General features: G+C 45.1%; 5 protein-coding genes across 6 annotated transcripts; 2 read left to right on the top strand and 3 right to left on the bottom strand.

Annotated features, from left to right (window-relative positions):
• The first annotated feature begins 7,727 nt into the window (after positions 1 to 7,727).
• LOC119440411 (mitogen-activated protein kinase kinase kinase 20-like) lies at positions 7,728 to 61,112 on the top strand. The gene is given in 22 exon segments (XM_037705322.2): positions 7,728 to 8,050; positions 9,598 to 10,044; positions 16,733 to 16,820; positions 17,302 to 17,406; positions 17,576 to 17,641; positions 20,459 to 20,487; positions 21,675 to 21,758; positions 24,194 to 24,334; positions 24,497 to 24,571; positions 25,036 to 25,090; positions 26,530 to 26,581; positions 30,286 to 30,421; positions 31,361 to 31,405; positions 33,042 to 33,072; positions 33,774 to 33,910; positions 35,844 to 35,903; positions 37,217 to 37,307; positions 37,309 to 37,547; positions 41,896 to 41,970; positions 43,324 to 43,594; positions 49,310 to 49,627; positions 50,397 to 61,112. Coding segments are annotated over 21 exon segments (2,952 nt in total). The 5' UTR covers positions 7,728 to 8,050; positions 9,598 to 9,609; the 3' UTR covers positions 50,816 to 61,112.
• A 709-nt stretch (positions 61,113 to 61,821) lies between these two features.
• LOC119441804 (carcinine transporter) lies at positions 61,822 to 91,106 on the top strand. Of its 2 annotated transcripts, none has more exons than XM_037706426.2 (11): positions 61,822 to 62,093; positions 64,966 to 65,367; positions 67,017 to 67,120; positions 67,636 to 67,790; positions 70,040 to 70,208; positions 72,382 to 72,511; positions 72,917 to 73,008; positions 75,838 to 76,052; positions 78,317 to 78,498; positions 80,744 to 80,922; positions 85,767 to 91,106. In XM_037706426.2, the coding sequence occupies exons 2-11, from the start codon at positions 64,966 to 64,968 to the stop codon at positions 85,816 to 85,818; spliced, it is 1,680 nt and encodes a 559-aa protein (XP_037562354.1). In that variant the 5' UTR covers positions 61,822 to 62,093; the 3' UTR covers positions 85,819 to 91,106. The 2 variants fall into 2 exon arrangements, with proteins under 2 accessions (XP_037562354.1, XP_049517593.1); XM_049661636.1 differs by lacking the exon at positions 61,822 to 62,093 and adding an exon at positions 63,361 to 63,555.
• Positions 91,107 to 91,213: 107 nt separating this feature from the next.
• On the bottom strand, positions 91,214 to 118,976 carry LOC119441805 (intraflagellar transport protein 81 homolog). Its single transcript, XM_037706427.2, is given in 15 exon segments — positions 91,214 to 93,741; positions 95,978 to 96,141; positions 99,199 to 99,285; positions 99,696 to 99,914; positions 102,591 to 102,740; positions 102,799 to 102,939; positions 104,199 to 104,294; positions 104,675 to 104,727; positions 104,730 to 104,837; positions 105,993 to 106,077; positions 112,303 to 112,413; positions 113,381 to 113,536; positions 115,138 to 115,318; positions 117,576 to 117,679; positions 118,770 to 118,976. Coding segments are annotated over 15 exon segments (2,049 nt in total). The 5' UTR covers positions 118,914 to 118,976; the 3' UTR covers positions 91,214 to 93,491.
• Positions 118,977 to 122,517: 3,541 nt separating this feature from the next.
• Positions 122,518 to 135,503, bottom strand: LOC125943537 (solute carrier family 35 member G1-like). Its single transcript, XM_049662905.1, has 3 exons — positions 135,474 to 135,503; positions 132,670 to 133,022; positions 122,518 to 123,016 (listed from the first exon to the last, which is right to left on the bottom strand). The coding sequence occupies exons 1-3, from the start codon at positions 135,501 to 135,503 to the stop codon at positions 122,518 to 122,520; spliced, it is 882 nt and encodes a 293-aa protein (XP_049518862.1).
• A 4,080-nt stretch (positions 135,504 to 139,583) lies between these two features.
• LOC125943538 (proteoglycan 4-like) lies at positions 139,584 to 141,423 on the bottom strand. The gene has a single exon (XM_049662906.1). The coding sequence runs from the start codon at positions 141,421 to 141,423 to the stop codon at positions 139,600 to 139,602; it is 1,824 nt and encodes a 607-aa protein (XP_049518863.1). The 3' UTR covers positions 139,584 to 139,599.
• Between the last annotated feature and the right edge of the window lie 2,756 nt (positions 141,424 to 144,179).

The following is a 144,179-nucleotide window of genomic DNA, read 5'->3' on the forward strand; positions in this document are numbered from 1 at the left end:
CTGGTGGCGGCGAGAAAAGTTATCTGGGTAGTACCAGCTTGGGTAGTACTGAGCCCTGGCTGTGGCGAAGCACGTTTCTAGCCCGAGTTTTGCGTCGATTCGCACTTTTTTCTGCACTGTCGCGAGTGCGAAAAGGCTCGTCACTTCTCCTAGACCACGCCGACCACGCTGCGAGCTGGCCGTAGCCTAAAGTTTAACGAAAACGGACTCTCCGTGTGCCGTGGGACGTAATGCTGGAAGCAGAAGACATCGGCGACGCCGATCCGGAGAGACCTAGCTCAGCCTCGAAAAAGCATCACCGTAGTTACTGCTGCGTCGTGGCCTGCCATGAACAAGAAGGCATGAATCCCAACATCAGATTCTACCGTTTTCCTTCAAGGCCTCACGAAGCGGAGCGTTGGGCGCGCTGGATAACTGCATGCAGTTCATCGCGCTGGGTGAAGTGGTGAAGTAACCAGGTGTGTGCAAATGACCACAAATGGTCGGGCTGATTCGGTGACAATTCACTAACCCACTACGAGCAGCACAGCTTAGAGAGTTAAATGTGCTCATTCTTGACCTCAAGCCAGCACGTTGAGGCAGCGCCAGCAAGGTAGTATTGATTACAGCACATCGATGTTCGAGCGCTGTCATTAAAAGCTACATCAAGTGAGCAGCGTACGAGCTCGCGCTGCAGCGCGATTCGCACGTACGTTACTGCGAGCTCATATGCATTGCATCAGTTATTTATCAGTTGCTAAAGAGACCGATGGTCACTACTACAGCGCAGGCATAATTACTTGTCTAGCGGCATGCAGTCAACAAAGATTGCAGGAGGCCCGCCGTTTCGCGGCATGCTGAAAGACCGCTGCCGTCGCGGCGCGTACCGTCGTGCGCTCGAATAGTTCCGTACACATGATGTCTGCTTACCGCTGCTGTGAATTCATTTATAGCCAGCATTTCCTCGCGTTTGTGCGCCTGAATCTAGCAGCGTGCAAACCTTACCTGAAGTTCAACTTCGTACGTGACTCGCTTCACTTGCGATTGACACCGCGCTATAGAACTTCGCCGCTTATTTTTCTTGAACGGCTTACACGTATTCGGCGTTGCATAATTTCTTGCCTTTACGCCGCGGGCCACCCCTGAAAACATCTTCGCCGCCCGATATTCGCTGCAAGCCGTGGTACAACACAACCGAAAGTGACGGGTCCATATTGTAAACGTGCTTTCCCAAGCAGACGAGCGAACTTGGTACTACCCAGTTTAGGACAGAAGGTACTTTTTTAGCACCATTTTCGCAGCGCCCCCTGGGCAACGCAGGAGCCTCTTAGGTGGAGCATCTTGATGGTAAGTGTCATAGGGCCAAGGCACTCTATATGGCTACCCACTTTGATGCAGGCATGCACTTGGGATAGGCTAGCTGCCCTCAAATTAATGTTTAGTTTTTTGATCACGTAGCAAAAATGGTGAGAATCTAGTATGGGGACGCCTACATTATGTGTAGCTGTACGAATATATATATATAGGGTGTCTCAGCTATCACGCAGCGCGATTAAAAAAAAAAAGCGCGCGCCCCTCGCGCCCTTTCACTCGCACATACAGCGTTCGGCGCGTGGCGAGAATTTCATCTCCATTGACGTCATACGGAACCTCACGGCGACGGCGACGCCGACGGCAGAAATCTGCTTTTGAGTGTCCATATAATTGCTATCGCAATAAAAGAGGAACGGCGTTACGCGAAGCCAATCTAGTGCGTATTGTTTCCAGTACACTAGAGTAGCCGCCAGTAATTTTTTCGTTACTGAGATTTAATTAATTGTAATTGATCATCTAACTCGAGAAGTACTGTCCTAATTATCAAAGTGCCAATGAGAAAGTTAATTGTAGGGCAACATAAACACCCGATACAGCTTTCTGTTGCTCAATACGTGCTACATAAATGTGGTTTTCCGAGTGTGAAAGAAGCCCGCGAATACACGCAGAATTGCCGCACGACTGCCGCTCGAGGCACTTTGCGAAGTTTGCGTGTATTCGCGGCCTTCTTTCATGCTCGGAAAAACACTTTTATGTAGCACGTATTGAGCAACAGAAAGCTGTATCGGGAGTTTTTCATGTTGCTCTAGAACTTTAGAACTTTTCATGTTGCTCTATATATAAAAGCATATCATAAGAAGCCAACAAACAATGACACTAAGGACAACATAGGGGAAATTACTTGTACTCATTAATTTATTTAAAGAACTGATAAATTAATGGAAATAAAAATGGATGAAAAAAACTGTCCGCAGGTGGGGAACGAACCCATATATATATATATATATATATATATATATATATATATATATATATATATAGCGTGGCCGAGTGTGAAGACAAAAGATGCGCACTAGGGCTTGAGCGCTCGGACCGCGAGCGAGGAAGAAGAAGCAGAAGTAAAACAGGGCGTTCTGGCGGAAGGCCGATTGTCTGTGCTTCTCTTCATTACAATATAAAGGATCGACAACCTAAAAATAAAGGATCGACAGTTCATTTTAAAATATACAGTTCAGTTCAAGCGCGGGTACCTTTTCTTAAGGCGTGACACGTGCACGGCGAAGTTATTTCTTTTACGCCTGTCGAGGCTGGCATCTGCAATTGCGGTGCTCACGCGCCAGATGTTCTCTCCTATGCGTTGAGTAATCTTGAAGGGTCCTTCAAATCTCGGTAGTAACTTCTGGCCTGGTGTGCTGACTCCTCTTTGTACCCACACCTCGTCACCGACGTTATAAACCGGAGCAGGTCGATGTCGGCGGTCATAGTGTCGTTTCTGCGTTTCTTGCGCTTGTGAAGCTCTTCTGATCGCTGCTGTTCTAATCTTTTTAAAGGCGGACGCTCGGTCGGCGGAGCTGGCGATGGTAACTGGAGTGTCTAGGCTAAGGACCGCTTTCAGCTGGGGCACCTTCCCGTAGACGGTTTCATATGGCGTTGTCGCGGTAGACGTCTGCAGCGCCGTGTTAACGGCGTACGCCGCTGACTGAAGGTGAATGTCCCATGCAGTCGGCGTCTCATTTTTTCCCTATTTTCGTATACGGAGCGAGTCGTGCCTGGATGCTTTGGTTAGTTCGCTCCGTAAGGCCATTTGCCTGGGGATGAAATGCGGACGTGTAATGGTGCTGCACTCCTGCCGTACTAAGGTAATTTCTTAGTTCGCGACTGCGGAATGTCGTGGCACGGTCTGATATTAATTTTTTTAGGGGCGAAGCTCCTTAGGGTGTGGGTCTGTCCCTCCTCTGTATTAGTAGTCGTCGTCGTAGTAGGTAGCCACGTCTACTTTTTGTGAGCAAAAAAAAAAATCCGAAAGTTGTGTCCGTAGCGGAATCGAACCAGGGACCCCTCGCTTCCGAACGCGCGGCGCTAACCACTACGCCACGAAGCGCACATGGACACCCGCACCACGATGACAATAAATACCCAACATTAACGAAAGACTGCGCGTTTCTAACGCGTTTGTGCTAGCGCGTTACGGCCCGTGTAAGAAGCTGGTGTAAGACGCTGTGGCCTCTCCGCCTTACCTCCGTATTCATAAACGCTGATGGCGTCGGCAAACGCGGTGCACGTTCCGGCATGTGTAAACGGCTGCCTAAGACGCTGTGGCCTCTCCCCCTTACTAGAGAGTACTGCACGTTTCTAACGCGTTTGTGCTAGCGTCCCCTTAAGCGGGAGATGGTGCAATTATAATGAAGGGCGCTGTTATAAAATAGGAATGACATCACATATGGCGCGTGTCATTGGTGGAAGTCAATCGTTCGATTTAGTGCGGCGAGACTGGGCGAATTACACGGAAGATTCACGGTTTACCGATGATTCCCTCCGCAGCTTCGCCCACTCATCATAATTCACCCCGTGGATATGCGGTGTTTTTTTGTTTTTTTTTTTGGCAGGCCATGTCTCCATTCAAATCGTAGCTTCAGGAAATCGATTAGGTGGCCGGACGCGACAGATGGCACAGCGGCCACTTCGACGTACTTCGACAAATAGTCCACGGCCACAATGATGTAGCGGTTTCCTGCTGTAGTGATCGGTAAAGGTCCAATGTAGTCAATGCCAACAGTGTGAAAAATGATTTCTGGCAGCGGAATAGGTGTCAGTAATCCAGGCTGGCATCCTGGCAGTCGCTTATATTGCTGACACACTTCACAACTGGCGACGTAGGAGCGGACATTGCTTTCCATCTTTGGCCACGAGAAGCGTTCTTGTATTTTCCGGAGCGTGGCTCGCTGGCCGATGTGCCCTCCTTCCGGAGTGTCATGAATGGCTCGCAATATTTCCGATCTAAAACAACTGGGGATCACTAGGAGCTCGTGACGTTCTTCTGCGTGGTCCTTGTGCCACTGCCGCCGATACAGTGTGTCATCGCGTAATACATATGTGGAATTCTTTCCCGTAGCAGCGATTGAGGCAATGATTGAAGCTAAGTCCTCCTGTTGGGCTTTGGAGAAGCCTTGTTGCGAGAAGAAAATGCGACTCTCTTCGTTTTGGGACACGCGGTCAAGGGGGTTCCTTGAGAAGGCATCGGCGATGTTGTTGAGCCCCCCAGCACGGTGGCGCACGCCAAAATCGTACTCTTGCAGCGTGATAATCCATCGGGCAAACTTATGCTTCAGCTGCTGCTTTGAAAACATCCATGTTAATGCAGCATTATCGGTCACGACGGTGAATTTGCGGCCAAAAAGATAGTGCCGGAATTTATCATCCACGCTCCATACCACCGCTAGACATTCCAGCTCATTGGAGTGGTAGTGGCGCTCTGTATCTGAAAGTTTGCGGCTCGCATATGCGACAACACGTTCGATACGAGCAGGGTCACGTTGCACTAGTACTGCTCCAAGACCCATCTGGCATCTGTGTGCACCTCCGCAGTCCAGTCGTCATTGAAGTGATTAAGTACGGGGCAATGAGTTAACTGCTGCTTCAAAGTTAAAAAAGCGATTTCTTGTGGGGCGCCCCATTCAAAAGAAGCTCCCTTTTAAAGTAAATTGGTCGGGGGAGCGGCAGTCGACGCGAAGTGGGGAATAAATCTGCGCAAATACGAAGCCATACCCACAAACGACTGAACTTGCTTCAGGCAAGTTGGTGTAGGATATTCCGTCACAGCAGCAATGCGCTCCGGGAGTGGCTGGATGCCGTTTGGAGAGATAGTATGGCCTAGGTATGAGATCTTGGAGAGACCAAACTGGCACTTGTCGCGGTTCAACCGAAACCCCGCCTCATAGAGCCTGTGTAGAACTTCGTCCAAATTGCGCAGATGTTCTTCCGTTGCGCCAACGACCAAGATGTCGTCCAGATATACGACACAAGCTTGGTTTTTAAGAGGTCCTAGCACACTATTTATGGCGCGCTGAAAGGTACTAGGAGCCGTGCGCAACCCAAACGGCATGCGGTTAAACTCGTATAAGCCTGAAGGAGTCCGAAAGGCAGTCTTGCACTTATCTTCTTCCGCGACGTTGATTTGCCAGTATCCCGCGCGTAAATCAAGCGATGAAAAGAACTTGGAATGACGGATTGTATCAATAGCGTCATCAATCCGAGGTAGCGGGTACGCGTCGGGCGTCGTACACTTGTTGAGCTGCCTGTAATCTGCACAAAATCTTAAAGAACCATTCTTTTCCCGAACAAGCACGACAGCTAGGCGCTGACCACGGGCTTGAAGAGGGCCGAATGATGCCCGCGTCGAGCATTTCACGCACGTGTTCCGCGATCACGGTGCGCTCCCTTTCCGCATACCTCCTCAGTGGCACGCATATCGGCGAGTGGTCACCCGTAGGTATACGATGCACCAACAAATTAGTGCCTGGGAGGTCGGCCGTGCTTTGGGCGAACAATGAAGCGTGGCGAGCGAGTACCGAGGGCAAGGTAGGCGAATTTGCAGGCTGACCTGTCGGTGTCGGGACTGGCGTAGAAGTGGCCGTGGTGTCCTGGGCCAGGGTTGTAGAAGGGCAGAGCTCAACACGACCGTGGTCGATGGTGATGCGAATGTCGTTGGACAGCAAGAAGTCCATCCCCAGAATCATGTCGGCAGGGAGGTCCTCGAAAACAGGAACTGCTGAGAGAAATTTTGTCCCGGCCGACGTCCGAACATGAATGTCGAGCATGCCCACTGGCCAGTGGCGCACCGACGGGGGGGGGATTCGGGGGTTGTAACCCCCCCCCCCTCCCCCCCCTGAGGCCGACTTAACCCCCCCCCCTTTTGTTTAACCCCTTTTCTTTCCTTACGCATTTGAGTGCTGCAACTAAGATGTAAGATGCGCAAGCGTCTGCACACTCGCAAAAAGCGCATTTTTTTACAATTTCCCGTTAATAAATCGAAATTAGTGCTGTTTAGATGGTATTGGCAAACTGTCCCCCCCCCCCCCCCCCCCCCCCCCCTGGCAGAGATCCTGGGTGCGCTACTGCCACTGGCATAGCGCTGCCTCCGAGTCCGTAGAGCGGGGGTTGCGTCCATGGGCGGATGGTGTCAGGAGCATGACGTTGGTGTAGCGCCGTCCTCGCAGCACCGGTATCCACAAGCGCCAGCAGGTCGCCTATCCCTTCCACAAAGACCGGTAACAGGGGAGACTGGCAGGCCTGATAATGGATCCGGGTTTTAGTCGACTGAGGGCAATCCTTGGCATTGTGACCAATACGACCGCAAGAGGAGCAGCCGCGTCGTGTAGACGCGGGCGGTATAAGTCCAGCCTCCGGCATACACACAGCAATACGACGGCGAGTGGTCTGCTGCAGTTCAGCTGCCTTTCGAGCGAAAACATAGGGTGACGTCTCTGGAGGCTGAGCAGAGAGAATGGCAGCATGCGTTGAGTCGAGCAACCCGTCGACCACATACTGGCGAGCAGCAGGAGAGATCCAGGTGATGCCTGTCGACTGCGCCATTGTAATGAAGAGAAGCACAGACAATCGGCCTTCCGCCAGAACGCCCTGTTTTACTTCTACTTCTTCTTCCTCGCTCGCGGTCCGAGCGCTCAAGCCCTAGTGCGCATCTTTTGTCTTCACAATATATATATATATATATATATATATATATATATATATATATATATATATATATATATATATATATATATATATATATATATATATATATAACCTATTATATTTTACTGTGGATGGAGGGCTGGTAGACTCACCTGCGTACGGGTTTTCACCTTTCTACACAGCCTCGCGCACCGTCCTCGGTTATTCTGTTCTGATATGTGAAAATAAATAAAACGAGCTGTTGTTGCCTTAGATGTAGCGGGTAATCTAATTCAAGTGGTGAACTGAATTCACTGGAGTGTTCGTTGAATAAAACGGTAATTCGAATAAACGAGAATTTAAGTTTTGACAGCTAGGATATTGTTTATTGCACTGATATATGTATATTCATAGCACTTTGTCAATTTTCATGCACCTATATCTATCGAAGCTTTCTGACAGCTGCCTTGGCCTGCGCAACTGTCAGATGCCTCATCGCAAATCGCGACCAACACGTCCACATGCAACGGTTCCAGCGGCCGGGAGTGGCCACACTGGACGCGAGATTTTTACGAGGGCCTTGTAGAACGGCGTCTGGCTTGAAGGAAGAGTGGCTTTGTTTTTGTTTTTTTTCACTATTAGTTCATTTTAATCATTGGATAATTGAAACAGTTTCGCAGGTGAGGAAATGTAACTTCTTATGAAGTATGGCAAATTCGGCATGCATGCGTCTCGTCACCGACGAGAGAAAAACAGCAGCTGTCGCGAGCGTAGAAATTACTGACAGCTCCTCTCAGAGGCCACCCAGCTTTGTTTTTATGCTGCGTTCGACGAAGTTCGCGGCCCAGGAAAGCCGCGCGTTGTTCTAAATTTGGACGCCTCCTCTCATGGTTAGCTTGCCTGCTGTCCGCCTGAACTGGAACAGCGAGGCACCCCGTGCGGCCAAACGAACAGATACAAGTCATGTGACCTTAAAAATCGTCTGCATTGAACTAGGCCTAAAATTCCTGCACAGTACGCGAGGCTCATGATAACAGTGTGTCAACTCACGATAATCTTCATGTAATTCCGACCGAGAAGTTCGGTAAGGGAAACCAATTTATTTTACGCTGGTATTTATTTATAAGCTCCTTACAACGCTGTCGTGCCGCGATGTAGTGCGCAAGTTCCAGAGGAGTACGTAGAATAGCGTAGCAACCGATCACGAAGCCGAGAACTGCGGATCTGAACGGCCTAAAACGCACATATTATTATTGCCTATGAAGTCTTATACGTTAATATTGGGTCTACATCGTGATAACTTATGGTGGTATTGAGAGCTTGAAGAAAGTGCTGACCAGCTGTTTTCTGGGACGGAGTCTGATTGCGACCGTCTGTGAAACAGGGTGTAATATCTTCTTATTCCGGACTCCTCCAGCGTCGCAGGAACTTAAGCTTGCGTCCTTGGTAGAATACGCGTCATAACCTGATATGATAGAGGCTCCAATTTACCTAGTCACTAAGGGGTACGTAAGCAGGCGTCGCGTAGCAAGTGCGAGCTCGAGCAGCCTTTCATTTACATAGAGATGTATCCGCGCGGAAGCGGTAACGCGCGCCCTGCGAAACGGCTTTATGTACTGTTACCCTTTGATTGCTGTCTCAGGCTTCTCTATGCCAATACATTTATTTGACGTTGGCCAGTATTGTCTTATACTGCGTCAGCTATCTATATGTCAGATACTTTTGAGTGATTTGGACCACGGTTGTCCAGGTAGCGATGGCAAGGGATGGTAATTGAATTGATGATCATGATCAGGGCATGTCCATTTGTGGCCACTTCCGCCGCTCGCATGAGTGGCTGCTTCCCTCTCCGTTGCTTCGAGACGTTTCATGCCGTTATATCACGACGCTCTTGCGTAATTAACGAGAAGTTGCGTGCAGCGAGACATTCAATGGTAAAGCAAATAGCGTCCTGCTTGCCTTAGCGTAGTTTTCAGAGTCATGCAGTCTCACATATAATTACTTGTAGGTTTAGTTAACGCCTCGCATAAAGATAACGTGCAAAGACAACGATCAACTTAATTTTAGTTCATTGCTCTCACTGCTATGCTCGAAGGTGCATAGCTTTACAAGGTGACGTTATTCTTGAAGCGCATTCAGAGCTAAATATGATAAGTGAAATTACTGTGCCTATTTTCTACCGCATCAGATGTCTTCAAGAAATGTCTAAAAATACCAATAAAGCTGCCGTAGATGACATGAGTGTTATAGTGCTTGATATAGTCGCAGGTGATTTCAAGAAACATCGCATTCATTTGGCGCAGCTAGAACTTCCAAGAGCCTGTGCCTGGTATTGTAGTGGCAATAGTATCAATTCCATTTGGGTGCTGGGTCAATGTTTCTCATACACAACATTCAACATGCTTTCAAAATGAGGCAAATGGCTGGAGACAGGCAAAACATGCCTTATGCCAAGAATTATATCTCAGGCCCTGTGTCACATGTGAAAGCCAGTAGACAGCAATGATGCTCAACAAATGTACACTTCCCAGTTCACAGAAATACATAAAGACTGCATGCACTATGAAAATGATCAAGACAGAGCAAGGCACAATATTTGGCTGTTCGTACATAGCTCTACATTTCTTACAGGCCTAATCCAGTATGGCTGCCGAGTCTGGAGGCAGCGTCGCCTACCAGGATTCCAGCGATTTCCAGGAGTGCTCTAGCAGAGAGGAGCAGCTAACCGAATCCACTAAGGTTGAATTGGCAAACCTGGTCACGTTGGTGCCTTCGCAGGCTGAGAGCAGCAGCTTTGATTTGTCCACGAACCAGCAGACATTGCCAACTAGTGAGGAGTTTGCCGAAGACGAGCGCTCAAACAATGACAGTGCATCGTGGCAGGATGGTGACACTGATCTGATGACCGAGTGTGCAAGCTCCGAGTTCTCATGCCCTCCGTTTCTGGAAGTGGACTTCTCAGACCTACATTTTTATGAGCGGTGTGGAGGTGGTGCTTTTGGGAGTGTATATCGTGCTAAGTGGAAGTCTCAAAACCTCCAAGTGGCTGTGAAGAAGCTTCTAGTCCTGGAAAAGGAGGTGAGTTTTACACAATTAACAATGGTAAAAAAAAAAAAAAAGTTTCCAAAGGGAGAACACTGGTATTTGTGTTGTTTTTGCACAGGGCATATTGAATTCATTCTAGATTTTTGCCTTCAGTAAGCTTGTCGTTTTCTGCACATAATGGCTGGGAATCCAGTATTTGGCACTTACCAAGGTCAGTGGCACATAAATCAACACTTATGCTACACCTGTGTTTGCTTGCTGTTTGTTCTTAGCTGGCCAGCGACATATTATGCTAAAACGTAATGTGATGTATGCGCTACATCTCCCAAAGTCACTTCTGTAAAGCTTCCAAGCATTGCTTTAGTCGTGAACGAGCATCAAAGGTGACCCAGGAATCTATTCACCTTGCATAATCTGACAAAGCAAAACACACTCACTAAAGACAGACTGTCATGGGAGAAGCAAAGGATGTTGAAAGCTGTTTGTCTTCTGCTTCATTGCATTATGCTCTCAGACCAACCTTTCTAGTGTTCTGGGTTGTTTAAAGTGACGCTAAATATAAATATTCAGTTAATACAGATTGTTAGGTCAGCTTTACTGTAAGGAGAGGCTTGGTAAGTCCAGAAGGACACAAAAACAATAGATTGGAGATGACGCCACGCCATAGATCAGCAGTATAAGTGGATGCTCATTCATACTCGCTCACCAGTATTTTTTGGGCTATATACTCACTCACACTCGCGTATAGTCAGATTTATCAGCACTCACCCATGTTCACATATGCTCGGCAACGCTCACTCACTGTCATACTCACTTTCATTCACACTTACGGGCACCCACTTATGCTCAAACTCATGTCCACTCACACTAATTCGCACTTACTCGCATTCACTTACACTCACCGACAGTCACTCTCATTCATACTCAAATCCACTCTAAGTCACTGTGTCATGGTCTCGGTGTGGGAACAAGGTCTCCATCAAGAAATGACAAAGCAAGTGGGTGTTTGATGCTTGGCGTAGGTGCAGGCAAGTGGGTCGGAGTCATGTGAACCAAGACAAAGTATGTTTATCAGTTAGTTAGACACTGGTTTCAAATCAGTAAGACAGTAGCAACATTATAATAAAAAAAGGGAATTAATGTATTACACAGTTGAAAGATTAGCCATGAGCAGAAATAATTAACACAGCGAAAGAGAGTTCACGAATAAATGTGCGTACAGTGACCGATTCAGCGGTGACAGTCCATTTGCCACATGACGCACAAATAGCGACCCTCGGAGATGGTGTTTCTTTCAGGGCAGAGAGGCCTCATCGAGAGAATGTGGTGTCGACGGGTGTAGCTTGGGGGCGTTTTCACCAAAGCAGATGGTCTATGGGGGCCTGTTGGCCTCCCCTTTAAGCTGTCGTGAGCTGCTCAGGTAATGACTTCGGAGGGGACACGAAGACCCTGGTGACCACCCCGCACACGCACAAATGCACAACCAACACAGCAGGCTCGTTTGCCGCCTCCAATTTCTGCGTTACAGTCATGTTGAAGTTCCTAAAAAGGAAATTATGAACAAACGAAAGATTCTTGAGGTTTTGGCTGTAGTTAGAGTGAACTTAAAGCGAGGAAAAAAAAAATACCACCGCCATAACCACCGGCACGTATGCTCACATCTTTGGCACTGCTTCGTGTCACCTTGCAGGTGATAAAAAAAAAAAAGTAAAACAGCCTTAACACCTTGGCTGTGCTTTAGTGACTTTTCCCCTCCAAAAATAAAAATAAAGAAGAATAAAAACGAGAGACACATGCACTCTGGCTTGTGTACTGCAGTGTTGGACATAAACAAACGAGGCATGTAAAATGAAGAGTACCTGTCACAGTGCAGTATTTCATACATACAGTGCAGGGATACCACCATTTCCATGACACACTGTCACCGACTTTCGTTGATATGTCAAATGGGACTCGTTCCTCTTCATACTCGCATTCAATCACACCTATTGTCACTCACTTGCACTCAATCCCACGTCTGTGAAATCAGTGGGGTGTGTGTATGAGTGAGTATGCCGATCTATGTGCGATGCTGACACTCCTGCTACCAGCTCCTTGCAACATCATAGATTTTAGCAGTGCCTTCTCAAGAGCTGCTATCAATAACGAATTATGATTGATCATTCTTTCATAGAAATTGGTAGAACATGAAAGTGAAACTTGTCTTCACAGAAATCGTTGCATGTTCATTGTACATGAAGAATTTTGTTGCAAGTCACCATCAGTGGCACCCTACAGTGCACTGCACAGGGATCCTCGACACTTGCCACTCAAGCGGAAGTTGTCAAACGACTCGCGACCGGGAAACATCCCCCGGACACAATATATTGTACGTGCCGGAGCATTGCACAAATCCGCCATAAACCACAGGCATTCGCGAACCGTACAAGCGAGACCGAACGGGTTGTTAGTAAATCGCTTCGTGAACTCATGGTCCACTGCAGCGAAAGGCGCACGATTTGCGGTTCTGCGACAAGGGTTGCAGGTTTGCTTGGCACGCGGCGTCCTGTTGGCGAGTGGCGTCCAGCTGCCGAGTCGCTTTGGCGACAGTATGAGCATTTTGGTCCGACTTCGTAGTGTCTTCGGCAGGCAGTTGAGTTGCAATGCACTCAGCTTGAGGAATGTGAGTGGCAGAGTTCGCAGCGTGCACCACGAACGCATGGAGGTGTTCTGCTTCAAGCTGGCATGTCTCGCACCGGACCAAAGCGAGATTCACCCGTCGACGTTGTTGCCTTTCCTTGGCCTTTCTGAGCCGCTTAGCGCAGCAGTTTTCTTAGTTGGTGTCATCGCAAGCGGAGCAGTAGAGGGTGTGTAAGCACTGCTGATGCATGTTGAAGCTGCACTTCGTAGGGGACGAGACGTCACAGGTTAAACCAACGCGAAAGACAAAATTTGTGCGGAAACTCTGTCGTCACCTCAGTAGAAGGCCTACACCGCCAACATCAGTGACTCTTAACACCAGGCTACACCGCGTTGGACCCTACGCTGCGCCGAGACTACCGAAGCGCTCACTGTCAGTGCTCGTTAGTGTCATGATGCAGTACTTTGCTTCACCACTCCTAGATGGCGGCGCCATCCTTGTCAAGAAAGCATATTTTACACGTTCGTGCGGGACGTCGCATCCGTTACAGGAAGTTGATCGTGGACTCCGGCATAAAACACTTTTGTGTTAAAAAAAAACGTTATGGTTGATCCCTCTTTCATAGGAATTGGTAGAACACGAAAGTGAAATGTGTCTTCACAGAAGATGTTGCATGTTTGCTTCGTGAACTTACGGTCCGCTGCAGTGAAAGGCGCACAATTTGCGGGCCGGCGACTGTGTTGCAGGTTTGCTTGGCGCGCGGCCTCCTGTTGGCGAGTGGCGTCCAGCTGCCGAGTCGCTTCGGCGACGTTATGAGCATTTTGCTTCGACTTCGTAGTGTCTTGGGCAGCCAGTTGAGTTTCAACGCACTCAGCTTTAGGAATTTCACAAGTGGCAGAGTTCGCAGTGTGCGTCACGAATGCGCGAAGGTGTTCCGCTTCACGCTGGCGTGTCCCTCGCCGGACCAAGGTGAGGTTCGCCCGTCGACGCCGTTGCCTTTCTGTGCCGCTTAGCGCAGCAGCTTTCGTAGTTGTTGCCACGTGGTTGTTGCCATTGCAAGCGAAGCTGTAGGTGGTGTGTAAGCACTGCTGATGCATGTTGAAGCTGCACTCCGTAGGCGACGAGCTGCCACAGGCTAATGTGATGCGAAAGACAAACACTGTGCAGAAAGAGCCAACACCAGGCCGTATTGGAGCCTCCGCTGCGCTGTGACTACTGTAGCGATCCGTGTTGGCACTCGTTAGTGTCACGATGTAATACTTTGCTTCACCGCTCCTAGATGGCGGCGCCATCCCTGTCAACAAAACATATTTTACTCGTTGGCACCAAATGTCACATCCGGTACATCCTGTAACAGAAGTTCATCGTGGACCCCGTGGACCCCGGCATAAAACACTTTTGTGTTAAAAAAAAGTTTGGTTGCATTCCAAGGCAAACAAAGATTCAACCTTGCAACTTTCATAGACTTTTCCCTCAACAAATAGTGTCTAAACATGTGCATTTAACTTGAGATCTGGTCTATAACATTAACATCATTGACACCATGAATTTGGGTGGGAAATTCAAAGCTGGAAGTTTGACCTTCATTTTCTTCGCAATAGTCAAACCTTTTTCTGCCAGAAAAAATGTGAGCAATGTTTTGAAAACTTACTCGGGAAAAGTGTGTTTCTCTTTTGTGTCTCTTTGGTATCTCATCGTACATAAATCGTGCTTCAAGTTATTTTGAATTTATTTTAGAAAGCTTATAGCATCCGTCATTTTGCATAATTTTGCATGCAGGGCAATCTAGAACACAATTTATTAACTGTCAGATGAACTATCTTGCTTTGTGTGGCTGCTACTGCATGAAAAATGAACTTGGGAATTATGTGAGTTGGGTGCGACTGTGCAGTGGCACGGCCAGGAAATTATTTCGCATGGGGGAGAAGGGGGTTATCACATTTGACCATAGGAGGAGGATGGGGGCAAGGGGGTGTGGTTGCCCATGGTTTTATGCGAGGTGTCCTGGCACACAATTTTTTGGGGGATGAGTGAAAGGGGGGGGGGGTAGCATGAGCTCGCTGTGCCCCCCTTCCTCCCCCTGAATACACTTCTGTGACTTTTTGCCAAACATTAAAAAAAGAACTTAACTGTTATGCCGTTGAGTGGCCAAGACATCTAGCCTCCATAGCTATTTGGAAAAAACACATTCACAGCATACACATACCCCCCATAAAGCACTATCTGTTGGAAAATTCACCTTTGATATTCAATTGCACTTGAACAGAAAATATGGTGAGTGCAAAAGAAAGTAAATAGAAAAATTTTAAACTGACTTTTTTAAAGTATAAGTGATAGGCACACTTTGAAGGATGACAGTAGAGGAAGAGGTAAATGTTGCTGCGAGTTCAAGACACACGAGAATCCTTGTCATTAAATACCTGTGCATTGGTGAATGTGACACTTCATCCGGTGGCACACCAACAATGGGGGGGAGATGATTGAAAAGGGGATGGAGGACTCGCAATGAAGCTCATGATGAGAATGAAACAGATGTCACTAACGTTGCAGTCAACCTGCAGTATATAGACAACCACTAACAATGAGACATTTGCTTTGGGAATGCTTAATGCTTGGAAGCATATGGCAATTCCTAGGATTGTAACTACCCCCCTCCTTTCCCTGGAAGGTAGTCTTTTCAGGTTGAGCACGCAAGAAAGCATGAATATGTATACTTATACTTTTAAAAACCATCATCATGGTCTTGTCAAAATTCCCCGCCCCCCCCCGTCCTCCGTTCCCCACCCGTCCTCAAACAGAAATCCTGGGTGCACTAATGGTGTTAGGAGCGTTTACATCTGAAGTTGCCAATGCCTTCTTGAGATGGTGGGTACATATTACCTAATGTTCTCCACTGCGCATCGCTGTGTGCATTGCTTTCACGATAGTGCAGATGATCTTATACTGGTGTGAAATGCAACTGTGAGAAAGCAAATGTAAAAGTGTGTTTTCTTTTAGGCATTCACCATTACGTGCGATGGTTGTGTGATTCATGCATCGTAACATTTAGTGCTTATGCTGTCATCATATATAGCAGTTTCAAGTAAGTTAATTATATAAAGGTGTATTTGTTTTGTTCAATAGACATTTTACCCTGGAGGGTAGTGAACCAATCAGCATGATGGCAAATGGTTGCAGGGCGTGGCGGCTTTTGGCCTGCTCGAATTGTCGGCACTCTTTGATGATAGCATCAACTGAAGAACAGCCTTTGCACATGAGCAGATTAAAGGCGTCGTCAGCGATTCCCTTCAGCACGTGCCCAACCTTCTCAGCTTCAGTCATGTCGTGGTCGGCCTTACGACAAAGCACCAGCACGTCCTGGATATACGAAACATAGGACTCCGTGGGGGATTGGGCACGGAAGGCGAGTTCCTGCTTTGCGGCAATTTTACGGCCGGCTGGTTGGCCAAACAACTCTTTTAGCTTCTCTTTGCATTGGTGCCAGCTGGTCAGCTTCTCTTTGTGGTTTTCGTACCACACCTTTGCCGTGCCTCTTAGGTACAACACGTTAGCTAGCATAAGCGTAGGGTCCCATCTGTTGACTCCACTCACGCGTTCGTACATGGCCAGCCACTGGTCAACGTTGGCGCCATCGGTCCCACAGAAAGTTCCGGGATCCTTGGCTTGTACAACCACAACCGATGAGGACGACGACGTAGCTGGCGATGGTGACGTTGACGTTGGAAGCGGCAACGACGTTGATCCTGTGTGCTCACCGTCAGTCATGATGGGGACGGTGATGCGACGTCCACTGCGGAGCTCCGTTTCCAGCCGTGGTATCCAGCACCTCCACCAATATGTTACGGTGATGTTGGGAGTATAGACTGGATGTATTTACAATATATACACAAGTAGGGTTAGTGTGGTCAAGATAGCTGACCAGCACCAACACGTAGCAACCAGTGTCTCTCGATCTTCTTCTTTTCTTTCCTCCTATCATTCTATAACAATATGCATACCCTTTGAGAAGTGTTATGCTAATACCAAATGCAGCCCTGTCGCTTGGTGAAAACATTTGAGCTATGCCAATGTCTTGACTTGGGCTTTTTGGCTTGTTTGCAGGCACAAGTTCTGAGTGTGCTGAGCCACAAGAACATCATAACGTTTTATGGGGCTGCCACCAAGGCGCCAAATTTCTGTATTGTCACAGGTGAGTGCTGTTCTGTCAAAATAGCTGACAATGTTCCATTGTGTGCTTATTCTCTGTTCATTTGTTACATTATTATACGGGATAATATATTTCATGTTACAACAAACATTAGTGGTGCTGTATTTGAAAGAGGTGATTGATTGATTGATTGATTGGCCAATCAATTAATCAATGTTTGCACCTCAAACCTAAACCTTGACTATTCGGGACACTGTAGTGGGCACTCCGGATTACTTTTGACACCTAGCAGGGCTGGTGGGGCTGCTTGCATTGGAAGTCGGGGTTCTTTGCCTTAAATCAAGTTGGTCAGCAAGCAAACATTTTGCATTCTGGCATCATCAGAATGTGGCCACTGCAGCTGGGTATTGAAGCTCTGTTGTGGCGCTTCGCAAAAGAGTGCCAAGGTGCCTGTAGTGGATTGTCAATGATACATGCTGTGCGCGCAAGTTTCTGACATCATTTGTCTATTTTGTGTTTGCAGAGTATGCAGAACATGGCTCCCTGTATGCTTTTCTGGCAATGCAAGAGAATGACTCCATGCTGAGCTTTGGTCAGATTCTTCTCTGGGGCATTCAGATTGCTGCTGGTAAGTGGCAAGGTTATTTGGTAGACTCATAGAAAAAAAAATTACAATGGTGGCGTTGTGATGTATGACCTAAGGGTTTTCTTTTTTGTTTGCTCCCTGTAGGCTACCTAAGCTTTGTTGAATAGTCCTGTATCATAAGTTTTCATTTGCCGTCGGTTGGCTGTTACAGGTATGCACTACCTGCACGAAGAAGCACCCATTAAAGTCATTCATAGAGACCTGAAATCTAAGAATGGTAAGCCTTTTCATTTTGCCCTTTCGGAGTGATGGCTCTCTCAAATTCATGTGTGGCGTATATATATCCAAGTGGGTGCATGGGTGACAGTGATCACGCCTAGTCGGGTCTACTGATGCATGCATTGAATAAGCAAATTTTTTTAAGAGCTAACTTTTGTGCAGTCCAGATTTGCATATTGTAATGCAGATTTGACTTGTAAGACAGAAGTCGAACTATTGCTTTTATTCGGTGGCTCGCAGACAGAGCCCACGAAAGGAGATGAGGTTAATGATGGTGATAATGTACTACATCTTTAGTGTGGCTTCGGACAGTTGTACTTCACTTTGAGCCTAACATAATTATGGTTTTGCATACATACCAAGCGCTTTGCTTTTATTTCTCTGGTGTCTGAACTAAAGGTTCCATGTATTTACTCATTTGTGCTTTCCTGATGTCAAGGAACACTGGGGCCCTTGTGCAGAGACCTCTCATAACATTACAGCAGTCATCATTGGTGTTTTGAGCCCTGTTAACTGATTACATCAGTCGAAGTTGCCATGTGTGGGGAAGTGGTAGCGAATGTATGCCCAAAAGCAGTTTATGAGAAGCTATGCGAGTTCTTGTGCATTGCAAATGGTTTTGCAAATTTTTTAGTGGGATATTTTTTCCTGTGCATATTGAAACCATGAATTCTAAACGTTCAACTTCCATGTTCATGCTGTCACCTATTCATCATTACAATAAATTCAGAAGTCATCTAATTACCAAATACAGTAATGCGCAGATAGACACCTACACTATGTTTTGTTGGCTTCACAATTGCTCTCAGCACTCTTTTAATGTAACATGCTTTTAGTGTGTTAAAATTTGATCTTGCTGAAGCTAGGTGTGTGCAAATATTCGAAATTTCGAATACAAATGTTATAAACTTTGTTATTTCGATTTGTATTTGATTCAAAAATACATGATTTGATATTGAATATTTGTTTCTGTTCGATTATAAACGATAACAACACTTATTAAAATCTACAGGGAAAGATACAGATGCAAGTACTGACTGTTTCAGATAATTCTGCCATAGTTGAGCTGTGGTAGCTGCGCAGAGGCACCAGTTGCTGAGCAAATGCGTGGAGTAGCCAACTTTCGCTCAATAATTTCCAGTCATTTAATAAGGATGCCTCGTCCTTAGGCAGCTTCCAAATTTGTTTTCTTGATTTAGACAAAGCGATTTATTGTTTGGACAATCTCACCATGTTTGCTTCTCTTTAAAATGATATGTGGTGCTGTATAGTATAACACTTTGCATATTGTGTCTATCTTTTTTAGAGGTATAGTCTCCACATAACCTTTATATTTCACTTTGGTTAGAATTGAGAAAATATTTCGTATTTGAGTCGACATTCAAAGACCCTTTTTCTTGAATATTTGATTTAATTTCATGATTAAAACTTCTTTAGCTGAAGTTTATTGTGCTGTACATGTTAGACTTATTAGAGTCACTTGAGTAAACCTGTCAAGCATTGTTTTAGTCATACGCAGTGATCAGTGTTTGGAATAACAACAATTGAATTGATGAACTATGCTCCTTCCTGCCATCTTAGGCTGTTCATGGAAAAGTTTCTTTATTTAACTCTCTGACCATAATAAGTGTCACCAGGAATCAGCAAGCAACAGAAAAGGTCATATAGGCCATTGCGGGGACATCGTTCGACTGCCGATAACTCTACTCATACGAGGCACATAAAACACATTTCATTGGATAATACTTGCGAGGTGAAATTTACAGTCATCATGAAAACTGTTTTAGAGTTCCTTAAGATAAACAGGGCTGTTGTGACTAGTTATGTAATTAACTGCTCATGGCTGATAGGCAGCTGAACATAATTAGATGTAGAGGTTGCTGTGAATAAGATGTGATCTCCAATTTCTTTTTAAAATTTATTTATTTACTTATTTATATATGTTGTGATCTTGTACAAGGTCTTTGCAGGTGGTGAATATGCAAAGCTAACAAACTATAAATATGTATTACAAAGCACATTGCTATACAAAACAAATTGCTGTTCCTCAAATACTAAGCAAGAAAAAAGAACAACAAAAATACAAATGCACATGTAAACAACGTCATGAATGGAGATGCATTTCAAAATGTGACAATGAATCCCGTGTTACTGTTTGTTCAGAAAGATTGTTTCACTCAATTATTGTTCTTGGGAAATAGGAATACATAAAGCAGTTATGTGATGTTAGTGGGGTAAATGCTAATAAGTGCCACTGTATCGTTGTGTAACCTGTTGCAAAAGGGAAGAGAACCGATGTGGTAACATTATGGTGACCGTTCACTAGTTGAAAGAAGAATTTAAAATGGGAAACGATTTCGCTATTGAATGGATGGTAATCTCATTTGCCACAGTAGTTCTGTTATAGGTGTTTGACTGGAAAAATTTGAAATAAATTGGACAACTTTGTTTTGAACCCTTTCCAGTTTCTCTTTTTATTTTCTTGTAGGGATTCTGTACTCTTACTGCATATTCTAAGCCAGGACATGTTATTGTGTTATGTGTCAGAAGGATAACTACAGGCATCCAAAAATTTAACAAATGTCTTAAAGAGAACAACTTGTGAAAACAGTTAGCAGTCACACTGTAGACATGCTTTGACCAAGAAAGGCGTTATGCATATGCCGAGGTATTTGCAATGAGTTACTTCGGCAAGAAAATTGTTCTGAACAGAATAGTTAAAGGGGCTTTTGTTTGCACAATATGTTACAGTAAAATTGTAATCGATTTGTATAATATCGCATCTTACTTGGTCACATTTGTTTTTTCTCCACAGTCGTTATATGCTCAGACTACACGTGCAAGGTAAGGATTCTTCTCTTCTGCATATGAAATGTCATGCAGTCAGAGTGGGCTGCACAGGAATGAAATACAGGGCAGTAGATATAAAAGGGCAATATTTTGAGCAGCACAATAGTATTTATGCTGCTGGACATCAGGAAATGTGTGGTAATCACTGATTAATTATTTAAGTAACTAAAGTGCCCAATTTGTTTATTAATTACTATAGGAGACGTATTGAAGTAGTGGAATTAAAGCTAGTCAGTGTTCAAGACATATCCCCTTATCAGGCGTTCTGACATGAGAACCAGTTTCAAGCTATTGGTCTGCAAACCAGTGGCAGAAGGCAGCGATGTTACATTTGCTGTTTTTCCAGAAAGCATTCGGTGCGTATTACAGAACAAAACTCTGTCCCACAGTGCACAAGGAATGCGTCCTAATGTCTTCGTAAGACATTATAACGGTGTTGCCTACTGGATTGTGCCACATATTCTGTTCATCAAAGATCATTTTGTGTGCATAGTCCCCACTTTTCTGACCTGCAAGTCTTCCGTTTGCTAGAAGTGCATGCCCTCTGCCAAAGTGTCTGTAAACAGAGCTTGCTGAAAGAAATTTAAATTATGATCATATCACCTACTAAATAAAATAAGTTCAGGCCTGCTGCTGGAATTATCTAGCTCAGCTGTTTTGCAGCTGAGTATAAAAGGCAGTGGGTTAACCTCCCGGCCACAGCAAGTGCATTGCAAAGGGAGTGAAATGAAAAAGCACCTGTGTATTTAGATTTAGGTGCACACACACAAACACACACACAAGAAAAGACGCCAGCTTGTCAACGTTAATTCGAATTCCTCCGCTAAGGTGTCCCTCATGGCCCAGGTGCCAGCTTTGAGATGTTGAACACAATCAATTAAAGTAAGTTGAGTCCAAGAATGTTGTGTAATAAAGCAACAAAGTAAAAAAAATAATTATGCATTGATAATACAATAAAATGATAAAGTTGTAGATTGTGTATTAAAATGGATAAATAAATAACACAAGCAAAAATAAGAAATTAACCAAATTGTGTCTGAATAACTTTGCATGAAAACATTAATTTTTCTGCATGTTACCATCTCTAATGAGAGGCATTCGTCACCTTTCCTTGTGTTCGGAGCTTGAGCAAATTTTGAAGTTCAAAGACTGAAAGAGCTGTCTTGTTTTATTTTTATCAGATATGTGATTTTGGTGCTTCTCGTTTCCTGGGTGCTACAACGAGAATGTCACTAGCAGGAACGCTGCCTTGGATGGCCCCTGAGGTGAGTTCTCTGGGGTTGATTGTACCTCTTTTGTTGTGCTTTTTATTTCTGGTGCTGAAGTTATGGCATGCATATTTACATCTTAATTCAATTTTTGATCACTAATAAGCTTGTTAGATGTTGGGAAAGCCCAGCAAAATGCAGATATTAATTGATTCTATAATGGCCTACGGGGCCAAAACTTGGAGGATAATAATGTATCTCTATAGGAAGCTAAAGACCTTGCAAAGCCCTCATTGGCATATATCATCATGTGCATTGGGGAGCATTTCTGTGTCCATCCTAGACTCGTTGGGCCTTTCATCCTTGTCTGTTGTCCTTTTTTACTGGTTCCCAACACACACTCTTGTCACAAAATTAATAGAATACCGAATTGTCCACAATTCTTTGAATGCAACATAGTTCGGTAAACATCCCCTCAACGTCACAGCTACTGTTCGCAATGCACAGTAACGTAAGCGCTGCGTTAATTCGCTTGATAGCACACTATCGCCATTTACATGCATGCGACATAAAGGAAATGCGACACATTATGTCATTGTCGCATTTATGTAAACACGGCTACTAAAAAAAGCAATAAGCTTTCATTCACTCAATGTCAGCAGGCGCTGAACATATTTTGTTTTGATATATGCCGGTTTTCGCTTGAGTGCTAAGCAAGATCAAGGAATAATAATAATAATAATAATAATAATAATAATAATAATAATAATAATAATAATAATAATGATCAAACAATCATGTTTATTTAATGTGCCCAGGAACAGCCCTAAGATCCGAGTGCTAGCGCACAGTAAAAAAGAAAATACAAAATACAAATACACGGAAAAAAACATGAATAGAAAATGACAGTTATGAAAACAGACAGTTTACAATCAACAAAAGCCATGGTGAATTCACAGCAAGAAGATCGAGCAAAAACGCGAACAATGCTTGAGAGTCAATAAAAATAAATTAATCAATCCAGCCTTTAGATTATGTGCCCAGAAAAAGGACCACGAGGTTTTAATACTGGCGCACAGGTAATCTAACAAAAATATAATGTACAGCTTTAAAAAAGTAAAGTATACAAATGCAAAAGAAAAATATGCATATACAGAAAAGCCATTTGGCCATAATATTGGCACACAACAAAGGACATGGTAAGTTGCTAAACAAGCTCATATCTATCGACAAAGGTAAAGTAAACCGAAAATGAACAGAAGATTAGTGCGCAAGTACAATGAAAGAAAAAAATATATATATGTACAGTTAAAGGTACAAGCGTAAGGGAAGGCGAATAAAGAAAGGGAAACAAAAGAAGAAATGCAGTGCACCAAGAACATTAAACGTACAAAAAAAACAAACCTGCTGTAACATTAGACATATTGCCAGGCAAGCTGACAATGTACAAAATCACATGGTGAAAGAGAGCACATACGTACTATACCGAGAAAAACTAGCCACACGACAATATGAAGCTATGAAAAATATAAAGATCACCGAAATTAGTATTATACAGATTTTGAATTCTATACACAGCAAACTGCTTGCTGTGACATGCAGGAACGAAGAATGGTCAGTGCTACCTTTTGACTTTCTGCGAAATCCGAAGCGTGACATAGTTAAGTAGCTCAGGGCAGTTCAGATTTCCGTGAAAGAGCTTATACAAAAACAGAAGGTCTGCTCAAATACGTCACCAGGTAAGTGACGGTAGTGAGAGTAAAGTGCAAGCACTACAAGATTGACCAATGCCAGCATAAAAACAATGATGGTAAATTGCTATGAACATTTTCTGAACTCTTTCTAATCTATCACTGAGGGATTTGGAAACTCCATTTCACACCACGGATGCGTATTCGAGTTGGGGAAGACATATAGCCTGATACAGCATTAGGAAAGGAGTGGGAGATTTGAATTCGTGTGAGAGGAGGCAGACAAGCCACAGAGTGCAATAATAATAATAATAATAATAATAATAATAATAATAATAATAATAATAATAATAATAATAATAATAGGAAATATAACTTGACCACTTTATCACAAAAGGTGGGCAACAATCGTTAGTTATGTCACACCTGCAATCATTATTATCCTTTACAAAAAGGCAAATTTCAAGGAGAATTGAATTTGACTCGATTATCATAAATTTTGTTTGTGGTACAAAAATTGAGAATGGGTTTTACCCAAAAACGAACAACTCTAATTGTATGCTTTGTATTCAGTGCACTAGGGAGGGCTGAAAGCTTAATTGATTTTTTCTGCATTGGCCTGCAGCCTAGCAGATGCTTAAGTTGTGGAAAAACTTTTGCCTTTCTCTATATATGTCTGCGGATCAAGTGCTGCAAGAATTCTTTCCCGAGTAATGCACTCCTTGTCAAAAGTACACAGGCGATTTCGGTAGTCACCATCTGTATGTGCACATTGTGTCAGCAGCCTGCATATCTTTCCAGGTGATCCAGTGTTTGCCATCTTCAGAGACATGTGATGTCTGGTCTTTCGGTGTGGTTCTTTGGGAGCTGCTCACCCACGAAGTTCCTTTCAAGGGCATAGAAGGATTTCAAGTGGCTTGGGCTGTTGTCGAAAAGGAAGAGGTACAGTTGATCTTTTTTTTACTCGTAATGTCAGTATATCTTGCGATAATTTTAATTCTTACAAAAAAGAAATTTTGAAATTAAGTGCTGAAACTGGTACATACACAGCTTGTCTCTCCTTCTCTTCTTTTTTGTCTTAACGCTCACACTGCCACTTTTCAGAGACTCACCATTCCAAGCACCTGCCCTGCTGCATTTGGAAATTTAATGACTGCCTGTTGGAAGACAGATCCCAAGGTAGGCACATGCCATGCTGCTGTTCCTTTTGAAAAGTCTGAAGACTGTTGTTGTCATCTGTGTACTTAGGACGATTGTGGATTTTTCTGTCACATTTATGCAGTTGATGATCACGTCTTTGCCTACACTGTAGCATACAATCAACTACACTCTTCATAGGATCACTTTAGCATAGAATAGGTGAACCCAAGTGATCATGTAAAATTCAGTACAAGTATTTTAGCACAGACAAACCTACGTGGTCAGTTTAAGCACCCTATTTATTGTAATTGTATGAATGTTCAAGCCTTTTTTCTTTCTCTTGTGGCACTGCTGTGAATATTGTAGGGATTGTATGGTAGCTAGCAGCAAGAGTAGTGCAATGTTTGCTTCATTAAACCATTTATGTTCTGGTGAATTGATAGCGAGAGGCAGGCCTTTGAAATGGGGACACTAAGTTTGTTTCTTGCATGCATTGCTTGTAGGAAAGGCCCCCATTTTCTACCATACTGCAACACTTGAATGCTATGAGTGAAGATGGTGAGTCTCTCATCTTTTTTTTTCCCTGCTTTTTTTTTCTTGAGTGTGGGAAGCTGTGGGCATTTTCGGCATAGAGAATGCTTGTCATAAGTTGTAATTTGATGTGAATAAGGCCAGTCTTGAAGATTGCGCTAACGAAAATTACGCACACACACACACACACACACACACTCACACACTCTCTCTCTCTCTGCGGCAATGTGCAGTTGAGAATCAGACATGCTAACCCCTGAGCTACTATCACGCAGCTTTTGTGCCCAGGAAATGTTAAATAAATAGTTTGCCAAATAAAAGAAAGAGAGAGAGAAGTTGCGAGAAAAGTCGCATTTTCGCCCGAAAAGCAAATATCGATTGCGATAGCAAATTATCAGACAGCTATACAGAGTAAGGATAGTAGTTTTATCAGCAGTATAGTAAACATTTGCTTGCTAACTAAATTAACAAGCATGGTATCAAATGCGTACTGACAAACATGAACACATCTCATTTGATGAGTGGGGACACTCGCTGTCAGAACACTGGCGTGAGGAAGAGCGGCAGGAGCAGCGAGCGAATTGACCTTCGGGCAGCCTCTCGCTTTAACACGAACTAAATGGCGAGAACGAAGTTATCAGCCCTTGGTGCATTTAGACTCTGTCCCCATCGCAGATCGCCTTCAAGATAGGGCTGCGCGGCTGCGCCACACGCAGCTGCTGCCAAAGTATTGGTTGTTTGTTTGGCGCTGTTAGGCCTGAGACGCCACCGAGAGCCGAGAAAGTGTTTTAAGTTTTACTCAACAGATGGCGCCCCGGCATTTTATGCTGACGGCATGGGATGGATTTCCACTGGGGATGATAGCATATTTAGATAGATCTAGATAAAACGTTGACCTTTTGATAAAATTGAGATTTCTTTACGCACGCACGATAACATTTATTCGCACAACAGTGTAAATCCGTCGCTACTCTTTTTCGCGATGTCGCGTTCATGTGGTTGCTCCACGCCGTGACACGACAGCGCGACAGGGTGTGCCTGTCGCGTCGCTTGAATATCGCGTGTATACGGTTGGGCCTTTATGCACAATGATGTGGCTAGTTAGTTTGCATTTGGTGTCACTTTCATATCTAAACGTATTTGGTGCTAGTGGTATGTGCTGCTCTCTGGAGACATGCCAAATGCACTGGTAGTTCACAAAAATCTTGGTGTAAATGCCAAGTTATTTATTGTTTTACTTGTCTGTGGACGTTCGGTCGTATGCTTGTAGAACACCTGCAGTATTTTATGGGAACAACTTACAGTAGCTCAAGTTAGCTTTCTGTGCTCACGTAAAATGTTTTTCCTTCTATGCCAATGAAACACTGTAAGTATATGCTGTGGTGTTCTTTTGGAAAGCATTTTATGTATTTGTATTAGCATGTTTAACACCAGTTTATCTCTTTTCCTGCCCTTGCTTTTTTCAGACTCCTTGTGTAGCCTTGCATCTGCATATTTAAGTCAGCGTAGTGTTTGGAAGTAAGTGACTCATTTTTTACCATGAATCACTAGTTTGAGGCACTGCTCTTGATGACTCTTATCAGTATTTAATTATTGTTTTTATCACTCATAACGTTAGTGCTTTTGAACAAATATTTTCAACGTGATGGGCATGAAAATTGTCATACCTTTGTGTTTCCTTTGGTGGTATGTCTGAGCAGATGTAAAAGATGTAGCGCAGAGGTGATGGCGATCCAGTAACCAGGGTGCGTACAGGTCCTTGAAATCCTTGCAAACCCTTGAAATTGAAAAGTGCGTTTTCAAGGCCCTTAAAAGTCCTGGAATTTTTTTCCGTCCTTGAAAATCCTTGAATTTCGTGAGCAATGCACTCTTGATATTGACATTGCGACCTCCTTTCTGTTGTAGATCGGCGTCGATCTGACAATTAAACTTCCTATGTCCGAAACAATACGCCGGCGCGAGTACACATGGTTCGGTTTTGCAGAACTGCACGGAAAAAATAAAAGGCTTCACCGTGTCAAACCGCGAACGGAGCGAGAGACCCGTGCTGCGCTTCGGTGCTGCCTCGGCTGGCAGTGTTTACGCTGCTTTCCTCACTCTATCGTTCCTTTCACTCCTCGCCCGTTGGTCTGCCTTTTCCCACTTTCACACTTGCGCGCGAGGTTAAGCTAGTGAAGCTAAAGAGAGCTATCTATAGTGGAGCAACTTTACCACTGATGTTCAGTGCCTTTGGGTGGAGGTTTGTTATAATATTAATTATGATAATATAAATGCAATAACATTGTCGTATTTTCCGTTCTATAAGTCGCACCTTTGTATAAGACGCACTCCCCTCAAAACGGCAGTTTTTTCCGGAGAAAAAGCAAACGCATAGAAGTCGCACCGGTATACAAGACGCACCTGTTCTTTCGGTAAGCGATTTAAAAAAGTGAGTCGCAGTATCGCCCGAAAGGCGAAGCATCAATTGCGATAGCAAATTTACTAGTAGAGCTATATGGAGTTAGGATAGTAGTTTTATCGGCTGCATAAATTTGGACACGTTAGTTTACAAACTGAATTAACAAGTGCGGTGTCAGCGCGCACAAGCAAACATGAATAGATCACACTGAATGACCGCAGACAACGATTATCAAAACGCTGGCAGCAATCGCAGCCGCCGCAGCGGGCAAGGTTTGTGCGGTCTATCGCTTCAAAGGAAACAGCGGCGGATGCATAGCGCATACAAAGGTCAGAGCCGTGTGGAGATAAGAGACGGTGCGGGCGACGGCCACAGCCGGGCAAAGTACGAACAGAGTTGTGCCACTCCCCCCCGTCTTTCCCGCGCTGGATTCCTGCTTTCTTGCTTGCGCGTGGGAGATTGAGTAGCAAGTTCTCCTTACGCCCGATTGCAAGATATGCCTTTGGTGCCGGAGCACAGCGTCGCCCCGCCTCCCTCCCTCCCATAACCCCACGGCCTTTCGCGCGACGGTCGCGTTTGCTTTCGGCCGTGCGTTCGCTCTCCGTGATAGCACGCGCGTCCCCCGCGTGCTTTCGGTCGCGCATACGGCGCGCGGCGACGATTTGATCGCCCTTGGAATCTATACGGAACCTCACGGCGACGACGACGCCGAAGGCAGAAATCCGGTTGAAGTGTCCATATAATTGCTATCGCAGTAAAAAAGTTAAAGTGACGTTTCGCAGCGTGAACGCGGGTCACGCGCAAGCGCATGGGTGCCATATATTTTCACTCCAGGTGCATTTCTGCCGTCGTGGTTCCGTGTAAAGTCCAATGGCGATAGCATCGTCCCCGCGCACCGTATGCTGTATGTACAAGTGAAAGCGTGCGACGGTGAGCCGAATAGCGCACAAGGGAGGAAAAGCGGGAAGGCTGCCCGGTAGGGAGGAGGGGCTGCCTGTACTCTCGTAGCAACTGCGTAGTTTGCGCAGCGGCGTGCGCCGTATCTTGACAGCGAGATCTGCAGATGCGACGAGATCGGGGTCGATCAACTGCGGTCCTACCGCCGCATGCGTTGCTGCTCCATCCTTCTCGCACGGCGCTCGGGAACTTCGATCACAAGAACCTGGCACCTCGATAGCGCGTACAGAACCTGTAGCAATTAAGTCAACCAGTGCACTTCGTTTGGCCATAACATCGGATCCGATTTTGACGGCAGTTTTTCCGAAAAAAAAAAGAACGTACATAGGTCGCACCGTTCTACAAGACGCACCGACGAAAAATTAAGAAAAAAAAACGCGTCTTATACACCGGAAAATACGGTATGCTGAATGTTTTGTAAATGTTATAGATGAACCAACCCAGCTAATACTGCAGAAGCCTGAGCAGCTGTTGTGAGTGTTCGTTGTGTTAACTTTTGATATTGCGGACTTCAGAAATGATGAAGACAAGGCATGTTTTACAAAGTGCAATACACATCTGTTTGCTATAATTTAATGGACGTGTACCAAGACTACACCGAATGGTTTGGAAATGTTCGGGAAGCTTTCCAAGTTAATACTGGAGAAGTCAAAATAGCTGTTTGAAGCATTCATTGGGTTTTGCGAACTATTTTTTGGTAGTGGTTGTGAACTTGCAAAGTGATCAAGGCTAGACATTATTAACATCATTGGGATATGCATTTATTTCTTTTTATTTTAGTGCAATAACCCTATGCTGAATGTTATGAATGTTTTTGGTGATTTATCCAGCCTATACTGGAGAAATCTCAGGCACTGTTGTAAGCGTTCATTTTGTGTTAACTTATCAAGGCTAGACACTTTTATTGTAATTGTGATATACATTTATTTATTGTAAGTGCAATAAAACTTGTCATTTTTGGGAATGTTAGAATAAAGAAATCCTACTTTGGATGCCGCTTTGAGTCCTTGAAAAACCTGGGGCAGGTCCTGGAAAGTGCTGGAATATCCTTGAATTTTTGCCTTGGAAACCTGTACGAACCCTGAGTAACAAACAAGACACCCACAGGACTATTGCTCAATTTAAAACTAAATGTTTTATTGTAAAGGCGAGGATGCAATCAAAATTCCGTGTGCGGGTGCAGTGTGTTGTAAATATAATGCCCAGCCGCACCTTCAAGCAAATCTATTTTGCGTTCAAACAGCACAGAAGACAAAACAGATATGCAGTCATTAACGTATTGCTCTATGTAGAATGCTTTGGAATGCTTTTACTAGTTTATCATCATTATCACTTTAATTTTATATGTTTGTAATCATTTATCATGCATGTTATTAGAAAAAAAAGATAAAAAGGCTCACACCCATAAGCCTTTCAGTGTGCAGAAAGGCACGATAATAGAGTGTCCTCGAAATTGTCTCGCGGTCTAAACTCACTGGTACAGCAGCCAGTTTGCCTAGTTTGTCAGTCTGCCAGTCTCTGTTAAGTTGTGCAATTTCTAGTTTTGCATTTATTTGTGTTGCTGTCCATATTACGCTGTCTTCTGAACATGTATCTGTACTGTTGACACCAACTGTGCACCTTGTTCAAGCAAAACAATTGTACATACCCAGAAGCTTTTCTGAGAAGCCCAGAACCCTTAAAAGTTTTTTCCAAGTGTCATGTATCCTTATGGTTGTTTGACTTCTTGCGTCTTTCTTAAGTTTACAAAGCTTTCATTGTTGGCAAGTTACTTTTTTATTTCTTATCTATGCTTTAGTGCTCAATGTTATTGGACTTAAAGCACATGAGAATTAGTGCGCTCATTAAGTTGTCTTTGTGTTTGCAGGCAGGAAATCGAATCCACTTTGGAGTTGATGAAGCGTGCCGAGCGTGACCTCAGTCAAAAGCAAAAGCAGTTGGAAGAATGGGAAAGCCGTTTGCAGCAGAAGGAGCAGCTTCTCGAGCGACGCAGAGGTTGCATGGTGATGTATACCTATTTGTCCATTGCATTTCGTGGAATTACTTTGTAAGCTAGCAGTGTTGTGATGAAGACCGTTTGGTGAAGTGTTAAGGCTTCGCAAGGTACTTTGGGGCGTAAAGGAGGATGTTTATTTGTCCATTGTTCTTTTATGCTTATTCAATTTTCCGTACGTATGCAATATGCTCCGATGGAAAATAAGCAGTTGTCAGTTTGTGCATCATATTGCTTGTGTCACCTTGTCACCATTGTGTTATTTTTTATGCTACAATGGTACACAAAGCAGTTATGTTAGTACTGCATATCTTTGGTATCTTGGGAACAAGGTTAGGTGATGGCTTGCCTACCTGCCTCTCTAGCAATGTAATCTTTACAAAAAGTGAGAGTGGAAGTGTTCACTTTTATCCCAAGATTTGATCGTGTGATGCTGATTGAAAGAAGTATACTTGTGGACATTATTCTTGGAAGGGTTGCAAGTACTATGATAGGTCGATTGATTGATTTATTGTCATATTAAAAATGTTGGCTACAAATATGTTACTGGCTTCTCCACAATGTTGGATTTTTGTACGAACAAAAGCATAATGTGAAGTGCTAACAAGCAGTTTGTTTTTTTTTGTTGCTTCTAGTGGTATCAAAAAAGGGAAGCTAGCCATACACATACCGTAAACTGTCAAGAGTCTGAAGCGCTATGTTTATAGATTTGGTTGGGTTCTGCTTCACTTTTTTATCATATACATTGAAAATCAGCGCATTTGTGCTCTGTATCATGGAAATTTAAATATCTGAGCTTTGATAACAGTTAGTACAGCCTTCACTGATTACTGCTGCAGTGTGACCTGTTTATACATCCAGAGATAGCTGAGATTTTAGCAGGACTCGATGCATATGACTGGCAAAATAACAGTATGTCATTGTGGTTCAAACAAAATTTATATTTCAGGAGCTATATGTTCATGATGTGAATACTTGGACTGTGGATCATGTGGTGAGTTTTACATTTGATGTGTTCATGACTATGATGAATAAACATTGCATAAGGTAGAAAAAAAGATTGTGACTCCTGATGTGTCTAAATGCAGGTATGAGTTTTTGTGATAAATATGTTTTATAATAATATAGCGCTGAAAGGAAAAATTGTCATCTACCTGACTGTAGGATGAGGCTACAAGAGAAAACTATACAGTTTTTTTTTAGAAAGCTTTGCACTTGAAGAGAAATTAATCCTGGTCCGGGACATTGTCGGGATAAAAAATTCATCCTTGTCCAGGAAAAAATAAAATTTGAAATATATTTCACAGATGTATGCCAACGTGACAACTGATACATCAAAGACAGCTAAGCTATATTAGCGATTTCTCGCACCCTTTGAAAATACCAAGGCTGTGTGCAGCATCACAGTGGTAACTTTCACCATTGCAGCCGTACAAAATCCGAATCCGTATAATGTAACGTGAGAAACAAGAATTGCAGACTACTGGTTAAAAAGACCATGCATATAAGTTGCTGTCTATTTGAATGAGATATATGCATGGTAACTTTTATTTTGTTATCATTTATAATTGCACTTCAAAGCGAATTCGGGGCTGTAGCACATTGTGCGTTGCATTTATGTTTGATCTCAACCACGTCTTCTCGCATGAAAACTGTTGCAGAACTCCCTGTAACAGCTTCTCTGTAAAAGAAAAGCGTGTTGGTTAGATGTAAAATTAGTGCTGTTTTCTTGCTGCGTTAACTCTTTGAGATAGCAGCAACTTGATTTGTACCGGTTGATTCATCTTGAAGGTATATTGAAGAAGCGTGATTGGATGAGGACGAGAAAACACACGTAACAGGATTAGCACTTACTGCCAACTAAACTTGATTTGAAGAAAACACCAGCCATTTATAGTCTAATGAAAAACCATCAAAGAACAAATCGAATTGACGCTTGTCAGTCCTGTTTTGTGTATTAAAATCAAAGCTTTTCTTTGCGAACCTCGCCGGGTTTCGTGATCGTGGGTGCTGTGGCCTGGCTGTATACCAGCCGAATCAATCGCAGCGGTGTAGGTGCGTGCGCCACTGGGTTCCTTGCATCACCACCAAATGGCACTTGCCTCCATGCATCCGCGTCAGCGACGGTGCTGGCCATGCGAGGGAAAGAAAAAAAAAAGAAAAAAAGAAGTTCGCCTTTGCGCATCTGAGGCTGCATTGGTAATGAAGAATTAAAGGTTTCTTGTGGATAGAATGGATTCGAATTGCGCTACATACGTATACACATGCTGCCTCTGACACAATGATGCATTCAAGGCATCTGTCGCACTCGCGATTAGTCAGCAACTCCACTTAATGAAAGGCTTGGTATAATTTGTGTGCGCCCGTGCTTGTGTGTGTTTGTGTGTGTCTGTACGTGCGCGTGTGTGCAGCATGTGCGTGTACTCGTGTTTCGACTCTTTGTGCACTCGGACAAAGCTTTGCTGTATATAGATTCCAACTTGTTGGATGTGCTGCATTGTTTGTTTTTTTTGTCCTCGTCCCATCGCACTATTTCAATATAGCTTCACCCTTTGAGAGTTCCGTATCACTTCATGTACAGAATTGATAATATGTACTGTAACACTTCTTGTAAATTATTTTCATTTCAGTTTCTCTGGGTTCAACAATTGGGATGTGATGGTATGTAATAGAAAAATTGCAGCTTTTTTTAGCTTTTTTTGCCAAATGAAACGAAGTCACTGGATTCTCCCTTTTTGAAATTGCCCTGTCTATGGGTGTTTTAGTTGTTAGCGTGTATTTCCACAGTACACTTTGTTCAGGGCAGCTGATCATTGTGCAGGTTTGGGGCATTTGTTCTAATACTTACTCATACAAGAAACCAATATCTGTCCATCATGCACTACAGTGTACAAGTGTACAAGTGTACAAGGAGGATGTCTTTATACTAGCTGACGTGTTTTTGATAGGTATACCATTCAAGAAACACATCTTCATTAAGACAGCATTTTTCATTTATCATCTTTAGCTAAGAAGTTGAATTTTAAGTAATAGCCTGATGCAAGGCAGTGGCAATAAAAAGGTAGTCGTGTTGACTCTCTGAGAGTTCTATGTCATTTCACATACAGAATTGCAAATTAGCTGTATTGACAGAAGTCGTACAAATTAGCAAGTCTATACAACATCCCTAACTCCCTCTCGGTCCTCCGCTCACACTGTATGCCATGCCTTGCATAAAGCATAGCAGTACTACAAGAACAGTTCTTTTTGTGTCTGTTGGTTGTCACCTTTTGCTTTTACACCGTTGACCTCATGCTCTTTTTTTTTTTTTTATTGATGCTTCCACCATACTTATAGCAATTTTCTGACGCGTTGTTGTGCAGATGCCACCAAGGACTTAGAGCAGTATGCAGAGCTGTTCCGCAGCCAGCAGATTCCAGGCAAACGACTGCTCCTTCTCACTGTGGAACACTTGAAGGACATGGGCATTGCCCCCTTGGGACACAGACTGGCACTGATGGTAGGAGCTGAGCAAGTTTCATTTGCTGCGACCGCTTTTTCTACCAAACGCTCAGGACAAAAAAAAAAAAAAAAAAAAATCATTCAACCCTCACTCCTCATTTGATCAAAACTTTAAACAACAATAGGTGGTGTGCACAACATACTGCTGTATTTTTCTCTTTATTCGTTGATTCATTATCAGGCAATATATTTAGCAGGGGTGAGTGAGTACTAGTATTATAAATAGAGAAAAATAAAATATATACTACTGTTTTAAATTAAAGTACTTCATTTGAGAATTTGGAATGCATGGAGAAATGCCAATGAATACAGTATGCCAACCATATGCGCGCACTCCATATGCAGTCTTCTAGCTCGGTTAAAGAATGTTGCAATTTTTTTTTCCAGAAGATTCCACTGAAACAACTTTTGATATCCACTATAATCTACTAAATATCATTGCCATGGGTCCTGTAGTGACCAAGGAGGGACCAAAAATGCCATGGGTCCAATAATAATCGCGTTTTAGAAATTTGAACGAACAATAACACAATAAATTATGGCTTAAAGGTGTTTTTAAGTATCTCGAGTTCGAGTTAAGTTATGATTGCAATAATGCAAGTACTACAAAGGGACATCTAAGACGTGTAAAACTTTATGATATCACATTTGTTTACATTTTCAGTAGAGTGCTTATTGGATTAACTTGTGAAAAAATTGGGGCAGTTTCGCACTAGTGTTGCGAAGACTGGGCAAACAGCGAAGCTGGCGGCCCCACCTAGCTTATTCTTGGTTTACCTAAGTTTTTGCGTGGTTATGCTTCGAGACTCGGCCAAGTTATGTGTAGTTATGGTAGGTCATGTTTATGTTCACTTGCCACTGGAAATTATATATATCAGGACTCGCAGGCCCGGATCGTTTTGGCGACGTTTCTGGTTGCTCAAATGGGTTTGCTCCCTATCGCGGGTTCGAATCTCAGAATCTTCTGCCATTCGCTGTCGTTTAGTCGCCGCTTCGGCGGCACGATACTCTGGATCGGCTCGAAGTTGTCTCACTCGCTCTCGAGTAGTGGCGCGTCGTCTTTCGCGCCGCACTTCCTCTTCCTGGGGAGTGACAATCTTCTTGGGTTGCCCCATTGCCTTCCGTAGCGATGTCAACACGGCAGCGAAGCGGAGCTATACATACCCCGTGGGACCCTGACGTCACAGTTTAGCTCCGCCTCTGCACAACTGTGGTGACCAATCCACATGACGTGGTGATGTCATGGCTAGGCAGGCAAAGCTATGCGGCGCGCGCGCACTGCATGGTGACGTCATGGCTAGGCAGGTGAAGTGATGCAGCTGCGCATGATGACGCCATGGCTCGGCTCCGCAGCTGTTGCGAGGCCCGGCGCAGCTGGTGCAAGGCGTTGCTAGGCGACGCATGTGACACAATCACTTGGCGAGGTTTTTTGGCGTACACCTAACGGCGCAAACGTCGCAACCACCGGCCTAAACAGCTTCGCTGTTAAAACACTTTTGTGAATAACAATGAGCCATATTATTTTATGAACATAAGCTTTATTGTAATGCCTACTTTAACAAAGACAAGCACTGAAAGTCTTTCTTGCCATTCTTTCCCTAAAACAACATTAATAATTTGTTAGAATTCGCTGAACAGTTTGAGATTCTGCAAAAAATAAGAATACCTCCATTTGAAATCCTCTTATGGATCTACCAATCACTAAAAGCGCCATTTTGCCACTGAAATAGCCAAAGGTCCGTTTACTCTAGCAGAAATATTCTTCAGTGGCAGCAATGATCTGATGTGACATTTCTGAACTGTATAACCTTTGTGCCATTGGTACTCTTCTCCTTCCATTTTTGTTGATGTTTTTATTGTAGTGAAAGTCATGCAATTTAATTTTGCCTTGAAAATGTGTGACACTTCTATTGTTTGTGTGAAACTTGCAGGATGAGATTGAGAAGCTTGCCATGGAAAACAGACGCAAGTTTGAAATGTCACAGCGTGAGGTGAGCTTGAACAACTTTGCCAACTCCTAGGCTTATCTTACATCCTTATCCTATCACAGATAGAGATTATACGGTAAGATAAGGAGTTGTATCAAAGAAGTGGTGCAACCTGATATTATTTCTCTTTCCACTGTAAAGATTGGTGTACACGTGTGTGATTGCTTGAAATCTGGTCGCGTGTATATTCTTACATAACTGTTTGCCTTTGGAAGTATATCAGAATCAGTTTAGTATTCACGTCAGTACTGAAGTATTATACAAAAGATGTTTATTTATACAGAAGGTGCTCTCTTGATTATAAACTGAATTGGGACCTCCTGTACAGGACAAAGGTAACCTACATAAAACAACAGTGAGAAGACATGAAACTTTTAAACATAAAGTTATATTAACTTTTGGAAATAAAGAAATTATCAAAATATAATGTAAGGATGATAATTAAAGAAACTCAAAAGGCACAAGCATTTCAACAACAGAAAAATGTCAAACATTAGTTGAAAAAATGGGCTGTCATGTTATTCCTGTTTCTTATCCATCAATCTCCTGTAGTACAGCTAGCTAGCTGTGGCTAACAATTTGCAACTCAGCCAAACCACTATACAGTAGACTTCCATTAATTTGACTCCGGTTAATTAGATTTTTCGATTGATTCAATCCCGAGTGAAGGTCTCGGCCGGTGCCCATGCGTTCTATGGGTCCAAACTTTCGTTATTTCGATCCCAAAATTGGCCTTCGCCAGATGATTCAAACTTGACCAGCCAGCATGCATGCATCCTTACCCGTGTGGTAACCCCAACAGTGACGCCTTTAGTGGTAGGTTCTGTCTCGGCGGAGCTTAGGGGACAGTGGTTGCTTAGTGGCTAAGGTGTTGGGCTGCTAAGCACGAGGTCGGGGGAACGGTCCCTGTGAAAAATGTATCAGCGGTGTTCTACTGTATTAGTCTCTTGGCCATTTTTCTTGCGAAAAGAAATCTGGTGCACATTAGATTTAGAGTTTATTTAGGAGCTTTAATGTTATCTCTACATTAGTTTACTTTGGACTCACATAAAGTGGGTGTGTGTTTGATTTGGGGGCATGCTAGAATCAGACAAATACTGCCAAATGAATCAGCAGTGTTTTCTGACGATTTTTCTGCATCTTGTTTAATTTGACCCACTGAATAAATCGATTGCTTTCGTCGGTCCCATCAGGGTCGAATTAATGGAAGTCGACTGTACAATACTGCACTCATCATGCCTGTCTAATCTGCACTTCACTAGCTCTATGGACTCATTTGCATGCAGACTTAATTGTTGTGCTCTTGTCTTTCCTAGTCCATGAGCCATGGCCAGTACCTCCTCCACCTTTGGGTCGTCTGCGCTGGGATCAGCAAGCTTTGCATCAGTGACAACGTCCTTTGGTTCCCTGGGATCCAGAATGCCATCGGTGCCAATGTCTATCTCAGAGCCAATGCTCCTGCGACTCACACTGCTGTTTGGCAGCCACGTTCGGCTGGGTGCGAGTCCCCGTGAACACAAGTGGAAGGCATTCGTGGAGTTGGACACGGGCGAAACGCATTTGGCCAGTGACGCAGCTGCCCGCTGCATCAGCAACGTCACCTTTGAGTGTGCCCAGTCTGGCCTTTTCCTCACACGTATAGCCCAGGTAAGGTAGGCAGTTGGAATGACACTGGTGGTCGAACTTAAAGAAAGTTTTCTCATCACATCTGTAGGAACGTGGTTGAAAGTTCTTCTAGCAAGTGCAGTTGTTGATGCTCAATACGTATTCTAATGGCATTGCCATTGATGCTTTATCAACTGTTCTGAAATACAGTCAGTTGCAACTCAATATAACAAACATGGATGTAACAAATTATTAGTTATACCGATGCTAGTTGAAAATGTTTCTTACTACAGTTAAACCTGCTTATAACGAACCTCCATAGAACGAATTCCTGGATATAACGAAGTTTTTCAATTCCCCGCCGTTACTCCATAGAAGCACATGTATTTGAGACCTCTACATAACGAAGTGGCAGCGGGAGACCCCCTCGATATAACGAATTTTCCCCTCCGACCACCTAGAGATTTTGCCCCAAATTTTGTCATTTTTGCGCGAGCAGCAACCGGAAGCACCTTCTCCGCCACGATGGAATGCGAAGCGAACGCACGTGTGCGAGGCGGCCCTGCATCCCTCGACCCGGCGATTTTGCCACCGCGGGCGTGACCTTTCCCCCTCCCTTCATTCAAATCTGATCCTGCCGCTTGCTGCAGCTGGCCTAGCCCGCCAAGCCGGCACTCTCTCCTTTTCCAGCTGATGTTGCCGACGCGCTGGTACACGCTGTGGCACATCAGACTCGATGAGCGCGGACACGCGCTGTCAAACGCTGGCGGTGTGTGGAAGCGCCGCTGGAGAAGCGAGCGAAGTGACCTTCGTGCTGTTATCTATCGCTTCAACACAAACTGAGCGCCGAGAACACACAGCACACAGAAAGCTATGAGCCGCCGACGCACCTACACTGCTAGACTCTGCCCCAACGCAGATCGCTTTCAAGATACGGCCTGCGCGACCGCGCGCCGCCCCGCTATCCCCCCCCCCCCTCTCGCCGGTGGCTCGAGCGCAACGGAAGAAGGCGCGCTTCCTTGCTTTTCTTGCGCGCGTGAGAGATTTAGACGCTAGTCGTTGGCTCCCCTCGCACGTTTTCACTCGCACATACAGCACACGGCGCGCGGCGACTGCGTTATCGCCCTTGGACTTTAGGGTACGGCCACGCTAGCGGGAAAAACACGCAGCAAAAACGCGCTTCAGAAACGCGCAGCAACACGTCATGCCGTGCGCGGCAAAAGCGGCAGGAATCGGGGGTCTTGCGGCGTGTCGTGCGAAATGTGTTCGAGACACATTTCTGCGGCAAATGCCGCGTGCCGCGAGATGAAGAACCAATCAAGAGCGACGAGGGTGACGTCACGGAGCCATCACAACCGGAACGCCGGAGGTCCGCGCCGGGTTGCAACACTCCAATTGCTAGTAGGTACATCGTTTGACCGCTGGCGCCACGCTGCGCCGCTCGCGCGTACCGCGTTTCTAGGTGATTTCTTTCGCCGAGGGCGCTCGAACGCAATCATATGGTTCGCATGAATGCAACGCTTGGAAGCGTGGCTCTATGGCTGAGTGGCTACGGCGCTCGCTTTGGGATCGTGCGTTCGCTGGTTCGAATCCCGCCCGGGTTAAAATTTTTTTTTCTTAATATCATGCTTTCCTTTTTTTTTCCTCTCTGTTTGCCAGCGCAGTCGCTTGAACCCCGGTGCCACGGCGGCAGCCGTGGTGCCGGGTGCCGACGCAAAGCGGCGGTCATTGGGGTGTTGCGGAGCGCAGCGTAGCAACACCCCAAATAAAAAAATACTGCTCCAGTCAGGTAGACTGCTCCCTCCCTGATAGTGAGATTATATTTGGATCATCAAAACAGTGATGCGTTTATAATACCACCGATCCCAACAGCAGGCTAGTCACCACCAGCCCAGCGTTTTCTCCGTCAACGCCTCCTCCGTTCCAACGGCGGCGGCTACAAACATGGTACGCGCGAGCGGCGCAGCGTGGCGCCAGCGTTCAAACGCTGTACCTACTAGCAATTGGAAGTACGCTGCCAGGTTTTCAACCAACGATCGTCGTCTCTCGCATGAAACAACGAGCGCTCGCGGTGTTGCTCGCCCGTTCGGAGAGCGCGGGAGATCTTATCGCGCTGCCGCGCGGCGAGACGCACGTGCCACGGTGGCCTCGCGGCAAGGCGCTGACGCGCGGCAACTTGCCGCTCGCTGCATGACGCGCGCATTTTTTGCCGCTAGCATGGCCGTACCCTTATATACGGAATATCTATGAGCCAAAACCAATTTTAGGGCCACAATGCGTCATGGACACCATCTTTATATAGCAAATACGGATCTCAAGGGCCATACTTTTGCTGGCGGAAACCGAAAATATGTCATTGTTGTCGCCCCCGGCACTTTGGGCGGCCAATGCTATCGTCAAGCCACCAAGCCAAGCGACATGAAAAGTCAAAATGGCCGCTTGGGCCGGCGCGGGGTGGCAGTTCGCAATGTATGATGCGGGAACGGTCCCACAGTTGCGTCACAACAGCGGGGTTACCAATGCATTGAGTTCTATGGGAGCTGTGCCGGGACCGGTCGAAAACGACGTAACAGCCAGGAGAACGCAGAACCCGGGAACGTAACAGCGAGGTTCTACTGTAACACTATACGACGTTACGACGCCATCGTGACGCTCGCTCTTCGTTTCCGATGCCTCGCTCTTGTGCGAAACGACACGCGTCCACGCATCCGGTACCTGGTGTGACATTCCGAGGATGAGTGCTTCGACGAAAACGGAAAACGGGTGCGCGTTCCAATTGAGGGCGCGTTAGAATCGAGTAAATACGGTAAACGTTTATTTTTCGAATTTTCGTGCCGAACCTGCATATAACGAAAACCTCTTTATAACGAAGTTTTTCGGGAATTTGTCAATTTTGTTATATCCAGGTTTAACTGTAGTACAGTATAGACCACTTATAACCTAACCGCTTATAGTGCAGGACCTGATATAGTGCGGTCTTTTCAGACTCCCGTTAATTTTCCCATAGCACTTCATGTATACACGTATCACTTAAAGTGCAGTTGCGGGAAACGAAATACCGGTTACAGTGCGGTTGCCTGGGAGTACGGAAGTCAGCGGAGACGGTGAATGCTCCCCTCAAATGGGCGCCCCAAGGAGTGCTCGAGGAAGAAAGAGAAACGAAGTGGAGGAGAAGGGCACGTGGTGCGAACGAACAGCCAGTGAGGCTGAAACCAGAATCTTGAGTGCGAGTCGTGAAATATCACGGCGCGCATAGCGAGCGAGGGCCACGAAACTTCCAACGCACAACGCCTGCCAACGCTCGCTTCACGATAACGGCAGTAAACGAAACTTCAGGGAGCGGGCGGCGCCGGCACAGCACGGCAAAGGGCGCACACGGAGACCGTGGAATGTGAGGGAGAAGGGCGGCAGGAAAGCGGACTTCGCCTCGGCAATTCCGCCGCTTCGGTGGCTCCCCTCGCCCTCCCTCGTAGCTCCCTCACTTTCGACTGTCACCGTGCGCACCTGCCGCCGTGCAGGCGCCGCCGCTCCAGCCGGCCCGACGCCAGCTCCCCGAAGTTTCGTTTTCTGCCGTTATCGGGAAGCGGGCATTTGCCAGCGTGGGCAGTTTCGTTGGCCGGCCTGGGACAGCGCCGCTGCTTCCCTCTGCGCCGTAGCCGCAGCGTGCAAGGTCAACACATGACTAGAAAGTAGAGGAAGCATAAAGGAGAAAGAAGGGTTCACTGCCATTTTCTACGCGTGGCTATGGTAGCGTAGCTGAGACGTCGGCACGTACACTCATGTTCTGGAGCAACGCAGAATCGTTGACCTTGCCATTTGAGAGAGGGTGAAATTTCCGCCGCATTTTTTTTTTCTTTATTTTTTTTGTTTTGTTCGCGTGCGACATTGAGGGGTATCTCCTAAGCTTTTACTCTATGGCGGCGCCGGAGCAATGCCGGTCGGATGCGCCGCCGCGTGATTTGATTCGAATTAACGAGATTCGACTGTAAATTGAATGCAAACGTTCGAGCCGCATTCCTCGACTGTCGCATACGCGTAGCGGCTCGATGCACACTGTTTTGCATATGTGCAGGCCTTGAAAATTGTTGCTTTGGATATAGTGTGGTACCGCTTACAGTGCTGATATTCGCCACTCCGGCGACTTACGTTATAAGCGGTCTACACTGTATCAATATCTAATAAACATACGGTTATAACAAATATTAGATATAACGAAATTATTTTCTTGTCGGATGACAACTTTGTTATACTCTACTGTATATTTAGTTGGTGCTGTTTGATATAAAGTTGTGTTACTTGTTCCAACTTGCTCTGACTTAGAACTTTTCTTTAATTTTCAGGGCCTTCAATGCTTTCGTTTTCAAGCTTGTGATGGTGTTCTTTTTTTCAGCCACCATTTGTGATGGACCGATGGTGCATTGGCATTACTCCGGAAACAGTCGTGACATGCGTCGTAAATTATGAGGTGGCTATTCTTTATTTTATGCATGTGTGTGTGTGTGTGTGTGTGTGAAGGCTTTTCTAGTATTGTTTTTTAAGGCACTCATGATGCTCATTTCATTTTCCTGGTGCAATGAGTGGCACTTGCACAGCACCATTTGTAAGAAGGCATTGTGAAAAGCAAGTTTTATGACAGTCCCTATGCTTACAGAGAAGATAGTGCAGGTACATCGCGAGACGTGCTAAACTTGTACATATGCATGTGACTGGTTCTGAATTCATATAAGTTAGTTAAGGAGGCAGCAAAGTGCAACATTTAATCTCTTTTAACTGTTTGACATTTCAAAACTGCATGCATTACCATGATTGAGAGAAGCCGATCATTAGAAAAAGAAATTAAAGCCAGTTTAAAGAAAAACAATTTCGTGATTAAAGTGTGGCACTAATAGCGTATGTGTAGCATCGGGGACTTCACGAGATATTTTCATATTCTGGCCTTTCTCGCACGCAAAAAACTTCCCGAACCTTCTTGACTGTGTTTTCGCTTACTTTGGACGGATGTTTAATCATTCCTTGTTGATAAACAACTGATTAGTTCCAGGATGGTGCTGCCAAAATTCATGATGCCATAAAAAGCTGGTGTAGAAATTTCATGATGGTGCTGCAACCTGTCTTTCATTTTTATGTACTTTTGGCTTTACAATAAACTATTCATTAGTGATTACACCTACACTATCTAGTAGACAGACATGATCACTCCATCTCCACGCCAGAAATCACACCTACTTCGCTCCCCTGACACTCTGTCCTTCTATCCCCAAAATCACTTTTCTTCTATTGGGAGACAGTTGCCTGAATCCCTCCGCGTATCAGTTCCCTTCCTCGTAATCTTTCTTGGTACTCGTGGTACTTGGGCCTGGGGTCCAAGACACGAAGGCCCTGTGAGTTGTCCAAAGTGTGCTGCTGCAGCATAGACAGCAGACATTCACCACTTGTGGCTCTGACAAGGAACGAGAGCTATACTTGCGAGAGCATTCTCGGAGCTGCCAACCTGTGAACTGATCAAACTGAGTTACGTTGGTTCATGGATAATGAGTTCTGTAAGCCACCACTTCAATTCTTACTTAAGGAGAGCCTATACGCTTTCATTTACATACCCATATATGCTGAAAGACATATATGGGTCTCTGCTTGAATTAAAAAAAAGAAAAGTGCCTACACTCACATTTGGTATTACAGGCATGTAATGTACTACTACTTTAGCTGAACCTAATATAGTATTCCTCTCCGGCATTCCTTAATGCACTGTGGAGAAAATAAAGTAATATAAAATCTATTCCATACCAATGGCTCATGCATGTCTCCCTCTTTCTCACAGCTCTGCGTACTGGAGCCACGGTCAACGCTGCTGAGCCACCGGGTGCGCCCAGAAGGAAGTGCACCCGAACAGATTGAGGTGGTCCTGAGGCTATCTGCACTGTCTCCCCGCCGTGAGGATGCCTCACGGTCCTCCTCCCGGCGAGAGGCCCACTCGGCTCCGTCCAGAGCACGCCGCCTCTCAGAGGACCTGCTGCCCGAGGCCTGGCGTCAGCGCAGCAGCCTCTTTGACAGCTTCTCTCCAACTCGAAGGCCCACGCATCGCCGATCACGTGAGCTCTTTTCCTTGCCACCACACCGAGTGCCGAGATCTTTTGTTTCACCTGGAAGAATAGAAGTGTCTTTGGCATGACGTGTCTCCTTGCCTTCTTTGGTTTGACTGTGGTTTGACAAGTGGCAGAGTGACACTGTTTATTCGGAACAAAAGGCGCGCCTGCACACACACACACGCACGCACGCAGTGGAATCTCATTGATGCAATTCTGCATAATACGTTTTTCGGGATAGAGTCGAGTCCCGCTTCAACTAAATTCACGGGACACGCGAAAAATTTCGTTGTGGCGGAACTTAATTGACGCGAAATTGGTATGTATATAGGTATGCCAAACGGCAAAGCCGCGAACGAAACTAAAATCATCGTCCGGGAAATCTTCGCGATGGCGTGGGGGCAAAGGTTGAGACGTACCGAAGGCAGTCGATAAAGTGTCAACTTCACGAGAGAATGCATTTTGCGCCGCTGTTACAGCATTTTTCGTACATTTCGGCCGATCGCGAAACACTCATTTCGCGGCACATGCACCGTCGCAATGAAGCGGCTTGAATTATCACAATTTCACTGCATATTTACGACAAAGTCTAAGCTTGGCAAGCTTGCGCTTACCGGACGTGTTATTTGCAGAAGTCGGTCAACCTGGATTTCTTACGCTTAACGGTAACCAAAGGCATTACGCGAGTCTCAGTCCATTAAAAGAGCCATCGCAATCGTGGGTTCTGATAACTTTTCTGATGAGGTGAAAAGGATCCATTACTTTCAAAGCAGTCGCCGGAGTCAGTGTGTCTAGCGGATTGTCATTTTCTTCAGACGAGGAGACGTTAGCATCTTGTTGACAACAGCGGCTGCGGCGCGGCGTGGGTGCTATCTTGAAAGCAATCGGCGACGTGCACAAAGTGAGCGCCTGCGCGGGCCTCATCTTCAAAGCGATCTGCGATGTGGGCAAAGTGCAACTAGTGCCGGTGGAGTCGTGTGTGCTGTACTTTTGACGTTTAGTTCTCGGTGAAGCGAGAGAGGGCACGGAGGTCAATTCGCTCGCTGCTATTGCCGCGCCTTCTCACTCCAGCGTGTTGACACCGAGTTACCTGTGTGCGTGTGACACTGTGCTCGGTAATTAAGCTAGCAAATGTTTACAAGTTTATACGGCCAATAAAACTACTATCCTTAGTTCGTATAGCTGTCTACTAATCTGCTATTGCAATCGATGCTTCACCTTTCAGGCGAAACTGCGAGATTTTTTCCTTCCGCTTTCTGCCTCGGTGATCATATGTGCCTTCTCCTCGAGAGAGCGAAATTTACGCTTCTTCGTTGGCATAGCCATTTTGACCGGACACAGACCACGGAAACTGGCAGCGATTGCGGTGATACTCTGCAGTCTTGCGCAGGCGTGGCTATGGATTGCAGAGGCTTAAATCGGTACTTTGAATTTGATTTCGTTCGCGAAAACCTCGTTCAAGTGGACATATGATCATCACAGCTTTCGAAGGGCCTTCTAATTTGACTACTTGGCAGTTCCAATTTAATTCAGTCCCAGTTTCGTTCACGAAAAGTTCGTTGAAGCTGAAATACCAAATAAAACGCCTTCATTATGAAGGGACTTTTTTTGTATTACTTTCTATGGGCAGCTGAAGGGGGGGAATCAGAAAATCTTTGTTGTGGCAGAAATTTCGTTGTAGCGGCATTCGTTGTAGGGGGATTCGACTGTAATACATTTTTTTCTTTTCTCGATAATACAATTTGCTTGGATAATACGTCGGATGATTTGATTTATTTTCCGGTTTCTGTGAAAATCGTATCAACGAGATTCCACTGTACATGTATCAACGAGATTCCACTGTACATACATGTGTGTGTACGCACGTACACACATACGCATGCACAGTTACTCAATATACAAATGCTAAGAGATTTTGATCAAAGCAGAATTCTCCTCTACAACAGTGCAAGCAAATTACATGTAGTATGACACTTAGTTGCTTTTAAAGGATTCAAACTGTAGGTGTAGATATCCTGTGAAATTAAAACTAAGTTGTTATATTCATTTTTTTTTGTCAGTTATCTCTTCAGCATTTAATATTCATTTTATAAACCTACATTGAGGTTACAGGGGCTCTGGAAATATATCTGACGTGTGGGGGTGAGGTCTGGGGGCTCATGTCGCATCGTGTAGTTCACTTCTCTCTCTCTCTCTCTCTCTCTCTCTATATATATATATATATATATATATATATATATATATATATATATTATTTCTCAAAGTGTGGGACAAAATACATGGGCATTCCAGTTACTTTTGTGCTTCATTGTATGAAACAGCATTTTGGTAAAAACATAAGTGGAACAACAGTGCATTTTTACTGCGAGTTTGAAGGTGCATTTCTTCAAACTGGTGCCATTCTGGAAATTCATTCCAAGTGGATACGCCTGGCAAGCTCACCGGCTACAATTCGTAAATTGCAATATGCATCGTAAAGTAATTAAGAAGTTAATTAGTTAATTTTTGTTCATTAGTTGAGTATGTGTTTGTTTTCGTGTGCTACTAATGTCCGCCTCATCGAATAACCCAGCTCAACGATAAGAATTATGCTACCTGCCACAGGCGACTTGTAAAAATTCCGTAAAACTTTAAAATGAACACCCTGTGTATCAACGACCACTGACGAAGCACAGTGCAGAGAATGGAAGGCTGCAGTCTGATTTAAATCGTGCTTTTCTAGGAATCGGCTTCCACCGGTGTTAATTATCTTCTCTCTCTCTCCCTTTTATCTCTTCCCTTTCTACGTTCCCCTAGCATAGGGTAGCCAACCGGACTCTTGACTGGTTAACATCCCTGCCTTCCTTATATTCCTCCCTCTTGCTTTTTGGAGCTTCCAAAACCAAAATGTCTTGCAGCGAAGAGTCAAACAAAACTTTGCACAAGCCCGCATAACTTTCTGGTATCAAAATTAGTATTTTAGTGGGAAATTTTTTTTGCTGGGAGGTGCTTTTACTATTGAAATGTGTAGCATGACCTCATCAAGTAACAAGGATGGACTTTAGTGTTGCTTTCAGAGGTGCGCGTGATGAAAATGTACTATTGATGCAGATCTAGACGTGATATTTTAGGAAGAATGCAGGCGTTCAAGACTAACACATTCAACAAACTGGTGGCATTTCCCCCAATGACATTCGGTTCTTACATCACCATCCTATTGTATGATTTACTCGGCGATATTTTCGTTAGAAATTTCTGACCTTTCAAGAGATGGGGTCTACGTCTGGTTACCCAATGTGGGTTGTCGTACTTTCATTGCATAGCTCATCTCGATTGGCAGAGGAATATAGATCGTCTTTGTTGTTTTCTATTTCCTCCCACGTATTTTGCAATTTGTAATAAAATCCTGCATAAGGTATCTGTCTGTTTAAATAATGTTCATATATCTAAATGGCTTTTTATCAGTCGAAGTTTACTGTAACTGCTCGCTATTTTATTATTGCGATATCAATTATATAGACACTCCAGGTGCATTTCTACCACCGCCGTCGCCGTGAGGTTCTGTATTAAGTCCCTGGGCAGGCGCTGTCCCGGGCAATAAGATTGTAGCCGTGCGCCGTATGCTCTATGTGCGAGTGAAAGCGCGAGGGTGAGCCGGGGATCGCGGCTCGCGCACGCAAGGGTGGGAAGCGGGAAAGAAGGGCGCGTTTTACTCCACGCCGCCCGAGCGATCACACACGCCCGCCGTGCTGCAAGGCTCCGGGGGGAGGCCGTGTACAACGCCGTGCGCTTCCGCCCGGGCAGCTGTATCTTGAAAGCCATCTGCGGCAGGGGCAGAGTCCTTCCTCCCTGCGCTGTGTTTTCAGGCTTAGTTCGCATTGATGCGAGCGGTGGGACGAAGGTCAATTCGTTCGCTGCTGCTGCCGTGCTTACTCACTACAGCGTTTTGACAGCCCGTTTCCGCGGTCATCGAGTGAGATGCGTTCATGTTTGCTTGTGCGCGCGCGACACCATGCTTGTTAGCTTAGTTAGTATGCCTATGTTTACAAGTTTACACGGCTGATAAAACTACCATCCATACAGCGTATGCATATAGCTGTCCACTGGTTCACAATCGCAATCGATGCGTCGCCTTTCGGCTGAAACTGCGACTTTTTGACTGAGAAGATAAGAGCGTCGTTATCTTTGTCGGCAGCAAGATAGGAACCAGGAGAAATAATAGCAATGTTGATGTAATACTTAATATATGTTTACCTGCAGCCAGTCTCTGATGTTCTTGTAGTCAGAAAAAAAAAATTCTATTGGAATTGAGCTAAAAAAAACAACATTGCGTGTGCTTCGAAAACAAGCACACCCTTCTAGCATACACATAGGCCCCATGTACTTTCCAAAGTACACCTACATTCATTTTCTTGCGATGCTATGAATATGTATAATATATAGAATGTAATACATGCATTCATCGTTTACGCCATTCTTTTCTAAAACTTCCACACAAACTTCAGCTTCGAGAAGCACATGCTATGCTAACAAAAAATAAAGAAGGTGCATGTACAGTAGCACCTGCTATGTTCAGCACTTCTTTGGCGATGAATAGATCAAATACATCATGCAGCTGACAAAAAACTACAATGGCGGGACCCTTCTTAGCAAAATGGTGTACTAAGGAACACAGTATGTTCGTCAATTATTTACAAATGAAAATGGTACTGTACTTTATGTACACTGGGCATTAATGGTTTAACTAGCCAAAGTAGTCGCTAGCCTCACGAGTGGTGGGAGGGAAGAGGAGGGCGGGGGGGTTGGTCGGAACAGCTTTGAGTGTGGGAGCATGCCTCCACTGGTTCAGAACCTGTTGGGGCGACTGCCCCACTGCCCCCCCGGTTCCCGAGCCCCTGGTTACAGTTTTGATTGTCGATCATTTTACGTGTCTTAATGTTTCCAATGTTCAATTTATAATGTTACTACTTGGTTTTTCATTGTCAATTCCTGCCCATTTATGTACAATTGAATGTATATTCTGTGTACAGATGCAATCCAGCCTTTTGTATGATCTTGTCGAGCGGTTAGTTTTGTGATGCTGTTTTCATTATTCTCTCAGTGCTCAGTACTTGTCAGTTCATATTCATCTGCTCACAAGACCTCATTCCTTTACATGCTTAACATGAGAGGTACCACTACGATGTCTTCACTTTGGGACCTGTTCTTGTATATACTACTTATTCTATAGTTCACTTTTACCACATATGGACATCATTAAACTTCAAACTTCAAGGTACAGCAGTTTGTGACTTGGAAGAAACTTGTGCCTTTGAAACCATATTGCCACTTGGCAGCAGTGAATGCAGCACGCGCCGTAGGCTGTTGAGGAATCTAATGACGTGGCTGTCATGCTGTCTGCCATTTATTGGGATACCATTGTACATTCTGGATTATACACTGAGATAACTACTCATGTTTGAGAATGTACTACAGTAATTGTTTCTCGCATGTACACTTTGATAAGTTGGGCCCACCATTCTACATATGGCTACATTTGAGATGCATGAATATTCTGATGTCGTGAGCATATCAGGTGACAACATAAGTGTGATAATACATAGCATGTTTAATCTGACAAAATGTACTACATAGCACATGCTCTTGCTTTTTACACGCTGTTTCTCGAATTGAGTTTCTCGAATTGAAGTGGGCAGTCGACTGAAGCTCATGTCATACTATCCACATACGTTGCTCTTGCAGGTTCCGGTGGTGACGGCTGCTGGGGTGCATCGATGCTGTCAGCAGCACGTAGTGGCTCTCCGCTGTCTTTTGCGCCCCGACGGCTGCTGTCATCGCCTGCCGGTGGAGACCTGTCGAGCGAAGAAGAGGAGGAATGCCTGGCCCACCTCGCCTCAGAGCTCGGAGGCAGCGGCACTGCTTCGACCGGGAGAAGCCGCCTCAAGGAGCACCGGCGCCACCGGCTGGCATTCTCTCTTCACTCCAGCTCGGAGGACTCCCTGAGTGACCAGGGCACCTCTAGTCTCCGGTCACACTCTCTCGCAGGAAATGCCACTGCGGGTGAGTCAGGGCGCAGGGCCTTTCATCTCGTTGACATGCATCTTTATCCTTTTACGCTTGAACATCGACATAATGAAGCTGCTACTCCCAGCCAAAATCAAGGATCTCGTAAAAGTGACACTTCTGTGCTTTTTAATTCCAAAATTTATGCTGTTGACTTTGCACTACAGCAAGTTTTGCTTGCAAACTTGTCACTGATTTTATTTGTGCTTATGCTTAATGAAGTCTGTCTTGGCCATTATTCTTTTTCCTCCTTTTTATTTTGAATTTGGATGTTTTCCTAAGTTACACAATGCTATATACAAACAACAGCTATTATCGAACGACACATTGATGTATTATGAATTTTAACAAAATATAATGAGTACATAATTCTAATTAGGGAATTTTCCTCCCAGAATGGTCTTGGCTGACAAGAGACAGGGGTGATTGGAGATAGCAAGGAGAGGCCTTTGTCCAATACACCTAAGTTAGACTGACAAAGATGATGAATAAGTAATATAATGCCAGAAATTTTGAAAAATTAATGCCTGAAGGTTCTAGGGCCAACAGTATAGTATGTATGGGGTTTCCAAGGTTGACAGTACAATTTACTGTAATGACTCTACCCTGGAACGAAGTTGCTTTAGCACACGTTTTGAACACAACCAAAGTCAACCACACAGAGTTCACACAGTGGACTCTGTGGACTAGACCACAACATGGTCATCACAACTGTATAACAAACTGCCATAGCTGTTCCTGTGACGGTATTGTGAACTTAAACCAGACCATTGGGGAAATTTCTTTCGCTTTTTCAGACTCGCTGAGAGCTGTTCACGACATGAAGAGGAGCGGCATCGGCGAAACAGCACGCCCACTCGGCGTCGTGATCCCAAGAAGTACCGGCACTCGATGAGTGACAGCGGCTTTGCGTCTTCCGATGCGTCCAGGCAAGTGCTACGCGTCGAAAAGTGCCACGTCAAGCTGAAGAGTGGTGGTGACCTGCCGGCTGACCGCACCGAACTCGACATTGGCTTGGGCCCCAGCCTAAGCTCTGGCCTGAGCTCGGGCCTGAACAGACTCAGTTTTAGCCTGGAGACCGACGGCTTCCGGCTTGGTGGCCGAGAGCGAAGGCTGGGGGGACTGCTCGACCGTGTGGCTGGCAATATCGGCTGGCGTCGCATGGGGTATGATGGTTCTATGTGAACTGACGTTGCAGTTGTGCTGCGGTATAGAATGCACTTTGTCTTTTGGCAGATGGAAAAAAAAAGAAAAAAAGTACCTTCACTAAGTATTTACGCAGATGAACGCTAGTCTTTCACATGCTGAGCTATTTGTAATGTGACTATATATTGTAATGCCGCACTCAGTTTTTAAAATCTTTTTTGAGGCCTATTGCCAGCAAGAGTTTGTGCAAGAGAGAAACGCAGTCTCTTGTTTGCTTGCTTGAAGTTTGAACTGTGTTTTTGCAAACACAGATCCAACACTTCACTCCATTGAAGACATTAAGCAAGTTTAGAAATAAAGCTCCCATATTTGGGAACTCGTTGCAGCTTGCTATTGCAGCTTGCTATTGTAGCTTTGTTGTTGTTTTTGCTAAGTTTACGACTCTGGCTCACTGTGTACAAATGTTTCTCTGCGTCCTAGCCCTGGCTTCCGACCTCAGGTTCTTGTTCTCGCGTCACAGGGCCAGTCTCGATGGCCGTTGAATGTTGAGCTTAACAATGCCTATATGGACTTATTCAAAGTTATGGGGGCCTATTGACATATTGCAACTGCCATTGAGTAGGCTAATATGGCAGAGAATTGGTGCTGCACTAGTTTAGTGCTTATTAACAGAAAGAAATGAGCTTCAATTATATTTCAGCTGTGACTGCCGTCGGCAACCATTGTGCCCTTGAGTGGTAATACGAGAAGTGTGGCCTGCCCTTTGCAAGTGGGACTGTGCCTTCTAATTTAAGTCCGCAGGCACGAGAATCAACCTCACGGAAAAGGGAGAATGATTGTTGACGTTAGGTTCATATGTATATTTGAACACTCTATGCTATATATACTTGGCACTTAGGTTCTCAGTTCTTCTCAGTTCTATTGTTTTTTGTTCATTTTGGGGATTTGCCCCAGGCATATGTAACTAAAAAAAAATACGAACAAAAGTGGCATCAAAAGTATCAAATGCTGTTGGCATAACGTAAGCAAGCTGCTCAGAAGCAAGTAGTAAAGGTAGAGGTGCCTCATGTTTGCAGCCTTGCCCAGAGTGGTAACTGGGGCATTGTCTTTGTTATAATAGTGCTCTGTTTGTAACTATGATGCACAAGTAGAGCATTATTGGCTTAAAGTACAGAGTGACCTGTGATTGACCTCTTGTCATATGTTGCAGGAACTTGAAGTTGCAGTCTTTTAGCAGTTTTTCAGTTTCTGAAGCATTATATAAGTATTTTAGTTCATAGTTGTTGTGTCCTGTGGTGTCAGAAGAAAAGAAAAAAAGAAAAGGAAGTGCAAATCTTACAAATGTACACAGTAATGGTATTGTTTTTTCTTCAAAGAAAACCTGTTCAAGTTGATAACACAGATGTTAGAAAGATCCCTAGTCAAGGTGAGAGCCTATGTTCAACAGTTGGTACACCTTTTATATCATCGACATTTGCTAGGTTTCACATAATGCATAACTATGGACACGCTATGTGGAGTACCGTGGCTGGTGTTCAGCATAAACAACGAAATACCTGATGATCACTGCTGCTTTTGCTGTGCTTCTTGGTATAGAAAAAAAAAAAGAAAAAAAGAAAAATAGAGAAGAAAATGGGGGGTGGGGGGGGGGGGGGTTGTGAGATGTAGCTCACCTCCTAATGTTTCAGGATACCCCTTTCGTATCAGTGTTTGCACTTTGCAGAGGGGCCATATTATTATTTTATGGGCCATAGACTCATTTTAGGGTAAGCTCTGTTCTCTGGTAAGTTGGAAAGTTGGAACAGTTCAGGGACCTTTATTTAGATCTCTAATGCAAAGAGATAGGTAGGTGGCCGTGTGAACCAGAGAGCTATCAGGTGTAGGTGGTGTTGTTAAGATTAAGAAAAAGAAATGGAGTGGTGCATAGGCTAGATAACTGGTGGTCTATAAGAGTAACAAAATGTTTGCCAAGGGCAGGGAAATACACTCAGTGGTGGCAGAAAAGTTGGCGGAGTTAGTGATGTTACTAGGAAACTTGCAGGCATAGGATGGAGACAGTTGCCACAGGACAGGGGTAAGTTGAGATTGCTAAGAGAGGCCTTCATCCTGCAGAGGACCTAAATAATTATTTTTTTAAATATAGAGGAGGATTAAGCAATGCTGCTGATTATCTTTTTCTCGTTTACTCAGTGCAGTCATGTGAAGTTGAGCTCCTAGTAATATGAATAGAATTCTCATGTTTCTGTTACAGGAATACTACTGTAGCAGTCGTGAGAGATTCAACTAGTGAATTGTTTTACTGAATACTACTACTGCTACGCGAGGCAATATCGCAAATTGTGACTTTTCTCACTGTGCCATTAAGAAAGATTGACACTTTCTTTTTTTTTTTTGTGGATCATGTGTTCCTGTCAGTTTCCCGAAACTTGCTAGCAACAATGGGCAACACAACCTTTATGCTTTTAAATAAAGTTCTAAGAGTGTGAACAGATATGTGCTTGGTATGGAGATCATTGACAGAACAAATTTTTCTTTTTAGTTCAGTTGAATTGTTTATATTACAGGTGAACAAAAGGAAGGGGTCTAAAAATATAGGCAGCGTACATTTTATTCTCAATTGTGTTCAGGAAATGTGTGAAAGCCGAGCACTTTTTCTAACAGTGATATCTTGAACTGGCTAGCTGCAGTTGGATTTTTGTGCAAAACATGCTTTTATCATTGCACTATTCACTGACCTGGTTCTCTTAGTTCTTCTTTGGCAGTGTTGCATGTGAGGCCTTCTCAATGTTACATACTCAGTGTTCAGAAGCATAACCCTCTTAAGGCATGGAGTGTCAGTTCCTGCAAAAAAAGAAAAAAAAAAGAAGAAAACTTCTACAAGCATTGCTCAACTACTTGAACAGGTACTCACTTAGTCATTCTCTTTAGCACAATTAAAAACTTTCAGGTGGCCTGTTAACTTCTCATGTGTGGTCTGCATGGCCTTCCCAACTATACTAGCTCCCCTTTCCTGTACAATCTTTAGGCAGCTCTCTTGTCTGTCCTCTCACATATTCATCACAGCAGCACAGTGCAGCCTGTACGGAGGTGTGCTCTATGTATGGGGCCAGAGAACCCAACTTGACTTTGAGACCACTGCTGTAAAGCAAGGTGGCGTTGCTTAACCAGAATATGTAACCATGCAATCTATATCCACTCGTAGGTTTGACCTGCATTTAGGTGCACATTCTTTTGGACTGCACTTTAGCACGCTCGTTGGCTGTTGTAGTTTAAAGAAAATGGTTTTAACTCTCCACAACATTCAACTTCACAATTTTCCTCAAACACAAACAGACATGAAACGTAATATAATGAACTTAGGTCTAGTAGAACTTGCATTGTAACAGAACTTACCACTTCTTTGTGTCCTTAATTGTTTAATCAGCAGTCGTGTACTTCACTTTTTAACGAAGCTTTCTCATATCAGATAGTAGTTTTGTCACGGAATGAAACACATCAACTCAGGCCCAGCTAATTACGCATACTTTAGTTTCCGCTGTTTCCAGTTCGTGTTACATTGGTGTAGTTCTAGCTTTCATGCCCAGATGAAAGTTCATGATGCCACCTTTAGTGACTAGATGCGTAGCTGTGTGATGTAGCACTCTCGAGTTACTGCGCTTATTGGGTGTTCTACCTTAAAATTTCCATGTCACGTTTTATTCTGTTAGTGTAGCACATGCTTTGGCAGCAACAGCAAATGAAAAAAAAAAAAAGAGAGAGAAAGAGAGCCGGTAATAGGAAATCAATTAGAAGGTGTCCTGTAAAAGGCTTTAAATTACTTATGCACATACAAAGACAAAGGTTCGCAGGCAGGTGGAGACGTGACATGTGTGATCATCGGTGGGGGAACTAGGAATGTCGCTGGAGGCAATGTTTCGTCAAGGGGACTTGCCTTTGTCGGGGCAATTGTTTTGCCACTCTGTGTAAACGTTGGCCCCATTGGCATCCCCTTTCGACCACTGGTGATCAGTTTATGTGCTATGGTTGCTGCAGAGGGTTTTGTAGGATACTTGGAACCGTGATTAATGTACACAGGATCCCACTTTTAGTGGTAACAAGCAAGCAAGTGTATGGCTGTCAAATCTTACCCCTGATGTGCGGCAGGGGCCACAGCGGTAACCAAACATTTGTGCACTACCTCCAGTAGTGGGCTACTGTGTACAGTAAAGTGCTATCGTAAGCACCTCTGTGCAGTATTGCTTTATAAAACTGCGATAGTATGCTATTGACTGGACTGATCAACTAGTTCGAGCAAGTTTACGAGATTTCTATTTGTGCTCTCATTGTCGGCAAGACCAGCACAATCTTAGCTGCAAATGTTCGCCGTGAAATAGTGAAACATGCATGTTAGTAATTTCATCTTGGTAATGTGAAAACACTGCCCTAAAGCACATGCTGTATTTTCACGAATATGTATAATGCAGGGGGTGACTATTGATTACCAAGGAAATAAGTAGTAATATCATTATTGCAATGCAAAACATCGCCACGAGCTTAAATTAGAATGTTTTAGTGTACTGTGATGTGCGACAGTGTTTGCACGTACCAAGGCCGCGCAGACGTGTTTTGAAGTTGATCATCTGGACCTCCGAACCGCTACGCATTGTCACTCTCCTTTCCCTTTTGCTTCTCTCTCACTTCCTTGCAGTTGTGTGCTCCCTCCTGTGCATGTGCATATCTATTCTGCCCTACGACATTGCGAGGTTGGCTTTTCTGCAAAACTTAGTTATCAGGTGGTTGAGCTTGCCACATTTTAAAGCGTGAAATGTACTGGGTTTCAGTTGACAGTTGGGTATGGTAGGGCATTGTTTCAAGTACTATGCAAGGTACCTTCTCAAGCTGGTTATCTCGTGAAAGAAAAAAAGAAACAATCTGCTATTTCATTCACGTAAATAGTGTAGTTTTCGCTCCTGTTGTCATTTTTTTCCCCTCCTGTTGTCAAGCTGCATAATGGTACCAAGTGCGCTTACCTCGTAAATTAAGTCTTGCCTTTATCATACAGGTTATAGCCAAGGCGTGACTCCTTCAATGCATTGCCTTAAAGATTTGTATAGACGTCAAGTATAGATAGGTGAAAAAGAAAGATGAGAAACTAATGATATACCACAAGACAACACTCGTGCTATATGCAAGAAAATGCAGTTTTACACAGCTTGTAGCCTTAACCTCGTTGACTGTGGCCTTTCTGTTGGTGCAACCAATGTGTTCCACATTGAATGCTCATGAATGCCTTTGCTACTGAAAATTTTGCCTTATATGTATGCCTTTCAAGGTAGTTGCTGCTGATAAGGATGGAAATTTGGGAAGGTTGGTGAGTCGTGTTGGAATTATTTATAGTGCTAACAGGCCAGGACTTAAAGAGAAGACATAGGACGACGCATGGAAGCGCTTTATGTGTCTTACTTCTTTTCCTTCTGTCCCCGTCCATTAGTGCTAGAAACTGTTCCAATTGCTGCCGCTTGTTCTTGCCAGTGCTTCATACTTTCTGCTGTAAAAGGGGCCCTGAAATGCCTTCATTCATTGTTCGCTCTGTTTTAGTTCTTTGTAACGCCGCACCTTCACATATATAACCCACTTTTGCAATAAGTTGCCTCAGCATATTACAGCGCTCAAATAAGAAAAAAAAATGACTTTGTATCTGTGGTGCTAACAGTGTGTTTGCTTAATACGTCTCCAGGCTGCTATGTTTGATTTGTGCAGTTCTGTGAACGACATGTTATAGGGGTTGTGCTGCATAGGTTGGGAAAACAATCACGTGAATTAAAGTTGCAATCTGCATAAAGCAGATTCTCTTGCGTCTTGCTTTTTGTGTGTCGGTGGTTCATCAGCTCTGTAGTGTTGAATGCGGCCTTCAGCTATTGCCTCTTGGCAGCTATGTGTGTATGTGTGTGTGCAGAGCTGCGCTGCACTGAATTCTTGCGAATTTCCGGCGCCTACTAAAATTTTAGCTCTGTGATTTCAGAATCGTTGAGGGTAATGCACTTGCTTTATGTAATAACTAAGGCAGACAAAAGCCGGTCAACACTTCTACATAATATGTGAGGCACTGAGTGCGAATAGATAGTAAGCATGTTTTCGTCTGTCCTGTTGATACCGCAGGAGTTGTTTGGATAACTAATAACTACAGTGGAAGCCAAGTTGATGTATTATTTTCCTTGGTTTCCATTGTGGCATTTCCCATTAATTGCGGCAACTGCGGTTATCAGTGCATTTGGCTAAAGCATCTGAGGCCTTCTTGTTTTTAGTGATGTCTGGCAGATTTTCCTGTTTTTGATGATGTAATAGCAGGTCCATTAATTGTGTGACGTCTTGTAGACACAGAGCTACGATTGTTGATTCTGTCGTATTGAATGCATTCTGTGTCATTGGCCAGCTTGGCTAATGCACCAGCAATGACAAGAACTGAGTGAGTGTCCTAGAAACAAAAAAATTGCAGATTTGATTAGAGGTGTTTCAGGGCCCCTTTAATGCTTACTGCCTGCCTTGTTTTACTAAGTGTTGATGCTCCGTCCGACTTGACATGAAAATCATGTCAAAATTGCAGCTATTTTTGTAAAAGCTGTGTGTTTTCCATCTTGTTTGCGCAGTGATGGGATGCCACTTTCTTTGGTTAGTGATTATGGAACATCACGTTCTGCAGATATACTCCTTTTTTTTTTTAAACATGTGTCATACTTGCCTTGTGCCCTTGAAATACTATGTCTCTTCTCATTGAACTTGAGAAACTTTGCTTCTTTCAAAATATCAGTTCTGCAGAGAGCTAGTTTGTGGCCAACAAAAATGTACAGGAGCATTTGATGAAGGGAATCTGGCTTATTTGCATAAATGAATGACAGTTGTGATATAACAGGCAGCCAGCACGCTGCAACAGCGGGGGAGCCTGAAACCGCAGCGCACTGGCTGCCCATTGCTGGGTGACATAAGCAGAACGTTGCCTCGAGGGGTGCGGCTTTGCGCTCGCTACAGCCTCGCAGTTTCAGTTTTGTGCACTCTGATAGCTAAAATTCGTTGTGCCATGGTTCTGCGGGCAATCGCATTTTTCCATATCCAAAAGTTGATATGGCTTGTAGGGAGAGCTCGCTTCAATTTCCCAATTACGATGAGCCCACTGAAACTAAATATATAAAAGTTAATTGATGCATTTTTGTTAATTAGCGACTAATTACCCTGTATCACCCGTCACTCCGTGGTTGCCACCACTGATGACACATCTCCGAAGGAACTGTCCCTTTAATTCAAAATGGCTATTTTTAAATATTACTTCGTCTTTGTAGAAACACCCTGTATATTTAAATGGTATGACACAGGATGGGGAAATTGCACTGGTCATTTCTTCTACACCTAGATGTATAGACCAGTTCAACAGCACCTTAGGAAATTAACTTACTGTTATTATTTGAGGTAACATTTTACTGGGCATTTAAGCTTGTGTACTTATATTTAAAGTGCACGTTAAAAAGCCCCAGGTGGTGAAAATTAATCCGGAGTCCCCCACTACAGCATGCCCAGGGGTGGGACTCCTGCGCCGATTGCACATTTTCGATACAGACGCAAATTCCTGCACCAAACTGCGCCAAACACAGAAAATTGACCAAAATTGCACCATGCTGCGCCAGAACGGCTTCGGCAGTGGCCGTGAACAGCGCGCGGATTCGTTCTCCGAAAAAGAGTGCAGCCATTCACATTACCACCGTGTGACGGCACCTCCCGCAGAGTTTCTTGTAATTTTCGTGCTTATGACAATGGACTTTTCGGTGCTTCCGGCTGGCGCACGCGCGGCCACTGCTGGCTGTTGTTGCTGCTGTCGGAACGGCTAGGGCGGCTGTGTTTAGAGTGTGCTAGGATACGGTTGAGTGGGCTGAGCAGTGCAGCGCTCCCTAGCTGAGGTGCAAAGCAACAAAAAGCAGGCTGAGAGCGCTGCGAGCGAACTAGATATTTCGGAGGCACGCGCTGCAGCGGGGGGTGAAGCGGGCCGGCGTCTGTGTCCCCAAGGCCGGTATAACGTAAAACTATTTCAATCTGTTATTATGCCTATATGGGTGAGGCGTGAGCCATTTTGACCTATCACAAAGGGCCAATAGTAGATTTGGAATAAAAAGTCACAGTATCGCCTGAACGGCGAAGCATCGATTGCGACAGTAAATTAGTGGGCAGCTATACAAAGCAAGGCTAGTAGTTTTATCGGCCGTATAAAAAGCATTGGCAAACTAACCAAATTAACAAGCATGGTGTCACGCACGCACAGGCAAGCAGGAACACATCTCACTCGACTACTGCAGAAATTCGCTGTGAAAACGCTGGAGTGAGCGAGCGCGGCAGCAGCAACGAGTGAATTCACCTATGTGCTTGCGGCCTCGCTTCAACGCGAACTAAGTGGTGAAAACCAGCGCACACGAAGCTATTAGCACTCACACTATGTCCCTATCGCAGATCGCTTTCAAGATAGGGCCCGCGCAGCCGCGCCATATGCAGCAGCAGCTGGAGTAAAACGACCCCTCCCCCTGGTGCTTTGCGCGCGATGGAAGATGGCGCGCTTCGTCCCTGCTTTCCTCACTCGCGCGTGCGAAATTGAGCCGCCATCGTCGGCTCACCCTTGTCGGCTCACCCTTGTCGGCTCATCCTCACGCTTTCACTCGCACATACAGTATATGGCCCCTGGACTTTGTATGGAACATCATGGCGACAGCTACGCCAGAAATGCGCCTGGAGTGTCCATATAATCGCAACAAAAACGGATCGGAATAGTTTTACATTATACCAGCCTAGGGTGGATTGTGGCTCTCTCAGTCTGCAGTGACATTTGGTGACCCAGAAGTTACGTTACAGAGTCGATTGGACTGCATAATTTGAGAACATTTTCCGCTATTGTCATGAGCGTATAGGCACGGGAATATATAGTTTGATCGTTGTACAACCGATCTTCCCTGCTTTACAAGAAAGCATGGGCCGAGCCACCGCTCAACCCACTCTTCCATATTCTAGTACGCTATAGCTACAAAGTGCGCTTCTACTACGAGCTTTCTGTTGGGTTATTCTGTGTCTTGTCGTGGTTTCGAAGTGCACTGCCATATTCCATTATTCCACCAAAATTCAGATTGGCCTGCTCCAAACTGCTTCAATATGAAATTTTATCTGCTCCAAAATGAAATTTAGTCTGCTCCAAGCTGCTCCAAAATACTATTTTGTCTGCTCCAAACTGCTCCAAAACGCATTTTGACCTGCTCCAGAAATTGCGCCAAAATTACTTTGGCCAGTCCCACCCCTGCATGCCTCATAATCAGATCGTGGTTTTTCCACGTAAGATCCTGAAATTTAATTTTTACTGGTCACAAAGGACAGGTCGGCACTACTCTTGCTTCAATCAAATGGTATATTTCTGAAACCTCGTGTAAAAATTCTAGTAAATCATAATTTTCTTAATAAATTGCTTGTGAATGTTTGGAAATTGATGAGAACTATAATTTTACTCTCGATAACATGTTCTTATCCTAGCGGTCTTAGTCTTCTCTCTCCTCCTTTTTTTTTAAACAAATACTACTCATGTATATTCTGTAATCAGTTTAATTATGAAGAAGGCTGCTTAATTATGAACCAGACTGCCATAGCAATCACAGTGTTAAATTAAACCTTGAGGCCACCAACTAGCACTGTTTTATTCTGCACCACACTTCTACGGCTCTTTCTTTCTTCCTTCCTTCCTTTCTTTTTTTTTCTTTTATATTTGTGAAGATTTGAAGAATTCGTGGCTGTTGTGGCATTGTAGAGCCAGTGTTTATGAGATGTCCTTGTTTTGTTCTGCAGAACAGTGTTTTAGTCTGTATCACCATGATCTGTATAGAAATTGTTGCACAACCATGTTAGTTGCTTGGCATTTTTGCTTACATGCATATATAAAATCTTCGTTACAGTGCCATAGATATTTGAATAAGTACATGCTTTGACGTTTATGGTCTTATTTGGATGAACTGTTGGTCATATCGCGGTTTTCGAAATATGTGTAACTATATTATTTTGTCGTTCTGTACAGTGGCATATTGTGTGCATCAGGCACTCGCTTCGTTTACATTTATTTATTTATACCTGCTGCTCGTTTTGTTTATTGTTCTTTGTTTTAGGTGATATTGGGGTAAGTCGGGACGTTACAGTGGGTACCACCTGTAAATATTAGTGCGTATTATTACAACGTTCAGTATTGGTTTGTTGCTGTAGTGATCTATAGTAGTTATTGCTTTCGTTTTTAGAGAAGTTTATTACTTTTATGTGCTTACTGGGGCAATAAAGAATACTTGTTTCTCACTTTTTTCGTCTGCGTTGTTATTTGACATAATCGAAGGGTTAAGCCCGTTTCACATGGTGCGATTTTGCAGTGCGTTTTCCGCAGATGCGAAATTCATGGATCTACGGCAGCTGCGTTTTTCGCATACTCGTTAAGCATTCTGACTGGCGATGACGTTTGAGCGAACCGCCTCCTATTGGTCGTCTGTTTCCACCGCTACAGTGGCTACCACCGCATCTGCGTTTTTCGCAGAGAATACTTCTAGTTCACTGTAGCAGATAAGTTAGCACGCCGAACATCGAAAAAACGCACGCACGAAGGGTCCGGCGGCCTATTTTCTGCAGCTGAGAATTCGCACGTGCGAATGTTCGGCGTGCTGAACTTCTCTGTATATAGCCACTGTAGCGGTGGTAACAGATGACCAATAGTAAGCGGCTCGCTCATACATCATCGCCAGTCAGAATGCTTAACGAGTATGCGAAAAACGCAGCTGCCGTAGATTCATGAATTTCGCATCTGCGGAAATCGCAGCTGCGAAAAACGCACTGCAATATCGCACCATGTGAAACGGGCTTTAAACAACGGTAACGTCACGACAAGCACATGAATGCGTAATAAGGGTGCCATTTTTGAAACCGAAACCGAAATTGGACGAGCGGTGCTTAAGCTTTTAGTTTTAACAGCACTGTAAGCCAGCTTTATGTAATTTGCGTAACATCGGGACTTCCAGTCTGATTTAGTTAGCACCTCTTTAACATGGGTGCCACAAACGGTAAGTTTAAATCGACGCGCATACTAAAATTGGACGGCAGCGGAAGCCCGTCGCAAATGGCGTCGGTCGAGAAAAGAGCCATGTGATTTCGTTCCGTCGTCTGCACAGTAACATTGAAAATATTCTTAAAGCTGGGTATTCTGAAACCGCTGGAATAGGCTGCAGTGTCATTTCTCTGTTTTGGACTTTTCAAGCAAGCGGCTCAAAGTGGTGTCGCTTTAAATACTAAGGTTAGTGCCTACTTTTCTTATTTGTCTCGCGTGCCGTAACGGTTACTTCATCGCTCATTCCGACCGACTTCGAGATCCGACCGAGATGTATCTGCGCGTGCTTGAACTCTCGAACTTTGAACTCGCGGAAACGGCAACGCCTATATTCGTTAATAAATGCCGAGGCTCTTCGCGTTTGCTCTACGCCTACAAAAACGAAGGGCCCTTTTATGTATAGGTCGATTGATAATTGCTCCAATAGTGCGCGTGGTTCAAAACATTTTAGCTATTTAAAGCCGGTTGCTGCGCGCATGTGGAGGATCCGCGCTATCTGCGATTTCGAGAGCAGATCATGCTTCATTGTTCGCTTGCAAATAGAACGCGGCAAGACACATAATCGCGACGCCTAAATTCTCGGTTAGCGTGAATGAAATTACACACTTTTTCCACTTTTCTAGAGGCACATGGGATTCACATGTATCAAAAACTCATTTAGCTCGAAAGTTGTGAAACGTTATTCAGGTTTCTTGTGAAATTTTTCTGTGGCTCATTGACCGAAAGCACTGCAAAATTTTTCTTGCCGGGCGCCCACGCACGTTTTCTTGCCAATGTGTGATTATACTTCCTTTTATCTTGAGTAAAAAATACCGTTTTGTTACTGTCATTTCGAAGGACGCCCACTTATTAAGGTATATATATATAGAGAGAGAGGTTGGCGCAAGTTGACGATTCCGCAGCTGCCTGCCCTAGCTAGCTTGTAGCGTTTCTTTTTGCAGTGCATTTACTAAAACGTATAGAAGAATATCTAGGGGCCTGTTATAGTTTCCGTGCTATGATTGCAAGTTTGATTGCCAACTTGTCTATAGTTCTGTTCATTAAAATGTTTCACTACCTTTATCTTGAAAAAAAGTATATGCAACAGCCACTGAAGTTGCTGTTCTGATGCATGCTTATGGACTATGAATACGGCAGTTGTTTGCTTACCTTGGTGTATTATTTGACTGTTTGACTCATGACAATAAAAGATAATGGCAAAAGGCCTGGCAAAGATTATAGCAGAATACTGTTTTTACTACTATGCAACTGACATTGGGATTATGCATGTTTACAGCCACAAGTGAAGCATGCCCTTCTCAGATAGCAGAGACAGCGTGGTATACATTGTTTGCATATTGATTACGTACTTATACGCTTACAAGTGGGTTGCTGTTCATTGTTGTGCATCACTGTCACCGAATGGCGAAAGTTATCATTGTTGGACTTGCCGAGCTTGTTTATTAAGGCGAACTTCCTGGTAAGCCACTCTGTGGTTTACCTAGCAACTCTGGTATGATCATTTCATGTCCGGTCGTAACCGCAGCTGTTAATGATAACACCCGCTGACCATTGCGAGTGTACTTGTCACACCCAGAGAGGTTCACAGGCCGACATAGATGTACAGTGGCTGCCCGATTGTCTTGCTACTAAACAAGCTTGGCAAAAGGTTTGTGACAAAAGGTTTGTCAAAAGGCGTTTCATAAGGCATTGCTTTTCTCTCTCAATTCTTTATGCCTCAAGTGTATAGGTAACCTACACTTGACATTACTTAACTATTGACTGTGCTGAAATAATGGAGCTACGTATGCAGTCTTAAGAAATGAACACTGCTTGCACAAACGTACATACTTTGCTTTCACATCAAGTGCAATGCAATGTAATATAATAGCATTTTATTCCCGCCAGAAAATATAGAGGTGACTATGAATAAAAGCTGTGTCTAGGAGAGTCTTGGCAGACGCCCACAAACTCCGTTGTAGAAGGCTGTCAATCAAGAGCTGCTTAAATGCAAGAGTGCAAAGATAAAACCACACCTTGACATGTATAAAAATGTAAATACATAAAGCTATAAGATCTGATAGACAGATGCAGTGAGAGAACATAAAAGCGACTACAGGACTTCGATCATACTCAAAGAAACAACTATATGTACAAAAAAATTCATTGAAGATTTAGTGGCTTACATGACATAATACCTACCCCACGTATGTTGCACTTGTTCAGAAAAGGTGCTAGAACTCGCAATCTAGAATAATCTGTTCTGGCAGCAGCCACTTTCTTTGTGGTGTATAGCTAGTTTGCTTATGAATCTGCAGTTTTCTTAAACATTTTTCCTTGAATGCCAAACCTTATGCTTGTACAAGCCAGATATAGGTAGGTACTACATCCAGTTGCAGAAATAAGAAATATGTCATGAATGTGACAGGTCATATGGTATAATAAACAGCACATATCTTTTAAAAACTCTTAGTTAAGTGAAATTATAATGGATCATTCTCACTGAGTATATCGATTGAAGTCTATTTTGTTTTTGTATTTTATATATTATTTATTCTACTATGTATATGTTTATCTATTATGTCTATTATTTTATATTTTAATGTCTAGCGGAGAGTTGTTGCTGACCTTACCTTTGTTGTCTGTAAGGGGCCTCAGAAGATTTAAAGCTGCTGAGTAGTTGCTCTTCGTTTGGATTTCTTTCCCTCGCTTAATGGGATAAATAAAGGTACTCTTAAGCAATCTTTAGGACATCTCACATTCACAGCATCCACTGAGAAGTGAGTCATGTTTAGTTGACCTTGATGTTGTCATGGTGTGACAAGGCAAATAATCTGGTAATGACAAGGAAGATATATAGGTTGTGTACATAACTACAGAATGGTGCTCTCCGACTTTAGCGGTCCATTCGCTATCTTGGCCATCACTCATCTGCCCTTCATCTACAAATATTCTCTGTAAATGTGTTTTTACCTCCTCATCGTTTTATAACAGCACTTAGCACTGATAATTTATCGACATCATCATGCAACACATCTGTGACATGCTGTCTCCTCCCTTTGCCATGCATCTCTTGCAGATGGATTTCAACTCTGCGCTATCTGGGGCAGGCGACTTTGGCACCTATCAGAAGCTGCTGGTGATGTTGCTGGTGGTTCCCTCTGGCGCTCTTTGTGCGCTCGTCTACTTCACCCAGTACTTCATCATCCTCATCCCCGAGCATTATTCGTGCCGTCTCGCTGAGGTTCCCCAAGCTTTGCTAAATGCGTCCAATCTCACGTCCGATCTCCTGAGGACTCTGGCCTTGCCGCCTGACGAAGAAGGCAAGGGAACACTCAGCCAGTGTCAAATGTACGATGTCAACTTGACATCTCTTGTTGAGGCTGGCACTGTAGAGGTGAATGCTTCGTGGGACACGGTGGGCTGCCAAAATGGCTGGGACTATAATTTTGGCAACCTCTATCCAACGATCGCTACGGAGGTAAGAATTCAAACCTGTAAGACTTTCATCCTGGTTCTCTTTTAAAAATGCAAAAGCTAAACTATTATTGCATTTGTTATTGATCAGTGAGTTGGGGCAGGTATCAATTTCATTGGCTGCTGTGTAGTATCTTCTATAATATTTTTAGCCTGGTGCTACTTATTAACATTTGAAAGTGTGTGTAGGTGTGTTTTGTTGTTGTAATTAAGTTCTGTATAACAGTTTGGGTAGTGATAGCAAGAAAAAAAATTCGGGTTAATATTTTAAGAGGTAACAGCTTAAATATTTGAACAAATAATGAGAATGCACAGGACTTGGCCCTTCTTACCTAGTAAAGTGCTTATATGTTCTGACTGTGGTAACTTAGCAGAAAATGGTGGATAAGGACGCAGACCACAAACAGACAAGGACGCACACCACTATCAACATGTTTATCAACGGTAGACCACGCAATGATATATGCACTATTTGATGTGAATGCGCTTCATCACCTCATCGTGTCAGTGTGTGCCACTTTGTGCTAAATTATCACAGTCAGAATGTATGACCAATAAGCCCAACAGTCAGGCCTTCTAATGTTTGTACATGCTGAGAAAAAGAAGGAAAGTGGAAACACATTGAAACAAGAAAGAACGCAGCCTGGAGACTGCACACAACTGGACTGCTGCTCTATTTATGTGATTTATTTGCAACCTTCCTTTTCAAGCAGGGATACTGACAATAGGGTTATGCAAGACAGTCTGTTGCAGTGAATGGCAAGAGTGTCAAGAAGATTTCACATGCTGCTAGTCAGAATAGTGTGCTCTTGCTCTGAAAAAATGGCACACCTACATGTAACACTAAGCCTTCATAGTGGTCACTGGCATAGCACCCAGTCTGCCAAATGTTGGTCTGACTGTGAGAAACCATGACTTTAGGAACACAACCACTCTTGCAAAGAAGGTATTGTATTTAACCCTTATTGCAGGCCTTACTTGGAAGGCCCATGTTATCTGTCTCACAATGAGCAGAGCTTGTTTTTAAAGGCAAAGACCACAGCAATGTTGGCTCATTGAGCAGCTTTTCTGAGCCTGAGAAAAACATTAGTGCAAGAAATCATATCAAGTTTTCGATGTGTCAACTACTTTCCGAAATACTATTTGCCTGTGTTGGAACTGTTGCAAAACTGGCTTTGCCAGGCTGTTTATTAAGTTATGATCACTTGGAGTGAGCAGTTGCTGCACCTAAGTCTTGAGGCTTGGAAATGCTTGATTAGGTCAAGACCAAATTAGGGCTTTCTTCAATGTTTCAAAGTCTAGGAAATACTAGTCTAGAATGCCCAGAAAGAACCTGGCAGAGGGTGTTTTTAGAATTCATTTTGGGTTATCAGTACATTTTTTAAATCCAGGTGGTTTTCCTCTTTCGCTTCCTATATTTATACATGTACTGCATCTCATGTGATAAAACCTTTCAATTAGTAGTGAGCACAGCATTTTGTGTTATCTCGTCTGCTGCCTTTTTCTTTGTGCTTTGCTCATAGGTATGTCTCAACTAGCTCACCTGGTTGTGTTGCTACAAGAAATCGTTATTAGGTCACAAAGCCTCTCATGAACGTTAGCCTGTGTCCACAAAAAGAACTTAGGAAATCTACTTCTTGTTTTCTTCCTTAGCTGAATATGGTGTGTGACCAAGGCCATCTCTCATATTACATACAAACCTTTTTCTATGCTGGAACCAGCATAGGTTCAGTATTTTTTGGCTTCATTGCAGACAGGTTAGTGTCATTTATTTACATTCTGCTCTTCTCTTCTGCAGCTTACCTTTATGCATGGTCACACTTTCTTGATGCATTTATCATTATTTGTGAAATTTCCACATAATGTGCATGCAATATCTTGTCCTATTTACTGGTTTTAATCGTGCAAACTGTGTGATATGCCATGTTATGTTTTGTTGGAACACATTTATTATGTCTGAAGTCTTTAAAAGTATCCAGAACAGGTTCTGCAAGTAGAAAGAGCTTGCAGTATTGATGCTGGTGTGTACATGTACATAATTTTTGACACACAAGGAAAGGAAACAAATTCGTGAATTTTTGGGCGACAGAATATAAGCAGTTGAGTCAAAAACAGTTGTCTTAGTTACTATGATGTGGCCTTCAGAACAGCTATTTACTAGAGGATTATGTACCTTGATGCTAAAGTTGTCTTGAAAATGATCGATGAGAATGTTTAGTGGCAGAGCTGTTGTGATTGCCCTAGCCGCTGTCTAATCTGGCTGCCTTTGCAGGTATGGCCGAAAGCCATCAATAGTTCTAAGCTATGCCCTGGCATGGCTGGCCGGCTTGGTGTCGTCTTTTGTGACAAACCTGGTTGGCTTCACCATTCTGCGCTTTCTTGTGGGAATGTGCATCATTCCACTTTCAGAAGATCCTTATGTGCTTAGTGAGTACCTGCTCCTAACATATTTTTATTTGTTTTTGTAGCGTTAGCTACACTGGCCTAGCCAAGCCCGTTTCGCGCGGCACATCAAGAGCCGTGCTGCGCATGCGCAAGGATCAGTGATGTCACACGGCTTGCGCACCGGAGCCACCGGAGCCGGCACCTCTCGCGCACTCCGCCGCCGCCGCGCGCGACTCACCGCTGCCGGTCTGCGCATTCCAGAGGAGTGACGTCGTAGCCGTGGTAGACGCACTGGCGCCGGCGCGCGCTCGCTGTGCAGTCGCCGTCTGACACTGCGCTGGAGCCGCTGCGCTTCTGACTGGCGTTTGCCAGTGTGGTATAGCCATGGAGAAGGAGAGCGCAAATGCTGCTCAACAGCGCAGAAGAACGGAGAAGCTTGACTCATCGGATCCCGAAGTAGTTGCCTGGCAATTAGCGGTTGAGCGTAGGAGACAACCAGGAAAGCTAAGAATAATCAGCTGAACCTTTGCTAACGCTACGTATATCCTGGCATAGCCGAGCTAAGCCACTGCAACTTTTTTCTCCTTGCTGCACTGCTTAAAGTATCTTTTTTCTGTCAGAAAAGAAAATTTGGAGCATGGGCCTTATTGGACTCAGCAACTCATTTATTCGCTCACTCAGTTTTAATTTATTGTGAGTGAATTTACAAGTTACGTAGGAGGATGTTTCCTTTTACCTTGACAAAACTAAGAAAGTTTACCATATGGTACAAGTGTGTACTATTCTGTGCAAATGAAGAACAAATGGGACACTTCTAGCATGAACAAAAATTGTGCAATAATTTTTATTCACATATTTTTTATTGTGTGGAGGCAGTTGATTTTCTCCTGCCGAGCACTTGCTGTGGCGTGTTTAAATTTTAATGAGTTGCACATAATCATTTGAATTTGCTGTTCTTTGTCCATTATAGTAACTATTGACACGTGTGCATGTTTATCTTTCACTGGCTAACAAATGTTAAACGTTATCGCTTGGCGCAGGATGTGCCTGCATGTGTCAGAAGTTTCTCGAATGTTATCGATGCTTCTATCCGTTGTCTGTTGTTACCAACGCTTATGTAATCTGATTGTACGAGCGTCGCGAATTGTCTAGTACTTTCTGGAAGACACACGGGCACCAGGGATTAATCTGGAACCTTCGATGATTCATGTAAAAAGCAGACACGTTTCGCCGCTGATCAGATTTCGACGATCACCGACTGTGTTTGCCGCTATCGTTCTGCTTCGAGTGCAACTTGCTTTTGTGGGCACAGGTTTGCCCAATAAAAAGTCTATTCCTTCATTCACAGTTTTGCGACTGTTTTCTTTACCGTCTCTACTACATGACACTGTATTCTTTTGCTTGGAGAACACTGATATGTTTGAAATAGTGGTGCCTAGAAAGTCTAAATACTCATAGGAAGGAGGTGTGTGACACACACAGCCATTATCCATTCATATTTTCTTGTCAGGATGAGCATATTTGGCTTTGAATTATTTGAAGATTGAATTAAGGAGTTTCACTGAAATTTCTATCAATGTACGGACAGAGGTTGCTTACACAAGCTGATGTGCAACTTTTTTTTTTAGGATGTATTGGTTTACATGCTTTTGCTGTATTTGCCTTTTAGCTATGTTGCTACTTTTTGACATAGGCAAACATGTATTACAAGCACGCATTTTGTTTGAGGTCTGAGGCATAAATCTTGCATGAGTAGTTGACACTTGCCGTGGTTGCTCAGTGACTGTGACATTGCACTGCTGAGTGTAAGGTTGTGGGTTTGATTATTGGTAATGGTGGCTGCATATGATGTGAGCTGGATCCAAAAGAGCTCGTGGACTTAGAATTTGGTGGTTGAGTGGTCATAAACTTGAGTGGTCAAAATTAATCCAGAGCCCTCCACTATGGTCTTTATCATTGCCCCAATTTTGTTTTGGGACGCTATAAACTCTTGTCAGTCAACATATTGAAGAACCTTGTAAACATAATTGGCTTCCTTTATAAATATAAAAGAATAATCTCTGTTTATGTATCTCCAAATTCTTTACACGATCAGAATGAGGGAACTTAGCGTTATCTAAGCTGATATGAAAGTGCTGAACACTTTTTTCCATCCATGTACTTTAAATGGACAGCCAGGAAGTTGTCAGCAGGCATGCTATGTACAGAAATGTGATCGACATAATGAAATGTGAGAGTAGTTATAGATAACGCACATGTTATAAGTTTTTTTTTTTCTGGTTATCTTGCAGGTCTTGAATACATAGGACCTCGCTGGAGAACATTACCCATAGTGCTGTGGGCACTGTCATACATCATCTTCTCAATGCTGTGTCCATGGTTGGCCTATGGCATTCATAACTGGACCTATCTGTCTGTGTGTACAAGCATGCCCTTGCTGCTGGTTGTCGTCTTCATGAGGTACATACCAGCATCATCTTTTCTATGTTGTGCTGTCCAAGTAGGGCTTCAAAGTTTCATAAAAATGCCTCAGACCTACTTCAGAACCATCAGGACCAACTGTAAACTGTCCTGTCAGTTTAAACTGGCTTATTTACTCCTGCGTGATAAAATTAAACACGCTCATGCTATCTTTATCTGCACTGTGCAGTAAATTTTATTGGAAGTGTGTTCCTAGGTAGGTTGTAACTCCATTAATGTTCCACATTAGCTGTGTGAGTGTCTGTCATTTTCTCTTAAAGCCTGAAGGGATTTGAAGGTGATTGTCGCTTTGAAGATGAAACTTTTGTCACTGAAAAATTTCACTACACCAGCATTTCGTAATGTGTCTCTCACGTTCCTAATACACCTCATTAGTCATTTGCATAATTTTATTACATAGATATTGTGCATTCTACTGCCACCATATTTAGGTCCCTTTACAGCCATGTCTCACCTACTTCATGTAATTCGCTGTTCCATTGCGAACTCATTAACACTGGCCTGGTGCTCTTTGGCCCTGCTTGGCCCTTGCACCAAACAATGCCAAATGTGTCATCATCAACGTGATTATTTACATTCGACTAAAATAAACATAGTGCCCCAATCTAGTTTGTCTGCAAATTCATGCAATAACTGCACTTGCTCATCTTGCTTTTTATTTGCACTGGACTTGCTTTTTCTTCTTTATTTTTCTCTCTTTTTCTTTTTATGAGGAGGGTTGCCGGTAGGTTAGCACAAAAGCATTGCATAAATTAGTGCAATCTTGCGACTGCAGTATTGGCATATTGAAGTGGTTGTTTCAGAGCAGTGGTGCAGCCAAAAATGTCTTTCAGGGGGAGTGGGGGGAAGAGAACCCGCTTGACTGGGGACTGGAAGGGGGGAGGGGGCTGGGAAAGCCACATACTAACACAAGAATTTCGAGGAGGGAGGTGGGGCACGTTTCTAGTGTTCCAACCCCGGCTAGGCCACTGTTTCAGAGTACTCTGGCAGCGTTGCAAAGGTCATGTAAAAGAGCAACTAACCATTACTGTTAGCATTAGCAGGCTCCATTGATGATAAGGAAGCAGGATCATCACTTTCATTCTCGGTTATTCTTGTAATACAGCTATAAAGGGCAACTGCAACAAACTTTTGCTTTGGCTAAATTTGTTTTAAATGAGTAGTATAAATGTGTAGAGTTTTTTTGTCAGTAGCCTTTAAACAGCACCTAAGTAGACGATGTGGTGCACCTGGCGGTGTTGCTATGACCCAAGTTCCAGCACTCTGTGTCTGAGACATTTCAGCATGCTGCAAGCACCGGGCACTCGGGCTGGCTCGCATCGCCACACCTGGGGAACTGCAGATACCACTTAGAGCACGCGGTAGTTCCGAATGTTTCTACGGCGAGGGGGCTCATTGCGGCATTGCATGAAGGCTGCGGTATCTGTGCTCTACAACAGCGTGGCCTCAGAAATTGCATGGGTGGTGCTGATGTAGTTTCGGAGGTCATGCCGAGAAGCCACGCGCTAGGTCATGCGTGTGTGGTTCCGGTGAGCGGTAATGGCGGTGTTTCATTCAGTTTCAGTATCAAAAATGGCTTTTCGGGACGCTTCTGCTCGTATTTCAAACGTCATATTTTTCAAGGAGGCTCCTCTGCGTCTACATAATCTTAAACTTGGCTTTTTATGCAGTCGAAAATTATGTTGCAACTGGCCTTTCAGGTTTTTTTCACCACCTTTATGGCCCTGCCCAAGCACTCTCAAACAAACACCCAAGTAGGCCATCAGGTTCTGTAGTGACAGTGCTTGAACCTCCTTGTGCTTTTAAGGTGCCTGCATCTTTCCTTGTCCATCGCCTTTCATGCATCCCTTCAGGAAAGCATAATTTACAATCTTCCTAGTTGTTTACACTTCATTTTAATGTCGCACAGAGTGGAAAAACGGGTCGTTCTTGTGGCAGGAAAGACTTTTCAGCATGGCTTGGTCAGTGCATAGTCAGTCGCTTTGTTCTGCATGATGTTTGTTAGCTTTCACAATAACCTTCTGGAACTGTCATGAATCGACAGCATTGGTGATTGTGTCGTGGTTTCATGTACAGTTTGGCTTTGCTCTTATTTTTGACATTTTTACATCCTGTAACACTTTTTTAAAACTTAAGTCCTTTGCTTGTGCAGGTTTGTGCCAGAATCTGCCAGCTGGCTGCTGACACGAGGCCGGAATGAGGATGCAGTGAAATACTTGCGCAGGGTGGCCTTCTTCAACAAGAGGGACATCCCTGAGAATCTGGAGCTGAAGGCAGATCGGGTGTGCTTCCCAATTCACTACATGTACATCTGTTTTCAGCTGAGCCTTCCTCTAGCAACCTTGCCTGGTGCTTGCTATGAGTCATTGCAACGAACACTCCCTGTAGCATTTCCACAAACTGTGTGCACAAAATATTCAAGGAGATCGCAGTTGCATTAGTGCAGTAGAATAATATGTCAATTTAATTGTATTAGATTAATGTACAATGTTAATGTATTAATGCATTACATTAAACTTGTGAAATGTTGATCAATGATCACAGCCTGGTTTCCCTTGTAGTTTTGGTAATAATTGTGAAAAGTGATTGCAAGCAGGTGTAGTTTTTTTTTTTCCTTATTGTGAAGTTGCTGTGCACGAACTTCATTTTCAAACTCTTTCTGAGACCATTTCTGTTACACATTTCAGGGGGCCAAAGAAGATGCCAAGAGGGTGACATTTCTGGACTTGTTCCGCACACCCAGGATTCGCAAGCATTCGCTGCTGATGCTGTGTGCATGGTAATTTTCTGAGTTGACCAAGTATTGCACTATGACATTCAGAATGCTTGGCAAGACCCGCCGCGGTCTTTGGGTGTTAGAAATCTCACTGGAAACTTATTTGCTATTTGGTTATGTTAACAGGCTCCAGTTAACGTGCATTAGTAGTTTGCTTATTTCTTAGCACTGTTCATTTACCAATGCTAGATTTATTTATTTATTTATTACCCTTTCTTTTACAGGGCATGTTATTTTTTAAACATACAACAGCCGATCTCAGATATATCGGACTTGAAGGGGATCGCAAAATAGTTCGATATATTGATAATTCAAGATATAGAATATGCCAATCTGAAGCTCATCTGAGATCTCCACATGTCTCGGACAGTTTCCAGAGATCGTGAAAAGTGGGAACTTACTGATTTGCTTCTCCAAGGCTGTGTCGAATGCACACAAGTTGACTTATTTTTCGCTCGCGAACGTTGCAAGTCCGTCACACTATGGAATGGTCTTTGATATATAGATCGTAATGCTAAAAGCCCACAGCGTCCGACGTGAGACCGCAGTGCACCTCACACACATGAGAGTACTTGTCTTTATTCAAGATCAGGTAGAAATGGATGGACCCCGGAAGCAAACTAGCCTGTATAAATACGCGTCGTGCTGCCATCAGTGCAAATGTACTGTGAATCGCGCGTGAACGTGCCTGGCTGTGTTTGCGTTACAATACCAACAATACACCGCTGATCATTGTACGTGGCCAATGAGCCAGGTGGATTGTTGTGTTGTTCAGAACTAACTTCCTGTTGGAACCCATCGTCCTCACTTCTTGACCGCTCTATATAGTCTGCGCGTCTCTACTTGCGCGTCGCTCAGTGCTCTGACACCTCGCGACCAGTATGTCCCGAATCTTCCCCTCTGGCCTCTTCGTCGGTGACTGTTGACACTACATACACATTGTTAGTTTTGAAAGTGTCTTTCAGCTTGCAGAACCTCCGAGTCCATGCCCTCTCACGTGCGACCATGCGAGTACGAATCATTTGCATTCAGCACAGACCTGCAAATCTCACAGTGATGAGTCTTGTGCGCAGCTGCCGCATCGGTCTTTTCGCAAAGTGTGGGTGTGGCATGTGGTGGTTTTCTTATCAAACTGTAATGTAAAAATACAATTCAAGTAAAGGTTCGGGTCAGATTCGTTTTGGCCGCTCGCGCAATTCTAAAACGTTTTTCGCGGAAAGCCCTTGTCTACAAGACAAACCCCGCTGCTCAGCATCTCCAGTTCAGCATCCCATGCCTGCCGCCACACTGGGAAAGGTTGAATGTCATCCACGCTTTCTTGTAGAACACATATTGGACCAGGAGGCCTTTCATCTTCTTGAAGCAGAGTGGCGATCTGCTCTTGCCAATAACGAACAGCTGCGGTTTGCACGAGCCATCCATATTTGCAGCGAGCAAATCTAAGACTCTCACCCTGCCACCTTTTCCTTCGTGGCATGTACTGCCCTTCAGATTCAATCTCTTGTTTGATAGCATATGCCAATACAGTGCCGTTTCAAATTTGTCAGTATTAAATATTTCAGAAGATGCGAGAAGTGATTGCGTCTCCCTGAAGAGGGGAGATGCAGGGGCGCGGCGCAGCGCAGTGTTCAATACATCGAATGTGGTAGTGAAAGGGAGTTTAAAGTGCGTGTAGTACATTGCTAGACTTTTGAATGGTATATTCAAGAAGATTTTACAGCTGTTCGATGCTGAGATTAATTCGATATATCTGAGTTTGATATATATGACTGCATATGATTTCAGCAGTTACTGCTTATAGAGCCCCAGTTCGATTTCAACATTTTTTGTAGACAAATGCAGCGTATGACATACACTTTGTGGGGATGCGCGACTCTCACACGTCCCCTGATGTTGTTTTCCCAGCATGGCTCCTGTCTCTTGTAATCTGGCTTCGCCGCGTGGCTTTACGGCGGCGGTGGTTGGTGTGGTTGTGGCATATTACGAGAGATGGTGCAAGTGTTGTGCTGCTAACGCAACCTAGCAGCAGGGTTACTAAGGTGCGAAAGGGAGGAGGCTGTTCTCTTTGGCTGGGAATTGTTGAGTGGCGTGGATGTACCCGTGCGTGTGCCGACATGCTCTCTGTGAGACCGTCTCACGAGGCTTTGAAGCGGGGCACCGGAATGGGGCATGTTGTTGGCATGACTGTACACGCGAACGACTAGGTGTTGGTAACCAGCATGGGGTGAACATATTCGCTCGCTATCCGATCGTGGTGAGTCGGACCTCTTTGATTCATTGCGCTCATTGGCGTAGTAATTCGACTAGCAGGCATTAGTGTATGAAAGGTGCAATAAATGCCCTTGTGATTGTTTGCACTACTGTGTTGTCGTTCCTTTGTCCCAAGAGCACGTGTGAGACCCCACAACTTGTGCACTATCTCAGTATAGTTCCTTGCAGCACCGTGGAAGCTGCAGGACTCCTTAGCCAATAGGAATAGTATTTAATATTTCAGAATACGCGAGAAGTCATTGTGTCTCCGTGAAGAGAAGCGCACTTGCAGGGGCGCGGCGCAGCGCAGTGTTCAATACATCGAATGTGGCAGGGAAAGGGAGTTCAAAGTGCGTGTACAGTTAAACCTGGGTATAAGGAAATTGACAAATTCCCGAAAAACTTCGTTATAAAGAGGATTTCGTTATATGCAGTTTCGGCACGAAAATTTGAAAAAAAATGCTTACCGTATTTCCTCGGTTCTAACGCACCCTCGATTGTAATGCGCACCCGTTTTAGCTCATGAGTAATATTTTAGGAGTGATTCTGTGCTCAACATACTTTTTTTCTTCGAATTTTCAGGTTTGTCACGTACTGCTGCTACCACACCAATGTCTACAACACGTCATTCCTTGGCACAGATGTATACATTTCGTACACGTTGGGCTCCCTAGTGGAGCTGCCTGGAATGCTGCTTGTGCTGTTTGGCTTGGACACGCTTGGTCGTCGCTGGCCCATGATTATTGTGACGGGTGTTGCTGGCATTGTTGGCATCCTGTCCATTCTCTTCCGCAACGGTGAATATTTCAAAAGCAAAACTTGAACGTTCAAAGAGGGAAACATCGGAGATTATTACCATGGCTTAAATTTTGTATTTGTAGTTCAAGCTCCTGTATGATTACTCTATATTCTCCTCGAGAGGATAGGTACTTGAACAGCGAGGAGCTTAACAGAAACCAGGTGAATCAGGTTTATTATTGTCTGATATGCTATATGTGGGATGTTTTAGAAGTCCTTGGCTTGACTCGGAAGGAAGGGGCAAATGTAAATGAACTTATCTAGTTTTAATGCAGTTCTCTACAGTGTTTGCACACTTTGCTCCATGTTGTTTCATTGGCTGGACTCTTATGAAAAGCAACTAAACTCAAAGCAAAGGAAACCTATCATAGAATCAGCGACACCACTACAGTTGAAATAGCCTTCAGAAGAATGTTCATTCCTTTGTGTCAGGAATATGCTAGCAAATATGGTTAGCTACAGAAAAATCTGCAAATCTTACTGGAAACTGTTGGTGTTAATAACCGAATTGAAAAACGAACAACCCGATTCGTATTTACAGTTTCTTTTTTCTAGTTTGTTTTCCTATGCCATAAGGCAGTCCCGAAAGCTTATCATCCCATTGTATTGGACGTCCTATCTAATTTAAAGCGTTACCTTCTCTGCAGAAGGTGCCTCAGGTTGAACAAAATTCACACATGCTAAGAGTTGATATTTAAAGAGGTGCTTGCCGTTCATATTTCATAAACAATGGTCATCATTTTATGTGGTGTTTGAACAGGCTGTGCCTTTATCAGTGATTAGTGGAAAGATGTTCTTTTTGCTTGAAAGGGATTTGCTTCTGAATTGAAAATGGTGGACCGAGGTTTCGTCAACAGCCACGCCCTGGCTAAAGAGTTTGTGGGCTAAGTTGGAAAGTGTACCTGGTCCTGATTCAGCGCAGGCATTTGTTACAATGCGTGAGCAATCTTAGGTCTTGCCTTGCTGAGTTTGTCTGCACGTGTCAGAGTTCATTAAACCATGTGGTTTTAGTAATACCCCTGGCTTGAGCTATCTGCTATGCCTTTGTTGAGAAAGTGCTTTTTTTTGCATAGTCACTCTTTCGGCTTGCTTGTGTGGGGCTTCATCTTTAAGCATTTTGTTCGCACAGAAATATTGCTGCAAACTCTGCTGGATGCTATGCTACTACGCTGTAGGATAGAACATGCTCTGCTAATGCTGCAGCTGGTGTCCTGTGTGTGATTTGTAATTGCTCTGCTTGCTGATGCCTGTTGATGTTAAACCTTCTCTTGTAGAGCATTCAATGCCTGCCACTTCATTAACTTTTTATATTAAGGACTGATTGCATGGAGCACCTCCTGCCAACAATTGCCTCAGGCAAGCGATCCAGCATGCATGACTGTTTTTTTATAATTCTTTATGCTAGATCTGAAAAGTGCTTTTGTGTGATGACGCTGTGCCATCACGTGCACACCTATTCATGCTGGACACCTTATATTATGTAGGACTTAATCAGTCCATAATGTCACTGTAAATGTTTGAAGCAGCTGTGGTTTTTCTCAGCTCCATTGTTTACATTATCGGAATTTCGCTAGTGATTTTCTATGAAAGATTGTTACAGAGATGGAACATGTTTTCCAGTGCTTAGAGCGGAAACCTGAGACAAAACAGACAGAAGTCGAGACACACATAAGCACCATTTTCAACTGTTGAAAGTACTTGTGTGCGAAAATAGTACTTGTGTGTCTCGACTTCTGCCCATTTTGTCTCAAGTTTCCATGCTAAGCACTAGAAAAGATGCATCAACAAGGCTGAAACTCAATCCTTGCAAAGTTTATGGAACAAGTTGTTTTGAGAAAAGGTGGTTGAAGTATGAAGAGCCTGTTGCCACTTTGTAAACAACAGTCCGCTAGGGCAGTGGGTCTCAACGTTCTGGCCATCGCAGACCCTATCATTCACTCACATCTGAAGTACATTTGCCAAAGAAGATGTACAGGCTAGAAGGCAGACATTGAGTTGGTGCCATAACTAAAATGATGTTATGTTCCAAGCTGTTAAAGCTACTCATTATTATTTTACATATCGCTAATGCTTTGCCCTTCATGAGAAAGGTGCTCTTGCCTTCTGGAAATGAAAGAGCTTACAGTTTCACAAATGGTAGGCCAAAGATACATTTTTAAGTCTCGTATTTTCTTTTTTAATCCAAGGCTCATGCATAAGTATTCCAGTGCCTATGTTCATTCTATTGTGTTGATGGTGCATTCTGAAATCGCCTTCTGTGCAGGTTCCCACACTTCTGTACTGGTGCTGAGCCTTCTAATGAGGGTGTGCCTGACAGCCGAGTATGACACCATCATGCAATATTCTGCTGAGGTGTACCCGACCGTTCTCAGGGGTCGTGGCCTAGCATTGCTCCGCTTTGCCGGCACCCTCAGCCTTTATGTTAGCCCATCTATTGTCTATTTGGTAAGTGATGGGCAGCATAAGCTTTTACTTTATCTGCTTTAGGGCTGATTTTAGCCCTAAATTAAAGTTGATTGTAGCCTGTGTGTGTGGCCATTGCAAGTTGATCTTTCATAGTTTAGTTCTGGGCAGATTCTCTACATTTTTGTGAAGGCTCTTTTTTTTCTTGATGTCATTTTCAATAACCACAAAACACCTTTTCTGTGTGATTGGGAAAGATGTTATCTTCAAGGACACCAGATTCTGTCGGCATGTAATATTCCTGTTGTCGTGGCAGCTTATTCAGGTTCCATATGTGCTATAAAATGTAGCGTTGGGGCTGGTCTGTGGCACTGAAAATTTATGATAGTCCATATTTGAGGCCGTGACATATAGTATTAAATTACTGTACATGAGATCAGCGAAAGAACACCGGGTGCTACATCGCATTGAAGGACAAGTGTTAGGCTTGGTACAGAGTTTGTTGCTTTTATATTAGTTTTGTAGCAGTGAAAAAGTCATTAGCAGTGGCCTACAATCTGTGTCAAAAATTTATAGAGTTAGAAGTTCATTCGTTGTTTGATGTATAATTGTTTGAAATTTAATTTAATTTATGCTTGCTTGTCCACATACCAAGTGTTGTGTAAATGGGAGCACTGCTTATGCACGACTCTTTCTGCAAAACTGCTGGCTGATCACTGCTCAAATTTTGCACAGAGGTACCATTTTACATGAAGTTTAGTTTATCACATTAGCGGGCATTGTTTAGCAGTTTTGTGCATGAGAAGTCTGAAGTTGGTGTTGTCTGCGGTGTTACCACTAAAAAAAATTTATATTTGCTGCAATGTAACAGTGGCGCCATCTGTCATGGCCGCAGCAAAAACCTGGTGTTCACCGTAGCTTTGACAGATGGCACCACCATGCTGTTGCAGTGGAATCGACATGTCTTGAGTGGCGTCACCGCAGGCGACATCCACTTTGGATTTACCGTATTTACTCGATTGTATCGTGACCGCGATTGTAACGCGAGGGGTGACTTTTCATTGTGGCCACCAAGAAAAAATAAAACTGTGAAAGTAATGCGAGGGGTGACTTTTTATTGCGTCCAGCAAAAAAAAAAAGAAAATCGCTAAAGTAATGCGAGACCACCGGATGCATGAAAAAGTTGCAGTTTCGCCCGAAAGGCAAAGCATGCAATTGCAATAGCAAATTAATAGAGAGTTATACGGAGTAAGAATCATAGTTTTATCGGCTGCATAAACTTGGACACATTTGCTTACTAACTGAATTAACAAGCATGGTCTGAACGCGCACAAGCAAACATGAATAGATTACACTTGATGACCGCAGACAACCACTATTAAAACGCTAGTGTGAGCAAACGTGCCGACAGCAGCGAGCCAAGGTTCGTGCGGTCTATCGCTTCAACGGAAACTGAGCGGCCGAAAGCACAGCGCATACAAAGGTCAAAGCCGTGTGGAGATCACTTTCAAGATACGGTGCACGCGATAGCCCGCAGCCGCGCAAAGTACAAGTACGCAGAGTAGAAGCCGCACCCCCTCTCTCCCACGCTGCCTTCCTGCTTTCCTCCTTTCGCGTGGGTGATTGAGTCACCAGTTCCCCTTGCGCCCGGTCGCGAGATACTCCCTTCACTCCCTCCTATTCCCCCACGGTCTCTTGCGCGATGGAGACGTCGCGTTTGCTCTTCGCCGTGTGTTCGCTCTCCGTGAAAGCGCCCGTCCCTCGCACGCTTTCACTCGCACATTTCACTTGTTGATTAGAATTTGGTGCATCATTGCACTTTTTAGACAACTTGAATTTCGGTATTCGATTGTAACGCGAGGATTGACTTCAATTAGCAAAAATCTGGAAAAAGAACTCGCGTTACAATCGAGTAAATATGTTATTGTGGACAGAACTGAGGGGGGGGAGGGGGGTTAAGTAATGTGATATTTAAGCGGACTTCGACCAGAAGTCTAGCAGAAAGAGTTATGTACACCTAGCACTCCTCTATTTATGCAACACTAGTATATAAACAATCAGAACACAATTTTTTGCTGCAACTCTCTAATTAGAATGCAGGGTAGCAAGATCACTTCTTAACAGGCTGTTGGATTTCAGTCTCTTAAAAAGCAGTTAGGTTACATTCCCCTATGGCTCGTGTGCTATCCTTTGGGCAATAATTTTGATCTTTAGCCATTCCTAGTGGCCTCTAATCGTGAAATCTTCATCGATTTCTGCCAATGATCTGTCTTTGTGTGTTCTGCAGTCTCGCCTGGACCCCACGTACCCAATGCTCATCACTGGCGTCATGTCGCTTGTTCTGAGTATCCTGTCCCTGTTCCTGCCTGAAACCAAAGGCAAGCACATGCCACAAACCCTGCAAGATGGGGAACTCTTTGGAGCAGACCAGCGCATCTTGGATTTTCCTTGCCTTGGGGACAAAGGGTCAGTCTTTATTAGTTCTGTCATTCAGAATGTTTGATAATTTCTAGCCAACTATTGAGATTTTCTGGCACACTGATCTGATTTTCCTGGTTCAGAATGTGACCTTTCAAGAAGAGAAAGCTAGAAAGAAGAGAATGTGTAGATTTGGGGAGCTGGGGACACCCCGAAGACTACACATTCAAGTACAGAAAGTACAGGAAGAGTCATTTGATAATGTTTTATTGAGATAGAAATTGTATGTGAAGCATGTTTCTGCCATCACCGGTGCTGTGCTGTCGCAGCTACAGTGGTGCATGTGCTGCCCGTGAGTTTCGGAGGTTACTTCATCTGCTGAGTTTTGGAGGCACTGCACTGTTGAAATGGTAGAGGGAGTGGCAGCACAAGACATTCGCTTTGCGCACTCCGTGCTGCCAGTGCTCCTCATCACACAACCATTGAGACTACAAATGCTCGTGGTCATCAAGTGAAATTTGTTAATGTTTGTAATTGGGCACATGGCACCACATGTGTTTAACCCTTTCCCTACGAGATTTTTGGCGAAAAATAATACAAGAATATCAATTTCTTTTATTGCCCTAATTAATTCTACGTATCTTGAAACAACCAAAACATATCCCTAAAGACACTTTATTTGTAAGATAGACGCAAAATAATTTTTTTTTTGATATGGAGAGAGGGTTGGCTTCACTGCACTGCACAGCAGAGATTGTCTGATTTTCTGTAGCAATACCGCGCACAGTTTCCATCCTCTGTCATGGGTACCTTTCTGCCAGGCGCGGCCGTGATACAAACCTAGGATGCAGCGATGGAGGGTTCTTTACATCTATCGGAGTCCACTGCCGACACGTCGAGACGCTGTTGTGATCAGAATCCGATGATTCCGAGAAGATATGCTGCTCAGTATCCTCGCTGCCACTCTTGGAGAAGAACCAAACTTCTTCACTTCCCGAGTCCGATGAAACATCTGTTAACAAAAGTTTTTTTTTTTCTTTTTTCCGGAGCGGAGTCGTTGCAGGCACCCACAGAGGGGGACGCCATTTTTAAATCCCAGTTGCCAGCATCGAAACGTTTTTCAGCCAAGATGGAAGCTTTGAGAGCGTGTTTATTTTTTTTTTTTGTTTATTGAAGCCAAAGAGAACTAAGCAAAATTCATCAGGGTAGCTTAAAGGCAGCAGTGCGCAAGCGCTTGTTTCAGCATGGACAAGCCCAGCTCGTCTTCGGTGGGAGCGGTACAAACCGTGTGGACAAGCTCAGCTCGTCTACGGTAGGGAAAGGGTTAATTAGTAAGGGAATGTTTACTGCAATTTATACCGCCTATAAAACTGACTCTTTCATTGTGTAATAATTTAATACTTCTATCGCTGTCAATGCTTTGCTCTTCGAGCAGAACTGCAACTTTTTATTGTTCTGTTTACGAAACTTTACGATAGCCTAATATGCCACACAATGAAATATGCCACACAAAACAATATAACAATGATGTGGCACTGGGTCGTTAAGGGGGCATTATCTGTTGGCCAGGGAAAGAAAATTTGGGTGCATTTAATGCAAGCTGTTTGGTTTTCTACTATCGCATTATGGAAGTAAGCACAAGATGCAATGCATTCAATGGACAGGCCACAAAAGGCACAGTTGTGTTTTCCGAAACTTCTAGAAGCACCTTATGTTTTTCCGAGCGTGAAAGAAGCCCTCGAATACACTCAAAATTACTGTGCGACTGGCTGCTCGAGGAACTTTGTGTGTAATCACGGGCTTCTTTCACGCTCTGAAAAACTGTTTTATGTAGCACGTATTGAGCAACGGAAAGCTGTATTGGGAGTTTTTCATGTTGCTCTAATTTTTGCTGTTTGACACTTTTCATCTAATTATAATATTTGAGAATCTGATTAATTAAGACTATGTAATGAGGTGTAATGAAAAAATAATCTGAATAACTCATCTCCAAGCGACGGCAAACAACATTACCTTGGTTCTGTCCAGCTACGTGGCATCTGCATATTTTTAAATCTTGGTGCATGATAGTTGAGACACCCTGCATAAATATGTTGTCAGTGTTGGACTTAACCTGGACATACGGGGTGTCCTTCTAGTGGTTCTGTGTAAAGGGACACTAAAGAGAAAAGTAATTTCACCTGTATTTGTAAATTACCCTTTTACATTACCAGAAACACCACTCTTACCGTGAGAAGACGCTTAGTAAGCCATAAAATGTGCAATTAAATACGGGTGGCAACGCCGCCTTGGAGTTTCCGCACCAGCCCGCTGTGACATGAGAATTTCGGACGGCCTCTCCTATGTCTTAGTTAATATTTTTATGGGTAATAATGGATTGCATTAGGTTCTAAAGGAGCCAATGACTGAACATGGCAAGTTTCGTAAACTTTCACTAAACTGAACGTGATTAGGATACGAAAGTTACTTTGGAATTGGTGACGTCACACTGACGTACTGGATTCGCGGTTTCGGTGCGAAATTAAAGAATTTAAAGTTTGACCTTCATTTTCTTTTCTGACAAACAAAATATTGTCGCGAAATTAACGACGATAGAGTTCTCAAACAATACTTTATTGGTCTCAACTGATTTAGTGTATTGCTTTAGGGTCTGTTTAAGAGACACAGGCTGTGATGAGTATATATCAGTGGTTTAGAGAAGAGAGATTATGCTAAAATTCTGGGTGCCAATACCACCGGACAGCCTTAGCAGCATGTGCCAGAAAATCGAAGAGGCGCTTCCATGATGTATTGAGACTCAGTATAACACTCAGTTTCTCAGTTTAAGTCTCAGTCTAAAACTCGCTCTAACACTCAGTTTCCCAAAGCATTTGACACAGTACCTCACAATCTGTTAGACATCAAGCTCGTTTTCTTAAACATGAATGCTAAACGGCAAACCTGGATCCGGAATTACTTAAGTAGTTATGAACACTGTGTCGTTCTAAATCCAATTAAGTCATCATATGTAAGCTTGACATCAGGTGGACTGCAAGGTAGCGTTCTGGGTCTGCTCTTATTTCTGGTTTACATAAACGACATAGTAGATTATATACTCGGTGTTCAAAATGAAGCTTTACGGAATTTTAAAAAATTGCCTGTGGCAGGTAGCATAATTCTTATCGTTGAGCTGGGTTATTCAAAGAAGTGGACATTAGTAGCACGAGAAATAGAAACACGTATTTAACTAATTAAAAAAAATTTACTAATGAACTTCTTAGTTGATTACTTTACAACACATATTGCAATTTATGAATTGTAGCTGGTGAGTTTGCAAGGCGCATCCACTTAAAATGAATTTCCAGGATGACACCAGTTTCGAGATATTATTTCCCAAAGTGTGGGACGAAATACATGGGCGTTCCAGTTACTTTTGTGCTTCAATGTATAAAACAGCATTTAGGTAAAAAAGTGGAACAGTGCATTTTTACGGCGAGTTTGATGGTGCATATATCCAAACTGGTGTCATTCTGGAAATTCATTCCAAGTAGATACGCCTGATAAGCTCACCGGCTACAATTCGTAAATTGGAATATGTGTCATAAAGTAATTAACTAAAAAGTTAATTAGTGAATTTTCCTTAATTAGTTGAACATGTGTTTCGATTTCTCATGCTACAAATGTCCGCCTCAACGAATAACCCAGCGCAATGATAAGAATTATGCTATCTGCCACAGGTGATTTCTAAAAATTCCGTAAAACTTGAAAGTGAACATCCTGTACATTCCTGCATAAAATTATTCGCAGATGGCTGCGTCATCTTTAGACAAACTGTTTCAATAACAGATGCAGAATTCTTACAAGGTGACCTAAACAGTAACACGTTGGTGTACTAACTGGAATATGTACTTAAATTTCTCAAAGTGCGAACACGTTAGTTTTGCGAAAAACATCCCAAAAATCGAGTCTTCATACAGTATCAGTAGAATTGCCGTCAGAAAAGTACCGGAATGTAAGTACTTGGGAATTCATTTAACAGAATCATTGAATTGGAACAGGCACATAGACCAAATGATATCAAAGGCTAGCAAAATAAACGTTCTTGCTTATTTCGTTCACAGAAATTTTAAGTGTGCAAGAAAACAGGTAAAGGAGACTTTTTACATCCTATATGTAAGATCAATACTTGACTATGCTTGCATTATTTGGGACCCGGCTCAGAAGTACCTTGCAGACAGAATAGAAAAGGTTCAAAACCAGGCAGCCCGATTCATCAGCAATATAATTGCAATCCCTTTGCTACTATCTTGAAAATAAAGGCCATACTAGGTTGGGAAACGCCACAATCTAGAAGACGGAAAATTTTTGCACGGTATATATTACACTCAAACAGGAATTAATCTAATGGAATTTCTTTTTTTACCAACGTATCATTCGAAACGTTGTCAGTACACGGAAAAAGTTCAAGGACACCCCTTCAGAACCACTACTTTTTCTAACTCCTTCTTTTTAAATACAATTAGAGAATGGATCCAACTCCCTGAAGACCTAGTAAACATAACTGACAACAAGTCTTCTTTTCATCATTGCGACTGGTGTCATGTGTACTATTACAACTTTTCATTGGTTTGTCTTTAGCATATTGAAGTAATTGCATAGTGATAGGCTATTATTGTTTTATTCTGCATTCTGTTTTCGTATTCTACTTTAGCAGTGTGTTTAAACTATGTAGACTGTGTACATGCAACCCCCTCCCTGCAGTAATGCCATTATGGTGTTGCAGGAATTTTGTACATAAATGAATTTAAAAAATAAAATAAAAAAGAAAATGCGCGCGCATGCACACACACGCACACACACACTCTCTCTCTCTCTCTCGCTTGCTCATGTCCTTTTTTTCTCTTTCTTTTCAGCGAGCCAACAAATTGTGATCCACCCAGTGTTTCTGCTGCAGTGAGCTGCTAGGCATGGACAATCGGCACTTTTCATCTCCGAGTGCTTGGCACGATCAGCATTGAGTTAGGCCATTTGCAGGTTCAATGTCCTTGTGATGGGCACATTCACAGATGTTTTGTTACGTTCAGTCTATTCACGATGCAATTACGAGATAGTAAGAATGTGTGGGGATTTTTTTAATATTTAGGAATGCTTACATACTTTCTACCTGGGACTAAATCAGTTAAGTATGCCTGCAATATTTTTCTTTGATCTGTACTATTGCAATCAAAAGTTTGCAGGGCGTGGTATCTGCAATATAGCTGGATGTTTCTGCATCTTTTGCATGCTGCTTAGAATTAGATTTCAGCTCGCACTATTAGTATGTGTGAACAACATAGCATTCTATTGTTTTACAGGCTGCAAGCGCATGTTGTCCGATAATTCAGGCTTTTTGTAGAACCCACGCCCTGTAAATCCGTATAACTTTTTGTGCCATGTACTTAGTGATGTGATCTAGTAACTGAGCTGGCATATGCTGCTCTGTGCAAGGTAAGCCCAAAATGTGGCAAGAGTACAATGTAGGAAGTTGCTAGAAATCCATTGCTTTGCTGATAAAGCCCAATATTGGGTTTATTGGCAATGATGAGAGCTTTATAAGTTTTCTAGAAATGAATGTGCCTTGTGAAAGAGCTTTTTTGCTAACTGCAAAGGGTTTGTAATCACTAGTGCCATAGACAAGTGCTATGCATTTTCTTAGTTTTTCCTTAAGCAGGAAATGCTAAATCTCATAGGTGGCACACGAGTTAAAGTATGGTTGCAACTTTTACAGCAGTTAAGATGGGCACTTTATGACTCTTCTGTAAGGTACTAACTACTACATGCTTATTCATGGTACAGTCAGCTAAAAGGAGTGAGCCACTAATTTTGTACATGCTTCTTCATAATGGTGAGTTGTGATTTGTAAGATGTAATTTTTTACACTCATTTATTGCTCATACATATAGGTAACGTTGGTTGTCATACGGTTTCTGAAATGGGCCACATTATAGCAGAAGTGACAGAAAAGTTATTGACTACGGTGAAACTGTCTGTCGTCACTAATAGGAGAGAAATGAGAAAAATAATGTGAGAAGCCTTGCTGTAATTTAGTTAACTTATATTGAGCTACCCCAATCGTTTGCCAATGTATTGATGCCACAATGTGTGAACGGAGGAGTAGGTAATGATGGCACCTGCTAACATTATTCTCACACACAAATGTTTAAAGTTTCAGGCCATGTAATCTGTTAGTTTTTCATGCCTACAGCATGAGCTTGTAAAATGTGTGGTAGTGAGTGCACCACATGCAACATGTGGGGAGAATGAGTTAGGATTAGCACTGGTGGTTGCACTGTCTTTTCAGATGCACCGAACTTTTTTTAATGTACTGTCACCTTAAAATTTCTCTCACTTTCATCTTTATCATGCAGAACTGCAAGAAAAAAGCTAATATACCAAAACACTATACTGCCCCTGTGCCTTCTTCCCAGTTTGTGTGCATTGGTTTTCGTGTTTCTTGAAAAAAAAAAAAAAGTTATGCGACTCTGACTTCTACTCTTTCTCATGGCTGTTTTCCCAGTTATGTATATTAGCTGAACTGACCAGATATCCCACGGTCCCAACTGGTTTTGTGCTCTGTCAAACCTCTGTGGTTCCCTAGTTGGCACATGCTAGAGTGCAAGTTGCTGTCCGCAAGACAGATGTGCGGCTTCCGTGCTCAAGAGAGGCAATTGAAAAACATTCACTGTCTTCCCACCGAATTGCTGACAGTTGGTGCACGCAAGTATTCTCATAGTCTGGCCCTAGACATTAAGAATGGATTGGTTCGAGCTTGTGTGCAGGTATACTCCTCATTTTCAATTATCTGCAGTGCAGTGGAAGCTAAGGATCACATCAGCCAACTAGCAGCAAAAGCCGACTGCTTGTCTCGCCCGCAGATTGTCTCACTTGTCTCGCCCGCAACCTCTCATGAGTGATGCTGGCTCACAGGGATGGATTAGCGATGCACAATGAGTGTGCGCTTCTTTCTACCACGAGGCATCTTTTTGGTCGACATGTGGGACCGTGATCTTTTTTCCTGCTTTGCTGGGCTGTTAAGATGAAGCATAGAGACAAGTTTCACGAGTATTCCCTGCCAGCCACGCATACAATGAGAATCTGAATACTGAGCAGAGTGGCACTCTGTTGAGTGTAGCACTGAGCAGCTGTATTTGCAAACGAAAGCAAAATGGAAGTATGTCGCTTGAATCTGCATTGTCACCCCCATTCCCTTTCGCTACCTATGCACCCTGCCTGACTCATCCCTATGCCTGCCTGACTGCATCCTCTGACTCGTCCCCTTCCCCAACTTTTGTGTGCCACGCTGTTGGGCTTTGGGAAGTCTGATCATTTTAGCTTTTTGCGAGATGCATTCAAGTGCTTGCACAGCATATCCTCCAACATTTTATGTGTTATAAAATATGAATATTGTGGTTGAATGATTGCTGACTATTTGTCTTGTGAAAGTGCTTGTCTTTTGTATGTACAAACCAGAGTGGCATTTATGGCTGTATGTCCCAAATGCTAGTGTTAATCACATGCAGGCCTACCTGTAGCCTACAAATAACATTAGCCGTGTTACTTGTGTGCAAATGTGAAGTTCTTGGTGACCTGCTGAGGTTACCTTGACATTACCACGCACTGCTTTAGTAACAAATTTTCAAATGACATCTTTTGCACCACTGACTGTATCGAGCGTGCATGTTTTGTTCGCAGGCTTGGTGCATGGGCAACATGTTTATTTCATAATCATTTAGGCGACAAGAGTGCCAACAGGCTGTTAGGGCAAGGCTTTAGAATGCAAGGTTGGGATAAGAATGTCTGTGCTGTGGTAAAGCACCGGCTTAAATAATCTGTGTATATTGTCACCTGTAGTAGTGGGAATAGGGCAGGCGCAGAGGCGCAAGAAGAAAGAAGTGTGCGTGCCATAAACCTTCATTATTTCTTCGCGCACAACGGTGCGGATGAGTTCTCGAAGGTTGTCATTATTGTTTCCAATGGCCGTCAAAATGTCTGTACTCGCGTTCACTTGCCGATAATAAAAGTTTGAGCGATGCTGAAGCATCTTTTCCATACTTACAGCCTCGGCTAAAAATTCGGCGACAGTCTTGGGAGGATTGCGCACCAGACCAGCGAAGAGCTGCTCCTTCACCCCTCGCATCAGGTGACGCAGCTTCTTGTCCTCGGTCATTCCAGGGTCTGCTCGTCCGAAGAGGCGCGTCATATCTTCGACGAACGCAGTAACGCTTTCGTTGGGAAGCTGGACTCGGGCCTGGATTGCTCGTTCGGCTCGTTCGCGGCGATCGGGACTGGCGTAGTTGTCTAGTAGCTGACGACAGAAGTCGCGCCACGACGTCAGTTGCTCCTCACGGTTTTGAAACCATGTACGCGCGCCGTCCTCCAGGCAAAAGTAGACATTCCTAAGTTTAGTCGCGTCATCCCATTCGTTGCATTTGGCCACGCGATCGAAGTCGGTCATCCAGTCTTCTACGTCTTCGAAGACGTCGCCATAGAACGACTTCGGCACCAGTGGATTTTGAAGCGTATACCGATTCGTCATTGCACGTTCCATACCGGTTGGGGTAGTCTGAAGCACTGCGGTGTCTTCAGTATCTTCAGGAGGCAGTCCCCGGATCCTGCGGCTGGTCCGATGGACGGGAGTATCGACTAACACAGGGCTGGTGCTTCCGCTCCCAAGAGGAGTCTGCGGCATGAGTGAGAAGTACCCAGCACCTCCACCACTTTGCCAGGCGCCTTCAAAGGGGGCTAACGACGTTTATTTATGAGCAGCGCTGGGCTCTGGAGAAAATGGCTGCGAGAGCTAACTATCGAGCGGGGCGGTTTACGCGCACTTCTTTCTTCTTGCGCCTCTGCGCTTGCCCTATTCCCACTACTACAGGTGACAATATGGTGCCTCAGCGATTGTACTACACTTTTGCGCATGTAGCCTATCTCGGCATGTAACCTGCATTCAAATTGCAACCCTCAGGAGAAGGAAAATTTCATCATAGCAGCCTGGTGCAGTTGTTCACTCAATCCAAAGCTCCAGATATGATTTTGTATGTTATGTAATCTCTGCTGCTTGGTGTTGAACAGCGGTATGGCTATGCGGCAATGCCTTCTTTAATGCAGAGAAGCTGCATCCAAAGACAAAATTTGAGAATAACTTGTGCACAACAGTGTTCTTAATTTAAGTTATCCAAATGTTTGGTTAAGGTTTATAAACATTAAAATATGGTACTAGGCTTTTCCTGGAGCATTGAAAGCACAGACTCTTTTGCAGAGCTTACTGACATAAGCACAATGAATTGTTTTGGGTAAAGAGGAAGAATGAGCTTGCCATGTGGAAAGTTGAATGTTTATACTGGCTTCAAGTTTTTGGTGAGCAAGTGATCCTTGCAGAATTTAGGCAGCTAGTATACACTCCCAAATTTTCTGTGATTACACCAATTTCATTTCTGCACAAGCTATTATTTGAATAATAGAATGTAATGCTGTAATGCCTCTTGTATTATTGTGAGACACCACATTCTGAACTTAAAATCAATCTAGATGCTCAAATTAAAGTGATTCTGCTAAGAAGAAACGATAAAGAAAGAATAGTCCGAAGGCCATGGCACATTTTATGATATACTGAGCATTACAGAATTAATGAGGTGGCTTACAATTTATGGAAAAGAAATCACTCTCTTGAATCTCATTGTAGTCATTAGTCATAGATCAGTGTTAAAACTTTATTTGTTGATGTTGTGGATGCTATTCATTACCGATGAAGTGAAAAATGACCCCTACAGGGCATATATGTTTTTGATGTTGCTAGAGAGAGTGTGATCTTCAGTATCTCAGGACGCATTTCAACATTGATATTACACAATGTGAGAAATGCTATGTGGCTTGTTGTCCACATACATATCCAAAGAAATAAAGGTCACCATAAGAGGCGAACAAAGTACTACAACGAAGAACCTGCCACGTTTGTTTCCATATGACATTTACATATGTACGATCTCTGGCTTAGTACTTTCGTTCAGTGATTTATTTGTGTAACATTGTATGCAGTTGTGAAGTTCTCGGCAACCTGCTGGTATACTTTTTTTCGTTACCTGCTGTTATAGTAACAAGTTCTCAAATGAAGCCTTTTACACTAATAATTAACCCCCTTGTTAATCTTCACTGGTGTTGTGAGAAGTGATGAATCTGTCAGATGCATTGGAATTGAAAGTAAAATGTTGGAGAGATTTCTTGCATACAGTCCTCTTTCTCTTGTGCCTGTTGATGCCATTTCTTCCCCTTCCTCGCCATGTTCATTCATGTAATAGAGAAACTTGACATCAGCTACAATACTACAGAAGCACATTGCATCGATCGGTATTGTTCACTGGGCAGCCGAACAATACTTCAGTGAATACTTAGGCAAGAGAACAGACTGCTGTGTCCTTGTAAGGGAGAAGCCTAGTGATTAATGACAATATTATTATTGGAGCTGTGCCAGCGCTGCCAACCCCAGGGAAGCTTCCCAAAATCTAGGGATTGTAAACCTTGTTTAGGGAAATAGAGAAGTGTGTTTAAATCTAGGGAAATTTTGTGCTTAGAAGAAACCACTGCTGCAGTCGATGCCAGAACGACCGATACGTGGAACTGCTGCTCTGTTTTGATTTTGGTAACCACAAGTTACCTCTGCATTACCATGCGAAATACAGCTTACGACTGTGCTGCAGTACAGTGAATGCATCTCACCAAGCAAACGGCAGGGTGTGGATGCCCTGGGCACTGTTAACGAAGCGCTGCTTTTACACTATCGCCGTTGTGCTGTTGATTTCTGTGCATTTAGAGGAAATATTGATCTGTAACCTGTGAAACAAATGCATTCTGAAACGCCAGACAACCCAGGAAGGCAAATCTCAGTGTAAGCGGACAGGTACATACCTAGCGCTGAGCACGACAGGGCGGTCGTGGTGCTGAGCATCTGACTGGATGTGTATACTAAAGTTTACCGGAAACCACCCATAAGCAGAGCAACCTTGACAGAGTCCCAGTGGTGAGGTGTTTTGGCGAGTTTTGGGATGGAGGAAAGACAAACAAGTTGGCTGCATATCTGCTTGCTCCACTGCAAGTGACCTGCAAGCACATAAATGTGGTGCTGCTGTGCCAGTACATGGCATGCAAGAAAAATTTATTGCGCATCTTTTAAATTAGTGTCATGAAGCACATGGCACACTGTTTTGACTGTTATAATCTGCAAGAGTGCTCATTTTTCATACTATTTCAAAAAGACTCGGTGTAAATCTTGATCTGCATGTTGAGCAGAATATTAATGTGCTGGAGTCTTTTGTGAATATGCCTTCAGGCGAGGCTGAGCTTTCGTTTTTTCCAGGTTAAGGACTTGCACTGCGACATCAGTTCAACTTGAGTGCAGTAACTTATTGAAATATTTTAAAGGTGAGCTTAAAATTTTTCTTAAACATATAGTTTGTAGTCTGTTTGCTTAACTTATTTTTACTGAAACTGTTATGAAACAACCACACCCTGCAGTATATCTATGGAAATCTAGGGAATTATTTTTGTCCGAGTTAGCGGGAACTGGCTTTGGAAGTTGGAAGCACTGAATTCTACTTCCTAAATTCACATCGAGGCTATGATGGATGATGTAGCGGAGGTTCAGAATTAGGTTGACCAAGCGGGGTTCTTTAACATGCCCCCAAAAATGTAGTACATGAGTGTTTTTGCAGTCTGCTCCCATTTGGATGCAACTGCCATGGCTGAGTATCGAACCAGTGGCTTTGTGCTGTGCAGCTGAACACCAAAGCCCCCTGAGTGGCTGCACTGAGTGGCTCACTGCAGAGATTGTATAGAATACGAATTTGTAAGTGAATCTGCAACTCCCTTCTGTTTATTGTTGCCCCTACGAGCAAGCTAAACTTTCACAGCAAAGAAAGAATCATGGACTCTCCTGGAGAGCCTGGGAGATTTCTCTGTTTATGCAATTTTAACTTGCCCTAAATTCCCTTCCCCTGTCCTCTTTCTCCCCAGATGGTTACTGCCAAGGGGGGAGGAAGTGCCCGTTTGCAGTAAAATTACCTTGCTTATATCATATGGCATCTATTCTATATCACAGTGTAATATCTTATACAGCATAGCCTATGTATCTCGGTCAGCAATCTGCACCTGTGTAGTCTGCAAGTACAAAACATAACTAAAGAGAAAAGCTTTCATCATTTATTACCACTTGGAGGCCTCTAGCAGGGTATTACATAAGTTGGGAGGTGGGAGGAGGTGGGGTGCGTGAGCGCAATAAACACAGCGGTCATGAATTTGCAGAGACGGTTCATCTAAAATCAATGTTTTTTTTTTTTTCAGCAGTTGTCTTTTTTTTTTTTGCTTTTCTACGCCTCTAAGTCACACTACGAACAGTGATAAACGATGGTGGCACAGCAAACAGCATTGACACGACCCCGTGTTCTACACACACACATTTGCACTTGTTTTGCTCCCATGTAACGATCGAATGAAATCTCACCTAGCCCGCAGACTGTCCGCATCACGCGATATTTAAACACGCACAGGCCGCGGATTGCCAACTGCAAATCACTACACTTCGGTGCCATCTTTCTCGAGATTTCTAATCACAGCACGAGCCAGTCCCTTGAAGTGGTGTCTCCACGCGCCACCATGCTACCTGGTGGCGGCGGTGGTGCCCCTTGGTGCCACGGAGTGGTGACAGCGGCCATTTTCGCTCTGAGCAGCGCCTGCAGGTGTGTCCACTGCTCGGTCTGCGCGCGCAGCGAGGCCTGCTTCTCGCGCAACTCCTTCTGGCGCTCCCGCAGGGCCTTGCCCCGCTTCTCCTGCTCGGCGATCTCGTGACTCAGCTGGGCTCTGCACGAGTATGAGTGTAGCATGTGTACGCACTGTTCAAACTGCAGTGAGGTTGTAAAGACAAATGTTACTATGAAGTAACCATGGCAGTAAAGTTCCACCCCCTAACTTTCATTGTCACAAAAAGCTGTCCGCTGCTATAGCAGTCCCCGCATAATAATAACAACACTTTATTACCAAACAAGTAGCAGTCAGAGCATACAGGCCTGCCAAAACCACAGAACAAGGGCTTGAAGGGTAGCACTTGGCAATCAGCCAGCAAATCACAGATAATCAAAACATAGCATGAAAAAACTTCCATGTTCGAATGGTGACACCTGGACTGTTATACTAAAAAACGGTACGGCCCTGTGGAGCTCCTCTAGGCGGTAGCTGCAGCAACGGCCCACATGCTGATAGTTGTCCGAACTATGGTGCACCCAGCTTGCAAGATTTAGAATACAAGGTGATTATTTTTAAGTGTTGTGGAATTTTTACAAATAGCCTGTTGCAGATAACATAATTCTAGCTCTTGAGCTGGAATATTCAGAGAGATGGACATTCCACGAGAAATCGAAACACGTAGTCAACTTATTGACAAAAATCTACTAATTATATCTTCAGAATTAATTATTTTGAAGCACATATTGCGCACCGCCTCTCCCTGACGGCAGCGGGATTGCAGCCCAGCGCCTCCAAGATCCGCCTCCTGCAGGCGAGGAAGAGAGCCTGACGACCTGGGCCGTCTGCTGTGCCTCAACAACCTCGTCGAGAGTGTTGTGGACTCCCAGCTGGCATGAGCTTCTCCGTGCTGGCGGCCATGGGGATGCCGAGCACCTTTTTGATGCTCTTGCGCATCAGCACTTCGAGCTTTGCCCTCTCGTATCCGTGCCAGCGATGCGCGGCGGCCACGTACGTGATGTGGCTCACTAGGAAGGCGTGGTACAACCTGAGGAGGTTGTCCTCCCCCAGCCCACCGCGACTGTTGGAGACCCTAGTGATGAGCCTGACCATGTTATCCGTTTTGGTGGCGATACGAGCGATCGTCTGTCCATTACAACCATTTGCCTCGATGAGCATACCGAGTACGCGGATGACCTCCACCTTGGGAATGACCTGCCCGATGGCCGTGCGAATGGAGATGTCAACCTTTTCCAGAGGCACCTGACCCTTGGGGATGCGCCTCCTCCTGGTCGGTCGATACAAAAGGAGTTCGGACTTGGACGGGGAGAGCCGGAGCCCCGTGCCCGCCAAGAAATCCTCCGTGCAGCTCAGGGCCGCCTGTAGGGATTCCTCGACTCTGCCTTCACTGCCGCCATCGCACCACACCGTGTGAACATCTACAATAAATTTTGAGCTGCGCTCTACGGTAACGTTCAGATAGGGAGCGTTGTGGGCACACCCATATACCCTGCTCCGCCGTAGCCTTCGCAGTGCAAATCATTGAAGAAAGAGCGGAAGCACCGCGAACGGTATGTTTGATTGCCTATAACTCCGCTTCTGGCGAACGCATTGAAGAAATATTTGCGGCGAAGTATTTCTGATATTGTCTAATTTAACTTAAATGCATTTCTGGACTTCGATAAAAAGTGGTTCTGGGGCCCTTTAATTTGCGTTACACCACGTGTGTGAAATCAATGCAGCCAGAGATCTTGCATCGGTCGTCTCCTCTGACCGTGCTTTCAAAAGAAGGCGAGTCGTGTGCCAGACTTATTCTTTCTCGTCCTGTGTTCCTGCTCGAAACCAACAAATGGCGCTTCCTACCTGTCATTCAGTGTTGGCTGAAGACACTCAGTCCAGAAACTTCGTACTCAATATCGAAACTACCGAGATGATCGTACTTATTTTCGGTGTATAGAATGAACGTTAATATGCTCATTCAATGCCGATGTGTAACTTGGGTGATGCAGTTCGTCTTTATTTATTTTTACATACTGCAGCCCTACTTAGGGCTATGGTATGTAGGAAACGTTTCTGCCCTTCGCTGACGCCGAATGCAAGAGTGTGGCTGCAAGTGTGTGGAATGCAAGAGAATGCAAAGGTCTGGCTCTGAAGCAGAGACTTCTTGCTCGCACACCACCATTTGTTATCGCAGCTTCGGCAGGAAGGAAGCAAGAGAAAAGCAGAAGGCAGGGAGGTTAACCAGGATAACGTCCGGTTGGCTACCCTACACCAGGGGAATGGGAAAAGGGAACACAAAGATGACAGGGAGAGAGAGGAGGGAAGGAAAGGCAGTATACTTTCACAGTGTCCCTACCTGAGGGAAGTCTGGCTGTCGGACCCGGCATCGGCTGCGGGGTTTCCAAGCACGCCACGAGCCTTGAGGAAGTTCAGCTGTACTTCGTGGATCCGGAGGCTGTGCTGGAGGAAGTTTAGCTTGGACTCCTCGCTGTTCAGCTCACTTCGGAGGCTGGACACTTCCTGGTGCACAGAACGTGGAATCGGAAAAAACAAGAAGTTCACTTAATAGAAGCTATATACGCGTAGCATCACAGGTCTTCCAATGAAGAGTATACATTGTGGCCGCTAATCATATGCGTCCGCAATCCACAGCAGATCACCACGCATATCGTTCGTTCTCTCACCATACCCTTGCTCTGAAGAAATGAATGTGACATAACCGGCGATCTTGGTGTCAACTAAACGCGCTCTCTCTCTGATCGCACATCTGTACGCCATTGCTATTGCTTTCGTCGCCATGAAATTTGACGAGTGACATATACTGCTCCAATCGCATGACCCCTAGCCCACATTTGATTCTCCCGCCATCATTGCCGGTGAACGCGCGTGTATAGACTGTTGGCTGAACAAGCAGCTATATAGGCGGGGATCATCCCTTCCTCTATCGCGGGTACGCCCATCGTGAAGTTGTCGCTGGCCGCTTGGAACGAATTTTTTCTGATGCGTTTGCTGGATGTCGTCGCCGCGACCGCGTGCGATGACGGCTCTGTAATATGGCGGCTCTTATGCGCTCTCTAGCTCTTATTGCACCTTTATTTTACGAATACTGATAACATCGTTCTCCTATGATTGTAGCGTGGATAGTGCGCAGCACGAAATAGACATGGCGACTCCATGCCAAAAATATATCAATAGTTCTAGACATGTGTCTGACGGGGAGTATCCGATCCTACACACACGCCACTGCAGGTCTTTCGTCCGTGGTCCCTCTCGGGTACGAAGGCCTGCATTTCCGCCTCTCACGGCGGCACCAAAGCCGCCTCCTGTTCGCGGCGCTTGTGTCTCGCCGCGCGCTAAGACGTATAATTCTTTAACTCCTTCCGTACCGCGCCCATTGGGCATCGTTAGCCCTCTGTCGATGGTTTGAAACGCCGCTTTCGAGACCTTCCCGGCCGCTCACGGACGCACTGCACCATCAGACGTGAAAGAGGAGGAACTATATTTTTGTTTTCTAAGCATTTCGCTTTTTTCTCGCCGAGCGGTGATTTTTAAACGCGCTTCGAAGTTTCGCGATCATCAAAGCAGAACGCAAAAATGGCCGGCTCCGGAAACTGCGCGCGCGCTTCGGGAGATCGCAGATATTGCGATTCCGCTGCCTCTGTGGCTAATCTGATCTTATCGATGCATCGAATAGCAGCGAGTCAGAGGGCGCTGACTTTTCGTCGGACTTTTTGAGTCTGAAAGCGACGACGACGCAAACCAACCTGGAACATCGGCGGCCGCAGCCCGGCACGACCAACTGTAGTGCTTGCAGTTAAATTTTTGCAGCGAAATACCCGTTCAATGAAAAATTTTGATTTTTTTCGGAGATAGTGCCTAATAGACGGCAATACATTTCGTATATCTCATAATTTTCGTAACATTTTTTTCTTAGTAGATAGAAGCGTGTCTTTACAAACGTTGTTCAATTTTATCGCACAATCTTGTTTTTACAATTTAGATCTTTTTTATGACATACATTTCGTTAATAAAACTTCTACGCGTGCAAAGTGCATTCACTTTGCTTTCTGTTTATGTATTACATTAAATATTTAGTGCAGTAGTTCCTTCAGAAAAAAAAAAATCTGCCGTAACGTACAAACAACACCTATTTTCCGCATGGTAGGGAAAGAGGTAAGTCATCTCTGTCAACTAATACGAGGTGTGCGCAAAAAGAAACCGAGCTTTTGAAACAGCGCGCCAGCCGGAGAGGGAGCGCGTTGCGGCTACTGAGATCGCTCTGACCGTTAGTTGGCGAGCTACAGCCGCTGAAGTGAGCATGGGCACAACCTGTTCGTCGGATTAGTGCCAAAGTGACAATAAGAAAGCTTGAACAACGCGCGCGCGCGCGCGTTTGTGTGTGTTTGTGTGTGTGTGTGTGTCGCACCCCTGCGTCTTCTCTGGACCTAAATAAAGTTATTTAACTCACTCACGCACTGCTACGAGTGGTTTAAGCGTTTTGATCGTGGCAGAATGTCGGTCGGTGATGATCCCGAGCCCGGAGACCTTCCACATCAACAGAAGATGACAATGTCCAGAGAATTCGTGCTGTGATTACTGGAAATCGTCGTTTAACTGTTCGAGAAGTTGCTGAGGAAGTGGGAACCAGCGTATGACCATGCCATCAAATTTTGCGTGGCAAACTTGAGATGCATCGTCTCAGTGCAAAATTCGTGCCGCGGTTGTTGGCTGGTGATCAGAAACAGACCTGTGTTGAAAAGCCAGGAAATGCTTGCCAATGACAGTGAAAACTTCCTTAGAACACGGTAATAGGCGATTAGACGTAGGTTTATGGCTATGAAATTGAAACTAGGGTGCAGTGGGTGGGCAAAGGGTCTCCTCGTCCAAAAAAGCACGCATGAGTCTGTCAAAGATCAAGATGATGATGTTTGTGTTTTTCTTACTGCAAAGGGATTGTCCATCAGGAATTTGAACCACGTGGTCAGATGGTAGGCAAGGAAGTCTACCAGGGAATGCTAGCGCATCTCAGAGGGGCTGTGCGCAGTAAGAGACCTGAATTGTAGGAAAACCAGACTTAGATGCTGCATCATGACGCTGCGCCGGCTCACGCGTCGCTCCTTGTAGGCAGCTACCTAGCAAAACATCACACTCCCGTTGTGCCCAATCGACCGTATTTTCCAGACCTAGCCCAGCAGGCGTTTTTCTGTTTCCCAAACTTAAAGTCACGTTGAAAGGACGTCGTTTCCAAACCACAGATGAGATTCAGGAGAATACAAGAGACCTGCGCGCGCCATCCAAGAAAGTGCGTTCCAGGAGGCTTTCCAAAAATGGAAGAAACGATAGCAACAGTGCATTGACAGTAGAGGGGACTACTCTGAGGGGGACAGTGCTTAAAATATTGTATAATATACAATAAAGATATTATAGCAAAACTTCGGTTCCTTTTTGAACACACCTCGTATGTGTGAAGTCGAAGAGGAAGGCAACATAACGCTCTTGGCTGTTTCTTATAATGCCACTTACGGCTGAGCCATAACTGAATGTACGCCACTTGAAAGTGACTATAAAGGAACTTACCTGCTCCAAACTTGTCATACTACTTTCCAGGCCTGCTGCGCATGTATCGTAGGCTGATTTCTTTTTCTCGTACTCCATTGTCACGTCCTGTGAAGAAAATGAGCCGGAGGTCATGTCTATTAAAGAATAAGAAGAAGCCGGCAGGTGGTGTTGCGGACCGTTACACTAAATATAATGCATTCGCTTGGAAGCATATATTGCTTCCGCGTTGCTGCGATAAGGCCCCTTCACGAGAAAGTTCCGTATCGGCACCATGTTCCCGGTTGGATAGCGAAGGCAGGGGCGGGTGTAGAACTAGAAAGAGTTGGGTCATGATGCCTCCTCATGTACGTGCTGTCGCAGTTCAGAACTGACATTTCGTTTAAGTCGTGTGAGGCGCACCGTATACGTATTTTTGGTATCGCAACACTATACACGGGCAGGGACTGTCTGGAAAGTGCACCACTGTTTGATGCTTAATTTCGTATTATTATATTGACAGTGTTGCTCGATTTTACCTGGTAGCTTTTCCGGAGTGGTCTCAGGTCTTTTATGGCCGGCGCCAGGCGCCCTTTCCTTTCGGCGATTCGCTTGTTGAGGTTAGTCACCATCGTGGACATATCTTCGAGGGTCGCCATCTTTGTGTCGTCTAGCGTGGCCTTGTTGCCGGACAAGTTCTCCAGAGCTCCCTGCAGCCGGTGGTAGCCGCGAACGCCATGTTTCTCTTCGAGCGCCTCCTGCGACGGCACGGGAGCTGTTGACAATGTATCATCCACAATGCATCATCCACTATGTATCATCCACAATAATTACAAATAATTGCTACATTTGGGCGGATGTCTCATTTTTCCTTTAATCCACTTAGCAATTGACGAAGCCGATATGCATAAATGAAGCGCGAATCACACAGTTAAAACACAAACGCAAGAATGATGATGGAAGTTATGATGGCGTGGCTTCATATTAAGATGCAGCTGTATAGTTTTACCCTACAAAGAGCGGTCGTTGTGTCGCGATCAATGGTACCAACATTTGCTGTACCTAAGTAATAGTTTTCAGATTTTGCTCATTGCATCGTTTCGTAGCCGGTGTCCCCTATATACCCACGTGCTTTCTGCCGTTCGATCAACCAGAAGCCTTGAAAAGAAGGCACCGAAGAAGCTTGAGCTTGGCGTGGCGTTCTATGTGTGGACAATATGCTCAGTTTTCTCCGTATTCGAGAAGCCATTCTCACCAAATTTTTGTTAGGCCTAAAAACAATGAGCAGCTTACGTAACACTATATATGCACAGAACGCGCAACGTACGCGTCACCTGTAACGTTTTCGCTGCTGGCGCATGTTTTCGTGAATTCCAAAAGCGGGCTGGAGTGAGCTAAGCGGGCACATCTGGGTGACCATAAACGAGAAGGCTGCACTTTCACCGCACTCTTAGTGCTGAGAAGGAGAAAGCTCTTTATTTAATCTGTTTTGCTGTCGTGTGGCTCTCTCTCTCTCTCTCTCTCTCTATATATATATATATATATATATATATATATATATATATATAAATGTGTACAGAACAGCCAAGCATCGGTTGGATCACAGGACCTGCAGCAAAAGAGGCATAAAAACTTAAAAGTACGTAAGAATAAGAGGGGAAAAAAGCGAATTCACTTATGTTCCGGCCGCGAGACGGACCTTCGTCGGAGCAATATATATATATATATATATATATATATATATATATATATATATATATATATATATACATATGTCTTCTTCTCGTGCCTCTTGACTGAGTGTCCACTTAGGGTGTGGGAGGACGTGGCTTCAAAACCTACTCTGTCCAGCGGTTATACCCAAAATGACACAGGCGTCCAGCGGCCCCACAGTCGGCTTTCGTTAGGTGTGAATTGTTCTATGGAAGGAGCCCGCATCATGCAAATCACGTGGAACCCGAAGGGCTCAAAAACCTTGTAAAAGGGGGGGGGGGGGGGAGACTGAGCCGCTACCATGCCGGCAGTTACCCATGTGGCATCCCAACGTCTAATTAGGCGTGGACGCGCTCGGACCGGGGACATACGCCTTTTTCCAAGCATTCAGGTCCCGTAATGGCCGAGCACTTGACTTGGAACACGCTTTTACCCATTTTGCTGGTATGTACCCGGTTGCAGCTCTGGTCTGCCCCCAGCAGCTGTGGAAGATGCCCTACAACAAGTCTGTCGGTCGGACAGGGGGCGGCCAGAGATATAGGGTCCTCCATTTGTGATGAAAACCCGCCGCACAGCCGAGCACCAGGCCGGGGGGCACTTATAGCTGTATCCATTAGAAAAGCCCGTGAGTGTCTGGCGGTACCTGGATTAGAACCTAGCACCTCCTGCATACGAGGCGGCTGGTCTACCACGAAGGAAACCGCTGCATTTAAACGCAGCGGTGGCCAACTAATAGAGCATCCGCGTCGTTAAGCGCAGCCGCGGCTTAATGGTAGAGCATATAGGGCATCCGCCTCGCTGAACGCAGCATTGGCCTATTAGTGGCAGAGCAGCCACCTCTTGCGCAGAAGGTATTGGGTTCAAATCTCAAAACTCACCGGTTGTTTTAAAGGGTAGAGGTGGTTGTTGAAATTGTGAGATCGAAACCGATGTGTAGTGAAGTCATACCGGCTTTGCAGAAATCCTAAGACTAGTAGCGCTTTCGAGATATCCGTCTCCAAAATCCGCTAACAAATGTCTCGGCGTTACTGTTAAAATCGTCCCGATTTGTTTTAGCTATGCTTTTAGAAAACGTAACTGCAACGCCCATGTATTATGTAGCACATTTTAAGGTTGCATATCCCTAAAGTGGTGCTAGTTATTTAATATTTCTGCTAAGCAGTCATGACTTCACTACTCCTTGGCTTCGACTAAAAAATACATGTGCCCTAAAGTTAGTAATTAATGTTAATTATCACATTTCAATTAGACAAATTATCGGTGGAATTTTTCTTGCTCCTAATGTCCGCTTAGCCACGTAGCCTTTTCACAAGATCGACAGGTGCCTAGACATGACAGCGTTTTTTTAAAAGGAGTGTTCTGCATAAAAAGAAACACCCGATATTTACAGAACTTGTATTGTTGGCGCTTAATATACAGAAAACATTCTTCATCGGAGAAGGGTGATCCAGTAACAGTTTCGAGAGCAAGTCTACTGCATCAAGGTCTGAAAATATTCAGAGAGTCTCGCAGTTTTGATGAACAAGGTTGGAGGGACGTACTCAACGTCCATTTGAAAACGTAAGCCGCCTTAAGCCTACATGCAAGCCTCCCTACCTTGGTCGACCATTACCCGTCGCGGTGGCAGTCACCGAGGTCGCAAGTATCATCCCGCTTTCACGCAATCTGTGCATTTGCTTGATTAAGGCGATTTCACCGCGTTGCAAGCTTCGCGCACTCACCAGAGTCTGCGTGAGGTCACGCTCCTTGTGTATGAGTATCTCCTGCGTTCTGGCCAGCACACCGGTCTCGGCCCTCAGCTCGGCCAGCTCCTGGCGTTGCTGCTTGTACTGGCTGCTCTTGCCGCGCAGCGCGTTCACGTACTTCTTGAACTGCAGCCCGTAAAGAAAGTTTGAACACTGGGCACAGGCGTGGCCTGCCTCGGCGTACCTCGTCTCCCTTGAGGACCTGCTCGCCGCCGGCGACGAGACTCTGCTTCTCCTGCAGCTGAGCCTCTAGCTGGGACACCTGCAGTCGCAGCTCGTTGAGCGTCTCTGCGGCGGCATCCTTCTTGCGCGCGATGACCGCAGCCTGCGGATGAATTAAGGGCACATATGCATGTCACGCATACATGCGTGTTCTTTTGCGCTTTTACTCTTATTAGACTGCGCATGTCAAGCACTCATCCAGATGGGGAATTCTGCAAGGCGGAAGAAGTCCGCGAGGCATTCGTCCTCGTGCTGCCTACTGCTTCCTGGTTAGCTGTGTCGCCGTCTCGATATACGAGAGAGCTATCCCGAGGGCCACAAATCCTTTTAACGAAGGCAAGAGCAGGGTAAGTCGTGACTGACGACATCATCGCCTTCTGGCGTGGCAACGACATGCAATGACCCCGTGACCGCCCGCAATCACCTTCGCGAGTGATATGTCATTCATGCACAAGGCAGGCAACTCCAAATGTTCATAATCTCGTGTGGGAATGTGAAGGACTCGAGAAGTTCCGGGAAGGTGACCAAGAAGAAGGTGACATCGTTTGAGGACTGGGTCCGACCACGGGCTATCGTCAAAGATACATTTAACTCACTATATGGAGCTTCGCGTGTAAAGCTTCCATAGCTTCCAAGCTACACCCATAGCTCCTTTCCACTTACTCACTTCCCCCAATAGGCTTAGAAACATAATTTAGATATGGCATTATTCTTCTGCTCAGGGGCAAGGGTTATGCTATACAATTCTAAAGGTAAGGCATATTTTTCAGCGTACTCCCCGAGTGCGTTTTCGAGCCACTGCCCATCGTTCTGGCACCTCATACTGATTTCTGCAGCGCAGAATCAGACCAGCGCAGCATTCTGCGTCCGAGATGCAATGTATAGCGAAACTCATGGTGACGGCCGAGAGCTTTTAATGAGCATATAGGAGTGGTCAGACAGAATGTCGTTACTTGCGCGTCTGTCGGTCTGCAAAGATTTTGCGGTGTGTACTTCGAAGGCAGTGGTAGCTTTATACTGTATACACACTCATTGTCTTGGTAATCTAATTAAAACGTTATTTCTTTCTTGGAGGGACGTATGCATGGTGTAAGGTCTGTTGCTAGCACGGTAAACCGCAAGGACGGCCGTTTGGAAACACGAAATCTTAATGCACTTGTTCAAGAGCTCCGAAGAGATTTTCGTGGTGCGCCGTATTTGCTTAGCATTCACTTTCTTCACTTGACGCTTCTAGTTGTCTCGCGATTTCCGTGAATACTGCGCGGGGTGCCATTACCACCATCATTCTGTAATAGCGCCACTGAGGCAAAACTGTATACCTAATTAAGTCATGGCAAAACCGCGTATTATAGCTATACATACCTGTTGCCTGAAGAGCGTCAACTTGTCATCGGTCTGCTCTTGACTTCGCATCTTGTGCTCATAAAGAGTGTTGATTTCCTGGTTCTCAGTCTGGACCTGCACCGAAAAAACAGCAAACATTGCGACTGTTGTTAATTGCAGTTTAATATGCCAGTTACATCATCTACTTGGTAACCTTGTCTTAGGTTGAATTTATAGATGACGCTACGGCTGCGCAGCTACTGTCAGCTTGCAGTTCAGTGTCGAAGGAAAGCAATTCTCTTGCGGAAGGAATGCTCTCGCGCTGTCGGAGTCAGTCAATTTGCTGCGATTGACCTTTATTTGCAGCAAGGTTTCTCTATACGATACTATGGACAGATTTCAGAGGGCTATCAAAGCAGAGGCATGCAGTGGCCAGAAGACGTCGTCCAGAATTGCTAGCTCATGGGAAGCTCAGTATACTGGCCTTGGACAGTTTACCGTGCATTTGCACTTACCTTCGCCTTTAGCCTGTTGAGTTCGTTTTGCCCCATTGCTGGTTCAGCGGCCACTTCTGCAGGTCTCTTATCGCGTTTTGACAGGCGGATATTTCCTTGGGCAGCTTGTCTCGCACCAGGTAGCCATTGGCTCGGACCTCTTCCTCCAGCTTTTTCATCAGGCCTGCGAGGACAGAAGTATGAAGAAGGCCCCCTTCGAACATTTGCTCATGATGTTTTCGATCATATACTTGATGCAATTACTGCTGTCTTTACGTATATGATTCCAGCCAAAGCGTCAGAATATTCGCACATTTTCGTTTTACTTTTCCTGTTCTTACTCTTTTTGAAGCTTACAGTGCCATGTCAGTTTTTTGATGGCTCATGTCGTCACACGTGCTAATTACTTTTATTGCCGCAGTTACATAGTCTTCTGACGCACGTCGCGCTATAGCGCGCCACCGCCATTGTACGCCATACTTTCTCTCGCCCCTAAATCATTTCTCTTTAAAGCTTTAGCTCAGAAGCTCCTGTCGAAATACATTCAAATTAAGAAATCATTTTTCTCTGCAACCACTGCAGCGAATTTCATGAGGTTTGTTGTATTTTAAAGTAAAAGCTAAAATCTAGTGACCGTAGGAATGATATGTTTTATTTAGGCCGTCAATATTTTTACAAGAACTGTTTAAAATTGCAAAAGTAAAAAAAAAGAAAAAAAAAGAAAAAGAAACCTTGAGTAATAAAGTTTTCAACTCTAGCTCAGTAACAAATAAAGATATCACAATTTTGTAAACTGCACTTCATAAGACGTCTAAAGCGGACATAATTGATGTATTATACATTGATCTCAAGTATACCACTAATTTATTTGTGAGTAGGACTTTTGCAAATCCTTCATACACATTGTAACAATTTCACGTAAGTTGTAAACCTATGTATCAAATTTGTCCGCTTAATTTAGATACTCAAACAGGTGCAATTTACAGAATTGCGATATATATTTTTGGTGCGGAGTTAGGGATCTGTAAATTTCGTGCTTCTGCTGTTTTTTTACTTACCTTTTTTCTGCAATTTTAGAATAAAGCTTGAGGCCCAAAATAAAAAAAAAATCCACTTTCTCAGTTAGTGTTTAACTTTTTCTCTCAAATGTAACAGATTTCATTCAAGTTGGTCCAGCGGTCGTCTCATATAGAATCATTTCTGCGTTTTACAGGTATTTGAATAGGCAGAACGGCGTTGGCCCCGAGCTAAAGCTTCCTCTTAAGAATAGTGGAATCGTGGCAAACGGTAACCTAAGTGCATATTTCACAATAGTAGCCAATTTAAGGTTGACAGATACCTCCTGGTGTTGCGCCGGCTCCCGAATGCTGCAGGTCTCTTAGCTGCTGCGTTAGCCTGTGGATCTTTTGCTCGCAGTGGTTCAGCTGCAGTTAAATAGCAAGAAGTACAGAGATTATGGTCGACGGTGTATTAAATATGCATCGATTTTCTTATCGGTAATCTTAAAACACGTTATCGCCCTTGGACTTTGTACGGAACATAACGGCGATGCCGACGGCGAAGGCAGAAATGCGCCTGGAGTGTCCATATAATTGCTAGCGCAATAAAAATTGCACAATATTTCATTGTCACGGAGCCCGTGATAGTCACGAACATTAGGGCTGTGACTGAAAGATGAAATGCAGTATTAGTGCGTATACGCGCACGAGTGCGCGTGCCCCATTTTCAGCTTTCGTTGTTGCCATGTGTGTCTTCAGTGTTCAGCTGAATTTGGGAGATTATGATTACTGCGCCAAGATGGCAATGTGGGCTTGTTGGTGATCCATTACGAGCAGTATATAGATGTAGCACGTTGCGGCCGAGGACAATAGAAGTAGTGACAGGACATACTTGGCGCTAGCGCCACCTAGCGCCAAGATGGCATGCCACTTTCACCGTCCTCCTACGTCTACGGTTTGAATTGCGATTAAGTAAGACTTACTTGGAGAAGCAGCTTGGTAGGTCAGAAAGGGACGTAAAATACGAGACCAATGGTGATACCACTTTGGACCTCCCGCGCAAACTCTTGGCCACGTAATAAGTTTGGCAGCGTCAAGCCGAGGCTATGTGTCTGCTTATTAGTAAAATATTACTAAAGATTATTCCAAGTACCGTCTTGAATAAACGATCATCAGATTTTACAAGTTGCCACTCAGTATACCTGCGCAGAAAGGATCCAAACGCTCGGTTACGTTATACGATTCCGCGAGGGCACTACGGTGCCACGAGCGTGCGGTTTAAGCGCAAAATTCAAAAAGAGAAATTCTACCCTTATTTTCCACGCAAGTAAGTATAAATGCATTGAGGGTTTTGATGAACTAATCTACCATAGTACATTGTTTGTAAGGTTTATATTTAGTGTCCCTTTAAAATTTCGGGGCGCCCGATAGCTTGCGAATTCACACGGACACTTGTATGCTGACACAAGTTGTCTGTTCATCTAATCAAGTGCAATTTATTTATTTGTTTGTTTATTTATTTATTTCACATATACTTTCAAGGCCCGAAGGCGTTACCGAAAGGAGTGGAGTGAAAAAAAAAATAATGCAGTAAAAATACAAACAAGAATATTATCAAAAGACATTCTGAACAGCGGTCTTGAAGTTCGTAGAGTCGGTGATGAGTGCGACTGATGCAGAAAGGCGATTCCAGTCAGTGCTTGTCCTAGGGATGAATGAGTCACTGGAACGGTTTGTGCGGCAGAATGGCACTCCGACTTTAAGGCTGTGGGCAGTGCAGGACGAAATATAAGACGGAGGGGCAAAAATGATTTCTTTTAAAGGGGGTTCAAACGAAGAACTTTGTGAAAAAGGCAGAGCTAGACGGGCAGAGCTAGACGGGATAATTTGCGGCGTGATAAAAGATCAGGTAAGTTAAGAGTTCGTTTCATTGATGAGTTACTTGCATAGCGAGAATAATTAGATAAGATAAAGCGTGCACCGCGGTTTTGAATACTTTCTAGATTAGAAACTAGTGAAGACTGAGTCGAATCCCAAATGGCTGAAGCATACTCCAATTTCGAGCGAACTAAAGTTTTGTAAAGAGTTAGCTTCAGGGAGCAAGGGGCAGAGCTAAAATTACGGCGTTAGTACCCAAGCATCCGGTTAGCGTTATTAGTAACATAGTCAATATGCGAATGCCAAGAAAGGCTATTTGATATGTGAAGGCCGAGATACTTGTAAGAGGTAACCGACGTCACAGGAGCACCATTAATAAAGTACGGGTGCGTGGCACTGTTACGAGATATTTGTATGGTCTTACACTTATTTGAATTTACTTGCATGCACCAATTAGAACACCACTCAGGCGGTTAAGGTCGTCCTGCAGTTCTTAGGAATCGGAAGGATTAGTAATTTTACGGTAGAGAACACAGTCATCCGCGAATAGTTTTATGGAAGAAGAAAGAACGCAGTTCGGACGATCGCTAATATAGATTAAAAAAAGAAGTGGACTCAGGACTGAGCCTTGAGGAACTCCTGCTGGAACATTAGAAAACCGAGAATTAAAAAAAATTATCCACTCGAGTACCTTTACGTCCAGGTTAAGTTCAGTCAACTTAAGCACAAGTAAATCATGGGTCACACAATCAAAGGCTTTGCAAAATCAAGAAGTACGCAGTCGATGTCGGTATACCTAGATCAGAAATTGCAAAAAGATCCTTAGTAAATTATAAGAGCTCTGTTTTACACGAAAAGAACTTACGGAAACCGTGTTGACAGTGGTTAAAAAAGGAGATGGATTCTAAAAACTCAGCCAGATGCGAATATATTATATGCTCGAGAATTTTACATGAAATGCTTGTTAGTGAGATAGGCCTGTAATTGCTGGGTAAGTGTGTGTTAAATGATTTGTGAACTGGAATCACCTTTCCTACGCACCAGTCATTTGGAAGAACAGACTGCTGCAATGACTGTGTGAAAATGTGCGACAAAATAGCAGACGAAGTGACAACCATTTATTTTTGAAAATACGCCAATTTTCTGCAACACAGCGCTGATCACAATTAGCGATGTAAGAAGCTGCGAAAATTTCCATTTCATGCAGCGGTAATCGAAGCCAAGTCGGCTTTGCTGTAATCGCGGATGACCTTCGTAGTTTTCTTAACAGGAGCCCGTGTGTTGATAGGAAAAGTGAGCGCAAGGTGATCACTCAATCCTTTTAAGTTAAGAATTGGGGGAACTACATCAGGGTTTGTAGTGAGAATTAGGTCTCGTATGTGAGATGAAGAGGCAGATAGGCGCGTAGGTTTCAGTACAAGCTGGGTGAAGTGGAAGTCCAAACGAGTGTTTATAAACTGAATACTCTGAGAAGACTGGGACGTTGCCATGTCGTTACGCCAAATGATATCGGTAATGTTGAAGTCACCAAGAAGGAAAAGTGGTGAGTTAGGGTATCTGGCAACTAATTTGTCTAATGCATCGTGAAGGTAATCGCAAAATGATGTCGAAGCAGTTGGAGATCTATAGCATGTGCAAAAATGACATCTTTGTTGTACCATAAATATTCGTACCTATTAGCGCAGCGAACTCGCGAACTACTAGCAGCGCCTTCATCCAACCGCACTGACTGTAAACGCCGTACTACAATTTCTAGAGAAGTTCTGCAGTCTATCCGAAAATATGCTTTATATCTTGCTAAATTTTTGGTTATTATTTTTCGTTCTTCTTTGCTGACTTACCAATTGCCCAGTGACTGGAGGACAGCCAGAGTTGTGCCCATCTTTAAAAAGGGAGACTGCCTAACACTAGGAAATTACCGTCCCTTTTCACTAACTTCGTCATGTTGTAAAATGATCGAACACATCATAAGAACTAGTATAACTAAATTTCTGGAAGAGCGCTCTATATATCGACTAAATTTCAACGTGGGTTTCGGAAAGGATTTTCAACCGCAACCCAATTCGTCCCATTGTTTCATTCTCTTGCATTAACACTGGATAGACACGGTAAGCTAAATATGCTTTTTCTTGGATTTCTGTAAAGCTTTTGACAAAGTTCCTCACGGTGAACTAATTTTCAAACTTAGAACAATAGATATTCCAGAAATTTTTGTTTGTTGGATTTCAGCCTACTTAACTAACCGCAAACAATACGTAGATGTAGGAGGTGAGCTCTCGGACTGTCTTCAAGTCACATCTGGTGTACCACAGGGCAGTGTGCTAGGCCCTTTGCTATTTATATTGTACAATAATGATATTGTTGATGTTGTTAACCCTGATGTAGAAATTAGATTATTTGCTGATGATTGTGTCCTGTTTAAAGAAATTGTTTGCACTAACGATTACCAGGACCTCAACGCTAGTGTGGGTAATATACATGAATGGTGAAAACAATGGGGAATGTCACTAAACACAAGCAAATGTGTCTGCCTTCCAGTGACTCGCAAGAAGAATTCGCTTTCATATACTTACTCATTAGAGTCTTTACTATTACAACACGTAAGTTGCTACACATATATCGGTGCGGCACTGACTTCTAACCTACATTGGAATCTTCATATTGATAATGTTTGCTCATCAGCCTTTCGCAAGCTATGTGTCCTGAAACATAAACTTAAAATTGTTCCTACTAATGTTAAACTTCTCTGTTACATTGCTCTTGTGCGACCAAAACTAGAATATGCGTGCATTATATGGGACCCAATTAATTTCCTTTCCCGTTTTCCTCTGCTAGCTTCAATACTAGTTAAGGAGGGAAGGTGTTTGAGGTTCAAAGTCGGCGTCCCTCGATGAGTCTCTCCAGTGCACGGTGGCAGCGCGAAGGAAGAGCCGTTGTCCAGTAAAGAGGCGCTTTATTCAAACGCCCAGGCGTTTGTCCGGGTCCAAGCCCGAACCTACGCTCTCCCTCATAGAACTAAAACACGACTCTTTAAACCCTCAGTGGCACAAAGAGTCCCAAACGAGCCAGTAACACATGCGGGTTCACACAATTGCAAACAATAACACCAACACTTTCATTATGGACACGGCATTGGTCAAAAGCATGTCACAATCTACCACGCGCAAGGGGATAGGTTCACTGGAAGACACGTGTCATCTCACTCTCCCTATACGTTAGACCACGAGTATTGCCCTTGATGTCCGCCGACACCGGAAGCCAGGCTCGAGCTCGCACTTGCCATCTTTGTCTACGCACCAGCCCGCGGGCTAACCATCTCCCGCAAGAAGCCGTCACACCAGCTGAGAGAATGTTCCCACGAAGCTATGGCTATTGACGATATGTGTGCTTGACATTGGGCTGCCTAGCTGCCAGCACAAAAAAAAAAAAAAAAAAAAAAAACTCGGTCACGTACTCCGTGCAGCTGTGGGCCGGGTCGCTTGAACACCCCAAAGGCCGTAATTGTGACCCGAAGGCGATCGCGCACAAAAACGCCCATCGGTCGCAGCCGGCTAACTGGTCGTCAAAGAATTTCCGTTCTCTCCAGGCATTTTCAAAAGGTGCGCACGGATGCCAAACAGTGACACTGAAACCGGGTGGCCGTGTGTCGCGTCGCTTCCCCGTCCGGCGGCGAGGCCCACAAACAAACCACCGTAGCGGCCGAGAGTGCCAACGGGACATCTGGGAAGCTCGGGGGCGTCTATCGGTAGCGGAGTCTTCAAAAACACCCCTTCCTCTTATCTTCATGCCCGTCTCCCCGAGCGCTTCCCATTCAGCTAGAACCGTCTTCCCTTTAGTTCCGAGTGAGGGTGCGTATCCGGCTACTCTTCTACGGCGCAACCACTAAGCCGCATTTCTTTCCATGCGTGGGTTTTCCGCCGCGTCCCCTCTTCGCGGCGCCCTCCCGCGTCCTTCGTTTGCGGTAATTGGCCGATACAGCAGCGTGATAAATCGCCCTGCACTTTGCACGCATGAACTGGGCCGCACAACAACAGCAACACCAACTCTGTATGCACCATTTCTAAAAATTCTCGCGGCTACATGTTCGTTGTAGATTTGTGTACACCTCACATTGCCTTATACTAAACGTAACATTGGTACTCTTGAACGTATTCACAGAAAGGCTGTAAGGTTCATATTTAACAAATTTTCCGCATTAGACTCGCCCTCTAATTTAATGCAAACGAATGGCATACCACTTTTACAGGCACGAAGGCTAACATTTAGATTAGAATTTCTTTCCCAACTTTTGAATAACAAACTACCTCTAGATCTATCACCGTATTTATCACCCTTAATTAGGAGACCCACCCGACACCACCAACAAAACGCGCTAACGCCATATTTTGCTCGCACTGACCTGTTGGAATTTTCTTATTTTTCAAGGACCATGCATGATTCGAATTGCCTTACTGAAGCAAGTGATCAGACTATGAATTAACGTTTTTGAACCTGCATCGGTATTATTCTTTCGTTGCTATATGTCTTTTGGTTGTTGCTGCTTTGTTTGCATTTGTATTGTCCACCCTGCTTGGACCTTCAGTCTGCAGCATTGAAAGATAAATAAATAAATAAATAAATAAATAAATAAATAAATAAATAAATAAATAAATAAATAAATAAATAAATAAATAAATAAATAAATAAATAAATAAATAAATAAATAAATAATCTACAAGGCAAACAGTTCGCAGGTTCGAGTAATGCGGAATCACGCGCAAGGCCACAACTCACCGCGTCTCGCAGGCTGTTCCTTTGCTGGGCGAGCGTCTCTGCCCTGTCCTGTTCCTCGCGCAGATTCTTGGCCAACTGCAGCAGGACGTCCTTGTTGCGCTGAGTTTCGACCTGCGACGTGTTGACGACAAAATTTTGATTTATCGGTATTTTTAACCCTAGCCGGATAAATCGACTTGTAAGGGCATTTGTATTCCAGCAGCTACCGACGTAACCGAGGTCGTCTTACTTCGGGAGCGACACGACATTGCTGAAGAAAGTTCCCACGACATCGTTAAACTGTCACGACCTGCCCTGACGGGTGCAGAAGCTCGCTTTGCTTGGTATACGGGTGCTGTAGCATCGTTGATTAGTGACGTAACAATGCTGCGACCGCTCATCGATTAAACTTACCTCGTTGGAAAACGAATGAACCGTACTATACGTCCCTATTGCACTGGGCAGAAACCGTAATTTATGGTCGAAGTAAATAGTCGCACGCTTTTGACAATCGACTATCCTTCATAGAAATATGCACCTCACTTCAAAAGCATTACGTCTGCATCCAAAGCCAATAGCGGTGCTGGGACATCTCGGGAAGAAAGCGGTATTACGGTTTTGCTTAGTGTATGTACAATCTTTGTTAGAAGTACCGGAGCCGCTTGAGAAAGTTTATCGCCGGCCCTGGTGACGGTACTCCGGTAGCACGCTCTGCGAAGCTCTGTGAAATACTAACGCTACTTCGCTCAATATCGAGTGCTTCGCAGCAAGAAAATGCTACACTGATCACTGGGACCGGTGACTGGCTCGGTCACGCGTGCAGTGGCATCGACACTTTTCACTAATGTGAACGCTTGGGCTTGTTGGTATAGTTGCGATTCATATTGTGTTTGAATGCTAAACATGGAACGAGGGACCACAGAGAAATGACAAGCACGTAGTAATATTTAACACTAAGTTCTTTTCGTGTTTCGAGTGAAATCATTCAGACTGAAGATAGTTCCACTTGCTTGTCGTTCCTCTTCTAGTCCCGCATTTGATACAAAAAAGAAAGAAAGAAAAAGAACGTAATAGTTTTAATAAAAGACGGCATGCTTACCTTACGGCGAAGCTTGGCGATTTTCTTGGTCAGCTGCTCGCGCTCCTGCTCCATCTGGGAGATGTCCCTGCGCAGCTCCTGGGTGTTAAGCCCGCTGGCCTTCAGCGCTTCCCCCATCTTGTGCGCCTCCTTGAACTGCTCCATGGCCGCTTCATACTGCGTGGATCAACGTTCTGGTTCGTGTGTGCCGCTCGCTCAGAGTATTCTTGAGAAGTGCCCGTCTATTCGCGCGCGAAAATAATAAGTCGAAGTTTGCGATGTTGCTGACTAGACGGGGTGTTTCTTTTATTAGACCATTAAAATTCGCCTCCGGTAGATAGCACTGTTTTAGTTCTTGAGCTGAAATACTCGAAGAGGCCTACATTACTTGCGCTAGAAATTGAAATGCATAATAAACTAAATATAAAAAGAATCGCAAATTACCTTTTCAATTAAAACTTTACGGCACATATTGAAATTTACAAATTGTAGCTGGTGAGTTCGCATGCAAAGCGTATTCATTTGGAGAGAAATGATTGGACTCGCCACCCCCAGAAAGTCGACAGTAGAAGAAAAAAAATGGCCGCGTATCTGCGTGCTTCGCTGCAAATGTCGTCGAAAGACGATAGTCTTCTGCCGGCCGTACTACATGAGTGCTGGTCTGATCCGCGGCCACCCGTGATGCTGTTCTCGTACCATTTCCGTCCTGGCATGATAAATGCAATGGAGGTTTGTTTGAACAGATTTCAGATTTCGCTGCCTCAGACAGCGCTTCCTTTATGTTGAATCGGCCGCATCTGGCTGGCATTGATAAAATTGAGGAGGCGGAATCGGCCGCATCTGGCTGGCATTGATAAAATTGAGGAGGCGCTGCGTGAGACATGGACGCCATCTGGCAATACATCGGGAAACATGAGCTTGTGCAGAGGGTGTCCTTCCTCCATGGCAGAGGGCGCTCGTCGGCGCGCAGTTGGGGAAACACGAGCTTGTGCAGAGGGTTCCCTCCCTTCGTGGCAGACGTCGTTCGTCGGCGCGCATAGCATGGCATTTTGAGCGCAGCTTAAGAAACTAGGGTCTTTAGAGTTACGTATCTATGTATTTTCTATTAAAGGAACACACCTCCTAATACTTACCTAGTGATGTGCGCCTCAGATATGCGTAATATTTACTTTTTGATCGATAACGTTCACAAGTATGAACAGCCGTAACAGTTTAAGTAGTTTGGGCGGTAAGCAAGTGGTCCAACTTTGGCCGGGTGGCTGAATCGGTTGACAGACAGACAGACAAACAGAAAGAAAGAAAGAAAGAAGAAAGAAGAAAGAAAGAAAGAAAGAAGAAGAAAGACAGACAGACAGGACAGACAGACAGACAGAGAGACAGACAGACAGACGACGGACGGACGGACGGACGGACGGACGGACGGACGGACGGACGGACGGACGGACGGACGGACGGACGGACGGACGGACCAAATTTTCAGCGTTTAAGTTCCCCAAGAAAGACTTCTATTCATCAGAACTGTGCAGCCACACACCTACGAGTACAAGCAATTCACTCAGCACATAGTTCACAATTATGTAAAGCGACCAACAGCGACCATTGGTCCTTTGGAAGGCACGATTTTCAGAGGTGCAGATCGCCGGACCAATCTTCTACAATCGCTCCTTTTAACATTACGTGTTCTACCGCGTGAGCTTGGTCCTACACGGAAAGCGTGCAGCCGCCGCTTTCATGAGCCACGCAAGTGCTGCTCCCGTATTACAACACGTGGCGTATACCTGCGCGTAGAGCGCCTGCAAGTCCACGTCCCCGTCCAGTTCGGGCGGCAGTTCGACCCTGACGAGGAATCGTCCCAGGTAGGCCCTCTTGCGTAGCTCGGGCAGGCCGCGCAGCGTCCACTCGAGCACCGGGAGCACAGCCTCCTTTGCACCCGACACCAGGCCCTGGCGGAACGAACCTCTGCGGACGACAATGTGAATAGTGTGAGTCACCGGCTGTCCGTATAGCTTTGTTCTTCTTTTGCAGACAGTAGTTTCGCTTAGTACGCGCGAGAATGCTTCGTGAGACTGGACGCGGGGGTTGTGGATCTGCTAACAAGCCCAGAATTACAGCGGCAGGGTGTCTCAGCTTTGCCAAGGGGTCAAGAGCCTCTATTCAAGCAACTCGGCTCGCTGTCATTGTGAAACTCGTCTGCCGAAGGCTACGCGTTTGTCAAGCGGCTGTCGTGTGGCGATGTTCGTGTGAAAGCGCAGTCGCTGCAGGTAGTCCAAGCTGCAACGAGCCGACGACCGACGGTGGGAACGGCGTCGGTTGCTGCTTCTCGATTACCTCGTCATTGCGTCATAATCGGGAGCGAAGGCGCTACATCATGAGGCTGAGTTCGGCGAGATGGTGCGACATCGTGGACGGGATGCTGCGAACAATTCGACCACTCCGAATGGCCGGGACAAGGTCATTGAGTTCCCTCGTCTAGTGAGCTGGGGAAAACGACTGCTTCAAAGCGGACATCTTGGATGTTGCGTGCGGTGTGTGCTCGGACATGCAAAGTGCTCACTGCTAAAGAATGTAGTGTGATCCGACATGAACTGTGCTTCGATTCAGCTATGCATACTGCTGGGATCTAGTGTGCTTTGATTCAGCCATGTAGACTGCTGGGTTCTGGTGTACTCCCATAATCATGGAGTCAGTTATAAATATAGGTTTATTCGATTCAGCCAAGTTTCTCTGCACCTTCTGCACCAATTAACGGTGCAGTGCACCTAGGCTTTCGATTCCCCGAGGTGCAGCGGTTCACCCTGCACCACCGTGCTCGTTTGCACGGGGTGCAAGGCAAGGTGCCGCCGCGGTGTTGTGCACCCTTGAACCTTGCAGTGAGTGGGTGCAGCCTGGCACACATAACTGGCACCTCCTGCACCTTTTCGTTTGTGGTGTCGTGCACCTTTTTTGAATCGAACAAACTTTATGTAGGATAAACCCATTTCTCGTTTCCTTCCACCTCGCGACTTCATCACCTCACCAAAAGCACCTCTCAGCGATCGAGACCGACGACGGCGTGAGTCCGCACTTCCCGGTATAGCGCAGGCCAGCTACCACGTTTTAAGCGCACCGGCGGCCTTCGCAAGCGACCCTCTATGTGACGCACGACTGCGGAACACGAAACCGAACCAGAGTCCCAACAACTTCCTGTTATATCGTGTGCATTAAGCCGCGAACTGTTAGCGAGACGTAGCTTCGGGCTGGCTGCTGATCTGGTAATAACGAAGTGGAGCGTATGAAGAGCAATAAAAAGGGGAAAGAGACAGGCGGCGACTATAACTGACGGGGTTGTTCCAGCAGAGCAAGCTGCTAATGACGAGTGCTGTATCATTATCATAGCGCTATCTTCCCCGCTATCAACCAAGAAGCTGACTTGTACCTCGACACAGCGGACCGTGTGTAAGGACGACAAACTCTGAAGTTCTTCCGTTAATAATTCTACCTTGCAATGCGATACATTTGTCATGCATTATGTGTATAACCTGGGCTGTTTTTATTTTTAACCAACGAATTTGCTTTCTGTCTTTCCCTCATTCTTTTTTAGTGTGATGTGGGAATGACTATCACAATGTGGAATCTGGAATCAATTTTTTTTTGAGCAGCCTGTCCTGCGGCACGGACGTGCATGTAAATAAAACCGTGCAGGTCATCCTCATGCAGAACTTGCAGTGGTGGCTTAGCGAACTTATTGTTCACGAGACAATGCCTATAACTCGGTTTGACCCGCTCGTCATGGTGATAATCGTACGTAAGTATTGTCTTTCGTTGGCCGGCTGTATATTACTTAATAGTGTATGTTCGCTATCACCATATGGAACCTGCTTTGTTTCACCTTGTTTGTATTCCCCCTCTTTTGTCATTCCGAATACAGACGAGCACCTTAAGTAAAGGCGTACCGGGAAATATTATGCATCGAGCAATGCGTTCACGCAGTCAACTCGCAGACCCGAACAAAATTATATATGCGTGTCATTCAATCGAATATCAACAGATAGTCTATAGAAAGGAATACGTACTCAATATGAATACAAAATTTATATAGCAACTTCTTTAAGGGAGAGCTCCGGAACACTCCACATCGTCGTCACCGACGTTTATTATTTTAGTCCTATAAAGCTGCATCTGCAAACTTTCGTTATTCTAATTTTTAATTCGTTTTTATGCACAGCTCGCCACGTACCGGCCTGCGATGTCAGGTGGAGGCTTGTACTTCAATATGCGCAGGAAGGCGAGGTTTTTCATGGCCAATTGCTCGGGATCCTCGCTGCGAACGTCCGCTTTCATCTGCAACCAGCGAACTGAAGTCAGTGACGCGCGCATTCCTGTAGTGCTTACACAAGTCGCCTCTCTGTTCGCAGCCAGTGCAAGCAACGTTCAGGACCAGCCAAGCAGGAACAAACAAGGGATAGGCGTTCCACTGTTCAATATGCTGTTGTCGTTGTTTCCCCCAAAACTGTGTCGCGCGTACACCTTATTCACGGGTGATTAACATAGAGAGGGTGAAAGACGCAAAATCCATGCAATGTTGTGCAGCTGAAACTAAAATCTAAGAAAAATTAAAGAAGGCGTGTGGTGCGATGACGATATGTCAGTCCGGCATTAGGGAAATATATCCGCGATTTCATTAACGTTTATAATGATCAAAAGAAACGCATTATAATAGACACCGGGCCACAACGGAGAGTGATGTTCTATACATGTATCGAACAATAAGAATCTCATATTGATTATACACTAAATTGCATCAGCGTGGCGTGCATTAAACTTGGGTCGCCTATGAAAGTCAATCTTCTTTCTGGGATTTTACGTGCCAAAACCAGTTCTGATTATGAGGCACGCCGTAGTGGAGGGCTCCGGATTAATTTTGACCATCTGAGGTTCTTTAACGTGCACTACAACGCAAGCACACGGGCGTTTTTGCATTTCGCCTCCATCGAAATGCGGCCGTCGCTGCCGGGATGCGATCCCGCGACCTCGTGCTCAGCAGTGCAACGCCTTAGCTAACTTAGCCACCGCGGCGGGTGCAAAGTCAAAAACAAGCTTTTGCGTGCCTATTTCTTTTTTCATTTTTTTTTGTGCTTGTACTTTCCTGTATATCAGTTCACGTCGACGATATAGCTTAAAGTACAGATGCAGCACACGTCGGCTTACCGTGATTAAATGTGACAGCAGTTTCTTTATGAAACTGTATTAGATATTTTTTCAAAGTATAACTGTGGTGATCTACATCTTCCAGTTCGTGGTCAAGCAAGCACAACAAGGAAAAAAAAACGAACCGCAAATTAAAAACTAATAACTAAGTGCCCTTACCTTAACATTGCATAGTCGCATGCAAGCAGCAACAATGTTAGCCCGCGGGTCATGCTTTACAAACCTTGGGGTCCAACTCGGCGAAGACGTCATTTAACGCCTGCAGTAGCTGGTCCGGCCGAAAGGCATCGAAGCTGATGAGGTTGAGCTTCTTGTTGAAAGGTTCCTTGTTCAGTTCCTGAACGATGAACTTCAGTTGCTCGCTCATGGTGGCAGCTCGGAAACGCAGTATCCGACCGAAAGCGACGACGGTCGATCTTTGAAGCGGTCGGCCGACTGCCCGCTTTCCCTTCGCCGTCCCGTAGTGGGAATTTGGCTTCCGGAGGGTCTCCAGGGGCGACGCTTTGTTGGTTACCATCTCGGTTGTAACCATGGCAACATTTTGCGGGGCTCAATGGCTCAACGGTGGGGCGCTGCGCTGACTCCGAGTACCACACGGATGATGATAGTGATAGTGATCGTCCTAATTCATCTCGGTGTATATCAACTTTATGATGTGAGGGTTTATACGGCGTCGTACCCTAACCGCGTGCATCCGAAGACTGGCGATGATGTAGCCTGGATACCATAGCGTGCTAAAGACCACCTGGTGGCCGTACAGCGTGCCGAATGAGATAGAGCTGCTGATTATATGACAAGCTGGAGATGTCAGCTGTGATGGCGGCCTGGCATGCCAACCTGGGTGCTAGGGTGAACAATAAAATGATACACACAGTAATTCTACCCCGAGTGTTGGGTGAAAAATGAAATGATATGCAAAGTAATCACGCAAACACAGAAACTGCACACGCAAACACAGACACGCACATACACACTAAAGCTGTGTACATGCAAGATTATATAGAGCGGTTTTCAGATATTGTCGAGCGAGGAGGAAAGAAAAACTCATGGCAATGAGCCAGTCTTCTTCTCTGTCTATACCGGCCCCGACCTGGTTGGAGCCACCGGATTGATTGGCGGGGCCTCCGGCCCCGTTTTAATTCTTTCTCCTCAGGACCTAAATAAAGTTCGTACTCACTCACTCCAGCAGATTGTCGGATTAGCGAAGCGTACAGGAGCGAAATAAACATCATAAAGATTCCCGAGGTTCCTTGCCCAGAAGTGACAGCCAAAGGCAAAAGTATTCTCAGGGGCATTCATTTCGCTGAGTGACTTGACGAGTGGAAAAGGGTGGCTGCTTGCTTCCTCCGCCCTTTCTGATCCTTATTTTTGACGGCTTTCAAGTATAATTCAACCATTTCCCGAATGGGGGAATGCTTCACCTAGTCTGCATGACGCCGTACCCTCTATACCGGGTGTTTCTACGAAGGTTAACTTATATTTAAAGATAGTCGTTTTGAAATAAAAGGACGGTTCCTTCGGCGACATGCCGTCTGGGGCGGCGACCACTGTGTGGCGGGCGACACTCGGCAAGTATAAGGATGGTAAGGCGCGGGAGGTTCAAAGTGGTATCACCATTGGTCTTTCGTTTTTACGCCTTCTGACCCACCAATAAAATCAGCGGGCAAGCAAACTAGCAAACGCGGCCTTGAAGGACGGGCTGCGCTATAGCCCCGCATGCCGCTGTTTCACACTCACTAGATATATTTACGTCCAAAGGAAAACACCTAAGCTATGAAAAACGCCGTAGTGACAGTTTCAGGATTAACTTGAAAAACCGAGCTTCTTTAGCATTCGCCTAAATCTATCAGCACGCGTGCGTTTTTGAATTCTTCCCCCATGGGAATGTGGCTACCGAAGTGCGGAATCAAACTTGCAACGTCATGCTCTTCGCAAACGAAGTCGTCTTCTTCGGGAGAAGAATATCACAGTTATAACGAGCCACAGCGGAGTAATGTTATACTGTACCGAACAATCATCATCATCAGCCAATTTTAGGGGCGAAGCTCCTTAGGGTGTGGGTCTGTCCCTCCTCTGTAGTAGTGGTAGTCGTCGTAGTAGGTAGCCACGTCTACTTTGATGAGAAAAAAATTCCGAGAGTTGTGGCCGTAGCGGAATCGAACCAGGGACCCCTCGCTTCTGAACGCGTGGCGCTAACCACTACGCCACGAAGCGCACATGGACAGACGCACCACGATGGCAATAAATACCCAACATTAACGAAAGACTGCGCGTTTCTAACGCGTTTGTGCTAGCGCGTTACGGCCCGTGCAAGAAGCTGGTGTAAGACGCTGTGGCCTCTCCGCTTTACCCCCGTATTCATAAACGCTGATGGCGTCGGCAAACGCGGTGCACGTTCCGGCATGTGTAAACGGCTGCGTAAGACGCTGTGGCCTCTTCCTCTTAGAGTACTGCACGTTTCTAACGCGTTTGTGCTAGCGTCCCCTTAAGCGGGAGATGGTGCAATTATAATGAAGGGCGCTGTTATAAAATAGGAATGACGTCACATATGGCGCGTGTCATTGGTGGAAGTCAATCGTTCGATTTAGTGCGGCGAGACTGGGTGAATTAGACGGAAGATTCACGGTTTACCGATGATTCCCTCCGGAGCTTCGCCCACTCATCATCATTCACCCCGTGGATATGCGGTGTTTTTTATGTTCACTGCAGGACGAAGGCCTCTCCATGCGATCTGCAATCACCCCTTTGTTTCGCTAGCTCATTCCAACTTCCACCTGCAAATTTCCTAATTTCATCAGCCCACCTTGTTTTCTGCCGTCCTCGACTGCGCTTTCCGTCTCTTGGCACCCATTCTATAACTCTGAACCGGTTCACCGGTTATCTACCCGGTTCACCCGGTTCTCTAACGGTTCACCGGTTATCTACCCTACGCATTACATGGCCTGCCCAGCTCCATTTCTTTCTCTTAATGTCAACTAGAATATCCGCTATGCCCGTTTGCTCTCTGATCCAAGAGATCCTGATCCCTGATCATGATCCCTGATCATGAGAAGGAAGCTTACAGAATAAAAATGAGTTGGAGTGCATACGGCAGGTACTGGCAAATCTTGACTGGGAGCTACGTATACAGAAACTTGGAGGTTAATAAAGAAGCTCGAGCACAAGTTCATGACCGCAGAAAGAGCGATGGAACGAAAAATGTTAGGCGTAACGTTAAGAGACAGAAAGAGAGCGGTACCGAACAATAGCAGTCTTATATTAGATTGGACACTACAAGCTCGCAGTATTTTTCGCCCTTGCTGGCATTGTATCCAGAGACAACATATACGTGCGGCCGTAGCTTTTATTCAAGAAAGCATGGCTTGAACTTTCAGGTATATATATATATATATATATATATATATATATATATATATATATAGCGGTTGCACAGCTCACGAATCACTAAGGAATGCTAGCAGTCCTTTTGGACGCAGTTATTGAAACAACTTTGGGACCACTATATAATGCTGCCCCATCATTCGCTGTGGCAGGTCTCAACAGCTCTTCCTGCCGTCAAGTACATTCCATGCAGAGTCAAACACGGCTCTTCCCCGGCGTTGAGCGGGACAAGCGTCGGCGCGGATAAAGGGTGTATATATTTTGTTCCGTCAAGGTTTAGCGGCATCAGGATATAACACCGGCGCCGCCTGGGGACTTATATGTCTCGGCGCCTTTTGTACTTAATCTCAGTGGTGCGATAAATGGCAGTGCAAAGCACGCATCTTTAAATGTTCCTCGCACATCCTAAGTGGAGTCAAACATTACGCGTTTATACAATTACGTATACAACACACAACTCGATAAGTGGGCCCGCAGCCCACGCGGCTGTAGTCGTGCCCAACGGTGCCTGCACACGCCTTTAGTAAATACAGAGCGCCGCTCCAGTCCCTGTAGGCGTCCGAACGGAAGCAGCGGCGCTGATGGCGGCCCTAGTGGACGCCTGCGTCCGAGGAGGCGGTCCCAGACGTAGCCGCGGCGGCTGTTGCCTCTGCGAATCTGGCGGCCATGGCCGCGATGTCCTGTTCCTCTGCAACCTTCAGGGACTGGCGCCGCTTCTGGATGGACTTGCGTCGTCGCCGGTTTTTCCAGGCGGGCTTCACGGTGTTCCCGCAGGTGGTCACCATGAATGAAAGCACGACGAGCACGATGCCGCCCATGCTCCAGACGTCCGGGTAGAGGTCGAGGAAGGCGATCTGCAGGATCACCGACATGATGATGTCGGCGCTGAACTTGACGGTTGTGACGAAGGCGCCCGACTCCTTCTGTAGCGCCTTGTTGAGGAAGAAGATGGCGCAGAATGACAGCTTGCTCATCATCACCAGCGTGCCCAAGTAGCGGCCGTCCATCAGCTGGTCGAACGTGCCCGTGACCATCGCCATGAGCAGCGCGATGATGGTCCGGGTCAGGCCGCTGTTGAAGCCCACGAACCTGTGACAGGAAGGGACGAAAGACTAATTCCTTGGGAGTGCCGAGGTATGAAAATATGCATTTTCCTGCACCAGCAATTTCTTCCACATGGAAGCCGCGAGACAAAAGTTGTTCAGCAAGAACTTGTACAGGCAGGCAGTGGCGTAGCCAGAAAATTTGGTCAGGGGGGGGGGGGGGGAGGGGAGCTCACGTTGCAGCGCGGTCTCCTCCTTATAGAATTTGTAGAGGGATCAAAGACATGAATAGTAACAGCATTTCCATTGCCAGTGCCATTGAATATTAGATGCTGCAAACGAATTCTTCAATACTACACACTGTCAAGACAAGTAAAATACGTATTTTTTCATAATAGAATATAGTCGTATGTCCCAGAAATTGTGGTCGATATAACTGGTATCAATGCTTCCACGCTTTTTGTCTATTTAAAAAAAAGTCGCAGTTTCGCCCAAAAGGCGAAGCATTGATTGCGATAGCAAATTAGCAGACAGCTATACGAAATTATGATAGTAGTTTTATCGGCCGTATAAAGTTGTAAATATTCACTTACTAAATAAAGAAGCACGGTGTCACGCGCGCACAGGTAAACATGAACACATCTCGCTCGATGACCGCGGGAGCTCGTCAAAACGCTGGCCGCCAGTAATTTTTATTGCGATAGTAATTATATGGACACCCAAAAGCAGATTTCTGCCGTCGCTGTCGCCGTGAGGTTCCGTATAACGTCAATGGAGATGAAATCGTCGCCGCGCGCCGCCGAACGCTGTATGTGCGAGTGAAAGGGTGCGAGGGGCGCGCGCTTTCACGGGGAGTGAACGCACGGCGGAGAACAAACGCGCGTTCTGCGCCGTGCTCCCTTAAGGGCTGCAGAAGTAGGCGTCTTTTTCCTCCTTTACAATCACCATATATGTAGAGCAAACGCGCCTTCTTCCGACGCGCGAGAGGCCGTGGGGGAGGGGGAGGGAAGGGAGGCGACGTTTAGCTGCGGCACCAAGTGCCTATTTATATCAGAGGCTCCGGCAACAGTCACCAACGCCGCACGCATTTTGAGCGAACGCGGGCAAAACGCCGACGGCGTCGACAACAGTTCTGCGCGTTACCGGTGCTGCTGCATGTCCAAGTTTATACAGCTGATAAAGCTAATTGCCGAGAGCTAGTGGGGCTATACTAGTTCAGGTGCAACCAAACTAGGCAGGCCCACTAAGCTTCATCAAAGTCACTCCCTCACCAGAACAGGAATTGGCCTCCCTGGTGCAGTATTCGGCCACTACCTCCCTCATGACTCCGACAATTAACCCATGGCCCTCAGTTCCCAGTGGCTGCGGAGCACCTGACCAAGGCGGCGGTCAGACCTGCTACGCAGCAGAGGGTGCTAAGAATCTCTGGGTGAAGGCAGGCCGCCAATGGAAACTGAACCTGGCAACGTTCAACACGCGCACCCTCTCGACTGAGGCTAGCTTAGCAGGACTATTTGAGGAATTATCAGGCATTTCCTGGGATATTATTGGCCTTAGTGAGGTGAGAAGAACTGGTGAGTCTTACACAGTACTGACTAACGGCCACGTCCTCTGCTACAGAGGTCTTCCAGATAAGAAAGAATCCGGGGTAGGATTTCTAGTGCATAACAACGTAGCGGGCAACATTGACGAATTCTACAGCATTAATGAAAGGGTAGCAGTCGTCGTAATAAAGCTGAATAGGAGGTACAAAATGAAGGTAGTACAAGCCTATGCACCAACCTCTAGTCACGATGATGAAGAAATTGAACAGTTTTATGAAGATGTTGAACTAGCAATGACAAAGGTGCAAACTCAGTATACTTTAGTCATGGGCGACTTCAATGCAAAAGTGGGGAAAAAGCAGTTTGGTGAGCAAGCCATTGGCAACTACGGCATCGATTCTAGGAATGCAAGAGGAGAGATGTTAGTAGAATTCGCGGAAAGGAATAGGCTCCGAATAATGAATACCTTCTTCAGGAAGCGCAGCAACAGGAAGTGGACCTGGAAAAGCCCTAATGGAGAAACAAGGAATGAAATAGATTTCATACTCTCTGCCGATCCAAGCATAGTGCAGGATGTAGAAGTGTTAGGTAAGGTTAAGTGCAGTGACCATAGGTTAGTGAGGTCTAGGATTTCTCTCAATTTGAAGAGAGAGAGAGTGAAATTAGTCAAGAGGAAACAGGCCAACCTAGAGGCAGTAAGGGTAAAAGCAGACCAATTCAGGCTGGTGCTCGCAAACAAATATGCAGCTTTAGAACAGGAAGATGAAGATAACATAGAGATAATGAACAAAACCGTAACTAGGCTGATCTCAGAAGCAGCAATTGAAGTGGGAGGTAAAGCACCAAAGCAACCTGTAGGGAAGCTCTCCCAAGAAACAAAGGACCTAATAAAGAAACGACAAAACATGAAAGTGTCCAACTCAAGAGATCAGATAGAATTCGCTGAACTGTCAAAACTGATCAACAAGAAGAAAGTAAGGGATATTCGAAATTATAACGTGGGAAAAATTGAGGAAGCCATAAAATATGGACGCAGCATGAAATCAGTAAGAAGAAAACTAGGCATAGGACAAGGCAAGATGTATGCACTGAAAGATAAGCATAGTAATATCATCAGCAATTTCGATGACATAGTAAAAGCAGCAGAAGAATTCTATACTGACCTGTACAGTAGCCAAAACAACCAAGCTTCTTCCATTCGAAATAGTGATGAACCGGATACAGAAGCTCCTTCTATAACTAGCGATGAAGTTAGAAGGGCCTTGAAAGACATGACCAGGGGAAAAGCGCCTGGAGAAGATGGAATAACAGTAGATTTAATCAAAGATGGAGGAGATATCATGCTTGAAAAGCTTGCGGCCCTTTATACGAAATGCCTCACAACTTCAAGTGTACCAGAGAGCTGGAAGAACGCCAACATTATACTTATCCATAAGAAGGGAGACGTTAAAGAATTGAAGAATTACAGACCCATTAGCTTGCTTTCAGTATTGTATAAAATATTCACCAAGATAATTTCCAATAGAATCAGGACAACACTTGACTTCAGTCAACCAAGAGAACAGGCTGGCTTCAGGAAGGGATATTCTACGATGGACCATATCCATGCCATCAATCAGGTAATCGAGAAATCTGCGGAGTACAATCAACCTCTCTATATGGCTTTCATAGATTATGAAAAGGCATTCGATTCAGTAGAGATATCAGCAGTCATAAAGGCATTGCGTAATCAAGGAGTGGAGGAGGCATACGTGAATATCTTGGCAAATATCTACAAGGATTCCACAGCTACCTTGGTTCTCCACAAGAAAAGTAGAAAGATACCTATCAAGAAAGGGGTCAGGCAAGGAGACACAATCTCTCCAATGCTATTCACTGCATGCTTAGAAGAAGTATTCAAGCTCTTAGACTGGGAAGAATTCGGAGTGAGGATCGATGGCGAATATCTCAACAACCTTCGGTTTGCAGATGACATTGTCCTATTGAGCAACAATGGAGAGGAATTACAACAAATGATTGCGGACCTTCATCGAGAAAGTGCAAGAATTGGGTTGAAGATGAATATGCAGAAGACAAAGATAATGTTCAATAGCCTGGCAAGCGAACAAGAATTCAGGATCGCCAGTCAGCCTCTAGAATCTGTAAAGGAATATGTTTATCTAGGTCAATTACTCACAGGGGACCCTGATCATGAGAAAGAAATTTACAGAAGAATAAAATTAGGTTGGAGTGCATACGGCAGGCATTGCCAAATCCTGACTGGGAGCTTACCACTGTCGTTGAAAAGAAAAGTGTACAATCATTGCATTCTACCGGTGCTAACATACGGGGCAGAAACTTGGAGGTTAACAAAGAAGCTCGAGAACAAGTTAAGGACCGCACAAAGAGCAATGGAACGAAAAATCTTAGGAGTAACGTTAAGAGACAGGAAGAGAGCGGTGTGGATCAGAGAACAAACGGGGGTAGACGATATTCTAGTTGACATTAAGCGGAAGAAATGGAGCTGGGCAGGCCATGTAATGCGTAGGATGGATAACCGGTGGACCATTAGGGTTACAGAATGGATACCAAGAGAAGGGAAGCGCAGTCGAGGACGGCAGAAAGTCAGGTGGGATGATGAGGTTAGGAAATTCGCAGGCGCAAGTTGGAATACGCTAGCGCAAGACAGGGGTAATTGGAGATCGCAGGGAGAGGCCTTCGTCCTGCAGTGGACATAAATATAGGCTGATGATGATGATGATGATGATGAAAGCTAATATCATTACTCCGTATAGCTCTCTACAAATTTGCTATCGCAATTGATGCTTCGCCTTTCAGGTGAAACTGCGACAACTTTTTTGTTACTGAGATTTATTTAGGCAATTGTAATTAATTATCTAACTCGAGAAATACTGTCCTAATTATCAAAGTGTCAAGGAGAAAGTTGTAGAGCAACATGAAAAACTCCCGATACAGCTTTCTGTTGCTCAATGCGTGCTACATAAAGGTGTTTTTCCGAGCGTGAAAGAAGCCCGCGAATACACGCAAAGTGCCTTGAGCGGCCAGTCCCGCGGCAATTCTGCGTATATTCGCGGGCTTCTTTCACGCTCGGAAAAACACATTTATGTATAGCACGTATTGAACAGCAGAAAGCTGTATCGGGAGTTTTCCATGTTACTCTACAACTTTCTCATTGACACTTTGATAATTTAATTAGGACAGTATTGCTCGAGTTAGATAATTAATTACAATTACCTAAATAAATCTCAGTAACGAAAAAAATTTCTGGTGGCTACTCCACTGTACTGGAAACAATTAATACGCACTAGGTTTGCTTCGGGTAACGCCGTTCCGCTTTTTTTTAAATAGTGCTGAGTGTTAGCTGGGACACCCTGTATAAAAAGCACGAGTTCTGCAAAATATACATTAAAACTGCGAAGCTCCAATGGAATATACAAATGCGAAGATAAAGGGCAAAAAAGTTTCGCTGGAAACAGAGTTAACTGCCTGTATACACAAAACCTCGCAACAATATATTTAAATATTCGTATGAGTCTCCAATAAATCTACTTATCTAAGCAAACGTCACTGTATGTAATGCGACAAACAAGGCAAACAAACATGTTGCGTAGTCATAGATAGTAAACGTTACGCATAGAAAGACAGACGATTCATGCAAAAACAAAACTATGATCGCAGAAATCGTGATATGTACTTGGGCCATGAGGCGGTCGCGACAGCACCATATGGGTAGAATAATAGAGGAAGATGCAGAAATCAATACGAAAATTTGTATTTTAACTGCCTGCACAGCGGCAACAATTATTCTGCACCCAAAATTAAAGAAGGGTAATGCTTCGGTTCAAAAAAGAAGTAAAAGCAGCTAGCTAAAAGGGAAAGGAAAGGTACAAACGAAAGCCACTGATGATACGGCAAGTTGAACTACCCAATATCCGAGTGTGTTTGTTGGGAAACGCCGCGTGGGCCCGGCTCTCAGTGAGCAAGGTCGGTAAAAATTGGTTATTGATGTCCTCGTAATTTTCGTATTCACATGATAATTTTGATGATAATGCTAACCGTTACAATAAATGACGAAAATTTCTGCGGCTTTTAAAGCTAATGAACAGTCATACGTTTTCATAATTACGAGTTTATGGACCTGAAGGGACAGAGCTTCTTGCATTTATTTTTGCTGCATTTATCTAAAGGACAAACTTCACTCGGCGGGGAAGTTAAGCGAAGCGGTGAATGATTTCGGACACGTTGATGTCGACGTCTTTGTGGGCGTATAGAAGCGCCAGCCCAACCATGCGTTCCTCAGACATTGTAGAGCGCAAGTAGCTTTTGGTAATCGCATGTTTGAAAATATTCTATCTGCGCTGGCAGTGGGCACTGAAAGGGTCACTAGAATCTGCAGCAGTTTGTACACATTTGGATAGAACCTGTAGTCGCAATGAGAGAGGGCGAAGTTGCTGTGCTAGGGCGCTGGCTTGCTGCTTTGTTCGGCCATTTTGTCCACCATAGTCGCAGTTCTCCCAAACCAGCTCTCGCATACACGTCCTGCGCAAAAGCTGCCAGGAGATTTTCGACTCCGTTCTCTCGAACATCTTGAATAGGTGGTATTGCGAATGGTACAATTCCAGAAAAGTCCCTTGAGATTCTCCTGTGCTTTTCGAACCGTTGGTGTGACTGTTCTAATACCTGGTCCATGAATGGAATGACCACAGTTCTACGGAAATATTCCTCGGCATTTTCTGTAAAACGCGTGAGCGGTTAGGAGATTTGCTGAATTCGTTCGGCTTTGTCTTCAGCGTCCAAAACACTCAATGATATCTGTGATGGAGCACGCCACACCTGTGTGCGGGTTAAGGGAGTGGCTGGCGCAATGTGTGTAAAGTGCGGCTGGATATTCCTCGCGAACGGCAGCTTGCACATCATTCGCTTTACCAGCCATCGAGCTGGCACCATCATAACTTTGCCCACGAAGACGATGCATGTTGATTCCAAGGTCTAGGATAAATTTTATAATGGTGTCGGCGAGGGCCCTGCCACTTTGGTGCTGATTGGCACAAAACCTAAAAATACTTCTTCGATGTCGTTGCATGGCGTCCTTGTTTTGGTACCTTGCACAAGCGGTAAGCTGTTCGATTTCAGCAATATCGGTTGTTTCGTCAGTAAGTACGGAGAAGCAGTCTGCAGCGTTTACTTTTGCAACTAGGCTTTGTTTGATAATTTCACCACAAATTTCTACAATTGGTTTTATACATCTGCTCTTAAATACGAGGCATTATTGGGGCAACTTTTCTAATGGTTCTTCAGATCTAGCGCCACAATCAGCTTGCATGCGAAGAAGCGCTCTGAAAATACCAGTATTCTCAGCGGGGGCTTTGCTTAAAATCATAGGACCACTGTCCTATGAATTTACAAGGTCTGGCCATGGAGAGCCAGACCTTGTCGCCCGCAAAAAAGAACTGTCTCAATAATAGGCCGTTAACTTTCTTCTGTTTTCTCTTACTTTACTTTGCCTGCCCTGGCCTAGCTGATCGATCACATTGGGCGAGCTGCCTGAAAATGTTTGGAGAAAAGGCTAATTTGTCAGCTGACAGTCAGGGTGATATTTAGTATTTTCGGGTGTGTGGAAGATTTCGAGCGCGTGCTTACATTTCTGGAACGCTTGGACACGAGGGCTCCAGTGCGCGCATGTTGGCCCAAGTTTATAAGAACAATAAACCCATAAAGTTCCGGAATTGAAAATCTAAAGCACGCCATTGGAAATGTCAGTGCGCCTTTCGCGTCAGAAGTTTATGAGAACTTTATACCCATGAAGCTTCGGAATTGAAATCCATGCGCTCTGTAGATTCCGCGGCCGTCGCGAGATGTCGCGACGCGGCCACTCGCCATCGCAAAGCCCTTGAAACTTTGTGCTCGGATGGGGCTCCTTGCGTTATGTGATTCCAGGTGCATGGGCGTTGCCACGAAATCCAGCCCGAGTTCGCAATGTTCGCGCCGAATTGTCTTTTCGAGCGTGAAAAAGACATTGTAGACAAAATCCAGAATGATTTCGGCACCGGTGGTTGTTTTGGTCCGGGGTGCATGTGGGATACATGACGTTTAGCATTTTTAGATGGGGAATACCCCGGTCTGTATTTTGCGCCAATCGGCGGCCTCTTTCCCCGCTAAGTTGTGGGTGAGGCAGGCGGGTATTTTCTGCGGACTCCGCGCTGATGAGCAAGGATGTCTTTGGCATTTAAATTGATGGGATTTTGTGAGGGATAGTGTGAGGGGTTGGGTTTCGAAGAGGACGCCATCGCGCGGTTAGCAGACCCTCGAGCTAACGCGTTAGCCTGTTCATTCCCCTGTACTCCCGCGTGTCCCGGGTACCAGAGTAGGCGATGGCGGTGGTTGACGTAGGCGACGCGGTTATTTGCTGCTGCATATAAGTGCTCAACTGCTGGTTGACACACACAATCGCCAAAGATGCAACGAAAGTTCTCAAGATGTCCCACTGACTCAGCCGAAGTTAATTTTCTTTTTCTAAATAAGGGTGTATCTGGTTGCACAGAAAGCTCACGTGCACATTAGCAGTGTTTCCATGGTGTGCTTTTTAAAGTATAGTGTATAAAGTTTACATAGCCTAATGGCACGATCCGTTAGGTCTTTATGCTGCCCGAAGAGGGACAAAGGTACGTAGAGATTGCGAGAAAGTTGACGGCGAGAATCGCGGTAGCAAATCGGGCAGCGCGGTTTCCTAAGATTTCAATTTAATGGGTATCGAACCAGGAACTGAACCGAAAATAAAACAAAGTGTTATGTTTACGCGAAGCGGGACTGAACCGTATGCGTTATGATTTTTCTTCTTTTTTTCACTCTGGAATAAAACCGAAAAGAAAAAAAACGGCTTTCGGTTCAAGTCGGCCACGTTCTCTGGAGCTTTTCATACATGCATTGCCTGCACTTGTTGCTCAACCATGATACCTTAATTGTACATGGGGGTTCAAAATTAAGCATTACGGAATCTTTAAAAATCGCCTGTGGCAGGTAGCATAATTCTTATCGTTGAGCTGGGTTATTCGAAGAGGCGGACATCAGTAGCACGAGAAATCGAAACACATATTAAACTAATTAACAAGGGTTCACTAATTAACTTCTTAGTTAATTACCTTACGACACATATTGCAATTTACGAATTGTAGCCGGTGAGTTTGCAAGTCGCATCCACTTGAAATGAATTTCCAGGATGACACCAGTTTCGAGATATTTCCCAAAGTGTGAGACGAAATACATGGGCGTTCCAGTTACTTTTGTGCTTCAATGTATAAAACAGCATTTTGGTAAAGAAGTAAGTGGAACAACAGTGCATTTTTACGGCAAGTTTGATGACGCATATCTACAAACTGGTGTTATTCTGGAAATTCATTCCAATTGGATACGCCTGACAAGCTCACCGGCAACAATTCTTAAATTGCAATATGTGTCATAAAACAAAAAAAAAAAAACGAAGTTCATTAGTCAATTTTTGTTAATTAGTTGAACACGTGTTTCGGTTTCCCGCCTCATCGAATAAACCAGCTCAGTGATAAGAATTATGCTACCTGCCACAGGCGATTTCTAAAAATTCCGTAAAACTTAAAAATGAACACCCAGGCCTGTATATTCACACGGCTTGCTGCCCTTTTAGAAGTTACAGCACCGTTAGTACAGTTTTTAATGTGTTGCGTCCGTAGGCTTGTATGTTTGTAGTGCACTTCTATAATGTGGGCAGTCGCTTTTGACCACACTGGTATGTAAAACGAAGTAGGTGCGATAGGAATAACGTATTGCTTCTGGCGTATTGCTGCTGAGGTGCACTTCCACAATGCAATTTTTTCTTTGCAACTGCTTGCGGGCTGAAGAACTGCACGCGCACCTTTTTTCGACTCAGTTCGTGCAGCTGAGGAGCGCCGTCCAATTCATGCACAAAATAAGTTTGCACTTTCTTCTTGTAATCATTGTTAGGTTATGCAAACGAACATAAACCATTTCAAACCAGTTCGAACAGTTATTCTGTCGCTCCGGAGTTGAACCGGAACTGGAGCGTTTTCGTTGAATTGTTAACGAAAGGCGGAACGAAAAAAAAAAAAGAAAGTAAGTTTTCATTCGGCACCTGCGCTTTCAAATGCCGCGCAGGCGCGCTTACTTGCTAGTGGCGTTCCGCGAGAGGCGATACAAGACGATCATGATGACCAGCGAGATGGCGCTGCCGAAGGCGTACAAGAATCCGATGAGGCGAGTCTGTGTGGTGTCCTCGTCCCACTCCTTGAAGAAGATGGTGGGCCGCATGACGACCACGACGCCGCAGAGGCAGAGCGAGATCGAGACCCACATGGTCAGGCCCATGTTCTCGTTCATGAAGTACCACGAGAGCAGCATCACGCACACGGGCACCATGGTGTACGCGACGGCCAGGTCGCTCACAACCACGTAGCGCAGCGCCTCCGCCTTCAGCATCAGTGACGTCAGGCTGCACAGTCCTCGGAGGACAATGTCCACCTGCGTCCGTTCGCAGACAAAGTGAAGCCACAACCAGGGGCGCTATATAACGTAAAGTTATTCCCGTTCTGACTTTTATTCCAATTTCCTGACGTCAAATTTGCGTAATGGACGACGCAAGCACTGGCGGTGACCCGTGAGGCTGTTTCAACAGCCCAATCAAACGCTCTTCTCGTTTGTAGGAGAGCTTATAGGTATCTTTGCTTGGTTTCAAAGCGAATAGCATTGCCTACCGTGACAGGTTTTTCTTATCTAATTGGCTGACGAGAGGCGAGGGGTGCGCACAGGAGGAGAGGGCTTTGGTGGGGCCGAGCTATAGCACAGTGAAAGTAGATAACGGGTTGTTGAGAGTAAAGTCCCTATATAAGAAAAGTACCGCCATCTACTCTTTCCTCCGCCACCTCCTCTCCTAAAGCGCTTGCTTTTTTCTTTACTTTTTGCTTGCGAAAGCCAAGTCGACGGTGGCGCACCTAGAAAGTCCACGTTGAAGCTTTCAGGCCGGGCGCGCGCCGCCGCCGCCGCCGGCGGCTGCGGCTGCGCAGAGGACTTTCAACATGGCTCTGAGGCGGAAAAAAGAAAATATAAAGAAGTCAAGAGCGCGCGCTATCATCGTCCAATCGGAGATACAGAAGAGAGAAGCGGCGTTTATCAAAGGATGGCGGTACTTTCTTATATAGGGACTTTAGTTGAGAGTGGTACGTGCTGCCGTCACCGAACGGTCCGCTTCCCCTTGCGTAGCTTGCGGTGGCTTGTTGCCGATTGCGGCGGCGTGCTACGGGCGTAAAAAATTCCATCGGAACGGACGCTCAGTTAAGAAGTTTTGGCAGAGCGATGTTGTATACGTGTCGGAAAGACTGGTCAACGTTATACTGCCACGCAATTTTTAACAGCGGAGCTGTTTAAGCTCTTGGTTAGGCCGCGTAGTGGGAACAAAAAACTGCGCCTGGCGATGACGTCACCGCACGTTGCCTAGCAACGCCTCGCACAGCTGGTGCAAGGCGTTGTTAGGCGATGAACGTGACGTCATCGCTCGGGGAGGTTACCACCCTCTCCCAGGTTACCCTCGCCACAGCGCGAGGCGCGGCCGACGTATCCGGCGTTCGTCGGCGTGCCCCTGCTGCAGCCGACGTCGAGACGTCGAGATGCGACATGCTGCATTTCGCGCCGGCCTCGTCACACAGAATGGACCGCATCCACGTCTCGTCGAGCAAGATGGGCTGGCGGAGTGCTGCGCTTTCGCTAGCGTGGCGTCCCCGTGGCGAGCGCGCTCGCGCGTCAACGCTACTTCGGTCTATAAAGTGACCTTTAGAAGACTGCGCGCCGACCCCGAGTATCGTCCCGATACTCGGGACCGGCCAAGTTTGGCTAAGAACCAGCCAAGCCAAACCAAGTTAAGCAAAGGAAAGCAATGACAAAGCTAAGAATAGTCAAGCCTGCCTCCAGCCCCACTTAAGCGTTATATCTTTGCGTTATATCTTTGGTGTTCAACCATCTTCAAGGAGCGGAAGGAGTGGATTTTTTTAGTATGACGTCACCAGACGTCGGCGCGTCCATTTATAGACGAACGAGCGCCACCCCGGATGTAAAGCCGGACTGTGTTCCTTATGGTTAGTGGCTAAAGCGGATAATCCAGTGTACGTGCTTCGCGCACACTGGGTGACGCTCCGATGCCGGACGCCCCCGCTCCGAAAGCATACGTCACATGCGATATCACTTTACGGCGAATTCTATAGGGCGAACGGAGGCTTTACTTGATAACTACTCCGGATAACAATACCGGTGGCCAATTTTACGTTTTTGTAGCAGGTCGCAGCTCCGCGAGTGAAGTAATCGCTACACAGAAGTGTTCCCTACAAGTGGCACAGTGATTGAATCGCAGAGGCGCGATCTCGTCAAAATCATTGTGGTGGGCGGCACTCTTGCTGTGCAAATAGAGGCGTGGTCCAGGGATGCGGCCCCTTTAGCCCCCACTTTACTTCAGCGTTATATCTAAGCCACGGTGTAAGATTTTTTACTTTTTAGGTGGGGACACTTCTAGGCTTGCCTGCGAGACGCGATCGATCAGATAAAGTATCAACGGCGCGCGTCCGTCGGCCCGGTGACGGCAGCGGATACCTACCGGCGGGATGACGCAACTTCATCTAGAACGCAGGCGAGAGCTTGCACGGACAAGGAACGCGCGCATCAGTATCTGCACCATCGAGGCGATACCCGCTGCCCCTCGCTCTCCCCTCACCATGGTAACCTACTTTCCCGCGTCACTCAATCATTTCGGATTTCCCGAGAAGCGCCGATTGTTATACCAACGGGAGATAATACCAATAAAACCTTTTCTGTCTTGAAGTTGCATGTATCAGCACTGAAAGTTGGACCATCACCGTCCACCATGCACGAAAACGGACGAAAGAGCCTAAGAAAAATATTCGAATAAGCATACAGTTATGCAGGCACCCTCCACATGTCGCAGGCCCTGACTTCCATTGCGGACACACTAGGTAATGAAGAGATGAGCATGAGAAAGTGACACGTTAATTGTAGGGAGCTAAAACTCTAGTCATTAAAGGGAAACAGATATCCACCCAAATGTAGCAATTTGCTACAATGGAAACCCAACCGGTTACCTCGAAAGAAAGCCTCGCAGTTGAAGAAAAATTCGTCGAATTTTTCGTCGAAAAGGACGAATTTTTCGTCAACTGCGAGGCTTTCTTTCGAGGAACCCGGTTGGGTTTCCATTGTAGCAAATTGCTACATTTGGGTGGATGTCTCAGTTTCCCTTTAATTACTTATCTCCACCTAGCGGATTTCCACTGAGATATAACATCAAACTCTAGTCATGTCCCTATTGCAAAAACCAGCGTCTTCCAGTGCCTTCCAGTGTGAAACCAGCGCGTTTTTTGACACTGGGTGGCACTGGGGACGCTGGCGCACGCTGGGAGTCACTGGGAGTCACTGCGGCACTGGTGAGATCGCTGGAGAAGCGCTGGGTCACACTGGACGAGACGCTGGTTTCACTGCTATGACGCTGGTGCGCACTGGTGTGCGCTGTACACGCGCTAGAATTCGCTGGCTCGTATTGGAGAGACTGCGCTGGTTTCGTTTGTGCCGCACTGCCGGAGTATAGGCGCTGTTGAATATTAAATGCTTGATACAATTTTATGGGCATCTCCTGTCCAAAAAACAGACTCCTGTCCTAAATATAGCGCTATAAGTTGGGATCATAAATGTCTATTTCGTGTGGGCGGTGTTGCAGCTTGGAATAAAGGCGCTTGATGCTAGCCCATGCATATGCGACACTTGAGATCACTTTCGTTTTGTACATTTCCCTTTGACTGTGCGGATAGCTGTATTCGTGAACGAAATTACGCAAACGCAGGTAACGCCTTGTTTTCTAGTAGTTTGTACGCAATCGATGACTGCTAGTTGTCGCAGTGTTGTACAGTCGACACGAAACCGAGCAGCCGTTCAGACGTGTTCGAACGGACCTCAGAAAGCCTGCCGCTGATTGATATTATCGCACCGACAACAAAGCTGCGGTGATTCGTGCGCTTCCACTTTCCCTAGTGTACTAAAAATAATAGTTAAAAGGTTGTGAAGCTCAAATACAAACATTTTACCATTCACCTGGTAGCCGCGCCGAGATCGTTCGCTTCCACCGATTATTAGGCCTACCGTACCTGCCGAGTCCGTCTACACTCTATCGGCCCGTCTGGGCTGAGGAATCAACAAGTCTAACAAGGATAAATCCCTCTAGTTTAGTTTTCCCATCGGTGTTTTTAAACAGACCATACTTTCTTGTCGACAATGTCAGCACAACAAGCGATAAGCGCCGATATGACGTGTTATAAACATACCTATAGGTGCTGTCGCCGAAGGCTGCAAGCCGCATTAACCAACCGCTTCTCTGAAGGAAATATGTGACTAAGCGTACGTGTCGATTGAAAAGCATTATCGAGCTATGCAAATGTTGCATTACCTTTGCGCGAAGAATAAGAAACGGCTGTCAAAATCGGCAGTAACAGCCCGTACAACATCCTGGGTCGGCGGTTCACTTAAGGCTTTTTTCATAGTTGCTATACCAATCGCAAAAGCAAATCAGTGATGCAGCACTTCAAGGCATACTATGCAATGCGGACAGCAACTTTTCGTTCTGATAGAGGTTTAAGTTTTAGTTGAAGGCGATATCGCATCTACCATGTCTGTGCGCGACGTCTGTGCAAAGCTACAACTGTGTCTGTGCGTTGACATGGCAAAATATGAACAGGTAATCATGGATCGGCGTGGCGCAGTGGTAAGATACTGCGTTTGGGATCTGTAGGGTGGAGGTTCGAATCCTCGCGCTTTTTTTTTTTTTGCTTTGCTTTTTTTTATTGCATTACAACGTTCTCTGTTTCTTTCTGTATTCGAAAAAATATATAAGGTAGCCAGGCGCCGCGTATTTCTCGCTCTAGAGCTGCATTTCGCACCAGTACCCCGCGCCCAGCGCCTCCCAGTATGCCGCGCCTTGCCAGCGTCCCAGTATCCAGCGCGCGACACTGGGCCCATAATCAGGCATGGCACTGGGCACTGGATACTGGGTTTTGCAATAGGGGTAATGCCATGTAATGGCAGGCCATGTAATGCGTAGGGTAGATAACCGATGGGCTATTTGAGTTAGAGAATGGGTGCCGAGAGAAGGGAAGCGCAGTCGACGACGGCATAAAACTAGCTGTGGTGGTGAAATTTGGAAATTTGCAGTTAGAAATTGGAATCAGCTAGCACAAGACAGGGGTAACTGGAGATGACAGGGAGAGAGAGGCCTTCGTCCTGCAATGGACATAAAAATAGGCTGATGATGGTGATGATGAAAACTCTAGTCAAGGCTTGTTTTCGTGTACTCAGGCCTTTGGTCTTGATATAGCACTTCATGCACTGCACTGGTCGTGGTCATTGCATTTTTTCCTAATGAGAGCGACTGTGCCACATCGGAAGCACACAATGCCGCGCAAACAGCACTTGGTCATTCGTCATCGCCATTGTGCGCTGACAGGCAACTATACGTTGCTGTCTCCTTCACGCCGCAAAATCCCATTGAACCAGTTAAACATCGTCTCCTAGAATAGCCTGCCGCCAGACCTGCTCAGCATAAGACCTGTGACTGCTCACATATCCGGCCTATGACCAGGACAGAACTCCGCTCTCAAATCTCTGACGCCCGCATCGGTTTAAGAATGTATCCACGCAGAGAATGTAATCAAGCGTACCGGCGTAATCTCAGTTCAGATATCTCTGGTAGAGCCACACGAGATTCTCGTAGCTAACGTTACGCAATTTGGGAATGCTGCGACTGCCGATGCAAGTCCCATATGCTCTATTAAACGCCAGTTACTATCCCGATTCGTTGAAATGCTTTGTAATAAATCGGAACTTTTGCAGGGCGAAGACTTTATTGCACCTAGAAGACGTTAGATGTGTGTTTTCGTGGGATCCTTAAAAAAAAGAACGAGTAAGGTTGAACTTTAGGTTATTCATATAGCTTCATAAGTTCATCGTGGCGTCTTAGGCCCCAGGAAGAACACAAAAGGAAGAAGACGGAACTACGTGGCATGTTGAATGTATGTGCGCGTATGGCGCGTGTGTACATGTGTCCCGATCAAGATTACTTTACGTCACACTGAGTTCACACTCGATTGAAATTATGGCCATGTTAGGTCTGTCGTGTATTAAGTTTGTGGCTTATTATGAGCGTAGCAAATAATTACCGAGTATTCGTTCTGTGTATTTTTGGGCGCAACAAAGTACACGTAGCAGATTTACCCGGCAGCAGATTAAACGAGGCAACTTGCTCACACTTGGTGAAAATAAAGGGAATTTGTGGGCAATGTGCAGGAAAAGTTCTATGTGCGTGGGTTAATTACTGCCTTTGCATTAAATTACATATGGAAGCACTCCAGGGCGTTATGCGTTTTACGAACGCCGCAGAACTTCGCTAGCTGTTATGAACTGTACAAGCCACCGAGATGAAATTTAGTTAAAATGGAGGGACATTATGCTTGATGTGATTGTTAACTTAAATATGTGTAGTTGAAGTTCGGGCTTTGCTGAAAAATTCAATAAACAAGTGCTGCAATGTGTATTATGTGGGCAACGTTTTAAACGGAGAGACCAACAGATGAGTCACACGCGGACAATGTATTTAAGTGTGTGGTTTGTTTACTGGCAACTGCAATTCTTAATGCAACCTCTTCAAACAAACAGCTTCGCTGGAATTGGGCTGTGATACTGCAAAAATCTCACTTGTCTGCTGGGCGTAATTTGCATTCAAAATGCGTACACTATGTTGGCTTTATAAGTTAACTGGTCACTCGCTTTGTGGACTATTCGGTTATTAACATTGAGGATATTTTGTTACGTGTCATCAGGATGCAGTTACATGTTATAGCTCGGCTATAGCTTAATCCTCATTGTGAATATTTTACTGATCGAAGTCGAACGACCTACTTTTGCGGTTGTACATAAAGAATGCGTTTTTTTTCGCTTTTGTTATAATGCTATCAGCTGATGACAGTCAGAAAATTGCTCGGTAGAGGGCCTTGTCGACTTAATTGAATGAGGCTGCACGAGAATGAAGGCCCCCTACCTGGACGTGCCTTGGTCCGAAAGGATTTTTCAGAGCGAACGCCTCAGGCATGCTGCCCAGCATGTATCCGAAGGCCACGTAGTAGGCTATCTTCGCCTTGGGAATGTGCACCACCTGCTTGATGAGGATGTTGAGCAGGGCCTGCGACAGGCAGTGCAGAAGGGTGAACAGCAAGCCTCGCGCTTTGGTCTCAGTCGCCCAGGAGAGCTCTCCCGTGCCGCCTGCCATCGAGACCACGCTATCCGTGGTCACATCTAACACGGGCCCGTAGAGGTCAGGGAAGGCGCTCTGCGAGGGGACACCTGGATCGGCTTTTCGCCCCCGCTTGTGCTCGCCGAGTGGGGTTGGTGAGCACTGCGTGCTGCTGCCTTGGCCGGTGTCTCCCGTGGTCGTCGCGCCTGCGCTGTCAGTGCGGTGCGATCCGGAAATCACCCCGTCGTCGAGGATTCGCACCACCGACGGCGTGCGTCTCGATCCGTTCATCAACGGCTCCGAACCGCGCTGGCTTACCACGCTGTCGCCCTCGGCCTCTGGCCTCTCTTGGACGCCTTTCGCGTCCGTACCCAGCGGGCTTCGCAGTGTGGTCTCCGGGGTGCTAGTTGTCATCGATGCTGGAGCAGCTGGCGTTGCGGCCGTGCCTTCCGGGCTTCGCGGCGTGGCATCCGGAAATCTCTCCGGTGCCGATGGCTGAGCTGCTGGAGTCGCAACGCGGATAGCTTCCACGTCGTCAGCGCCTTGCGGGCTTCGAGGGGTGGTCTCTGGAATGCTAGATGGCGCCGATGACGGAGCGGTAAGAGTCGCAGTCCGGGTGACGTCCGGGCCCGCGCCTTCCGGGCTCTTCGACGAGCTCTCCAGAGGGCTAGTTGGCGCCGATGGCCAAGTGACTGGACTGATGACCCTATCGATTTCTGCGTCCGTGCTTTCTCGACGCATCGACGTGGTCTGCGGAGGGCTAGCTGTCACCGATGGCTGAGAGCCTGAAGATAGGGCGAGGACAATTTCTGGGGATTTCCCGTTTGCGCCGGACAACGTGACTTCAGGAAGCCCACTTGGCGTCGATGGCCGAACAGCTAGAGTCGCAGCCCGAGCGATTTCCGCGTCCGTGCCATCTCGACTGCACGACGTGGTCTCCTGAAAGTCAGCTCGCGCCGGTGGCTGACGGGCCGGAGTCGCCGCATCCATGACCGCCTGTTGGCTGCCAAGGTGACCAACTGGCGGCTGCTTACCGGGCGCCGCCGATGTTGGCTCGGTGCGCCGATCTGCTGTCAGCTGTGCGTCGGGTGGCCTGAGCGATGCTGCTTTGTCCGCCGCAGTTCCATCTACAGGTACCAGCAGAGCGCGCGGCGGCTGGAAATCAGCTTCCGCCGACTTTAATGTTCTCGGCTCGCCGTCGCGGAGATTGGACGGTGACCGCTGGACGGTGGTTGCCGGTGGATGCTGTGCCGTTGACGTTGGCCTGTCGGGTTGGAAGTTCAATGGCGGTCGGTAGTCTGATTCTAGCGCTAGCATAGTCGCCCAGTGCTCGTCGTTGAACCAATCTGGCGTCAATCGACCCCTTGGTGACGCCTGCTGTGGCTGCGGTACCGTTGAAGGGGTGTGCTTACGCTGTTCTGGCGGCGGCTGACTACACGCACTCGCCTGCAGAGTTTGCTGCGACGTCGCCGCTTCTGGCACGGCCCTCGTTCCTGCATTGCTTCGTTCGTCGCCTTGTTTCGGTCGTGTGGACTTGGTCGGTTGAACTTTCTTAATTTTGGAGCTCGATTTACGGGTAGAGCTGGGACGCATGGCGGCGATGAGGACCAAGGGCTGTTCGGTATGCTTCGATTGATTTATCTCCAGCAGCTCACAAAACTGGCCCTATCTCGTTCGGCAGTTGATCGTCTTCTCGCTCGAGGGACGCGTGGCTCGCGCGCGCGTGCTTGCAGCTTCTTCCTCGTTGCATCGGTGCTATGGCGACGTCGGTACCTTCTGCATTATGTTGTCGCTGCTCGGTATTTCAAGGATGGTATTAGCTGTAGAAGAAAGTCACTTGCCTGGAGGCGTGCAGTTGCGTAAAATCTGTCCCAGCGACGCCTTTTATTGGGACTTACTCATTAACCGTAAATGTTCGACACAACCGATCACTTTTCACAGCTTTCTTTTTCTTTTCAACTTGCGAATTTGGGTATTACGGGAAGCAATTTATTCCGGATGATTTAGCCTCTTTAAGAAGTAAAAGGAAACTATTGCTGTAGGTTCCGGTAATCTGGTTGGTTTTTATTCAATTGCGACATAACACGTTCAAGGCTGAACGCTACTTCTGTAATTAGCAGCACCCTGAAACGAATCCCTAGCTACCTTCTTTAAGTTCCTTAATTTAATTTATTTCCTTGAAAATTATGTGTCAAGTCGAAGCAGAGACTAAGGGCACGAGGCGCCTGGCATAAGTCCCTGCCCCAGCATACACTTGCGGCCACACAGGGCCCACAAATCGATTACATTTGGTTATACGCGTCAAACGAGAGCATGGCAGTTCAGTGATGCGGAATCCCGACCGGTGGAGGAAGTATCGTGAAAGGGTACAAAATTGTCATCCACCCGAATGTAGCACGTACGAAGCTACAAAGGAAACGCCACCAGTTTCGAAATATTAATTCCCGAACTTTGCGGAGAAATGCATTGGCGTTCCAGTTAATTTTGTGCTTCAATGCATAAAGCGACATTTTATTAAGAATTTAACTGGAACGCCAATGCATTTCTCCGCAAAGTTCAGGAATTAATATCTCAAAACTGATGTCATTCTGAGAATTAATTCCAAGTGTATCCGCCTTGCGAACTCCACGGCTACAATTTGTAAATTGCAACATGGGCCATCAGGTAATTAGTTAAAAACATAATTAGTGAATTTGTGTTAATTAGTCAATTATGCATCTCAATTTTTTGTGCAAGTAATGTCCGCCTCTTCGAGTAGACCAGCTCATTAACTAGAATTGGGCTATCCGCCACAGGCAAGCTTTAAGAATTTTTGAAAGTGTTCGCTGAAACACCCTGTATAGTATATATATAACAAGGCTTTTATGGGAAACATGGGAAGGCTTTATGGGAAAGCCTTATTCTTAGCTTCATATTGCATATCATTAACATTTCAAGTTAGTGCCGCGGATATTGTAAAAAAATAAATGTTATTGTCTTTCATCGTTGCAAGTGCTTTTACATAACTTAATTACACAAATGTAATGCATCTTTTACCTTTCATTAATCCCGTGAAACTCGTTTCAACATGAACGTGATATGAAACTGAAAATGAGGATGACGATGACCTGAAGAACAGTGGCACATGCTAATAAAGCATGGAGGAAGGAAAGGAAAAAAAAAAACAAACAGGTAACATGACGTCACGAGCCAGCCTTCGCAAGCAGTTTCCTTTGCTTTTTTCTCTCACCCGGACTTCCAAAACTCGACCCATCGCATGACCTCTGAGTACTGGCTACGCTAACGGATTCGGCCAATTGGTTTCTCGGTAGGTTTTAATTGATGCGCACTGGTTAGGGTGCAGTGTCATCAGCTCTGTACGCATTTCCTCCCGATATGTGCCACTTCAATCGCTTCTTGTCAACGCATTCAAGCCTTTTTTTTGTTTTCGCTGCAACGTGCTGAGGCAGCAGCCGGCCGTTGCTGCCGCACTCGCTGTCATTGCGGTGTACAATGAGTGCGACAGTCTCCGGCAGTCCACCGGCGATTCCATTACCGCGCTCAGCGCGGTGGTGGGAAGACACTAAAAACCTATCGTGATATCATCACCCGCGTGTTTATAATGACTTTAGTGGGCTTCAGTAATATACCGTGAAGCTATCTCCTGGTTTGTTTCAGTTGTCTATGTATAAGCAAGTTTAGCCACTTTTTGTTTCATTGCAATGTTTCTTTTGATGAGAAAGCTTCAAAAGGTCCATTGAACGAAAAAGCCGGCGTCTGTCGTCTTGGAGCAGTGAAACGGCACCTAAATTCCCATTGGCTGCAAGGCCACGTCACGTGCGCTCCTCGACGAAGCAGAGCGGGAGAAAGGGAACACTTTCTGCCGCACTGGCGCACCAGGTGAGGGGAGAGAGTACCGCCGCGACGCCACGTCACCTTCGCAAGCCTGTGTTATCCGAGCATTCCTTGTCCCCGCAAGCTTGCGCCTGCGTTCTTACTTCGCCTCGGTAATCGCTCTAAGAACTTAATGTCAAAAAAAAAAAAACTGAATAAATCAGAAAGGAAAAACGCTGCTGTGGTTGTGTGTTTCAAAGCTACGACCCCACGCTCAGAAGCCGGCCAAGTGGCTCAACGCGATCGCTTGCCCGCGAGGCGTTCATAACACGAAGCACCGCCCAGCGGCGTTCAATTGGACATTAATGCTTTCGTATTCGCAACTCGCAAGAAGTGCTCAGGTGTTCTCGGAATATTTTTTTTTCATTTGTGAAGTAATTAAATGTAATTATTTGCAGCGATCGCGTGAGATAATCTGCGATAACATTTTATTAGTGTCAAAGCGTAACGTCAGGAGTAATTCGACGCCGGACACT

This window comes from Dermacentor silvarum, chromosome 2 (genome assembly GCF_013339745.2).
Source record: "Dermacentor silvarum isolate Dsil-2018 chromosome 2, BIME_Dsil_1.4, whole genome shotgun sequence".
NCBI lineage: Eukaryota > Metazoa > Arthropoda > Arachnida > Ixodida > Ixodidae > Dermacentor > Dermacentor silvarum.

Coding starts and splice junctions, on each gene's coding strand:
- LOC119441804 (XM_049661636.1), top strand. CDS start 63,439: ATGATAACACCCGCTGACCATTGCGAGTGTACTTGTCACACCCAGAGA. Junction 65,368..67,016: donor ATCCAACGATCGCTACGGAG/GTAAGAATTCAA, acceptor TTTCTTCCTTAG/CTGAATATGGTGTGTGACCA. Junction 72,512..72,916: donor TGGAGCTGAAGGCAGATCGG/GTGTGCTTCCCA, acceptor TACACATTTCAG/GGGGCCAAAGAAGATGCCAA.
- LOC125943537 (XM_049662905.1), bottom strand. CDS start 135,503: ATGGAAGTCAGGGCCTGCGACATGTGGAGG. Junction 133,023..135,473: donor GGGCCTGCGACATGTGGAGG/GTGCCTGCATAA, acceptor GAACGGACGCAG/GTGGACATTGTCCTCCGAGG. Junction 123,017..132,669: donor TCGCGGAACGCCACTAGCAA/GTAAGCGCGCCT, acceptor TTCCTGTCACAG/GTTCGTGGGCTTCAACAGCG.
- LOC125943538 (XM_049662906.1), bottom strand. CDS start 141,423: ATGCGTCCCAGCTCTACCCGTAAATCGAGCTCCAAAATTAAGAAAGTT.